At 40.9% G+C, this 135,531-nt stretch overlaps 1 protein-coding gene and 1 long non-coding RNA gene across 2 annotated transcripts; one reads left to right on the top strand and one right to left on the bottom strand.

Annotated features, from left to right (window-relative positions):
- Positions 1-22,802: 22,802 nt before the first annotated feature.
- Positions 22,803-77,183, bottom strand: PLPPR5 (phospholipid phosphatase related 5). Its single transcript, XM_073356958.1, has 6 exons — positions 76,817-77,183; positions 51,140-51,272; positions 47,848-48,098; positions 35,373-35,549; positions 32,549-32,668; positions 22,803-23,240 (listed from the first exon to the last, which is right to left on the bottom strand). Exons 1-6 carry the CDS (start codon positions 77,018-77,020, stop codon positions 23,208-23,210), a joined length of 918 nt encoding a protein of 305 aa, XP_073213059.1. The 5' UTR covers positions 77,021-77,183; the 3' UTR covers positions 22,803-23,207.
- Positions 76,741-79,981, top strand: LOC140916048 (uncharacterized). The gene is made up of 2 exons (XR_012160389.1): positions 76,741-77,024; positions 79,667-79,981. It is a non-coding gene; the product is annotated as an uncharacterized lncRNA (long non-coding RNA).
- The last annotated feature ends 55,550 nt before the right edge of the window (positions 79,982-135,531 follow it).

Here is a 135,531-nt window from a genome sequence, read left to right as displayed (position 1 = left end):
AACATGACCTGTGAGGAAAGATTGAAAAAATTGGATTTAGTCTGGAGAAGAGAAGACTGAGAGGGGACATAATAGTTTTCAAGTACATAAAAGGTTGTTACAAGGAGGAGGGAGGAAAATTGTTCTCTCTAACCTGTGAGGATAGAACAAGAAGCAATGGGCTTAAATTGCAGCAAGGGTAGTTTAGACTGGACAACAGAAAAAACTTCCTAACTGTCATGGTAGTTAAGCACTGGAATAAATTGCCTAGGGAGGTTGTCGAATCTCCATCATTGGAGGTTTTTAAGAGCAGGTTAGACAAATACCTGTCAGGCATGGTCTAGATAATACTTAGTCCTGCCTTGAGAGCAGGGGACTGGACTAGATGACCTCTCGAGGTCCCTTCCAGTCCTACACTATGATTCTATGTGCCAAGAGTTCTCTTGATAGCTTGCTTGTCCCCAGCTGTCACTGCTCTTTTAAGGTTTGGTGGTCGCATGCTAGTGTGGGCATTGAAAGACTCCTCACTGCCTCAGTTCCACAGTGTGCCTGTGTAACCCACACACATCCTTTGTTGTGGTGTTCTGTCCCATCTAGTGGCACTGAGACCACTTAAAGAGAGAATTAAATGAGTCTGCTCTACAGCCTTAGCTAAGAGGCAGTTGGCTTTTAGCTCATGCTGTAGAAGCTCATGCACTAAGCTCCAGAGGTCCCTAGTTTGATCCCGCCCTCTGCGTTACAAGTGGGGTCTCATTTGGGATTTAACTGGGAAGACTCTGAAACTCAGGATGCGCTTCCTCAGCTAGGGGAAGTCTGTAACCCACACTCCTTCTGGGTGTGGTGTTCTGTCCCACCTAGAGAGAGAGAGAGAGTTAAATGAGTCTGCTTTATAGCCTTAGCTAAAAGCCAGTTGGCTTTTAGCTCATTCACTAAGCTCCAGAGGTCCCTGGTTCGATCCCGCTTGCTGATGACCGGGGTCTGTCGGCGTTACACCAGGACAGCTGAGGAAAGAGTACAGAAGTTCTGAAAGCACAGAAACCTCAGTGTTCAGGGACTGGTCTCCCTCCCACTCATCTTTCACTAAGCACCAGTCTTCCTAACATAACCACTTTTATCACACAACCCTCATGCACATCTCTGCTTTCCCCATAAGCCTCTGCATTGCTCACTCTGCATTGCTTTCCTCCAACTACCATAAAGCAGTACATCATAGAGCAAATGGAGTGAGTGGGAGAGTGGTAATCTCTGAGGAAGGCATGGGATGAGTGGTGAGTGAGGGTGCCAGATGGGCGGAATGGGGCTAAGGTGAGGAGCAGAAGAAAGGATGGATGTACATGGGCCTGGGGGAGAAAATGTGTTTGAGGTAGGGGGCTATGTTAGAGACGCCAACATTATGCTTTGTGGCTCTGGTGCAATGAGGCAAGCCAAGAACCCTAGTCCAAGTGTTTCTGTGCTTTGAGGGCTCCCCCTGTTGTGATGTCTTAAAGCACAGTACAGCTCAGGCAGCATGCTATCAGGCGCCTGATACCTTGGCACAGAGGAACTGGGCTCCTCAGCCACACACATACTCAGACCAACCATGTGTGACAGTGATGTCCATGTGAGCAGTTACATTTCTCTCATATACCCTCATATTAACTGTAACTGATTAGCAGGGATCCTAGAAATCCATTTCTGACAGAAAAACACAGAATTTGCATTTTTTCCAGAGAATCTTTAGTTTTTGCATTTTGTGAAAAAATTAAAACATCTATTAACTAAATTTTTACTGACAGTACCAGTATCATGTATTCAATGCATGCAACCTCCCCCCTTGTGGTCGATTTTTGAATGCACTTTAAATTTACCTGTCTAAACTTATGCCAATAAACTGCTTCCAGCATATAGAGATTACTCAACGGCATATGGGGTTCAGAAGAAATAGCAGAGATAAAGGTAAATTAAAAATTTGTCCCCTGCACAACAGGCATCTCAATAAACCCCCAACCAGAATTGCCCCAAATAACAGAGAGAAAAAGATGGGCTTTGCAGTATATCCAGAGTCAACAGAACAAGCTGGATACCAGATTTCATAGACATTCAGAATCAGGACCTCTACCATTTGCAATGGTGGCAGTAGAGCAGAGAGAGCTGGATGAATACTACATAAATGTTTGCAAGCATTAGCTAGAATTTTTAAATAAATGTCCTTTGACTTTGCTCATCCCCTTTTGTTGTTGGCTTTCCGTGACATTGACATTGTTCCAATCAGGTTTTTTTGGCATGACTATTTGAGAAAGTGAATTTCAAAGTCACATGCACAAGTATTCATGGAAACTGAATTTGAAACATTCATGCACCTGAGTGTACTCATATCCAGTCATAGAGCAGAAACAATACCATGTCACTGAGCTGCCCTGTTGCAGCTAACCAGCACAGCTCTAGTCGTGAATATGGAATACATGCAGTTCACAATCAATTCCGAGAAGTAAAACATTCACACTGAAAAACGGAAATTGTCAGACTGGTCAGGCCAGTGGTCCATTTACTCCAGTATCCTCTCTCAAAGCAGTCAGTACCATATTCTTCACATGAAGTTGGATAGTAGACAATGATGGAATAATCTTCCCATAAGGGAAATCTCTTCCTCATTCTGTCAGATAGTGGGTGGATTATGCCTTGAAGTATCTTTTAAAAGCCATATCTAGTATAATTGTGGATGTTTGTATACATGTATCTAATCCTTTTTTTAATCCTACTAATCTCTTAGCCCCAATGATACCTTATGGCACTGGGTGCCCTAGGTTAATTAGAAAAGTAATCTCTTTGAAATTTACCTTCCAGAACAGTTCCCTTGTTCTTGTATCACAAATATATAGGAGTGAATTATCTACTTTTTCAAATGCAATGTATTATTTTCTCTACCTGTATCAAGTCCTCCATTTATTTGTCTCCTCTCTAAACTATACTGCTTCAATCTTTTCAGTTTTTTCTCATAAGGAAATTTCCCTAGGCCTCAATTTACAAAATAATTAATTAAATAATGGATACATTCAAGTAAATCCATAAATAAGGTTGAATTCACTGGACAAATTATTCATTTCAAATTGTACACTCAGCTTAATGATATAATGCATTTGTTATGCTAGTGAATATAAATTGCTGATACATAACTTTATTTAATCTTTTCACTATGAAATGTTTATTGGTATTATTACTAGGCAGCATTGCTGTAGGGATTTCTGTATTAGTACAGTGCCACTGTTTATTTTCCAGAGTCATTTTCCCTTTTCTTTATAAAGGTGTGTTTGATTTTCCAGAAGAAATATTCAGTTTCCCTTTACTCAAAGCAAAATGCAAACATCTTAATGAAAGTGATATTTTCATATCTTCTCATTTGGTGAGCAAGGCACATTCATTGAAAAACAAGGCAATATCACATGAAACAGACGACAGCTTTGTTAAATGTCTCCTTTTACCACTGAGGCTGACAAAGAACACTGAAAGACAAAGTGAGTGAGGTAATATCTCTTACAAGACCAATTTCTGTTGAGGAAGAAGAACTTCTCTGAGGAAGAGCTCTGTGTAAACTCAAAAACTTGTCTCTCTCACCAACAGAAGTTGGTCCAATAAAAGCTATTACTTCATCCACTTGTCTCTCTAATATTCTGGAACCAACCTGGCTAAAACACACTGCATACAAAGAATCCTGTGGGACTTGCCCACAAGCTCAGGGTCAGATGGGCAGACACCCTGGGGAGGTTTGCCTTCCTCTGCAGCATGGGGCATGGGTCACTTGCATGTTTTAACTAGTGTAAATGGTGAATTCTCTGTAACTTGAAGTCTTTAAACTATTATTTGAGAACTTCAGTAACTCAGCCAGATGTTATAGGTCTATTACTGGAATGGGTGAGGTTCTGTAGCCTGCAATGTGCAGGAGGTCAGACTAGATGATCATGATGGTCCCTTCTGACCTTAAAGTCTATGAGAACTACAAACATTACTCTATCAAAGTACTGTGCTTTCGCATTTCTGTATAGGCAAAGTTCCCTAGACACTCTGCGTAGTGCTGAGAGAGCCAGAGAACTAAAATGTCTGACACATGACTGCTCATCTCTCAGAAATCAGGAACTCAGAAGATGTGCTGTTCATGAGGAAAAATCTGATCAAATTGGATCACACAATCTGTCCAAAGGAAATGTTCCTATTGAAAAATACACAGTAGTGCCAAGCCCCCTGTTGTGTGCTAAGCATCAAAATACAATTCTGGTGATAAAAGCCATAGAAAGAAAAGGCACTTGCCCTGGCATGTGCCAGAAGGCAAAGGACCTAGTTCTGAATTCAGAGATAAAAAAGAAAAGAAAAACAGACATTGCAGTTCCATCAAGAAACTGAAGCGTACTCTTCATGACAGAATTGAGCAATGTACTTTAGATCTTCCTAACAGAAAGTCTAATGAGTCCTGTGGAAGCCACAAAGCTGCCAAGAAAATATTTAATCGAAAATCACCAATGACAAGACTCCACCAAGTTCAGAGAAATTGCCGGTTGGCTGTCATTCTCGGCACTAGCTACAACTCTTCCTTGAAGTTCCAGGAAAGCATCTAAAGGGTGAAAATTTGAGTCATAGCTCAGAATTACTTCCAAATATAGGACAGAAAATTAGCTATCAGTTGTCAAAAATGACCATCCTGGAACATTTCTCAAAGGTGTTACAGCAGCCTTTGTCCAAAGAAAATACACCATAGCCACAACTATAAATAGTTTGGAATGACATATTGTATCTAGTTGTTTTCTAAATAAACATTAAAATAATTACGAAGAAATCTGTTGCAAAGAATTATGAATCTCACGTGAGACGATAAGTGAGGTTAATTTCCCCCCTTTTCCCTGCCCACACATGCCTTCCCTCCACCCTGGGGGAGGGGAGAGTGAATTGCGTTTTCTAACTCCTCTAAAATGATGAATTCTTCATTTGGCAGCAGTTTGGTACAAGAGGGAATCTGACACTGAATCAATAAAAACAAAAAGTTCCACATGGTCTAATTGGCTCACCACCCACCCTGCTGTTTCAAGGAGGTAGTGTGTGGAACAAAACTATATAGTTGAATTATCTATAAACTACTAGGTAGGCCCAGAGGTGATCTGAATACCTCTAAAGGGAAAAGCATCGGCAATAAAGAGCATGATGAACATCATTCTTTGCTTATTTACTGCTTAGAAGTATTTGAAATCTGATTTTTATTTCTAAGTGATATCTTAGCTTGTAAACACACAATGCACCATTAGAAATGCTGCAGATCATAGATTATCCTATTAAGAGAACTGAACTACAAGTAGGCTTTGGAATACTGCCCCGAATTATTTATAGTGTTGGGACATTGCATTAAAATGCTGCCAGAACACACCTATTGCCTATACAATAAGAATACACTATTAGTGTCAGTATTAAACTTCTATACAGCAGGTATGTCTGATGGAAGCAGGAGTTGCATGCTGCAGAAAAAATGCTATAAACTTTTATCAAAGTTAATTTGTTACATAAAAATTATCTAGAGCCTACATAGATTCAGGGCTAATTCCTGATTTTAATGAGAGCTGGGGTTCTTAATTGCATCCAAGAAGGATGTTCTGTACCTTCCAGAATCAGGGCCTTTATAGGTCACTTTAATTAAGATAGAAAAGCTGGTGTAGTTCAAAATAAGACAAAGTGTAAAACTCAGATGTACTGAACAGTGAGGCATAATTTATGGTAAGTATGTTAAATAAGCAGACATGAATTAAGACACATCAATAGGATTTACAAATGAATGGTTGTGGAATATAAAATAATGTAGTCTTAAAAATAATTTATGTCCTGATCCTGAACACACAGGGAATATTCATGTTCTTAAAATTAAGTATATGCCTCAGTCTTTGCAGGAGTGAAGCCTTCTTCTGGGATGGTGATGGTATAATGTGTCAAAATAGCATTAAGAAAATTTACCCATGAGGAGAATGCTTATAGGCACAAAGATACAATTGCTACAGCAGAACCATTTGTGCAACTATAGTTAACTGATAGAATTTCTATTTAAAATCCAGTTTTTCATTGGTTTAAAACAGTCATGCAAACTTGCTCTGGTCTGAATTATGGTATCCAATAACTCAGAGCGAGGACATAATTTAACCAAATTTGTTTTAAATGTAATTGTTTTGAAATTATAGTAAAACAGATTATTAGTGACTGAACACTACTATCTGACAGCTGTTCCACACATGAAACATTATAAAGCTGGTCTACATCCAGTTCCTGAAGGACAGGTAGCTCTTTTTGGGCTCTTTCAAAAGAGAGACCAAGGACTGACTGGGCTTGGAAATTGTCCTTTCACTTCTAGCAATGATCGTTCCTTTTCACTGCTGAAACAAATTGGTGAAAGCTTGAATACCTGTTCTGTGTATATATAAAGAACTTAAAACTGCAGGGCTGTTGGTTTTTTCACGTTTACCACTGAACGGCCATCAGATGGCACTAACTTTAACTTCCTGCTGACCTATCTGCTCCATTCCCATTTCTAACCCTATCACTGAAAAACTTTTTTTTTTGTGGAGAAAATTGTTCACAAAGCTCTCTGACTAAAGTAATTAATAATAATACTTTGCATTTCTATAATAACTTCCATCTCATGAACTCAAAGTACATTACAGGCATTAACAAAATAAAAATCACAGCACCTCTGTATGAGCTAAGTATTAAACTCATTTTATAGACAGAGAAACAGACGGAGAAATTAAGTGACTTGCTCAATGTCTCGCATGAAGTCTGCAGCAGAGAGGGGAATAGAACCCAGGTCTCCTAGCTTTATAGTGGAATGTTGCATGGGCTACTGCTTTCATAAGAGAGAAATATATCTCTGTTGTTTATTGGTAGAAGAAAGTTTTTGGTTTGGGGAGCTCCTGACCCCAAAGTAAACAATTTAAGGGGGCATCCTAGAATCCTAGACAGCTATTATATATAAGGGGACATGAGAGTTTTAAGTTAATAATATAGGCTGGGCTTTTCAAAGGAGCCCAAGGGAGTTAGCTGGCCCACTCCTATAGAAATGCAATGGGATTTGGGCACTTAATTCCCTTAGTCTCTGACAAATCCGAACCATGGTATATAATTTTGTTTATTATATTGTCGTTTGTTTGCCTAGGGAAAATATCTCTGGCAGAACTGTATTTAAGAGTCCCAGAAGATTGAGGAACATGCATGCTCAATAAAGCCACAGAACTTCTCTTGAAGGTTAGTGTTAGCAAGCTGCAGTTACTGTCCTTCTAAAGCCCCTTTACCTTGCACCTGAAAATACTTCCCCCTGTTTCTCTAAAAGTAACTTATCAATTATGATACTTTCTAGTATAAACCCTACAATACTATGAATAAAACTGGGATCTAATTATCATATTTGTTTTATCCAGAAGATCCTCAACAACTATAATTAGAGAACTTAAATTCCATCAAAGGAGAACAAAAAAATATTGAAGTCAGTAATATTTTGCTATTGCCAAGGTAGTAAATCAAGCTGCCTGGTTGTAATAATAGAATCATAGAACTGGAAGGGACCTCGAGTGATTATCTTGTCCATTCCCCTGCACTAAGGCAGGACTAAGTATTATCTAGTAATCTGTATCTACTGTATAGTGTGTTTGTTTACTAAGGGTTTCCTTCACTTGTTGTTCATCTCCCTGCACCTCCTACCCCCAAATTCTTTCTTTTAAATAAAACCAGGACTTCCTGATTTTAGTCCGTATCAAATGAAAATTCCATTTGATTGTGCTTTGCATTCATTAAGGGTTCAGTCCAGGAAAGAGCTGCTGAGAAAACAAATCCATTTTTGTAAATATATTCTGACAATTTATTCTTTTGTTCAGTTTACATAAATTGGAAATTTTTCACTAGAGAAAAGCTGAGTCACAGAAAAATGAGAGAAATCCATTTGCCCTTCTGGAAACTAACATGGTGTCTTTAATAAAAAGATTCAAAAAGTTATAAAGAATTTGGTTGGAATAAATATGAATTTGTGGTGTTGTTAGTTGGTACAGTTTCTGGTTAATAGCTTTAATAAGCAACTGTTCTTAAAAAGAAATTCATAGCAGTGGTTTAGTATTTTCCTAACTTTTATCTTGTTTTTTTCTTATTTCTTCCCCCACTCAGACTAAGTTCCTTCCAAAGCCATAAACAATATTGTTGATTAGCTTTTAAAAGATGCTTATACATCCAATCTTATTGCTTTCATATTTATAGACTGTGTGCTGCAGCTCAAGGAATGCTAGCATCAGCTCCTGAATTGTGGCCAAATATATTGCACAGGGGTGGGATACCAAAATTGGCTTAGCTAGATAAAGGTACATTATTATATTATTAGGGTATCCAAAGGTCTCAAATAGGATGAGAGCTTCTCTGTGCTAGACATTGTACAAACATAGTTATAGACAGTTCCTGCCCCACAGATCTTACAATTTAAAAGATAAAAACAGAAGAAGAGTTGCAGACAGGGGATATAGCATGCAAGCAAATAAATATGGTTATGAATTGGTGCCGTTTTGTTATTTATATTTTTTCATTAGGATGGAAGGAGGGTGAGAGAATGGCATAGCAGGAGTGGGGGAATTACTAAGAAGAAGGAAATAGGAACAGGCAAGGGAAAGAAGGAGAAGAAAGACTGTCACATCTTGTCACCTGTCCATGATCAGCAAGCTGGATTTTACCTGTTTTAAGGAAGAATTTGAAGGAAAATAAAGGTGATGGCTATATGGATTTTGCTGTGTAACAAAGTGCAAAAGTGTTGGAAAGTTGAGGTATTTTGAGTATTACCTAACTTTCCCTATCTGGAATACATAGAAATGTGCTGAGAAAGTTAGGTAGTTGTTTATGATATAGAATCATAGACTCATAGAATATTAGGGTTGGAAGAGACCTCAGGAGGTCATCTAGTCCAACCCCCTGCTCAAAGCAGGACCAACACCAACTAAATCATCCCAGCCAAGGCTTTGTCAAGCCAGGCCTTAAAAACCATAAAGGATGGAGATTCCACCACCTCCCTAGGTAACCCATTCCAGTGCTTCACCACCCTCCTAGTGAAATAGTGTTTCCTAATATCCAACCTAGACCTCCCCCACTGCAACTTGAGACAAGTGCTTCTTGTTCTGTCATCTGCTACCACTGAGAACAGCCTAGCCCCATCCTCTTTTGAACCCCCTTTCAGCTAGTTGAAGGCTGCTATCAAATCCCCCCTCACTCTTCTCTTCTGCAGACCAAATAACCCCAGTTCACTCAGCCTCTCCTTGTAAGTCATGTGCCACAGCCCCTAATCATTTTAGTTGCCCTCTGCTGGACTCTCTCCAATTTGTCCACATCCCTTCTGTAGTCAGGGGACCAACACTAGACGCAATACTCCAGGTGTGGCCTCACCAGTGCCGAATAGAGGGGAATAATCACTTTCCTCGATCTGCTGGCAATGCTCCTACTAATACAGCCCAATATGCCATTGGCCTTCTTGGCAATGAGGGCACACTGCTGACTCATATCCAGCTTCTCGTCCACTGCAATCCCCAGGTCCTTTTGTGCAGAACTGCTGCTTAACCAGCCAGTCCCCAGCTTGTAGAGGTGCATGGGATTCTTCCTTCCTAAGTGCAGAACTCTGCACTTGTCCTTGTTGAACCTCATCAGATTTCTTTTGGCCCGATCCTCCAATTTGTCTAGGTCACTCTGGACCCTATCCCTACCCTCCAATGTATCTACCTCTCCTCCCAGCTTAGTGTCATCTGCAAACTTGCTGAGGGTGCAATTAATCCCATCATCTGGATCATTGATAAAGATGTTGAACAAAACTGGCCCCAGGACTGACCCTTGGGGCACTCCCCTTGATACCAGCTGCCAACTAGACATCGAACCTTTGATCACTACCCATTGAGCCCGACAATCTAGCCAGCTTTCTATCCACTTTATAATCCATTCATCCAATCCCTACTTTTTTAACTTGCTGGCAAGAATACTAAGGGAGGCCGTATGAAAAGCTTTGCTAAAGTCAAGATATATCACATCCACCGCTTCCCCCATATCCACAGAACCAGTTATCTCATCATAGAAGGCAATCAGTTTGGTGAGGCATGACTTGCCCTGGTGAATCCATGTTGACTGTTCCTGATCACTTTCCTCTCCTCCAAGTGCTTCAAAATGGATTCCTTGAGGACCTGCTCCATGATTTTGCCGGGGACTGAAGTGAGGCTGACTGGTCTGTAGTTCCCTGGGTTCTCTTTTTTTCCTTTTTAAAATATGGGCACTATATTGGACTTTTTCCAGTCGCCCGGGACCTCCCCCAATCATCACGAATTTTCAAAGATAACGGCCAATGGCTCTGCAATCACATCAGCCAACTCCCTCAGCACCCTCCAATGCATTAGATCTGGACCCATGGACTGGTGCATGTCCAGCTTTTCTAAATAGTCCTTAACCTGTTCTTTCACCACTGGGGGCTGCTCACCACCTCCTCCCCATGCTGTGTTGCCCAGTGCCGCAGTCTGAAAGCTGCCCTTGTCTATGAAGACTGAGGCAAAAAAAGCATTGAGTACTTCAGCTTTTTCCACATCATCTGTCACTAGGTTGCCTCCCCCATTCAGTAAGTGTCCCACACTTTCCCTGACCTTCTTGTTGCTAACATACCTGTAGAAACCCTTCTTGTTACTCTTAACATCCCTTGCTAGCTGCAACTCCAATTGTGCCTTGGCCTTCCTGATTACACCCCTGCATGCTCTAGCAATATTTTTATACTCCTCCCTTGTCATCTGTCCAAATTTCCACTTCTTGTAATATATTCTAAAACAAATGACAAGTTGTTAAGGAAAATGGTAGAGGGCAATACATGTAAGTAATGCTAACTGAAGTAGAATGTAAAGTGTAAACTGAGTGGAATGAAGCAATGGAGAGGAATGACACCGAGAGGAAATGGAAATTTTTTAAAGCTAGATTAACGTGTGCTGCAAGGCTCTTTGTGCCATCTGGCAATAAGAGCAATAAAAGGCCAATATGGAAAAATGAGTAAGTTTGAAAAGTAATCAAGAATAAGGACTAGACATATGAAAGAAAAAAGCATCTGTTACGGAGAGTGAATGGAAATTGCATCCATCTACTACTCCAAGATTTAGAAATGACAGGCACAAAAGCATGCTCTCACTGATAATGTGCTGTACTGTAAATGGACTAGGCCAGGATGTCTTGAAGTTTCTAGAAAGCATAATTTCTGTGTTTGCATGATGATTATACTTGCTAAGTGAAAGAACATTCCTATGCTGTAGCAGTAACCACTGATTGCACTGACATATTGTATCAGCTCTAGCTTCTTGTCACAATAAGGTCTATCAGAAGAGACAATACTATCATAGCAAAATGAATATGCAAATCCTCTCTGAGGCTTAGGACCATAAACAATGGTCTGCAACACCCTATTTAAAACGTCTGGCATAGTTTTATTTAACTAAAAGGGAAAGATGTGGGACAGTTGTCACATCATCCAGCACTGAATCATAGGCTGTCTGTCTGATGGCAGCGTATACCTCAACTGTCTCATGACTTCCCAAATGGGCTACAGCTAATGCACCTGAGAAGCAATACTAATAGCCACTGCAAATGCAGGTGTGTGCTTGTATAAAACAGATTCTGTTTAGGGCTCAGATATAGCTAAGGAATCGTATTTTTATTTGGTGGTCCATGTTTGAGGCTTAGCTAAAATCCCCAGGTTTGGTCAATGTGGAGGTGGCACACGGTAGCAAAAAGTGGATTTCTCAAAGCAGAGCGTGAAAATTGTGTTAAGTTTAATTCTACTCTGTTTCTGACAGTCTAGTAAATCTTTAATTACACTCTCAAGTGGGAATCCTGCTTATGCAATGGCTGTTTGATATGGTCTTCTTCTTTCTTGGCACTTCTCTATTCTGGGTCAGTGACTTTTATAGCCATTGTATGCATAGCTGTCATGCAAACAGGGCTCTCTAAGGTCTGCTGATATCTGGTCCAAATACCGAGTCTTAGTTGTTCCACCCATGATCATTGCAAAACCACCCTACAAATATAGCTCTTGGCTTTTTGATATGGTATGAGCTGCAAATATCACAAGTAGGTAAAGAGGTCTGTAACATAGAACAGACCTGAAACACTAAAGAAATCTCCCATGTAAACTTGGAATGAATCCATTGAAGTAAATGGAGTTACACCAGTGTAAAACCTGGGTGAAATAAAAATCAAGCCATAAAATCCACTCTGAACTATTGTCTTGACCAGTTTCCTTTTTTGCCATACTCCATAAAGGTTAAAGCCCACAGCCTTGCGCAACTCTGTCTTCCTCTTCTTTGTAGCTGTCTTTTACACAAACCCAGTCCATATTTGTGCCTGTCGCACAAATGTCATATCCAAAAATCTAGGATCTGCTTAAGGTACTTTGATTATATTTATTTATGTATTTTTCTGTTGACAAAGATATGAGCCCCAGGTACATTTGCTGGTCCTTACATAATGTGACACAGCAATATGTAATATCTGATGAGAAAGGCATGCAGCTGTCAGAAGCAAAGGGTGGGGGAGGGGAACCATGAATACAAAGTACAGTTCAAAGGTGTTGATATATTAAAAGGGGAGAGAGGAAGATGAAAGTTCTGTAAGTGTTTCCTTTTTTATTGGTATGTATATTCCTCTAAAATGTTGTTTATACTGAAACTACAGACTTGGTAGGGTGAACATATTAGGTGAAAATCACCCCAGTTCAGATGGCCAGCATAGAGCCTTAAGGACCACTGAAACCTTGTCTTACGTAACCTCGTACAAACATAAGAACGGCCATACTGAGTCAGCCCAATGGTTCATCTAGCCCAGTATCCTGTCTTCCAACACTGGTCAGTGGCAGATGCTTCAAAGGGAATGAAGACAACAGGGCAATTTATCAAGTGATCCACCTCCTGTTGTCTAGTCCCATTATCTGGCAATCACTGGTTAAGAGAAAACCAGAGCATGAAGTTGCGTCCCTGACCATCTTGTCCAAGAGCCATTGATGGACCTATCCTCCATGAATGTAGCTAAGTCTTCTCTGAACCCAGTTATGCTTTTGGCCTTCACAACATCCCCAGGCAATGAGTTCCACAGGTTGACTATGCATTGTGTGAAGAAGTAGTTCTTTGTTTGTTTTAAACCTGCTGCCTATTAATTTCATTGGGTGACCTGTGGTTCTTGTGTTCTGTGAAGGGGTAAATAACACTTCCCATGCTTTGTTTCCTTGTAGTAGCTTGTCCAGAGAGGTTTGAGTCTCTAAGTTCATGGAGATGGCCCTTTTAGCTTAAGCTGTTGAGGCTCATGATTTTTTATCCTGAGATCCTTGCAAACAATCTGGCCAGCTGCATTATTACAAGTACATAGCAGTTCACATCCCCACATAGAGCACCCCTTGTAATGAAGTCCATGGTTGGAATTGAACTTTGGCTCTAAAAGCATGAGCATCTGCTGCTTGGAGACCGTAGCAGTTTCTTCAGCTTCTATCCATGGCTTGGTCACTGGAAGGCAACAAAGGACCACACTGGGTTAGAATGGGTACACTTTACATTAAAGTTTAAGTGTAGCTTTTGGGACTTGTTCAGGTCCTGTGCACTGGGCTCAATTTCACCCATTGACCATAACAAGTAAGTGAGTTCAGCTTGAGTTCCCCTGGTGATCATACTGCTTTCCTTTCTCGTGAGTCACGCAGAGAGAGTATTGTAATAGGACTTCAGCTGTGCTTGACTATAGCAGCAGATATGGAGTCTGCATCCGGCCAAGGCCCAAACGTGAGACACAATGAGTGACACAGACCTAAAATGAGGGAAATACCAAAAAATCCCCGTTGAGTAGACTTAAAATGCTGTTGGATTCCTCCTGCTAGTGTAAATAACTCTAACCGCATCTTCTTTATTTAAATAGTGTACAGTGAAAGAAAGAGGTCCCCAAATTTTGTGGGAATGTAGGTAACTCGGACTAAAATGAGTGACATCCCTCAAAATGAGCTTTACTTAAGAGAATGTTTTTCATCTCTTCATATGAAAAGCCCTTGGTCTTCATGAACAGACTGAAGTAATAATTAATAGTAAAATTATGCACATTTTAGCTTTCAGCATTGCTTCAGAAGTTATACAATTAAAATGTTGGGTGTTTACCTGTTATTACAATGTGCGCAGCTAACAGCAATCTTATTAATGCCAGATTCCTGGATAGGAAGGTTACCTCCAATTTTGGAGTACATAAATAAATAATGCTAGCAGACTACAGTGTCCAATCCCCATGGCATATATATCTGACAAGCTGACAAGGAATTATAGATCAAACATATTGTTTGTCTTTTTTCCCCCCAAGTAAAATGTGAAATGCCTGAAATGTATTTATTGTAAGTAAAACAACCTGTCATCCCCAGGTTTGCTGTGGGAGTGTTGTCAGAAAGACAGTTACAGAACCTTCTAATACAAAGTACTTGTACTGATTCCCAAAACAAGACCTACAATCCTTGCCCTTCTCCCTAAAACAGTGCAAAATGAGAAAGCTCTTACATAGTTCTCTCCACTGGCAGAGTACGAGTAGTCTAGGGTCTTAAAATTCTCTCTCTCCTGTGAGAATAAAACTGTATATCTATTTTAAAAGGACACACTATTACTGCAAGAAGAGAAGAACAGCATATCTCCAAGCCTGTATACTTCTGTTTTTGCTAATTGCCCCCCCCCAAAATTGGCTAGTCACCAACACGATCTGTAAAGATCCATCACATCCTACTTACAGCAGTACAGCAGACTGACAAATTGTGAAGTCTTGTTTTATACGTAGTGTTTCCCAGCAGGATTATAGTCAAGCCTTCTGTCTCAAATAGGAGCAAAAGGCATTTGTGGTTTTGTTTTGCTAAAATGAGCATGTTGCTCTCATCGCACCAGGCCTATTTTTAGAAGGTTTGAGTCTGAAATCTTTAAGTTGTCAGCTGGCAGTGTGCAGATACAGTGCTAAGAAAGCAACTGTCACTGCTTCTTTAAGCAACAGTAGCGGCATAGGATGTAACAGCAGACAATTTAGCAGCAGAACAGCTTGCTAATAGAAGCAATTCTCTTCTTCTGATGCAATTTCAAGACTAAAGAAATGTTTTCTGCCAAACTATTGGCTTTCTATGCTGTATTAGATAAAGTACAGCAAAGTCTCTCTGAAGTTACAGAGTAACAGCCGTGTTAGTCTGTATTCGCAAAAAGAAAAGGAGTACTTGTGGCACCTTAGAGACTAACCAATTTATTTGAGCATAAGCTTTCGTGAGCTACAGCTCACTTCATCGGATGCATACCGTGGAAACTTCCACGGTATGCATCCGATGAAGTGAGCTGTAGCTCACGAAAGCTTATGCTCAAATAAATTGGTTAGTCTCTAAGGTGCCACAAGAACTCCTTTTCTTTTCTCTGAAGTTAGTGCATTTAGTTCTCGCAGTTCCTATGGTCTTGTGAACGTTGTGAATTTCTCCTCATCTCTCACTCTCATTTTGATAATGTCTCTTCATGGCTTCAGTTTTCCTTTTATAATAAAATCACAGAAATGCCTGCTTTCATTTTCAGGATATCTGTTTCCCTGCGTCACTTCTAAGGTGCCTGGCATCTGGGTATCTCAATGGAAACACAGTTATGTTAAAAGTAACCAACAATACACTAGGTGTTGTTCTTCCCTCTCCCTCTCTGTCTCTCCATAATTGTTATTTGGGGAGGCTTTATCAAAGAACAAGGTTATATATTTAGAGCTGAACATTGTCAGGTTAGGGATCAGTCTGAATCTCCTCTTACAAAGAGTCCCACCATCAGGATGATGCCTCTGAGAACTCTCTGACCCTGGACTCAAAAGTTTTAATTTGGTCCTCCTCTACTTCCTCATCTATCTCAATGGATCATAGATGGTGAAGGCCGTTGGAGGCAACCAGCTCCCTGCCAGTGGTGTAGATTGAGACAAATTCTTTGAATTCAGACCAGTTGGAGTCATTAGAGTTTGTTAGAACTTGAGTGTGATTATTTTGTTGACTTGGTTGCTTAGGAGGCAGGCTGCTAGGTGCTGCCAGAAAGAAGTGACTCTGTGCAACAAACATTTTGCAGTTGTCCAACTCCATTCAGGAGGTGATGAAAGCATGGATCGATTAATAGTTTCTCATTTGGGACTACCCATGGGCAACCCTAAATCGTATCTGCACAAACCATGGCAGATGCGGATACTTGCTGCACAAATGGAAAATTAAAGACCCTCCATTATGTGACTGTGGTCACTGAGAACAGACCATGGAACTAGGGCTGTTGATTAATCGCAGTTAACTCACGCAATTAACTTTAAAAAATTAATCACGATTAAAAAACTTAATATCGATTAATCACACTGTTAAACAATCGAATATCATTTGAAATTTATTAAATATTTTTGGATGTTTTTCTACATTTTCAAGTAATTGATTTCAGTTACAACACAGAATAAAAAGTGTACAGTGCTCACTTTATATTTTTATTACAAATATTTGCACTGTAAAAATGTTAAAAGAAATAGTATTTTTCAATTCACCTCATATACGTACTGTAGTGCAATCTCTTTATCGGTAAAGCGTAACTTACAAATGTAGATTTTTTGTCTCATAACTACACTCAAAAACAAAACAATGTAAAACTTTGGAGGCTATAAGTCCACACAGTCCTACTTCTTGTTCAGCCAAACACTAAGAGAAAAAGTTTATTTACATTTATGGGAGATAATGCTGCCTGCTTCTTATTTACAATGTCACCTGAAAGTGTAAACAAGTGTTCGCATGGCACTTTTGTAGCTGGTGTTGCAAGGTATTTACATGCCAGATATGGTAAACATTTGTATGCCTTCATGCTTTGGCTACCATTCCAGAGGACATGCTTCCATGCTCGTTAAAAAAACAATGCATTAATTAGATTTGTGACTGAACTCCTTGTGGCAGAATTGTATGTCTCCTGTTCTGTTTTACCCACATTCTGCCATATAGTTCATGTTATAGCAGTCTCGGATGATGACCCAGCACATTTGTTTTAAGAACACTTTCACTGCAGATTTTACAAAACGCAAAAGAAGGTACCAATGTGAGATTTCTAAAAATAGCTACAGCACTTGACCCAAGGTTTAAGAATCTGAAGTGCCTTCCAAAGTCTGAGACAGACAAGGTGTGGAACATGCTTTCAGAAGTCTTAAAAGAGCAAAACTCTGATGCGGAAACTACAGAACCTGAACCACCAAAAAACCACTTCTGCTGGTGGCATCTGAATTGGAAGATGAAAGTGAACATGTCAGTACACACTGCTTTTGATAGTTATCGAGCAGAACCCATCATCAACATGGACACCTGTCCATGGCATGGTGGTTGAAGATGAAGGGACATATAAATCTTTAGCGCATCTTGCACGTAAATATGTTGTGACACCGGTTACAACAGTGCCATACGAATGCCTGTTCTCACTTTCAGGTGATATTGTAAAGAAGACATGGGCAGCATTATCTCCTGCAAATTATAACCAAACTTGTTTGTCTGAGCAATTGGCTGAAGTAGGACTGAGTGGACTTATAGGCTCTAAAGTTTTACATTGTTTTATTCTTGAATGCAGTTTTTTTGTACATCATTCTACATTTGTAAGTTCAACTTTTATGATGAAGAGATAGCACTACAATACTTGTATGAGGTGAATTGAAAACTACTATTTCTTTTGTTTTTACAGTGCAAATATTTGTAATCAAAAATAAATATAAAGTTAGCACTGTACACTTTGTATTCTGTGTTGTAACTGAAATCAATATATTTGAAAATGTAGAAAACATCCAAAAATTTTAAGTAAATGGTATTCTATTATTGTTTAACAGTGCGATTAATCGTGATTCATTTTTTTGATCGCTTGACAGCCCTACATATAACATATAACAACTCAATGCCCGATTCACAAATAAAAAGGAGGCATCACAGAAATACAGTCTGCTATTCCAGAAGCAATTATCTGGCTTAACCATTCAAATGTAAAATTATAGTTGTTGCACTACAGTTACATCGGCCATATGAAAAAGAAAATGATTTGGGAGTAGAGGGCTTTGCTTCTGGCCAACCAAAGATGGAAAGCAGCATTCCTTATTACTGATGTAGTGTGTGTCTGTGAGTAATGGGACATGATGCCACACTGAGGCTTTGCTCTGCTTTCACTATCCACAGTCCAACACCTTCAGTCAATGGAGGTGATAGATTATTGGCAATGTCTTTAAAATATTTGTTTTAAATATTTAAATATTTGTGGAGGATTGACAGTAATAACCTCAGGAGACGCCACGTGTGGGGCCTGGGTAAGGATGTTCAGGTGCCATCATGAACCTCTGGTGACCTGTATGGCAGAAAGAGTGGCTGTCTGTGGTGTCATCGGCGCCACATAGCCAACAGTATCAAAGGCCGCTGAGTGATCTAGCAGTATGGCCCTAGAGGTTGTCTCTGTGCCATGTCTTGGTCTGAAAACTGAATGGCAGAGATCCAAGTAATGGAATGTGATATCTAAACTCCAATAACAACCATCATATCACCACTGTCTCAGGGACCTGGCTGAGAAAAAAAGACGTTGGAAACTGGGCACTAGTTGACAACTTTGTTAGCACCTAGTGTGGTCTCCTTCAAATCTGTCTGGACTATTGCATTCTTTGAAAGCATTGATGATTTCAGCTGCTGTTGGGGCCAAGTACTCGGGATTAGTTGACCCCAGCTAAGACACTGATTTCAAAAGTGGTATGCTGGAGTGTTCTAGGGCAGGGGTCCCGACCCCCAGTTTGAGAACCTCTCAGGGGGTCGCGAGGTGTCAGCCTCCACCCCAAGCCCGCCTTCGATTCCATCATTTATAATGGTGTTAAATATATTAAAAAAGCATCTTTAATTTATAGGGGGGGGTTGCACTCAGAGGCTTGCTATGAGAAAGGGGTACACAAGTTTGAGAACCACTGATCTAGGGCTTCCAGGCAGGTGCTTGGCCCAAGCTCTGATAAGGCAGTAGTGAGGTATGCATTGAATCCTGTGTACTGGAACCTGGATATTACTATATATGAAAGCTTGATGATGTGGGGATCATAAGGAGTTTGGTGTCAAAGGCAAAAGAAAAGGAGGCACTGGCCTGAAAAAAAAATTATGAGAATCATGATAAATTATTTTATTTCCTAAAAAATACAGTACACAGCAGTGTGTCTCTTTTCATTATTGTTTTTCCACTGAAGAGAGCCAGGGAATGAAGCAGACTGCAGCTGTAATAGTGGGCCAACTTGGGCTCCTCCCACCAGGCTCGGGTGCTGGTATAAGTGTTTATCATATGCCTAAATAAATCCATCTGTACCTTTAAGTAGTAAGTCTGATTTTCCTTTCCTCCATCTTCACTGGTGCCTCCCACAGCATCTAGGTCAACAGTTTCTCATTCCTCTTGATTATACTAATGGAGGTGGGCATTATCTGTCCATAAAATGTATTGCCCCTGCTTTCCGCTGACAGGCCACAGGAATACCAAAATCAAATACTTTCTAGATTGCAGAAAGCTCCCTGCTAGCAGAACATGACAATAGACTGCCAAATGCATTGCGGCCCTTGCAAGGATCCAAGAAAGCAGTAGAATTAGGAAGAAGTAACAAATAGCAAAGCAAATTGCAGCTGAAAAATAGTAACATTATTCCCTTTTAATATATATTGTTAAAAATGAACATTTTTACAAGCTGAATAGATGAGAGTCCAGATGCTGTCTCCGTATGTCTTATGCATTTCATGATTACAAACAAAGTGCAGAATCCTTATCAAGCCATCTAAAATGGTCTGGATATGAGCCCAGATGGTGTCCCCATATGCCTTATGAATTGCACTGTGTAGGGACACAGCAGAGCATATATAAGCTTGGCGGAATTTGATTTTTTTAAATATAATTTTGAAAGATGTTTATTTTTAAGCATTTTTTACATTTTGATTTATTTAAGTTTCCATATTTGGGGAAAATTGAGGGGTGGGGATGTTACCAGACAATTATTTAATGATAGATGTTGAGATTCAAAAAGTTTAGGTTTATAACTACTCAAGCACAAAATTATCACATATGAGAACATACAAATAATGTTCCTTAAATTAAACGCTAAGTTCTCCAGCGGTGTCTTTCTTCCTTTGCATAGCTGTAAATTTTGATTATGGATTGAGACATTTTTCCATTGGTTTGTATGTGTTTGGTGAAATCAATGTTTGCTGACATTTTCTGATAAAAATCTAATTAAGTATAGTATCAGAGCTGGTTTCTGCATCGTAGGCGTCTTCTTTAAAACATACAAGTTGGGTTGTTGCACTGAAGTTTTCTGCACCATGATCAAAACAGGCCCATCAAGAGTTCATGAAAATAGTTGCATTTGAAAATAATTGACATTTTACAGTCATCCAGTATATTTTAGTAGGAACAACACTGCCCTAGCTAATAGATTTTCCAGGAGGGTCATGACGGCTACTCAGAATGGAATCGTCAATCCTGCATGGTACCATGTACGTCTAAAAACAGCCCTCAGGGTAAACAAACAGATAAATGACAGGGTAAAAGTGGTTAGTGGGCAAGTTTACCGACTGCTACCTGAAGTGCAATAAGACCAGCCCCTCAGCTGTACACAGTAGATGAAGACTAGTTAAATACTGTAGAGGTACATCATGGAATTCTAGTGCATCCTATAATAATGAAGACAGTCAGTCAGCATCAACTTTTAAATTACTCAGTCTACAAGTAAATAAGATAAACAATCAACTGACTACTGGCCCTGATCACTTGTCTAAAAAAATACTGTACCTATAAATGAAAAAAAAGTTATTTAAAAATACAGTACACAGGAAAGTGTCGCTTTTTGTTTATCCACTGTCAGTTCACAACAAAAACATCTGATCAATTTAACCCAAATGCTTGACTGGCCTAGATCCCTGAGAGGGGGAGAGAGAGACCAGTTACAAGCTGAATGTACACAGTATGCTGGAAAAAATCTCAACATAAAAGAGCCTCTTGATAATAATATATAAAATCTGCAGGATCACCGCCATGCAAAAAAAAAAGTGAAGATTTCACTTTAAGCTGCACATAGAGCAATTTGTAGTGGGTTGGTTCCTAAACAGCTAGAGGAAGAAGGGTAAATGTATTTAGCAGGGTGGCACACACATTTGAAAAATACTACAATTTTTTAAACAATTGATATTTTAATGAACATTGTTGTCAATTGTTTAAGTAGCATTGTGGTGGTGAAGGGCTCTATTCTTGCTTTTTTCACATACATGCATCTTTATTCTGGATTTTCAGTTTAGTTGGATAAGTGTATGATCCGTTCTCTGTTCTACTCAAACAATGTTCACACTGGTGATCCTGCTCTGTCCTCCAGGCAGTGTTTAGGTTATTAGAGATTAAATGGGCATTCCCTTTATTGACCAAATGAAGGGAAAGTATAGAGTTAAACATTTCATATACACTTGACATCACAGGGTCTTGTTTTTTTATATTGGTTGGGCAGCCTCCACCACTGGTTAGTGCATGGAAAACCTGAGGCTTGGCATGCTCTGCTTGTCTCAACAGATCTACCACCACTGCTGTTCTTGATGTGTGACGAGCTGTAGCATTAGATCTGCAGTTGCCAAAGCTAAGTCTCCAGAGATAGGTCAGACATTCACTCTATCAAACAGTTGCAAACTCTTTTGGGCTCTCCACTTCTATAAAATTACTCTATATGGGCCAACTTCAGCATTAATGGAGAGCTGGATTGCCTTTCCAATGGGTAGGTTTGATCGTGAACAATGAGTGAAAAAGAAGATATGAATGCATGAAGTTAAAGACAAGTCAGGTTTTCGCTTACACGCTACAAAAATGGTTGGAAAATGCATTAATTTGAAATATGTCCCCCATTATGCTCCCAAGGTCAGTAAGACCCCCTTGTGCTTGATTATATAAGTTCTGGTCATGTTAGCCAAAGAGACCGGATGTTTACAAGGTATTTAGGTGCTACACTCAGCATTGTAACACCTAACTAATTTAGGAGCCTAAATCTCATTTTCAAAAGGGATTTAGGCACATAGGAGCCAAAAGGTTACTGACCACCCTGAACTCAGCAGTGCCTAAATATCTTTAGCAATTTGGGCCAAGATATCTGTGATACCTCTTACATTTACACAGCCACGTTTCCCACAAATTCCCTGAAACAAAAACATAGGGTATAGAAATATGTAAATTGCTTGTTAGGCTAGTTCCCTCCTCTAACCCCCATTCACCTTGACACACGCACTTCCAGCATGTCAGTTGGGTGCCCTGAGATGCATAAAACATATTCAGAAGGAGAATATAGACTCCATGTAGTTTCAGTGATCTGCAATAGCTGTACTTCTGATGTTAGTTACAGAAAGAAGATATCCTGGGACTAAGAATGGAGCCCTTAACTCAGAGTGAGAAATCATTACTAAAAAAGGATATATACCAATGGCCAGAATTTCTATATTTTATCATGTCCTTTATCCTAGCTACAATGTACATCATCCAAGACATTCAGGAACTACATATCAACCACTTGACTACACTTAAGTCAGGAAAATATCCAAATAAACTTTTAATTATGATACAATACTTATTACAGTAAAAATTGGCATTTTTTCTCTTCAAAAGCAGAAGCACCAGTCTTACATGTAACATATGGTATGAATGATATCTTAAGTGAAATACAGCATAATATAATGAGCAAATAGAATTTTAGTACAGAACATAATTTTTAAAAAAAATTTCATACACTGAAATCTGCTCAAATGGAAACAATGTCATGCTGAATTAAAAACTCAGATTTTAAAAATCCAAATCAATCAGAAAATGATGTACTGCTGAATAGATATATGAATAATTAAAATGATAAATAGCCAAAAAAAGGCTAGAGAGGGCATTGTCATACAAACATGACTAGTGTTCAGATTCCCTCCCACTCCCACCCCCATAAATAAATACATAAATAATGGTGCAATGCTTTTGTTGGAAAGTAAAGTGACCTTTTAATATTTAAGAAGTATTTTTCAAATGTTGATGTAGTTTTAATGTTGTAAAAATCAAGTTATAAATCAGACAATTTTTACTGTCTTATTTTCAACACACTTCCGTTAGTATGAGTGGACTGTGAAAAGAGATGATGTCCAGTGTAGTGAATATACATCAGCTTCATCATCATGTGATTTCTGCAAAGGCCGTGATGTGGTTCTAGAAATTAAAAAAAAAAAAAAAAAAAAAAAAGAAAAGCACACAGTTAGCTATGTATAATCATCATAACAAAGTTTATTCCTATTTTTGGCTTTTGAAACATTCTTATGCTTGGAGAGTTTTGTAGTATAATGTAAATAAAAATGTTCCTAATTGCAGTGCTATCCATCCCTTGCCATAGCAAATCTTTTTTTAAATATTGCAAAAATTGCATACATCAGTACAGTGACCAAAGTAACTCAGTGATATAGTTCTACAACATTTTAGCTTGTAATGTATTTTTCATTTAATAATTTGAATACTTAAATTAGTAGTTTTATCGCTGTCTTATTTATAACTAAAAGCTAAATTTCTGGAAATGCAAACTGCTACCTGACAGCTGATAGTATTCTGTTTTAGTGTTAATTACAATTTTAATGTTTTGTTTCTTTTTAAGTTTAATTGCTCCCTGTGAGCCAGATGGCATGGAATGAAGTAGTGAAATGCTAGAATTCACTAGTTGATAGAACATATTAAAAATTGCATCATTTGCAATGTTCTTCTGTTGCTTCCTTCAACAAGTGTATTCTTTAAGCGTGTGTGTATGTATATGTAACAGGTTTTACTTCACTTTTTACTTAAAACACAACACAGTAAAAAACTGTAGTGTCTAGCATAATTATGTGGTCCATTGTCATGCTCCAGTCTGAAACTACTTATGCAGGTGGGTAACTTGACTACACTTTCCACAGCATACATCCGATGAAGTGAGCTGTAGCTCACGAAAGCTTATGCTCAGATAAATTGGTTAGTCTCTAAGGTGCCACAAGTCCTCCTTTTCTTTTTAACTCACATGAGTCTCATTCACATACCTGCTGAAGTGTTTGCATTGGTCCCTAGTGGTGGGATTCTGCAAGGCACTGACAGCCTATTCTGTGGTACCACCTGTTCTCAACTCCTATTGTCTTCAACATACAATCTCTTTTCTAAGGAATTGTTTAAGCCACCACCATGAAACATGTTTTAAACAGACAAAATGAAACACAGTCCTATTGATATAGGTCCCTATGCATCTCCTCCCATGTGAAAATGCATGGAGGAAAATTTAATCTGGAAGTACTGCAGATTTTGGTGTACTGCTGTAGGATCACATCTTTTCTCTTGCCACCTTCTCATATTCCACAGCAGTAGGACCCCAAGTAACGTGGAGACAGTGCAAGGCAAGAAAAATGGGTAAAGGATATGAAAGAAACTCTGTACATGCCTTATCCTACTGTCACTTAGTTTGACTCTCCTAGGTGCTCCTTCCATCATCATCTCTCTTTGCCAGTAACACTCCTAACTGTGTTCTCAATTTCTCTCAGGCTGTGGGCTGGTTTTGTGACTCATGTGATGGGTTTCAGAGCTCACATATGGGTCATTCATATTGCACCATCCTTACTTTTTAGGAGGAATTTAATCTGTGCAGGAGAGGAAAGGTGCTGTTTAAAGTGCAAATTTCTTAGCTCTTCCTTTAGACCAGTCTCCTATGGGGATAGGGGCATTTTATGGAAGTAGTTACCCATCGGAGGTGGAGAGATGGAACATCCTACCATTACACCCTAGGTCCCTCTACCTCTAACCCCAGTCATGCTGGTGACTTTGTTCCTGGCCTCGCAGCAAAGGGACATAACTATGTTTTATTTAGTGAGGTAGAGGGAGGGGAAATAACCCATGTTTTCTATTATGGATTTTTAAAAAAATACTGGAATAAAAAAGAAAAGCTTTTGGATTTCTGTAAAGTCTCTGTTTCAATGTTACTCAAAAAGATAACAAAAATGCTTTAAACAAATGACAGTTGATTAAATGGCTAGCAAATTACTTTCTCTAATGATCATTTTGGATTATGACAGAACTTGATGTGAAGAAGTTTTCAGAGTTTAACAGTGTTAATACTTGGCAGAGGTTTCTGGACTGTCGTCAATAAAACAGAAATAAAATTAGATTTCTGAAATGGAAAACAACATATTCAGATGAAGCTCAGGGAACTATTTACGTACTGGGCCAAATTCTGCTCTCAGTTATGCTTGTGCCACCCCACTGAACCCAAAGCAGTTGTAGGGAATTATGACATTTGGCCCAATGTATTTATATTTGACACCTATTTAGACCTGAAAAATGATACTGTCAACTTAATCTGATTATTATAACAATAGATAAACTATGTTTAGACAGCAAACGCCTCATTGAAAGAGATTAGAGAAAAAAATTTTACTCTTTTTTCTTTAGGTAACATTTTCAGAAAATGGGACTTAGGTAATTTTGAACATTTTACCCTTTGCGTACTTGATGATACTTTACATTAATATTCAGTTTCTCCTGTTGTTTTATGTGGATTTTTCACATCGCAACGGAGAAAAGGAAACATATGCTGGCAGGTAACCCTGGTGTAGAAGGTGTAGAACTGAAACTGCTTAGTTCATTGTTTTGAAATGGGCTAGATTTTCACTCTAGAGATAAAAAGAAAAGGAGTACTTGTGGCACCTTAGAGACTAACCAATTTATTTGAGCATGAGCTTTCGTGAGCTACAGCTCACTTCATCAGATGTTTACCGTGGAAACTGCAGCAGACTTTATATACACACAGAAATCATGAAACAATACCTCCTCCCACCCCACTGTCCTGCTGGTAATAGCTTATCTAAAGTGATCAACAGGTGGGCCATTTCCAGCACAAATCCAGGTTTTCTCACCCTCCACCCCCCCACCACTCCTGCACCAGCAGGAGAGTGAATTTGTGTGGGGGGGTGGAGGGTGAGAAAACCTGGATTTGTGCTGGAAATGGCCCACCTGTTGATCACTTTAGATAAGCTATTACCAGCAGGACAGTGGGGTGGGAGGAGGTATTGTTTCATGATTTCTGTGTGTATATAAAGTCTGCTGCAGTTTCCACGGTAAACATCTGATGAAGTGAGCTGTAGCTCACGAAAGCTCATGCTCAAATAAATTGGTTAGTCTCTAAGGTGCCACAAGTACTCCTTTTCTTTTTGCGAATACAGACTAACACGGCTGTTCCTCTGAACTCTAGAGATACAGTGCTCTTCCACAGAAGTATCCAATGGAGGGGTTAGTGGAACCCAGACTGGTGGACAACACTGAGTTTCATGGACATCTTTTCCCTTGGGGGTGTGAAGGAAGCAGGAGTTATGGCCTTCCAAAACCACAGATCCTTGGGATCCCCATGAAAGGGAACACAGTCCTGCAGATAACTGAGCCACCTGCACTTCTCTGGTAGCACACCTACTGTGCATAATCCCCCTGAGGGAGTGAGAGAGAGGGAGAGAGAATGCACAGAATCCAAGTTTAATGCTGTTTCAGTTGACATTACTTTAGGAGTGGATACCTACTGCTTAAGGAAAAGAGAATGCCAATGACAGTAGCTTCATCCTCCTACCTCTAAAAACGAGCTGGTCACCAAACCCCTAGCTCACACACACAGGTGCCTCTGTGTAGGCTCAGGGCAAAGAGTATCCTACTGAAGAGGAATTCCTGCACAAGATCCTCAGCAAGATCTGCTAACTTAGGATCCCTTCCAGTTATGGAGAGGTTGATCGTGTGACCATCCTTAAAACTTGCCCAGTTATCTTTAATGGATTTTGCAAGATGCCATTTTAAATAGATCAAAAGTAATGACTTTCTTGTGCCAAGACTGATTAGTACTGATGCATGCAAGTGTGGCACTGTTCGTGCTTTCAGATATAGCCCTCTCAGACATAGATTCTGAGGAAGGATGATATTTAGAGAAAAAATAGACTCCCTCTAGAATAAGTGACTCTTCAGTTGCTTGACCATGCCCTTTTACTTCAGTTTAGCTTTATTATGACAGAGAATTCAGTGTATGAAATTTGCAACAATACCAGCAGTTAAGGCGCACACAGATGCAACAGACAAACAAAAACACATGCATGAGAGCTCAAATCCTCAAACTCCATGGGAAACAGTTATACCACTCAGTGCTCAAAAGAATTAGGATACAGTTGGGTTCTGTTAAATTTTAGCAGTTTTACACATTGGTACACTGTTTTGTGTTATTTTAAACTGACAGTGTGAAGTTTGTGGAAGCAGAAAGAGAAGATTTTAAACACTTCATGCTTTGTAATTATTCCTTCAAACCAATAAAAACTAGAAAAGTGAAATGCTAAAAGTTAAACCTTGAGTGCAGGTTTCTGGGGAAAAATCCCACGTTTTGTAGCATGTTTTTTATGTATTTAATTTTGATTTATAACCTGCTACAGACTGTAAAGTGCATGTTGTACATGAAAAATTCCACATCCTCTTACTTATGTTTTGTATTTTCCTTTACACAGATTTCACATTTTTAGAGTAGGACATACTCTTTTCTGTTCTATAAAAACAGTCTTTACTATAGCTGGGAATTTTAAAAATAGCCATTTATGCAACAAAATTTCTTTTTTCAAGACACTTTAAAAAAAAGTTCCCACGCTGCCTAGAATGGTGGAGTTTAATTTAAAGTTAATAGAAAAATTAAAAAGAAGCAATTCAGAAAAATTCTGTAGTCGCAGAAAATTAGCTCTCTCATATTTAAGTCCCAACACACAAGAATATCTCCTGGTTCTACAGGAAAGAGATGCATTTTTAGAGAACACAGCAAGTAATCCTTCAGTGAAATGTCACTTCTTGCGAAGTTCTCAACCTGCACAGAAGGCTAACATACGTTATATCTGCCTTTGCTTTAAAGCCACACTTCAACACACTAGTGCGCTTCTGCGCACATACGTTTATTGCCTTATGTGAAGATGTTTGAAACGGTTCATTCGTGTTATCCAGGAGAAGAACCTAATGAGGTGTGCTTTGAAGGAGTTTTGTTGTAAAGGATCTTCTTGTTTGTTATCAATATCTGGATTCTGTAATACCTACAATATGTATTTTTATAGAAATCACATTAAACATATTTTCAAATTTCTTTTGTTCAACTGCTATTTCACTGTACTACTTACTGAAACTCAGATGCTGTGATCACGTAATTTGCATTTGAAATAAAACTTTCACATAAACATCTACTTCGAGGCAACTGTAGTGTAACAATGGGAAAGGGATGATGAGAACATACATTCAGATGCTTGATTTCAGTAAAATTTGGAGCTAAACTGCTTTTTATCCTTTTTTGAATGTGCTCTCTCCTGTGTTTACTATACATATTGTTGACATACTGAGTGATCAAGATATAGCCATATGGCCACAAAAGGTCAGCAAAATTTCTCATAAGAAATTTAAACCCATGGATACTGGTTAGATGGCATGCAAGTGAGAGCAGATCAACCCACAGATTCAAATATGCATGTATGGCTACCTCAATACTTACCTGGACCTCATCTCCATAGCAATTGAGCACCTCCGAATTAAATAATAATAAAAACACTCCATCTTAGCATTCTAAGGATAAATGTACTCAGCCCTAAAACAGCAGTTTTGCATTGCTGAGCCAGTACTGGCAATGATCCTTCGTGGGGAGACACAGCACCCACAGCTCACACTCACAAAGACCGGATATCTTTCTTTCAGCACTACTTAATCACCTCCATGCATCCCAATTAAACAGACTTTCTCGCTAATTAATAACCACTCCTTGCCATTAAGTGGCATTAGGCTCAATTCAGCTTGCTAAGAAAAATTCCAGTTAAGTGTATAATGTCTCCAATAGGTGCACACACAAGGAAGCTTGCTCGTTGTTAAGTCATATAAGGGAGCAATACAAGTTCCCCTGTGCAGAGATGGCCAGCTGGCATGGAGCTGTGGGGAGTGGCAGAGATATGGTTCTCCTTTCTCTCATTCCCCTTTCTGTGCCCCTGGTGATGGCAATCGGGAGCATTCACTGTGGTCACGAGAGCGCATGGGCTGGAAGCGTACTGGTCCTAGCACAAGTGGTTGCAGTGGAGAAGGCTCTGTGCACTCACCTCCATTGGCCACCCAGGAATGTGCTGGGTGCCATCTAGCCTTATGTGAAGAGTATTGCACCACAGATATAGGTATTGGGCCTGGTAGCAGAACATCGGGGAGTTTCCAGGCATAGGAAGTGACAGTATATTGTCTTCATTTATGGGAAGAGATTAATATACAATTCTAGGATGGATGAGCAAACACCCCTTCCACTGGGGCAACAAGTGAAGTCAGTTTTAAGCAAGAGAGTGGCTCCATTTTAGGGTTTTGTTTTGTTTTTTTTATTGACGAGAAACAGAATAATTGAAATGTTTCTCCCCAGCACTGCCTTGGTCCATGGCAACATGATCCTGTCAGAGTTCTAGTCATGCACAGTAGTGATTTGCTGTCATTAAGTTATCCTGACTACTGCTACAGCAGCATGTAAACTGATAATAAGGAAAAGAGATACTGCAATATTCCAATACACGCAAAGTCAGGATTTCGATTTAGGATAGTCACATTTGGTATATGCTTATCAACAGGTGAGGGAAGGAAAAAGTGTCGTGCATGCCAGCTTTCAAGCTTGCCTTTGTCTCCAGAGAAGACCATATTATAAGAGGTTAGCTAGAAAACAAAAAAATGAGTCGATAATAAAAGCATCTAGCAAGAGATTGGAGTTTGAACTAATTTAGCCATAAATTAGATTAATTTTACACATCTCTCTACTATTTATTATTAATTATGAATTACTATTTGACTGTTTCTCTGGATCCTATCCAGAACTGTAGGGTGCTCCAAAAATTTAAATCACACCACTGAAAATTTTAAAAATTTCAATACAAGACTTTAGTTCATCAATTATTTTCCAATGATAAATCTTCCAGTTAACTTATTTTCTGAAAAAAAGAAAGATGATTTTCCCACTGCTTAAATCATCCTTCAGTCTTCAGCCTCTCTACCTCGGGACCCCTAACGTGCCTAAGAATCTGAAAGACAAGGTGGACTTTGCAGCAAACCCTGGGCTTGGGCTGAGCCGGGAGGAAATGAATTACAGTGCTGAGGACTCTCATGGAAAACACCTGCTGCTATCCCCCAAACTGAGAATGCACCACAGATCTCAGCTGAGGGAATATGAGTTGGAGAGACAGGCACTCTCCAAACCACTCACAAATGGTGGACACATTCTCTCAGGCAGAATGAAGGTATTACGCTCGCAAACTCATCCAGTGGCTTCACCCAATCCACCATTACATAAATCTTGCCTGAATTAAGCCTCAGACAGATATTATTGGATGAGATGGAAGAGGGACAGCAAGGAAGAAAACAGTAGCTTCTATGAAATCTTCACCCCAGAACAGCCAGGAGAGAAAGGTTTTAGTGGCCTGACTGGATTTCTGATTAATAGGTCAGCTCTGTGCAGAGTTAAAATGTGTGACCTATGATGTGTCCTGCCCTGCCTCACTGGCTTTTAGCCTAGGATAACACAGCACAAAAATAAGGGATGTTTTCTTTTACTAATACAGTCTGTTTTAGGCCAGCTAACATCTTGTTTTGTTTTGACACCTTATAGAGAATTTACTGAATGGAGTATTTTGAAGGTATATATTCATCAACTAAATGCAAATGAGACTGTGACCTCCTTATAACAAAAACTCAACACAACTGACCTAGACATATGTGGTTATAAAAGGCATGTTACATAATTCTGAAAAGATATCTGCTTTCTCTTCCAAGGAAATGAACCAGAAACTAGGGTCTCATTCAGCAATCCTTACTGGGGGGGGGAAAAATCTCATTTTCAAGTGATGGGCATGTGATGTGAATTGGTTTAAAAAAATGCACTTTTTTTCTTATGCTTAATACAAAGAAGTACATTAATACTAATTTGTACTAAAGTGAACTCCAATGTTTGTAAATGTAAAACTTTGTTTAAGTGTCCTGCAGGATATGAATTTGTTTACCATCTTCAAATGAGAAGAGAAAATATTTTAACAAGTAATGACAGAAAAGCTCATTATAAAAATTAGATTTACTTTAAAATTTGCATTAGTAGTTCAAACTTTCCTTTAGGTAAATATGTCTGGAGTATTGTCGTTCCTTAGTTATGTTATCTGTTTCAATGCCTGCTCGCTAACAGAATTGTTCTGGCATAGCCATACCTAACATTTATATAACAGAACAGCATCTTTGCAAAAGCAAAATTTTTAGTACAGCAAGATAACATTAATTTTAAATACAATGCAATAGTTAATCATGCCAAGCATTCTGATTTACGCAAGGATCCTGTCACTAGTACGTGCTAATCTAAAATCTGATTTGTTTTGGCAAGAGACCACAGCTTTTCTCCAGTTACTGTGCCACTGGTGTATAATGCATTTTATCCTACATCATCATCACTCTCATTCAGGAGGTATACCTAATCCTGCAGTCCTTCCTGAAGCAAAGATATCATTGAACCTGGTCTGCAAAGTTAACATACCCAGAACTTTCACTTACTTGAATGGGAGTTCTGTACATGGGGTGAAAGTTGTCCAAGTATACAAGACCAGTGCTACACCCCCTTGCACCTTTTCAGCCCTACACAGGGATCCATTGGCTGCGCACTCCTATATGTCACAGAAAAGGTCACTGCACTGACCCCACTTAGACTTGTGCTTTTATGTATATAAGTAGCCCCCGTACTGTATGCAGCTGGCTTGGAGCAACTGCATAGCAACCCTACATGTAACCTGGGGCTTGGGTCACAGATTTCATGACTCCAGCTGCTCCATGTTCCACACAATCTCAGCCTGAATACTCAGTGCCGGTGTCTATTAAAAGATCAATTAGCATAGTTAAGGAAGTCACTGAAATCTTCACCCTCAAATCTCCTTACCTGAAAGTCTTTCGCTGTCAGCATCCTAACACCAGCACTCAGCCCTAAATCTGTGGGATGTTAATTCAACACCCAGTTGACCTGAACTGATGAGATGGAACATGAGAAGTGGATTGGTTTCCGATGTAACCAAACCATAAAGGGCATGAATGGAAAATGCAAGTAGCACGTGCTCCCGCCTTTACCCATTTACTCAGGGGTGTTTCACAGTCACATTGTACATGACCTGATGTGTCTGCAGCATTACTAGGCATGGCTGTGAGAAGGGCACATTGCCGTAATCGTGTCTAGGGGCTGGCAGACTTCGCATCATTCCCAAAACACAATTGCTAGAAGGGTCTCACAGGGGAAGCCTCATGTTCTTTTCCCTGCTTCTAAAACAAACACTCCTTAATGGTAGCATTTCCTGCTACCACTCTACTGAGGCAGTTTGGGATACAGGATACAAGCATCAATGTTCAGTCAATCCAGAAAAGTTAGCAAAATCACCACCACATTTTGGTATTTAAAATGAAACCGTCTGGATAGACGTTACCTTTTCTAAAGGACTTTCTACTCGTGGGATGCTGATCATTGGCATCTGGGCCAGATTATCCATATGAGAATTTTCATGTTCTGGTTGTCTTCCTCTAAAATTATTTACCACACATACAACCTAAAAAGGTCAGAAGGTAGTTAGAATAATGAACAAACGTTTTACTTATTTGAGCCTGATCCTGAACTCCTTACTCAGGAAAAACTCCTACTGACTTCAGTAAGAGATTACTGTAGGAAAACAGAAATATCAATGAAATAAAATAAAGATACCCACTTTGTCCTCCTGTACCTAACCCTCTAAATACCAATTATTTTTAAACTATCCTGAGTTCAATGAACATTTTACCACAGTGGAAAAGTCAGGAGTGGACCCACTCTCATCAGAAGCAACGGCACAGTAATTCTCGTGAAGGTAACATCGTAAATGTGACTAAATGAACGAGATTGACTGAAAGAATCATGTGAGTGTGTTAGTCAGATTCATGTTGACAAAAAGTCTTTAATATTTCAAGAGGATATTATTTTAAACAATATATTGTCCCATGCATTATCATAGTACAAGCGACCTTCCTCAAAGAAGATCTGTTGCTGATGTGGAAAAATAATAGTAATTTAAATCTCAAACTAAGTATATGTTTAAATCAAGTTTTATCAAATAAATGCACAGAAAGCACAGCAACAACACTGAACTCCCATAAAGATTAATAAATATTGAAGTCCATGATAGTGTTTCTCACACAGTATAATTTAAATGCTTATCATTTGGCACTATCCTGACACCAAGATGAGCATTCACAAACACTTCCTCTAGAAATGGGTATAAAAATCAGTTGTTTTATTTTATTAATTGTTTGTATAGTATGTTCTCAACTTGTTCACTCACTAGGCTTTTCAAAATGGATGGCTGGACTTCTGCAGAGTGGAAATTGATTTTAGTGACAATGGACTAGTTTGAAAGACATTTTTCAAAATGTTAAACAATTTGTCCTGCAGTTATTGGAGTATAAATTAAATGTCTTGATCAAAATTTATTTATATTCCCTTTCCAAAAGCTAATTAATAAAAATGCACTGCACTTTTTTCACGTTTATTGTAGAGTGTCATTTATTTCTTTAAATAAATACTTAATCAAATGGAGGGATTTCTACCATGAATGTCTGAATAGAAGGATGATATTCACACAAGTTTGTATGGCTTGTTTTCCCTTCCCCGAAACAGCTAATGAATAGTCAAACATTTAAACATCACAATTTTTTATTGTTCCTTCTAAGATGTCATTGTAGGCTGGGGGTTTTACCACTGAACCTCCTCCAAAATCTAATTAAATCTAATGTCCCTACCAGTTTTATAAGGACTCATGCTGTATGGCAATAGCAATGAAATATGTAAAACAAGTACATGTTCCTTGTGGTGCTCCAGTGGTGCTAGCTGGATAGAGAGCTAGCTTAAACAGCAGGCAAGGAATTCTCTTAGAGTAGAGGATTTCCCATGTGATAGCTCAAAGCCACCTGTTCCTGACTCTCTTGGGTAGGAGGTATATGTGGCCAAGTGTCTTACACTCCCTCCCTTGATCCTGAGCCAACAGGACCACCTCTGAAATGGTTGGAAGTGAGGGGGAACAACATTTTAGAGATGCCCTAAGGCTGCTCTCAAATGTATCTCCAGGATCAGGAAGGTTGAAGGTGGGGTGATGGCTTTACACTCTTTGGGTTCTGAGCCCAGCGTAGCTTGGTCATACCCAAGGATTACATCCAGAGTGTTTCTTAGGGGAAAATATATATAAACTTTTGGGAGGATGAATTTAGTATGAGTGAAAGGTGTCAGAGAGACAGACCTATAGGGAATTTGAGTGTAGATCAGCATCTGTGCTCTTTCACAAACTTCAATTCTCTATTGCGATTGTCAATAAAAGTGTTCAAGAGTGGTGGTGGTGTTGTGATATGGACATTTGTCCACATTAACTGAGACCGGAGATCTGGGTACCATAATAAAGTTGCATCCAATTCCAAAAATCTCTCCAAAAGATAAAGGGCACCTTTTTATATGCAATATACAAACCAGATACCAATTGCAGCATCACTAATGGCTACACTTGCAACAACAGAAAACCATACATTAAATCACTCTGTCGGCTTCTATAGGATTTAAAGCTAAATTAAGTCTTTTATTCTGGTAAACCACATAATTTTCAATTAAATATAAATGAATACAAAGTAAATTTACCAGATTGTTGTTTTGTTTCATTTAGCCACGAAGAGCAGCATTATCAATCAGTTAATACAGCACTTTAATGTTGTATAATGAAAATCAAGATTGGATGTCATTCTAAAAGAAATGCCCTAGCTCAACAAGTCACGGGCTTGATGTATGAACTATGGCATGAAATTGTATGCCCTCTGTTCTAAAATCTATGCATCTATGAAAACTGGCATTTTAGTTAGAAAACTGAGACCCGCCTCTAAGTCTGGCATTTTAGTTTTCTGTAAAAGACTCTAAGGCATCAATACTCCCATTAACAGCATAAAATTACACATGGAATTCTTTAATGTGATGTAGACATTTGTTCATGTGAACTGAGGCCATGGATCTGGGTCTCAGAATATAGGGGCATCCAGTCCCACAAGAAAAATGGCATCTTTTTATATGCAATATACAAACCAGACACCTGAACTGCAACATCACTAAGGTAAGAAATCAGGGACCCAATGAAGTAGAGGAGAGTTTTGCCATTGACTTCAATGGGGCTAAGATTTTACCTTTTGTCTCTCTCTCACCCACATCCAAACACACACACACACACATATATATATATGTGCACTTACCAAAAACACTGCTATTGATATTCCAATTATAAATCCTGCTATCACATCTGACCAGTGATTTCGATACTCGGCTACTCTGTTGATACCAGTAAGAAATGCCAAACACATTAAGCCTAAGCACAGAACAGGTTTTGCAAGCCTTGTTCCTCTGGCTTTTATTGTGTTGGTAATATACATCTGAAAATTAGAAAAAATGAAGCATAAGACTATAACCTCTAAGGGAAATCTTTGTAGTTTGGTTGGAAAAGACAACTATGCATACTTTGATTTTTGTATAGAAAAAAAAGTAGGGCTCATTATGCAGTACATACCAGTTTCATTCTCTTTGTACCCAGAGATTAGATGGGTGCATTCTTTACATAGGATTCCGCATTACAGACATTAAAAATAAGAGTGGCACATGATATGGCTATTAAAAATCGTACATAGCTGTCAAATGTACATTTTCCTTATTGGTTTCCCTATGTAGTTTACATTCTCATTGCTTTACATTCTCTCTCTCTCTTTTTATTTTATTTTATTTTGATAACTCTTAAAATACAGTTAAATGGAAATGTACCAATCTCCAGTTATTTTAAAAACAAAAACTGGTCTTGCAGTGTTATAGCAAAATCTTCAGATTTCATATTGTGAAATAGGGTGGCAGCATTTTAACAATATGCAAGTCCCCTCCCATACCGTGCCGCATATTAAATATACAATATATAGCAAAACCTCAGGGATTATGATTCAAGGCCCAGTACAAGTGCAAAATCCTACCCACAAGACACCTGATGTTCAGAGTTTAGCCTTGCCCAGCAAAGAAATCCCCTTCCAGCTACTGGCATGAACTAGCTCTAAACTCTGTGCATAGCAATAGTGAGGAGGAAGAGAGGGTCTCCTGAGAGTCTGGCCTGGGTGTTAAGAAGACTGGGAATGAGGCTCTGGCTGCAGGGTTGTTAAAGTTAAAGCTGAGCAGGTGAGAGCTCAGGGATTTTGCAGGTCACTCACATCTCCAGAGCTCCAATGCTATATGAGGAGGACCCGGCTTTCCCACCCCAAGAGACAGCCCTAGCTCTACTTTAGTGAAGCTTCAAAAGCATGCAAAAGAGAACCATTCTCTTGTGCATCTTAGGAGTCAGCGTAGCCAAGTCATGTGATTTTATTGCAAGTCTTGTGATACATGGTGTTCATGGGGTCCTAGGATTATGCTAGACTCTCAACCTCCATTAAAAATAATGGCAAGTATTTAGCTCTCATGACTGTGGAAACAATCTTGAAAACATGACTCTTTAAAGGCTGAAAACCCAGAAGGCAAATAAAAAAAAAAGAACCCCAAATGTATCATTTTTAAATCTCATGATTTTATGCCAGTCTCATGCTTTTTCTTGGGCAGCTGACTCATGATTTTTGAACGCTTGGTGTTGCCAGTACTGGAGACAATGCTTGTCCTGCAAAGCTCCTGACCTCTCAAGGCAATTGCCTGTCCCTCACACACCTGCATGTGAGCAGCTTTAAAGAGGGAGACTTGTCCATTTGCCTGTTGCATAATCTGACGGTACATGGGGATTTACCAATATCGAGAATTATACCACCACCACGACTACATTTTGAAAAAAGAAAGTGTGGCAATTTCTGAAATCCTGGCTGGACAGTATACCTGCACTCCTCAGATGTTCACTGAAGGAAATTAGTGACAATAAATCTCATTGGGTGAATAGACCTAGAAGCTGAAGCTTTTGTATTTAACAGCAACTTTGCATGGCAAATTCTCCTAAACTATTTCCACCTCCGATCACCTAATTATCTCTATATAACATTATCAGTGCAGTCACCATTGCAGTGATTTCTGAGGGTGCAGCATGTCTGCACTAGTGGTTTGCAATGATGCAGCTACATCTGTGTAGCTACACTGCTTACAATCCTGATATATACAAGGTTTCAGGCTCCAACAGACCCACAGAAGTAAATTCCAGAGCTGTAAGCTCTCCGCTGAGAAGGCCATGTTTTCAGTCCTCCCCCAGCTGTTTAATGTAGGTTCTATGACTGATTGAAAGCTTTTCATCCATGCTATTCATTGGAAAATTGGGGTTTTGACAAAACAATTTTTTTCAATAAAAGTATTTGCTTTCTGAAGAAAATGTTGATTTTTTTGTCTAAAATCTGAAAAACTCCAAACCACAAAACTTTTTCATTTTTGACAAAAAGGTTTTTTTTTCCTGTGTAGAATTAAAAATAAAATAAACATTTCTAGAGATCTAAGCCATATAAAGCTTCATGGATGAAAGCCAAAACCTTGAATTACACAAGGAAACAGGTAGGCAGAACTGGAGAACTGATGCTTTATATTTCCTATGAATGACAAATGGCTAGCCCCATTCTGTACTACCTGACGCTTCCAACTGATTTTCAGGCGTAGCCTATCACACAGCACTGCAAGAGTCTAGTCAGAAGATAAGACAAGTATTTTATGAGTCTATCATTATGGGAGCAATGGTGAGCCATGACTTCTAAGCATAGGAGATAATAGTCAGACTGTGCCAAAGGCACATCCCCACTCCCATTATCTTGAATCCCAGCCCCAAACCAAGAGCTAGAATGTGCTCACTAAAGACAGAAATCACCAGACACAAAGGACATGTGAGTTTGCCACTATAGATCCATAGAACATGATAAATGCCAAGTACTTTGCTTAGAACATGAGAGGGAGAAACATAATATAGAGAAAAAAAAACACCAAATTAGGAAACTTAAAATCATGGCAGTACACACACAACATACTTTACATGCTGCTTAAACTTGCTCATCACTGACCTGTAGCACAAACTGTATGATGTACAGCAAGAAATCATCATACATATAGTTATTGCAGGCATAGAACTGACCATGAGAATAAGCATTTTAGGCTGTATTCCCAACCCCCATTCCTCCTCCCTCTCTCCCTCACTCATTTTAGGAAACTTGTTTTTCCCTTTACTTAATCTTGTTTTATCTTCACTTCTCATATTTCTGTGTGCTACGGTACTGAAGTCAAATATCGATGAGACAATAATGATTTAAACTTCCAGCAGTCTTTTGTCAGCTATTTTTTTCAGGTACTGAATATCCAAACCCACTTCAAGTACAATGTAGTCTGGGTTACCCAGTGACCCTCTATTTTAGTTCCCCAGACTAACTGGGCATTTTAGTATTTTACAGTCACTGTGAGGCACACCATGTAACACAGGACTCCATTCACCCTGGGATCAGGGAAAATATAGCAATATCTTAAGTGCACAGCAGGACCACAAGAATTCAAACATAGTTTAGATAGTTTTGACAAGAGAGCTGGCAGCAGGTTACCCTGGTTCAACTCTGCACCATGGGGTATTAAGTCAAAATTACTACTTCTAAGCAAATATCAACTAAATAAAAGACTTTTCCAAAGGCAAGTGAAGGTGATGCAGATCAATTGTCGATGCTCTATTCTCATCGCTCCAGAAAACAATCTTAACTTTAACTCAGGTGTCAAGAACATTACAATCTAAGGGGCCAATTCTGTTGTGGGCCAAGGCCCCTTAAATCCTTTCTGGATTCAACACTTTGCAGGAGGTGTTCAGCAGCACTTTGCACTCCTGAACTCCTTAGTTAGGCAAAACACTCACTTGAACAAAACGAGAGTGTTGCCTGAGTCAGAAAGTGCTGCAGGATCAGGCCCTATAGGCATCCTTGTCCTCCTTGGATAACTAATGATAAGTTCCACCTTCCGGGTCCACTGATAATTACAGTCAAAATGGTAATGCCCCTGGCATTCTTCAAAATGGTAACCTGAGAATTTTGCCAATACGGTCACCATTTTTACCTTATCTTTATATCACAGGCACAACTGATTTTACAGAGGATGAATCGGGGGAATAGGAACCTGTCTTTAGACACTCCCTTCTGCCATTGGGCATTTCAAATTTGCAATGTTCTCTGTAGACATTACAAACTAGGAATCACAGCCATCCGTTTCTAACATTGATTTCCTACAATTTTGGAGGAATATAGTCTGATATTTAACTTAGTCAAAAATTAGCTTTGCAATATATTTATATATAATTAAATATGTTTTCTATTCCTTGTCCTGAAGCAAAGTAGCATTAAACAGAGTAAACAAATCGTTTACACGATAAACATGCTGCGTTATTTTGCTATGGTGAATAAAAATGTTAATTTTCATAAATATTAAATTCATCTCAACAAAGGGAAAACAGCTCAGTGAATTAAACCCATGCTCTCATTAGTGAGGCTGAATGATGTCGGATGAATAAAGCTACTTACTGAAAATGTTTTTCAGTTTATTTCAAGGACCAAAAGTGTGGGAAAATTAAAAACAACAAAACCAAACTTTGTAAAGTAATCAGCTTAGCAAAAGGGCCAATAAACAAATTAGTTTATACTTGTAATATCAAGGATAAGTGTCCTGAGATGACCCACGAAAGAACTATCACAGACCGCACTCTTCTCTCTCTCTTTCTGTATCAGTTCCTTGTTAAATCCTGATCAGCAGTACTGCTATTGCTAATCTTGCTTTTTCCTGAACATGGGTCTAGCTGTGTCAGGATAAGACGTTACTTTGCACACGGGGACATGGAGTCTGTAAGAAAGTGACTAGTCATGTGGTGATTTTGTAGACAACCGTTTACTAGACATTCAGTAAAACACTCATGTTGCTTTCGGTCCTCAAGGTATTGGAATTCAGGTTGCCAAAGCCGCTTCATAAACTGAAAGAACTATCTAGAGCCAAGTGTTTCCAAAAATAAATATTTGCTAGTTCATTTTCTTTTGAGTACATTGAAACAAAATGCTGGCATCATAAGCTGTATGGGAGATTGTACTTTTGATACCTATATTCTCAAAACCTGCTAATAGTGTACTATATTGGTAACCTCTCTCCAGAAAAAAAAAAAAACTCCACTTACTTTCAATGAACCAGATTTTTAAAGGTATGTAGGCACCGAAAGATATGGGCCTTAGGTATCTAGGAACTTCTGAAAATCCCAATCCCAAAAATGAAAATGTAGGCGCCTTGTTTTTAATCAAGATTCTACCAAGAAAGCTATTTTGCCTTGCATGCTTATATTTTCCAATGGTTATGTCAAAACCTATCAAGTGTTTTGTGACAACCTAAGTATAGCATATTCGTTACTTTTCCCTTGGTCTCATGGGACTGTAATGGTTTTGAGACACACTGGCAAGTTATAGAATGAAGACCTGCCTCTTATAAATCCATAATGCCTTTCTGTAGTCTAATTGTGATTAATATGCATATTTCTTTTAAGAAGAACTTTGTATAATATTCTTTTCCCCCCAAACATAATATATTACACATTTGTTATTTTCAAAAATTAAGAATTGGTTGTAACCATCAGTACTGGTTGGTTATTGAAAATTGGTTGTAACCAGCAATTCATGCTACTGCCACTAGAGGTCAGAATGATCATCATCATTATACCCAATAAAAAGAAAATTGTTAAATGTAATCCTCTGTTAGGGCTGTGTCTTTAAAGATCTAACCAGGAGAAGAATGACCATATATATTGTACATGTTAAGATTTTAACAGGAAAGTTTCCAGCCAACCCTGCCCAATATGTAACAAAATGCTGGTTTTATATATCCTGTACACACACATTATGGGGTAAATGAAACAATCCAGAAACATACAAATGAAGAATAAAAGATAAACCATGTGTCAAACACAGGACAGATGACCTGCAGGGTTACAGTAAGAGCTCTCTCTACGCTTTTTCTTTCAATGACACTACATCCTATTCTCCTTTACCCTCCACACACACACACACACACACTGGATCAAGGTATCCCATGGTTTGGAGTTTCCTCACAGTTGAGATGGTCCTAGACTGTAAGTCAAGCCCTGTGAGGGTGCACAGCCTAAGGGAGAGAAGTACTCTTACATTCTCTTACATTCCTGAGCGACTTCCCCAGATCCTACAGCCAGGTGTGCCGCGGGAAGGATGCGCTGTCTGCCAGCTTATTCCCTCCCACTCCCTCCAGTGCTGAAGCAGATGGTGCCAAGCAACGGTGTGCAGGGAAGGATAGTCATTGGTATGGACCAGTGGGAAATTACTGTCCCCATGAAGCAAGGGTGAAAAGGAAGGGAATCAATGTGCTGTCACTTACTCTGGGCAGTAATTTCTGCACAGTCTAAAAAAAAAAAAAGCACAGTCTAGCCCATGACTGTTTAACATACTGTGTAGAAACAGGCAACTCCTGGACTGTACAGATAAAAGAGATCATATCTGCACCATCTGTGGGACATGCAACCACCATATAGGTTGAATTTGCAAGGAGTAGGATACTCAGATGAAAGAAAACAATAAAAAGGAATGCAAAAGTTTTGTAGGTAAGTAAATGGACTAATGAGCACCATACTGCAGGTTCAGAGAACCCTATTCCTGTTCTGATATTCTTTTGGAAGCTGTCTCCAACTTCTTGGTCTACACAATAATCACTGGGCCAAATTCAGTCCTGGAGTAACTCCATGGCCATGTCCTTAGGGCAAATAGAAAAGACGTCTGTTTTCCAATATTCTGAGTCTTGCCGCAAACAAAAGAGTTGCAAGACCTACAGAAAATTCCTCAGGTCTTCTGTTATGATACTCAAACCTGCACTTCTTCCATAGCATTGAAAATATAAGGTGTTATTAGAAATCTTATTTGTCCACTTTAGAGATGCTCAGAGTGTAAGTTCTGGGAACTTTTCTGAGGAAGGCATTAAGTAAAATAATGTAAAATTTCCTAGAACTTGTGCTAATCAATTATTCAGAACCACAGGATTTAGGGTTCAGGATTTTCTGACACACATAGCACTCAAATTACTAATTCTCAGTTTAGTCTCCAGTGTTTTAATTACTGAGTCATGAGATTTATAAAATGTGCTTTTCAGACTTCTAAGACTACAAGCAATACTGAAATACATTAGTGAAATAAACAAACATTAACATGGACTCTAACATCACAGTTCCAAAGAACCACCTCAGCTTCCTCCAGTCCTCCCTTCAGGCAAAAACTTGTGCAGGTAGGTGTGCCTTCCAATATGCCTTGAACACCCACAAAGTCAGGCTCTTGTGTCAAAGGGGAGAGCGAGTCCCAGAGTTGTGGGCCCTTCAGAGAAAATGCTCTGCTACAAGCCTTCAGGCAAGTAAATCTGCGGGCTGGTGTACCTCATCTGATCTCAACAGGTGGGGAATAATACAAGGAGAGAGGTGGCCTGTTATGTAGCCAGGACCACAGCCTTTATAGATCTGAACTAACATCTTGAAGTCCACGCAAAATCAACTGAAAGCTAATTCAGACAATGGAGCACAGGTGTCACGTGTTCAGTGTGAGACACACCAGTAATAAGTTGGCAGCCACATTGGACATTAGAAGAAGAATCCAAGTGGTCTTCAGGTGTAGTCCCAACCCCAGATAAACTACCATTGAAGTCATTCAGCCTGAAGGTGATAGAGGCATCTAATATCTGAGGCAAGATCAGTATCAGAGAGGAAAGGTTTTAATCTTCATGCCCATTGTTGGAAACAAATCCCATTTGTGGATACTGCTGCAACTTGATTTCCAAGAGCAGCCAAAGATTCAAAAGGACTCTTGTGTTGTACACCTTACTAACAAAAGATGGACAGCCCTATCTCTCTCTCTCTCAGTCCTGTGAATACTAATGCCACCATCGTATCTAGATGTTTCCCATAGCTATCACCATTCTTCCATCTTGTCTGGATTGAGCTTCAGACAGCTACCTATTATCCAGACCCCATTAATCAGACAGGGAAAGCTGAGAGACTGCACCATCTGGATCTGATAAGAGATGCACTGAGGTGACTGTTACCATCATATTGATGGCAATGGAACCCAAACTCCCTCACTGTCTCCTCCCACAGCCTTATACATGCATTAAACAGGAAGGATGATGACACTCTCTCAGGACAGAACATCAAGTGCCCAACATTAGGATTTCAGAGAAAAAATGGAGCCACTTTACACCAAATTCAATCCCTGCCTAGAGCACAGCCATGTCAACACTTCACAATCAATGATATCAAATGTAAGCAATGGATCAAAAAGTTTTTCCAGCGTCAAGAAGTCAAATAAAATGTCCTGAGATGATTCCTTACCATATCCAGTCTAGATCCAATTAGAAAGGGATCTAGGAGATCTTAACACGCTAGATATTACTGTAATCTTAAAAACTGAATTTGCCTAATGGCCTTCACCAATGCAATAAAAAAAATACAGAACAAAAACCGAACATGGACTGAATATTTTTCAGATGTGTAAGTCCAAAACATTTTAATCTCCCAAATGGAACTAAAATCTCTCCCAAGTTGCAACTTGCAAAGATCAGCCCCTACATTTTCAAAGCAGAGCGACAGTTGTTAGCCACATGACTCTTTAAAGTCTAGGAGAGATCCCAATACACTGTTTTGAAATTTTACCCAAAAGACTCATGACTTCTCATTCATGTGTTCGGTTATGCATATATTTATGTTTTTTCATAACTGATGCATTTTAATATGCCCCCAACTTAATGAGACCAGACAAAATTTCAGCTTATTCTACTAGGTTTTGCTATTTGTTTGCATGTCAAAATTCTGGTGATATTATTTTGTTCTGTTTAACAGACTGGCAGTCGTTACCTGACACATCCCACAGTGTTAGCAGGGTTGATCCTGTTGGGAAAGGGTTCTGATGATTTACAGAGGAACCTCAGAGTTACGAACACCTCAGAAACAAAATGTTATGGTTGTTCTTTCAAAGATACAGCTGGATACTAACTTACTGCAGCTTTGGAACTTCACTATGCAGAAGAAAAATGCTGCTCTCTTTTTTTTAGTAGTTTATGTTTAATACAGTTCAGTGCTGTATTAGCTTTTGAGAGGGGGTGGGCGGGCGGGGCATGTCTCTGCTGCTGCCTGATTGTGTACTTCCGGTTCCAAATGAGCTGTGTGGTTGATCAGTCAGTTCATAACTCTGGTGTTCTTAACTCTGAGGTTCTACTGTACTGAGGCAGGTGACTCATTACCACAACTGGATATTAGGGATGGGGAGTGACTCTCTGGAAAAAGAAGGATCTAGTCTCTGGGCTGAGCAATCTTTAAAGAGGAGCCCCAGGAGTAGCCAAGCCTGGATGGAAGGTTTGGATTGGATTTTGTGTTGTTTCATTTTGAGTTTTGTTTTGGGTTTTGTTGTGGGGGGAAAACTCTAGGAAAAAGGGTAAGTTTTGAATCACTGCAATCATCTATGTTTGGAGAAGGCAGGGAAGCCATCAGGCCACATTGCTATAGTCCAACATTTCAGTTGCTAAGGCCATCTGGAGAAGTCCCTAGTAAAGGAAAGTTCAAATATTAGAAATAAAATTGTTTGAGAAGGCTGCGCTTTCAGCAGGAGGGAATTCAGAGTTGCCATAGCAGCCGCCCACGTGCAAAAACAAAACAAAAAACAAAAAAACACACCGCAAAGGAGTTAGCCAAAAAAAGAAGCTATTGTTAACAAGCCACTCTTCTCAGATATTAGGTGACAGGGGCCATAGATGTTTGTCAATAGACCAAGATAGAAGACAGCACAAGTAGGGTTCCTGAGTTTAGGTTTAAACACATACACACTGATTCGTAAAAATCACACCGAACCTGCTTTGTTTACTCCACCTGCTCTTAGGGTGAAATCACTGAAATAGTTCCTTGCCTGTTTATATCCTAAAGTGTATTTAGTGCATAGCTGGCTGGAATGCAAAGGGAGCGAAACTGGGATGCTGCAACAATTCCCAAACAATACTTCTGGTAACAAACAGAAAGCAGAGGGAAGAGTTCAGCTCAGTACTCCAGTAATGCTAACGGCTCATGTCAGCCTGGCCATTACGTACATACCTGATGCACATAGCTGATTCTGTGCATCCTCTGACTACCCCTGCTAGCAAGGCTCTCATGGAGCCCCAGACACAAATTAACACTTCCTCCCTGATGAGTAACTCTATGGGAGGTCAGCTGACAAGAAGTGGGTACATATAAATATCAGGAACAGCCATCCCAAATCCCAGGACATTGCACTTCTTACCTTTACATGTACTAAACTGGACTTTCTAGCTTTAACAATGCGCACCACAAAGCTTTTATAAAATGAATGATGAAAGCAGGAAATATGAATTAAAAATGTAAAAGGACAAGTTTCTCCCTATGTTGTACCTTGTACTTATATTTGTGTCATGACTTAGGGGGTGAATTGCATCATGATCATTCAATGGATACATATGATCCACCACAAGATAATTCAGAGTTCAATTCATGTCACTGTTTTATAGCACTGTTGTATAATTAACAATACTGATATATATACAATGCAAAGACATATGTAGTCATGATACCCATGGGCTCCATTCATTTCTGAAACCAGAGAGAAAAGTGGAAAACATGAAATAAACCCCATTTATTTGGTTCTCTGACCTTGTCACCTGCATACTTGCACACTAACTGCACCAGAAATACTTCAAGCACTCCAACCTTGTTAATCAGTTTTCCCGCACAGCCACCAGTATCTTCTTAATAAACCCTACAATAAAAATGTTTTCTTCTTTCTCAGATCAAATAAGAGTAGGAATTGAAAATGACACAGGTCTGAGGACCAGGACTTGTATTACTCAGGTCTGGACCACTGGGAGTTTGCAAACTGTCAGGGCTACAACAAAATGATCTATACAATTAGAAAGTTGGAAACATTAGTGATATGTGAAATAAAGCATTTATACTTTGCTCTGATGATTCACTAGATATTGGACCTTAAAATCCTGACAATATTTTTTTAAGAAAACTTAGTCTATAATTGTTTGGCTTTTAAAAAATATATTAGTACTATTTCTTTTTCTTTTGCTCTGCAGTGGCTGTAGCAGCTGGTTTTCTTTAGTTACCGTGACTCATGGTTACAGTTTTACAGATGGATAAGACAAATATAGAAGTAAGTTTAAATGAGTGAAATGATGCCTCAGGTATGTCCCCAAAGCAAGAGAGATTGCTGAACATGAGTGTTGCTCTTTCCAATAGTTGAGATGGATGTTTTACTGTTTGCATCCCTAATTATTTGCAGATAACACTCTCGTTGTAAGGTTGATCAATGCTCCTAGAGTACTCAAGGAATTTTTTGTAAATGCTACATTTAGTGCTGGAAACACTAATTTATTGGCCCTAACACAGTTTCTAGAAGCGCAAGAAGGTAGTCTAGGAACGATGTCTTAACGTGCACTGGGGGTCAGTGGACATAAAGGGATGCCTGCCTGTAGGAATTCAGTTGACAAATATAAATTGTCAGCTCACTAAAGGTTTCTAAATATAAATAAGTTTAAAAAATAAACATATCCAAAGACTACCCCATTTGAAGGCAATAGTTTATCTAACGATGAAATTATCTATTCAGCCCTGTGAGGACCACAGACCTATACATTGCCTTGGTGCTCAGATGTTATGAGCTTAGATTAGACCAAGAGGCTCTAAATTGAGGCCCTGTAGGTGACTATATTCAGAAGAAAAATGTGGAGTTGGCTATGAATTGAAAATGTGCTCTGTGAGCTACACCCTATGCTTTTTAAACTGTAATGTTTGAATCAGCTCCATTGCTACTTTCTCCTCCACTACCTCCCACCACTTCTTCTACGGCCTCTGCAGCAGCTCTGGTGTGATCCAGGTCTACCCAGAGCAGCTCCTGTCCCTGCCCTGCAACAGATGCTCAGCAGTTCCCCTGCTGGCCACCAGCTGTGTCACAGGAGAGGGAGGAAACAGTAGTTCTGGCTATTTCATTCCCTGCTTCCCTGGCCAAGAGAGCAGGGTAAGGGCTCACCTGGCTTCTCCTGAACCCCAGCAGGGGATTTACAGATGCCTTCCCTTTGGCACAAAAAGAGCAGAACAGGACAGGAAATCTGCTCCAAAATATTGACTATGGCAGCTTTGTCTTTCTGAAAGATGTCTGGTCCTCAGGCTGGACACCACTAGATTAGATGCACACACAAAACTCCATAGTAACTCCACTGAATTCAATGGCGTTACTCATGATTTACACTAACGTGAGTGCAGAATTTCACCCAGAGAGGTTCTCTCTTTGATCACTGTTCTATTCCATTACTTAAGGATGAACAGAACTGCCTTTTAAAAACAAACAAACCTGAAACATATTTTCCTTTTCATAAAACCAATTCCTCCTCAAAATTTTCCTTATTAATCTCCCTACTTCTAGAGCCTATGAGAGTTGTATCCATGTAACTGACAGCAGAATTTGGCCTAAAGATTCAAATTTTCTAAGGAGCCTCATTACTTTCACACAATATTTCACATCTAAGTTTTAGTGGATGGAAAATCTCAGATATGTGACCTATTATTGATAATGATCTTAAATTCAAAAAGTAATAAAAATATCTCTGATTGCTAATATACAGTCTATGCTCAAAATACAATGAAATTACATGGTATGATGTACTTACAGTCAGATACGTAGCTGTATATACACTGAGAGCTGCTTCTTTGGATGGAAATGTTTTTCTGGCTCTCATAATAAGGTCTGGGTTTCCAGTGCAGGCATGTGCACCACTGATGAACTGTGTGAACTGTTGACATCCAAGTGCTGTATAGTTGGGTTTACAAAGTGCAAGAAAATGTGGTGCAAGATTCCCTGTTACTACTTGTCCAGCATTTACGAAGATATCTGTAGCAAACAGTCCAAATGCATAGATTCCTAAAGAGGAAAACAAAGTTAATTTCCTACTCCAGTACGTTATATTGTATCTCTATTATTTATTATTATATTAATAATACATAAGAACGGCCATATTGGGTCAGACCACTGGTCCACCTAGACCAGTATCCTGTCAGATGTTTCAAAGGGAATGAACAGAACAGGGTAATTATCAAGTGATTCATCCCATCATCCAGACCCAGCATCTGGAAGTCATAGATTTAGGGACACTCAGAGCATGGGGTTGCATCCCTGACCATCACATGTGTTATGTGAAGAGGAAAATAACACTTCCTTATTCACTTTTGCCACACCATTCATGATTTTATAGACCTCTAGCATATTCCACCCCCCCCACACACACACACAGTCACCTCTTTTCCAAGCTGAACGTTTCCAGTCTTTTTTAATCTCTCCTCACATGGAAGCTGTTCCATACCTTTAATAGGCCCTACCATTCAAGACAGCTCAAAGCACCTCACACATACTAAGGGTCAGAGGGTGGCATTAAGCTCCAGGCTTGTGCTGGAGATGGTCCATACCCACACAGCCTCGCAGGGGCACTGGAAGGCACCCGAAACTCCCAGCACCTTGGAGAAGTTCCAAGCACCTTGGTGCAGTATGCTCTTTCCTTTTGAAGGCTGCCTGCTTCACTAGCTCTTACGGTTGAGAAGAGGATCCTAGCTCTACCTCCTTCTAACCTTTTGGGCTAACTAGTGGTACTGGCACCTAGAGCATGGGGACTGCAACTTGCCTGGCCCATAGGCAGCAGTGCAAGGGACAGTGGGCAGGCTCTTTCAGCTTTCCATCCAACACACCAGCTCAAGAACCAGGAAAGTCTGACATACTAGGCACCACACATTTTCCGACAAGCATCTCTTTTCCCCCTCAACTGTATAAACAGGCTGAAGTGATGAATTGTTTAATATAGCTGTACACAAGCCATCTTCAACTGTCTACCGCTGGGTACCTTTCTGTACATGGCATGTTTATCAAAACATCAGCATAGCATGGTAAAGATCTATATAGGAGATATTTATGCCAAAGGATTTATTATGAAACACATATCAGTGAAGTATTAGCCTTTTGTGTGCATTGTTTTATTAGTGTGAAAATATATGTATCTGATTATTCAAAGGAAAGGCAGATTTGCTACTATTTGATGTGCATGTCATGTTTCTTACCATTCCTGCTGGGACCAGTAGCTAGCCCTGGAGGGAAGGACAATCCAGTGATTAGAACACTAGCCTAAGACTTGGCAGAATCTGGCCCAGACAGAGATTTCCTAGGCAAGTCATCTAAGCCTCTCTGTGTCCCAGTTCCCCATGCACAAATGGGGACAATATTACTTCCTTATCTGGCAGAGTGTTGTGACAATAAATATATTAACAAGTGTGAGCCACCTGGATACTACGGAGGAGAGGGCGGCAGAAGTACCTATGCTGCTAATGACCACTTTTCTTTTAGGTTTCAGAGTAGCACTCTTCTTTTAGACATCTCAGAAAAGCTTAGAAGAACCAGAATTATTTTTGAGGTGGCTTCGTACCTCTTAACTTCAGAGACAGTAAGTGGCGATGGTTACTGTTCCATACCAATGATCATTCATTTTGGATGGCTAGAAATCATTAAAAGGTGGATTGTGCCTCTGTGGGTTTGCATGGAAGGACTCCCTCAGTCCCCCAGGGGCACGCTGCCCCCCGATAGGTGGGAAGGTGACGAGAATGCATGGCTTTGGCCCCACCCCCTCACTGGCCTTAAAGAACAGTAAAATTTACTCCTTCCTACTCTCCCTGATTGCTCTTTGCTTCTGTGCACTCGAGGGCTCCTTGAATGAGCAGGAGTGCAGGCACAGATTATACCTGTCCCTACATAAAGAAACCAAGTAGGGGTAGCTTCCTTTGCACCATCCCTTCCCATCCCCATAGATCCATGCAAAGCCCCGGCACAGTCTGGTCCTTAATGATTTCTACAAGCCCAATATTATTGCGAGTACAAACCCGCTAACCAGCTGGAATGACCGGCTCTGATGTAAGATAGCGATGCCGCAGAAACTTTCAGGCTGTAAAGAATGGCACAGCTGTGCCCTCCCTTTACACATTAGGGCAATAAGGGAGGGATTATGCAACCCTGAGGCTTCACCTCCTGCTCAGGGCTGAGTCTTACAGACCCAACTGAGCCCTGCTATGGCATCTCCATATTTATTCAAAGGTTCCAAAAAGTGACATTTGGAAACTATTTTATGGATATTTTAAGTGGTATTTTTTCCCCAATGAAAGATTACACTGCACTGAACAGCAGCAGTGAGATCCTGACCCTACTGAAGTCAATGGGAGTTTTGTTATTGACTTCAGTGAAGCCAGAGTTTCACCCTAGGGGTATAAAACTGTAATTCAGACTTTGACTCAGTGAAGTAACTAAGCATGTGCTTAGCTTTAAGCACATGATTAAGTCCCACTGACTTCAAGTTGAGCATGTGCACATGCTTTGCTGCCAGCCAAGGCGAAGGTCCTAGGAGCTGAGATACCTCTGTACTCCCTGTCTGCAGTGGGCCTGGTCAGGCAATCTTCCCTGCTGCAAGTCCGCTGACCATGTCTCTACCCCTCACTTGGCCTGCACCCAGTGCTGAATTTGTAATGAAAGAGGCCTGGGGCTCAAGCATTTAGGTTCCGGGGCTCAAGTAATTTTTTTACATTCATAACTGATGCAGCAAGCCCAGAAGTGCTGGGGCTATGAACTGTCAAGCCGAGAGGTGCCAGGGCTCAGCCCAGGCAAGCCCTGGCATAAATTAAGCACTGCCTGCACCCAATTCTTGCTATCTGTGCTGCTAATAATAACAACTGCTCACCCAAAACTCCCACTGGCTGCCCAAAAGAGCATTGCTAAATCTACAGAGGAGTGCATACATGGGGAAGAAACCCATTACATGTGTTGTTAGGATTATATGTGAAGCATTTGATGTTACATAAAATTTTTCCTCATTTGAAATCTTATGATGACTATTTGCGTTCATTAAACCATAAAAACATTAACTTAACCCATACCAAGGAATCGGATGGTTCTGCGCACCAGTGGATTTATATAACAACAGTCTCCAGTTAATATGGTTTTTTCTTGGTTTTCAAAATCCCTTGTAGCTAGCTGTAGACAAAACACTGCAGTTTCTCCAATGATTATCTAAGGAGGGAAACAAAAGGGGAAGACATGGTACATCAGAGTTCAGCAAGCATAAATACGAATGATGTAGAGATTATTGTTTGTTTGGTTTGGGGGAGGGTTACAATAGGACAATACAAAAACAGAAACCCACATAAGTGACTCAAGTCCTGCACAGTTAATCTACTTGTGAAGGAAATATGCCATATAGCTTGTTTTAATTTATTTGCATAAAAATAGAGGTTAACTTTTCATAACAGAGACTTGGCACTTATACCCAGAACCCAGTTTTCAGGGAAAAAAAATGGTTAGTCAAGAGCCATGAACTACATAATATCTGAAATATGCGTAAAAACATCAGGAGTGAAGGGCTGATGCCATGAGGTGCTGAACACTCAAATCCTATTGATTTCAATGGGCACTCAGCACCCCACAAGACTGGGCCCTAAATCATTTGATCACAGAGGAAACACTCACTCTAAAGCTTCTGTTCACATCAGGAATTGTTTGGCCACAGTAGTTATTTAAGTCTTACTGCCTATTTTGCTAAGCGAGTTTGTCAAGTTCGATATTAATTCAACAAAATGTAATTGCTGATATCTGAACACTCACTGGGTCCTGTTTCACACTTTACAGTCTGTACACGAAAGTGAATTTATATTTGAAATGCTTTTAGATCACACGCTTTTCAGCTCTGTCAGTAAAAACTGAAACATTCAGAAACACTAACAAATGCCAAGTTGAAATTTAAAATAACCTTCATAAAGTGTACATCATTTTACTGTATGGATATACACTGCTCTTGATTTGCATGTGTATATACAACTGAAGTTTTGTATACAGAGAACTGAAGTTTTATATCATGTACAGTATTGTGGGGGTAAGGATGGTCTAGTGAATGAAGCATAGGGTTGAGATACTGTAGACCAGTCTGCCAGGGCTCAGTTCACTATGTGATCTTAGGCAAACCATTTGACCTGTTTGCCCTCAGTTAACCCAGCTACATTAAGGGGATATCAATACTTATACCCATTTACACAGCACTTTGAGAACTTCGGATGAAAAGCAGTATACTGAGTGCCTTGCTATTACATTCTGGAAACACAGCAACCCTTATTCAAAAACAATTCTGTATTATGGCCCAAATTTTTAGAAATCTTCACATAGGAAATAATCTTTTTTAAAATTATTCACAAAAGCATCACACCAGGGTATAAAGAAAACTGCAGGCAAATGCAATGACAGAGTTGAAGCCACAAACTAAATGCCACATTATCTGACTCAGTTATTATTTAGATTCCCTCAGAAAACTTTTGGCTAGAATAGATTGTGACATGGACCACTTACCCACACAGGGTAAGAAATGGCCTGTTTGTAATACTGTAGTCTAAATAACAAACAAACAAACAAACAAACAAACTCAGGAAGGCTAAATGATTGGAATGGAGTGCAAAATTTGGTCAAATACACTGAACTTTGATTCTCTCTGATTGTAGAATCATAAGCCAGTCCAACTGCATACCTTTTAGATTAAACACAACAAATCCAGTACACAAGCTACCAAACTTCCTTCCTCTCCATTTTGATCTGATCCAAATTTTCTGCATCTGGGAAGTAAATTCCTTTCTATACTCCTTTTATCAAGTTCTGATTCAGAAACAGTGAAGCCCACGTGTGAAGTTTAACTCAACCTTGAAATCTAAGTTCATCAAAACAATGGCAATGATAAGAACTCAGCTTAACTCCTACAGCTTTCATGAAAAAAAGCTTTAAATAAGTGGATGTGATGGCTGAAACCTCTTAAGATCTGTTATGTGCTTCACAGGTTTCACCCCACCCCCATGGAGAATAGAATAATCTAGGATTTAATATTAGACAGTTTGAACATATTGTACCAGGTTCTTCCCTCCGTTGTACCTGTGCCAATCCAAAGAGCCTCAGTGGAATTACTCCAAATTTCCACATTGTAACTAAGAGCAGTATCTGGCCCTTAGTATGAATTCCTTACATGTGCATGCCATGAGAAAGAATGCAGAACCTTCCGCTACTGCTTACAATGTCAAAGTTGCTTAGCATCTCTGAATCTGCTAATCCATGGGAGGCATAAATATGGGTTCCCCTTCTTGGTTTACAGGAAAACTGGGGCTTCTCAATGGGACAAACAGGCTTTCCAAGTATCTCATGTTTCTATGTGGGACAGGCGCCCTTGTCCATCACTTGCCAGCTTGCCTCTATTGGTTGTATCTGAGCCCTGACAAGCAGCAGTGATGGTTCTCCTGTTGCACCTCCTATCTCTGTTGGTAGGCCAGACAAAGACAAGTACTACCCATGGCATATTATGCAACAGTGAAATAAATTATTCTGGTACTTGATGTGCCGTTTCGGGGATCAGAATGTTTAAGCACTCTGCTGTAAGTAGAGCTGTTGTTGTGCAAGGCCCTGCTCTGTGCCCTCAGATATAACGTACAATGAGTGGAATAAGTCATTGTGCACAACAGGCAACCATGTGTGTTCCTCCAAGGCCTGATGCTGATGGATTGCTCCCAGAGTTTGGTGACAGAGCTCTGCTGGCAGCTCAGATAAGCTGTTCTTCCCTCCCTGCAGCCTTCTACATGGGCATGATTCTGCCCAGAATTCAGCCTCTAGTTGCTGCTAGAAGGTAATTCTCCTCTCAGATTCTCACAGCAGATCCTGGGCCAGATTCTGTTTCCCACTGCATCTTAGTACTGCACACATCCCTCGCCCCTACCATCTCCATGTGGGTAGCATCTCTACAGGGAAGGGGGCAAAGGGCCCATGACCTCACCACCTTCCTGCCTCTTTGGTGTGATTTGAATGCCCAGTACAGACTAAGAAGGAGCAATCACTGCAATCCCCGTAGTACAGAGGCTGCTACAGTGCCTAGCTTTGCATGGAAAAGATGTGTAATGGGAGGGTACGACAGAAGATTATCCCAAGTATATTGAATTAAATGTGATTATCTGTGTACTTTTTCCCCCCAATAACTCCCCAAACAAAATTATTTTCCCTCATATTGTCCAAAGCCCAAAATGAAAAATTATGTTAAATAAATTAGTAATCCTGCTGTCCATGGTAGCATTGATACACTTATAGGGATACAAACATACTGAGAGTGATGAAAAAAATGACAGAGAAGATAGTAGCAGTATTCATTAGGTTGTTTTGTCTGAGACATGCTTGTTAGCTGGGACCACTAAAGGGAAGAGCACATTCAAGAATTCAGAGGTCAAGGATGGATTCTATAATTATTATAGTTATTGAAGAATGAATCCCAGATTTAGAAGAGACTGTTGAGATAGAATTATAATGTATAAGGTATCAGAAAAACAAGATGTGAATTTTCCAAACATAAGAAATTGTACACTAAATAAAATATTTACCATATATACATCTTTAAAAACCTTTAAGTGAAAATGCGGTTTACCTGGCTGTCTTAGTAGGGTTAGCAGGAGAAGGATGGTGCAAGTGATTAAGGGAACTAGCCTAGAATTTAGGAGACCTATGTTTAAGTCTCTTCTCTGCCGCAGCCTTCCTGTATGATCTTGGGCAAGTCACCCAGACTCTGTGCCTCAGTTTCCTATCTGTAAAACTACTTCTTCAACGCTTAGCCAGACAGTCGGCCATAGTGATTGTTCACCCTTTGGTCCATTACTGAGCAACTGCAAAGGCTTGACGGCCTGAGAATCCAACATTAGAACAGACCTGATGAACCCATGTAATAGTGGATCTGCCTCTGGACTCCCTTCACCCCTCAGTTGGTGGAATTTTATCCCAGATGTTACAAGCCACCCAGAGAACGGCATTTGCTGGAATGTCTTGTGGCATCCTTGTGACATGTCCAAAAACGTAAGGCGCCGCCTGTGGACAACAGCCCCAGTAGTCTGTAGACCAGAACGACCATAAGCTTCTGCATTACAGATGAAGTCATTCTACTTTATGCCCAGTATATGACATTGACATTTTGTATGGAAAGCCTCCAGCTTTGTCCAGTCTGTGTGGCGTACTGTTCATGTTTCACAGCCGTATAACAGTATGGGAAGGATACAGCTCGAATAAATCCTGAACTTGGTTGTCATACTAAGATGATGTTGATTCCATATTGGTTGTAAATGGCTCATGGAAGATGCTGTGATGCAAATCCGCGGGGGGAACCTCTATGTGAAAACTGGAGGAGTTGGTAAGTATAGAACCCAGATAGCAAATGCTGGAAACTGATTCAACGGTTTCGTTGTTTAAAGAAATTGGAATCACAGGTGGACCTAGTCCTAGATTTTGCAGAATTTTCTTTGACCATGAAACATGGAGACCAATCTTATCTGATTCCTCCTCCATATGCTGGAGTGCCTCACAAAACCTGTTGGGGCTCTGTACTAAGAGAACAACGTCATCAGCATAGTCAAGGTCTGTGAGCGAGAGATCACCAATCTCAATGCCGATGGACATGAAGGAATGCTGCATTATGAAATCTATTGCCTGACAAAAGAGTGCAGGGGCCAAGATGCAGCCCTGCCTGACACCAGGTACTGATTTAAAAGGTGCTGACATCTGGTTCCTCAGACGAACACAGGCAGTGGTTCCATTATGCAGCTCTCTAATCAAGTCCAGCACAGTGGTAGGGACACCTACACCCTTTAAGGTCTTCCATAACGCGACACGGTCTGCTGAATCAAATGCAGCCTTAAGATCAAGATACATCGCGAGTTCAGGAAGCCCCTGCAGGTAGTGTATCTCCAACAACAAGCAAAAGGCCAAAATGGCATCTAATATGGACCTGTTCCTTGTCAAGCCTGACTGTTGGGGATGATGTTTCTGATGTTGCAAAGGCTCCAGGCATGCCAGCAGAACATGTACAAACACCTTCCCTGGAACTGAGAGCAAGGTGATCGGTCCGTAGCTCTTATATTCACTCTGTGGTCCTTTGTCTTTATAGAGTGAGATTACAATACTGTCCTTCCAGGCGATTGGCAGGGTTCCAGTTCTCCACATCAGACAAAAGATGGCCAGAAGTGATTCTGCTATCTGTAAAACTGGGATAGTGAGAGGGTGACCAGATAGCAAGTGTAAAAAATAGGGACAGGGGGTGGGGGGTAATAGGTGTCTGTATAAGAAAAAGCCCCCAAAATCAGGACTGTCCCTATAAAATCGGGACATCTGGTCACTCTAGATAGTGATAATTTCCTACCTCAGCAAAATGTTGTAATTAAAGGATTGTGAGGTACTCAGATACTAACATAATGAGAGTGATATAAAGCTGTAAGATAGATTGCAGAGGATATGTACATTACATGTTATGTTGCAAGCTTCATTATGAATACTAAGATCTCCACAAAGAGAGAGAGGCAGAGATATACATACTCAGGAAAAGAAGAATCAGCCAGAGAAAGGGCACCAGATGCTAACCCACAGGAACTTTGGAACAACCCACAAAGTTTCCTGCGGTGTGACCCATACTACGTCCAGTTCTTTAAATTGAGAGGAGGGAAGTCTAACAATATTACTTTCATTTAATATAACTTAATACCTTGTTTGTTTTCATGGCTGTTATGCACTGGTCCCACAGATTCAATAGTGTTCTACAATGTAAGTCCCTTTTCTGTTCACTTTTCAGGATGATTGTAGCATTTAGCACATATTTCCTAGACTGGCTTCCACTGCCAAAATTATTTCCATTTTTTCTGCAGTAGTCATCTTCTGATACTATCTCCTAAACAATCCAAATCTTCTCAAGTCAGGTTGCACTGGTGCTCATCTGCCTTTCAGTTTTAGCATCATGTGTACATTTAGATATCTATTTTCTGTATCACCTTACCATTCATATGGTATATTCTGAACAGAGGTCCAAAATTCTGAACCCTTTTCTAACTTGGAAATATCACAATACACCTAGCTCACTCCAATTATTAGATCTAGACTAGCTGTGACCTCGCTGGTTCTTCAATGTATTGGATAAAGAAGTAACCTTCTGCTAACTCCATAAACACTCACCCTTCTTTAGCATCCTCTACTGTTTACAACCTTGTAGATGAATTACTCTAGCACTGGGCTCCTGACATACTAACAGACAGATTTTTCATGGACCACCTCCCCTCTCATTCACAGTTATTTGGTTCAATCTCCTCTCTCATTCACGATTGCATAACACCCCTGGTTATACTTAGCAGGATTAAAAAAAGATTGAACACGTATGCAGATAAGAATATCTAATTATAATATTAGGAGATTAGAAGGAAATGGTTCTAGGAACAGAGTCTCCTGTCACTGCGTACTTTAGGATTTACTGAACCTCCCAATAAAGCATCAGACAGTACCCAGTGTATGTGACAGGACACTAGACTACACAGACCAATGTTTTGATCCACCATGTCAATTCTTATGTTTATGTTCCAATTACAGCAATTGCTCACATGAAAAAATAATTCTGGGAAAATATTTATGTATGTGACACGTTCTTTAATGTGCTAAATGTTTTGTCCTTCTTGAAAATATGCTGTCTACTTCTGCTCCTCATTTCATTCCTCTCTCCTACCAGTTCTGTTTGTCTCAGCTGGAAACAATGGGCCTGATTCAAAACCCAGTGAAGTCACTAGGAGCCTTTTCATTGACTTCAACAGGAGTGTACCTAATGACAGACAGCACCACATGGTCCACTAAGAGCCGCTTGCCCACCTGAAAGAGTTCCCCAAATCAACCTGGTCCAGAGACCAGCGCACAAGAACCTCATGCCTGAATTCACAAGTCCTGCTTTTCTTCCAGAAAGCATTAATTAGTGAGAGGAAAAAGCCCAAGATAAAAAGTTTAAGTGAAGATGGATGAGAGGAATGTTTCTCTCTAGTATGTTTTTTGTGGGAGAAATAACTTCAGCAAAATGTGAGTCTTATTGAAACCAATGTGAGGGCCTGCAAGATAAGAGTTTTTCACAGAAAGGGCTGCAGGACTGAGGGGTTTGTCTTGTTGTTGCTAATCTGCCTTCAGATTTGTTTCCTTAAAATAAAACAAGATGGTGTTGCATTTCTGGCCAGCATTCACCTCCAAGTGACATCAACATCCTATAGAGCATGCAAAATCTAGCAGCATAAGTTGTGGTGCTTAGTGATTTTGTAGACTAGCTCTACAATCTCCTTTAAACTAAAATTGGCTTATGAGGTGATAGCCCTGGCAGGAAAACAGTAGCAATATCAAGTTCATTATGCAGAGCTTTCCCTTGAGGCCATTTTCTTTGTGGTTTCCTCATTCTCATTCCTTCTTGCTTGTTTAAGCTGACTGAGAAAGTCACCGCTAGTTTCCTCCTAAACACATTTTCTATTGTAAATATGACCAAAAGGTTTGAGAAAAAAATCCTTCTGAAGGAAATGTATCTGTTGTTAATTACACAGAGAATAATCCACCTGGCATTCAGCATGTAGAAATACAATCACATTGAGTAACCACTCAGCATGTTTTGTAAGAGGACAAAACAGAATGCAACAATTTATCAGTAAATGAGCAGCAAGGAAAACTTGGAAAATATCCTTAATTTTCAGTGTGGTTCCCTATCCATAATTAGGAAGGGGGTCAGTTCAATGCATTTAAAGTTACCACTGACAAAACAGTAGTATATAAAATTAGATTTGTAAATATTAGCAGCTTTTGCACAATTTTTATAATGTAGAAAAATGTAGGGTGCATGTCCGTCAGTAAATTAGCTATTTCTAACAGTATTAAATGCTCTTTATCTCACTTTATGATAAATGGTATGGTTAGTCATTATGTAAAAACAGTGAAAGCTGTTCACTTCATACAAATTTTACTCCTGCTTATATGTGAAAAATGCATATTAATCAGACATTTTATAACCAGACGTCTTCAAGGGAATGCTATGAGAAAGCACTTTATAAAAAGTAACCAGCTTTGTCACTCAGCCCTCAGCCTTTGAATTACAATAATTTGTTAGACTTTTGTATTTCAGCAGCATGAAACAGAATCTTTTGAAGGACATTGTGGCTAAAAGCTTTCTTATTCTGATCTTTTGTACTTATCTGTGAGTACCCTCCCGTTCCCTATGGAATGTTTATATGGCCCCAGAGGTGAGTTCTCTGCATAGTAGATTATGCTTCCAACACGGGAAATGCATCACCTGGGGCCAGAGTTCAGACACATAAAAGACCGGTTTTAGATATGGTTATGGGGATTTAGATTTAGGCTATTTCTAATGCTGTTATGAGAATCTCCTTTACATGACCATCACATAAGGGAAGAGTGTAAGTCTTGATCTGAAATGTACACAACATGGGCTAGGTGTTGAGATGCTAATGCCTGATCATGCAGAGGTGGGGAGGTGAACAATACGCCCCTGTGTGAAAGGAGCAGCCTTGGAGAGATTCTGCCTGTCTGAGGAATAATCTCTCTGCTACTCCTCTTCCAACAGTGTAGCTCTGCACTACCTCCCCTACTCAAGGCTCTGAATTAAAAGGCACAGTCTAGCCCTCTGTAGTGTTGTGTCACAAAAAAGGCAGCATCCAGTGGTCTGTTTTGCATGGAAACTCCTTGGATGAACAGGAAATGGATAAAACACTATGGAATCACTATGGAGATGCTCCTAGTATTGCTATTTGGGGCTGCTCTCTTAAAATTGTCACTGGTACAGCTGCATGTTGCTGGGACAAGGAGCATATTCGGCAATGTCACACTACAAGCGGCAGAATAGATCATCATGCCACTGCTCACCTTCCTCACCAGTTCTATTTGTAGAGGGACTTGGGGTTGATTATCAGTTGTCATTACCACTTAATCAATGTAAATGGGACTCAGAGAAAGGCATGAATGCTGCAATTCATTGCTACACCAAGTTAACATTGGGGGATATTGGGAAACGGGGTGATTGAATGCAAAATTGGTGGGACGCAAAGATTTGTTTGTGCCCAATAAAGTGCATTGGTGACATTGTTCTAGACACGCTTAACTATGCAAACCTATCAGCCATGTAATATTAACAAGCTGCAGGCTAAAACAGTGTTCAGCAATTGGAAAACTGAAGGGCTAATCTCCTCCAGGCTCACAGATGTCTTATAAAGTTGTCCATGTTCAATCAAGTATGAACACCTCATCCTAAATGTAAAATATCAGTAAAGACATTAGATTAGTAGTGTTGGCTTTTCAAAGGGTTTCTGATATTTGTAAAGTGATGTCAGTCTGGTTAGGCCCCACAATGTATCTTTCTTATGAGAAGGTAAATGCCATGCAGTATAGCTGGAGCATGCCTTTGGGTCTGATTCTCAGTCCACTGAAGTCAATGGCAAAGCTCCCATTAAGAGGGCTGATGCAAGATCTCCCCCTTTACCTGTTGGGCCAGATCCTTGCCTCCAAGACAGCCCCTTTGTGCTGATTTGACTGTGCAAAGAAGTCATAAGCTTTTTTATCATATGGGGCAGTTGTTTGTCTCCTTATGTCTCTTGCACATGGTGTAAAAGACATTCATCATTAAGCATAATTCCTACATTTAGGATATTTACACCACCCCCCCGCCGTAGCAATTTCCAACAGCTATGTTCCTTTATATTTCCTTAAACCTTACTTGATCTACACATCTGTAATCCCTTATTTATGCTTAAATTTAAATGGCAAAATTCATGCTATACTATCTTCCACAGTGCCTGAGCTGTCTTAACAGGTACTGGGCATACAAACAGTATGTCTTTGAAAATCGTGGTGACAAATTAACTGGGGAATTTGTAACTTACATGCTGCTGCCCTGTTGTGTGTGCTCTCAAGGTTTGGTGGGAGATAGAAATTCTGAATCTCCTGCCTCTCATCCTGTCCTCAATTCGCACCAGCTTCTCCCCAGTCCAACCAAAACTGAACAGAAATCATGGGGTGACAACTTTCTCTCCCCTCCCCATGAGTCCTGTCTCTTGTCCAATGCTTTGATAATGGTGGTACTTCCTGCTTCAACAGTGCCATTGACTTGCAGCTTGCCAAAAACTAATTTCAGTAATTCTGCAGGATTTTGGACATTGCCTATCCTCCACCTGTTCTAATGCTCCAATTTTCTCAAGAAGAGGAAAAACAAAGCACTTCTGGGATTCCTGAATATCACTGCCTAGTGTGTTTAAGAGGGTAGAGCTGGTGCCTCTAGTGATTTACCTGGGAACTAGTGAGTCTCTGGTGTGACTTTTCCTGGATGGAACTGCTGCCTGAACTTATATATTTTGCAGATTTTGGGCTAGATCATCTAGTCCTTACTCAAGCCATTGAGATTGAAGAATCAGACCCTGTATCATTATTAACACATTATGCTCTAATATTGGAATTAAACAAATGATGCTGCCCATCTGACTGATGTTTGTCACTAGTGTTGCTTTGGCTTTTCATGCCAGACAAATGCATCTGCAAAGCCTATATTTATACTTCCTCTTGGCTCCTATTTGTCACTGTAAATTATTATTTGAGCCACGATTGCAAAGAAGCTTAAATAAAACTAAATTAAAAAAAAGTCACCATTTTGCAAAATGTCGTCTCTATCTTCTGAACAATGGAACTGCTTCCTTTGAAGCTACACATCTAGCACTGCTCTAATTATAAGTGCCTCTGTATAAAAGTCTCTCCTTTCACACATATCTTAAGGCTACTATCTAATTACCAACCCAATATATCTATCTTTCTCCAGTGAAGTCAACGATAAACCTCCCAATGAGTTCAATGGGAAGAGGATTGGCCCCTAAATCGTTTTGCAATTAGGGTTGAGATAGGCACTTCAAATAAAATGTGGGGTTGAACCATGAATTCTAGAAATGAATGCTGTCCCAAAAACGAGCTGAAGTAATGCCAGCAAAGCATACTGATAAAGGGCTACGTATAAACATATGGGAAAGGACTCTAATGGTTCATATAAATCAAACAGAAGAGATTCGACAAAAATGTGAGGTTTGCCCATGATCATTTGTAATTATCTTAAAATATTTCCTCAACATTCTAAGCAATTACTGCATAAGGACAAAATACAACTAGAAATGAATTAAAGACACACTAACATCCCTAATGGAGAAATACTTGATGGCATGGAATTATTAGTCTAATCTCAACTGTAATGTAATTTATCTTCTGTACTTTGAGCATATGCTCAAAGATACTATATCTTGAGCACAAAAGCAGCAGTAAAATTATGAATACCCCAACACTGAAATACAAATTACATTATGTATGCAGAAGACAGAAGAAAGAACCCTGAAGAGGGACTGGGATTGCAATCTTTATTGGATGTTTGATACACATAGAAGGAGCCCAGGTGAAATCCTGGCCTCACAGAAGTCAAGAGCAGATCTCCCATTGACTTAAAGTGCACCAGGATTTTACCCCAGAAATCATCAATAGCCAAATCTGAGGCCCAGAAGAGATGCTACAAGTGTGTACCAATCAGCAGGGAGAGGACTAGAAAACAATAATCTAGCAGCCCAAAAATAACAGGTTCAGTGGTAGTGATTAATAAATATAAATACAACAGTGTAAGACCATCTTCTTGCAGTCCTTTTTTCCCTCCACACTTGAAGAGCTATAATTTTACTGTGTCCAATTATTTCTCCTTGAGAAAGTTGTTATAATAAATGAGTATATGGAAGTGATGTTTATTAGAGATAAAAATTTAATGAAGGCTCAGAAATGGGAACAAAGAGTTATTTATAACATGAGTATTAGAGATTTTAATGGTTACTTTAACTATGTAACGGTAGTTAGCTAATCCATACAATAAGTCTTTTCATAGTACAGTACATACCAGTAGCATAAACACATTTGGTATTTACTTTAATTTAGGAGTATACGATAAAATAGCATGGCTCAACATCATTTTTTTCCATAGGACAAAGAAACCTAAATGGTGTATCTACACTAGGCTTTTTTGCCAAAAAAAATCCACACTATTGCTACCACCGCTTTAGCTGTACTGGGTGGTAGATTAGATAGCGCTCCAGATGGCTACTGGTATTGTAAGCAACATGTTATCTGACCCAGTTTAGGAGGTCTACATAATACAATGCTTAAAATGCTAGAGGTCCCAAGTACCTTCATTATGCCACTGGGTGGAGCAGAACCAGTAGTAGCAACAGTGGGCAATTTTAGCAAACATTTCTAGCATAAAAAAGGCCTTGCAAAAAGAAAATCATGCACTTTACTGCCAAGACAGTGGAGTATAAAACAGCTTTTTCTAGGTATGTGAACTTACAGTAAAAATATTGTAAAGGCTATATACTAAGGTGAGCTGAGTAAGTCTTGTTACTTCTCTTCAGTGTTTGTGTATATCTCTATCTACTTCATAAAACAATGCAAGTGGTACTTACCTTTCAAAGAAAATACATTCTGTATTTAGCTGTAAAATAACAGTAATTAGATGTGGTTGAGTATATCAAATGTCTTGAGGAAAAACTCAACAGTTGTATAGAGACTAGTATTTTAATGAAGACCTGAATATATATGTATTAGAATACTAGGGCTTGAAAAGTTGTAAAATGGATGGGCTTCAATGCAGACGTTATTGTGGCTTGTTATTCCTCTCTGTGAAGATAATAAACAGATATTTCGTTAAAATATGTAATTGCTATGTGTGTGTACACAGCATTTAGCCCAATCTCTCATATTTTGGACAGCCAGAGCTCTCATTGGAAAGAGGAGTTCCAGGTGTGCTGGGAATGCAGAGTTGTGCTGCTGGGTGTATATACATGTTCAGTGATATTATGATTTTTTTTCAGGTGTTTAGGTTTCAGGAGTAGTGTTACCATATGCCTGCCACTTTGAATGGTATCAATCACAGAAGATTTATTTCTTTGTTGGCATTCTAGCCTTGTCACTCCTTTTCCATCTGGGTGACTATATGGCTCTTTCATTGTCCTTGGCTTTCACTAATTCCAGAGGACAGATTCCATCAGGCCCAAAATCTGTTTCTCAAGCTTTTTGCTATATTTCCTGATGTGCATTCTGCATCTCCTCCTCCTCCTCAGTCGTCTTGTGCATCACATTCTAATATTACAAACTCATGACTTTCATGCAAAAGATGAGACAACTGCCCTCGCCCCCTTGAAGAATTACAAACACATGTAGCTAGAATTATAAACAGTTTTAGCAAATTGTGACCTAACTATGCTGCTGCACAGGGAATTGAGGAACAGGGGGTGTAGAAGGGAAAGCCGCCACAGGCCCACTTCTTTCCCTTCTGCGTATGTGAGTGAGATGTAGCAGGGCAGGAAAGTGGACAGAGCCTTGGCTCCCCCCTTCCTTCCCACACAATGCTCTAATTAACACAGCTGAGCCAATGCATCAGAGGAAGTAACCTGTGCCAATGCTGAGCCAATGCACCAGAGGAAGTAACCTGTGCCAAATGGTGCAGAGTACTTCCCCCATCCCAGGGAACCAGCAATCAAATTGTGACTCTCAATCTGGTTCCCGGGTAGCTCCTAAAAGCTACAACAAGGATAGCTACTAGCTGCCCCTCATATGGAGCTCAAGGAAAAGCCACAATTTCTCTTTTTTTTTCTAGGTTAGAGCTCACTCTGATGGACAAACAAAACCACATTAAACCTTTTAGGGCTGTTTGTGAAAAATTATTCCAGTTACAAAACTGTCCAGATTCCTCCCTGCTCCATCTCTTCTGACTTCAGTGAAGCTACAACAAGGATAAATGAGAAAAATGTTTCCATGATATAGCCATACAAGTATGCTGTTTTCTGTCAGGGAAAATGACACTTTACCTACATATTTATATTCAAAAATGTTGTTTTGAAAATTAGTTAGAATATATACTCATTTTTCCTACTAAGGCTTATCCTTTGAATTTTGCAAGCCAGCAATTATTGGACCAACTTCTGTTGGTGGAGACAAGTTTTTGAGTTTACACAGAGCTCTTCTTCAGGTCTTTGAGCTCTGTATAAGCTTGAAAGCTTGTCTCTCTCTCACCAACAGAAGTTGGTCCAGTAAAAGTTATTGCCTCACCCACCTTGTCTCTCTAATAGCCTGGGACCAACACAGCTACAAGACTGCATACAACCAATGGCATTTTATTCCATTCCATTTAATTGTAATAGTTTCACTTTCACATAAATACATTGTTATTTTTCTCAGCTCCCAGAAGATGATTTGAGGAGTTGGTTTCACCTGAGAACACTGTCTTATTTAGAATGTTCAAGACTTCAATATCATCTAAACCAGGGATCGTCAACCTTTGCCACGTGGCCCATCAGGGAAATCCGCTTGTGGGCCTGGACGGTTTGACCTCAGGTTCGGCCGATCGCAGTTCCCACTGGCCACGGTTCGCCGTTCTAGGCCAATGGGGGCTGTGGGAAGTGGCGTGGGCCAAGGGATGTGCTGACCACCACTTCCCACAGCCCCCATTGGCCTGGAACGACCAACCGCGGCCAGTGGGAGCTTTGATCGGCCAAACCTGAGGACGCTGCGGGTAAACAAACTGTCCCAGCCTGCCCGCGGATTTCCCCGATGGGCTGCATGCCAAAGATTGATGATCCCTGATCTAAACGATTGCACTAAAGATCAAAAAAAATTTTATTTTAATTTTAATTATGCATACAAACAAAAGAAACAGCTCTCTAATTGCACATAATTAAGTAATAAGGACAGAGTAATAAGCAAATACTCAAGTGTGTTTTCCTGAACTAGGACCTTAGTTGCTATAGCTGTGTAACAGAAATCCTTATTACAAACCAAGACAACTATATATGGAAACAAAGTTCCACTTACTGATTCCAACATCACTCTTGAATAAAAAGAGAGACAGGCTACTAGTTGATTAAAGAAAATGTTCAGAAAATTATTCAGAGTTTGAGTGACAATGAAATCATGAGTCAGATTCCTTTAGTGACTGCATGCCACCCACATGCCTAGCACCACCAAAATGGTGTTTGAGAATGTTATGTAGAGAAGGAAGAATAATCAGCAAACCACATTAATGGGCTGATATAAATTCTTGAAAGGTTGTGTATTATGATTTCTATCAAAACTCCCAATTACCTTGTGAGAGAAGGTTTGCATTCATTCTCCCTAACCCCATAAACAAAAAGAAAAAAGTTTACCTGAGTAAGGACCACAGGATTAGGCTCAATATGATCACAGTACAGGTATTGGAGGTTTATGTTGCATATGACCCTGAAATCATATGAAACAGCATGTACATGTGGGATCAGGACTTTATTTTTAAATGTACTCATTCAATTTATCAGACAAGTAGACTAAATGAAATTGAAATAACCAAATCTCAGATATTTTACATAGTGATTTTCAATTGTAGATCTCAAAGTACTTTTCAAAGGAAAACAAGTATCCCCATGTTACAGATGTGGAAATTGAGCCACAGAAAGATGAAATTACTTTCTTAAAGATACACAGCAGGTTAGTGATAGCCAAGAATAGAACTCTGATCTCCTGACGCCTACTCTGATGCCTTACCCACTAGACCATGCCGCATCTACATAACTGAATAGTAAAGGCTGGGTTACAAAAAATGTTCACAGATATTATTCATTTTAAAAATAGGACATCACACAGAACTGTTGGGTTTTGGAGAAGTGACCTATTGGCCTCAGCTAGGCTTTTATATGCATCCCCAAAATATATTATTCATTATTTGTATTAGTATTGTTTATGGTGGAAGCATATGTGAAAACTGATGGTGTTCACTGAGAATGTACCCTGTGGGGTTAGTGTGTAAATTCCAAAATTTCAAACATATCACACCTTTTCAATGCAGAACAAGAATAGTAAAAAGCTACGTATAATTCGATTTTGGCTGTCATTTATTACACATCATACGGCCATATAAATCCTCAATCCTGAATTATGTACAATGAATAAAACAGTTACTTAGCATGGTAAGTAGTTTTCACTTTCCATTTTAGATTATAAACAATGTGCCGTGTGATTTGGGAATTTATACACAGGATTAGTTGAACTAACAACATTCTCCCTTAACCATAAGTGCATCATTTAAGGACAAACAGGCATTCAGCTGTTGAAAACAGACTCCTGACCCATCCCATAGAATGAAACACATGGCCCAGAGTTGGCTGGCATTCCTAAGCACTGCATGTAGTGAACACAGTGGGCGTTATGAATTCCGTTTTTGGTATACATACATATCTTTTGTGGCATTATGGTGGTTTGGATTCCCAGAAAATGTCAACAGGAGGAGAAAACACACACAACTGAATGACCCCCAATGAAGAAAGGTTAAGGTCCTGATTTACATCCTGTATTTACAGGTTACAACTTCACTGGCCTCTTTGTTTTACCCAGGGGTAAATGAGAGCAGAATGAGATTCTAAAACAGTGTATTTGCCCTGACATCTATGACAACAATCCAAAAGGTATAACCCTGTCTGATCAATAAATTAGTACTGAATAACTTCAGATCTGGTGGGATGAACCTTAAGATATCTTGAGAGCAGTAAACTAAAAAAATAGACGTTTGCGATGCAACTACTCTTTCACACAGAAACTGATGCAGTATAGATTTCCGCTTTGCTTTACCATCAGGCACCAACAAGAAAAATGGAGACTTTCTAGAACTCATTTTTCTCACAGGTAAAAACTGACAGCATGTTATACATACAATTTGTGGAAATTAGTTTCTTGTGAAGCATGAGGATGAAGGAAAAAATCTCACACAGAAAAGCTGACATGGCTGGTTCAAATGGAATCCTGAAAGCATTTTGGGGAAAACCTCTGTGTGAAAATGGAAACATGTTTTGCCCTTACAGAAGACTATAAAGGTGGAAGTACTGTAGAGACATAAGGGCTTGGAGCTGAATAACTAGTCTGGATGAGACAATTGTTAATAGAAAAAACAATTTCAGAAAATGAAATGTAGCAGTCATTCACTGATTTGTTTAAATATTAAATTCAGCATATGGAAGTTAAATTCATATCCCATGGTTGCATTTTGGATTTAAACAGGATATAAAGATGCAGGGGCCCTTCGGGAATGATTTGATTAGCTGGTGAGAAGAGAGCTTTATTGGCTAGCTTTTCATGTCAAGTGTTAATAGCTGTCAAAAGTACCATCAAAGGAGTCACTTGTAAATCAGCTTTAGCTAATCAAAGATGTTTCAGAACTACTAGATAGGTCACATATCAGGAAGGAAGATTTTTCTCATTATACACGTGAAAAAAACATTTCCATTTGATGTGCAAGTGTAGATGCAGGGTTTATTTAGGAGCTGGGTATCCAACTATAATGTGAGGAAAAACATTTATTTGTGGAATAGCACGCAGAGGAGTTCAGATATTACAGCGATGGGTGCCAAGTATAAAATCCATCCCGAGAGAACATTCGGACTAATCCAAGCTTTCTTGGATGGTACCTTTAAATGACTTACTGTCTGGAGGACTCTCAGTAATTAATATTTTGCCACACAAAAGATGATCTTACCAGGACATCAGAAATTAGAGACTTATTGCCCTGCTAGAAGGAGCTGTGGGTGTGTATGCCTTCCTGCCCCAATTATCCAATTTCCTTGATTTCTTGTCAGGAGGGATCAAATGAAAGGAGTCTTTCTAGTCTCCTTAGGACTGTACAGAAATCACTAAGTGTATGTCTACTCAGCAACTAGACACCTGTGCCAGCTGACTCGGGCTTGCGGGGATGTTTCATTGCTGTGTAGACTTCCGGGCTTGGGCTAACACCCAAGCTCTAGGACCCTGTGAGGTGGGAGGGTCCCAGAGCTTAAGCTCCAGCGAAAGCTCAGAAGACTACATTGCAATGGATGAGCTCTGCAGCCCAGCTCAGCGAGTACAGGCCAGCAGTGGGTGTCTAGTTGCTGCGTAGACATACCCTTAGACATCTACTTTGGAATCACCATAAAGCAGGTCTGAAGAATATTTCACCAGTGTTTATAAAAAGATCTATGGAGGAGGACATAGCTATAGTTATATAGGTCACATGGCCAAGTGTAATCCTGGAAAGGGTCCAAGGAAGCAGCTCTAACTGAAGCACATAGCACTTACATAGCAGAAAGACTCAAAGGAGGCAATAACATGGTGAATGGTGAATATGAATCCTAACAGAAGGTCCCTGGTGTCTGCATCAAGACAGAACATCAAAGGTGACTTCTGTATTTTTCAAGGAATGAAAAAGATCAGCCTGTCTCAGTTCTGACCAACTTATTGAATATTAAGGTGGCTATCAGGATAAGCCTTGGGAAAAGCTATGAGTTCAGTGTACATGTGCCATGAAACCCAACGCTGTGGACACACTTAAATGTTAAGGGCTTTAGCGCCACGCTCAAAGGCATTAAAGTATCTTAAAAGATCTGTCATCAAGCATTCCTTTTCTTTTGCTTTGATCTTTCCCATGGTACCAAAGCACACAGAGAAACAAAACCAAATCCACTTGGTACCATGGATGAGCATGGAATGATTGACCATGCCAAAGTGGATGGAGGACTCAGTGTGAAGGTGCTCTGCTTTCTGATTGGGTTGAGAAGTGAGTAATTGATGGAGAAATTTTTTCCTGTGCATGGCACAGTGAATTCACTGAGAGACATCTCCAGGAAATATTTTGTGGCAGAACTTGAATCCTTTAAGAAGCACCAAGAAGAATAAAACCAAAAGAAAACAAAAATTCTGACACCTCCCCCCCCCGCCCAAATGTAACAATCCAGCAACTCTTCTTTTTAAAATGCACTACAGTAAATTACACAGGACTAAACCTATAATGAAGTGACTAGTGAACTAAAAACTACACTTTTGCAAGAATATTTTGAACACTCTTAAGCGGGTGACACAAGAGCAGTCCCCGGAGCAATAGCACAAGGAATCAATCATAGGTATAAGAAGGAGAATGTATGAGACCTGCAGCAGTTTTGAAAGAGGCATCAACAGGATGAAAACAATTTTGATAGGATGCCATACGACTCCTGTATCTCCCCCCCACACACAAAAACACAGTAGTTGTGGCTCTGCACAGAAAATAGGAACTGAGGTGCACATATGCACAGGCCCACAACTTTCAACCAGTCTTAACTAAATGTAGTAGTCCCAGGTCTGATGAACTCAGATAGTGGCAACCTGTAGGGGCAAATGTGCTGAGGAAAGAGCAGAGATCTATGAAAGCTGTGGTGATACTTTCTCCTTGTTCTCAATGTGGTCTCAGTTCCAGTCTTTGTAAACCGTAAGTGTGTATTAACTTACCCACATGGGCAAGCATACATATGTAATTTGACATAAAGAAAAGTGAAGTTTTACAGTGTTTTTTCCAGATCATAAGAACATAAGAATGGCCATACTGGGTCAGACCAATGGTCTGTATAAGCTGGATAGTCTGTCTTCTGACTGTGGCCAGTGCCAGATGCTTCAGACAGAATGAACAGAACAGGCAATCATCAACTGATCCAACCCCCATCATCCACTCCAAGCTTCTGGCAGTCAGAGGCTAGCGACATCAAGAGCATGGAGTTGTATCCCTGACCATCTTGACTAACAGCCATTGATGGACCTATCCTCCATGGACTGATCTAGTTCTTTTTTGAACCTTATTGTAGTTTGACTTCACAACATCCCCTGGCAAGGAATTCCACAGTTGACTGTGCATTTTGTGTACTTGTTTTTCTTTGTTTTAAATCTGCTGCCTATTAATGTCATTGGGTGACCCTCAGGTTCTTGTATTATTTGAAGGAGTAAATAACACTTTCTTATTTACTTTCTCCACACCATTCATGATTTTATAGACCGCTATCATATCCCCTCCTCTGTCATCTCTTTTCCAATCTGAACAGTGCCAGTCTTTTTAATCTCTCTTCATATAGAAGCTGTTCTAGACCCTCAATCACTTTTGTTGCCCTTCTCTGTACCGTTTCCAATTCTAATATATCTTTTTTTATATGGGATGACCAGAGCTGCATGCAGTACACAAAAGTGTGGAATATCATGGATTTATATAGGGCATTATGATATTTTCTGTCTTATTATCTTATATTGTCTTATAGCAGGGGTGGCCAACCTAAGCCTGAAAAGGAGCCAGAATTTACCAATGTACATTGCCAAAGAGCCACAGTAATACGTCATCAGCCTCTCATCAGTTTCCCCTGCCCCACTCCCAGCACCTCCCACCTACCGGCAGCCCTGCCCATCAGCACCTCCCCCTCCCACCCAATCAGCTGTTTTGTGGCATGCAGGAGGCTCTGGGAGGAAGGGGGAGGAGCGAGGACACAGCCAGCTGAGGGAAGGGGTAGGAAGGGATGGAGTGGGGGCAGGGCCTGTGGCAGAGCCAGGGGTTGAGCAGTGAGCACCCCCGGCACATTGGAAAGTTGATGCCTGTAGCTCCAGCCCTGGAGTCGGTGCCTAGACAAGGAGCCACATATGGCTCCGGAGCCACAGGTTGGCCACCCCTGGTCTTATAGGTTCCGAACATTCTATTAGCTTTTTTGATTGCAGCTGTATATTAAGGGGATATTTTCAGAGAACTATCCACAATGACTCCAATATCTCTTTCTTGAGAGGTAACAGCTAATTTAGAGTGCATCATTTTGTATGTATACTTGGAATTATGTTTTTCAATATGCATTACATATGATGCAGAAGTCCTTGCTCCAAAAGAGCAGTGAGAAGGGAGTTTCTGCATCTAAGTTAGCCCAAACAGTATCTGACTTTGACATCGGTTACTTCTTTAGGTTGCAACAATGCAAAAGTTCATGCAGGCTACCGAAAAAACCAACACAGTGCTCTACATGAAACTCATTTTTTCAATGATATTAAGAGGATTATGCTAAAATACAAATTACTAATTGATTTAGAGGGAAAATATGAATATGCTAGGAATCTGCCTAAACAAATAGAACTGTGAATGTTTTATGCTTATTACTTGGATATAAAAGCAAACAACATTAGCATGAGGTAATTCTTAGTGTTTACACAATGTATTAATGAAAATGTGTCATCTCCTCCTGGTTTATATAAAGCAGTCAGTATACATTATAGTTCCTATCATCCATTGTTTCACACTGATTATTTGCTTAAATAATTTTGTCAAATTCAATCATATGCAATAGTATGTGGATCCACTAAAGTCATTCTTTTGTTCAATTAATCATTTTGACCTTTACAAAACACTACTAAGGTCTACCAGAAAGAAATGGTGCAGACCGGATCATTTTGTAGCTTTTGAAAACATGAGCAACTAGATGAGAATTCTACAAATCATTTCCACTGGAAGCTAAAAGATTAGACTGACGTATATTTCTCAAACTACATCTGTCATAACAAATCTAAAAAAGCAACCAGCCTGCTGAGCAAAATCTGGCACTTTGGGAAAAGGTTTAAATAGCACCGAACAGAAAACTTACAATTTCTATGCTTCTTTTTTCATATTTTTAAATAGAATGAATCAAGACCATATTTCTTTTCACCTTTACATTTGACTTCAAGTTATAAAGAAGGTTTTTATAATTTCTCAGGATACAAGTGTCATTCTGGACATTTTTTTCTTCAACCGGGAAAATTAAGGAGTCTCAGCTAAAGCTGCTACTTCATCCTCAACTCACATTAAAAGTCAGGAGGAAAAGCCAAGCCTATGGATTCTACTGACAATCTATTGGATCTTCAGATCCATTGATCTTGACCTCACATCACTGGAGCCATTTAAATTCTTCTACTGAGATCTCATAATTTCAACTTCTTCCACATTTTGCACTGCACTGTATTCTTAGTGTGTTCTAAAAAGATATGACTTAATATCTCCCAGTGTAAACAGTATGCCTGTGTGCAGCTACGTCTTCTTGTATATGTCATGATTTTATATCTAAAGGCATAACTAAAAGTGGGAAACATTTACAAATAATATTGCAATGTACATTGAATAGCATGGAGCCTGATCTCAAAATGACACCTCACACACTTTGCTTTCTTATAGTATGTCCTAATAATATGAAATTCATATCTCCCAGCAAGAAGATCACATAAAACAGGTATAACATTGGAGTCTGAATTTTCCCTAACCCGCAAGCAGGCTGTTAGACTTTACCCCAGGCCTTCCACAGCTGCTGCTCCATTCAATGGGAAGCAATAGCAGCTGCAGCCCCTCCCTCTACATAGGGATTTCTAGTCACTAGATGTGTAAAAGCATGGATGATGAGTTGCTTATTATTGAATTGAATAGGTCTTTCATGGAACTTCTCATTAGCAGCAACATGTTCTGTATAATATTAAAATATTATGTAAATCACAGTATATACTATGATAGTTTATGTTGCAACTCATCCAATTCAAAACAAACATACACGTTACATGCTCCTCCGTGAACTGACTCTCCCCACTTATGCAGTCTCCAGGAATTAGGGAAGAGAAAAGTCACTGGGAAGCTCACTCATTCCCCCACTTAGCACAGTTGCCCCCAAGTTTGATACACAGAGGCCTTCACTCACACCTATTAAGAGAAGCTCCACCAGCGTAAGACATTATGGCCTAAGGCCCCTCCCTCAAAAAAGCAGCTGTCCTGCCCAACAAATCTGAATCACAGTGGCTCCTTCCCAACACTCCTTAAAGGGCACTTCTCCCATTTCAGTCAGAAATGTTCTTCCATAAAAAGAAAGAACAACCTTCTCCGCAGAAATACCTTAAGCTTCCCTCTGTTGGCTCCCCCCGTGTTCTCCAGCTCATCTGGTACCAAAGTGGGTCAGAGAGCTTTTCCTGATGCCCTCCCATTCTTGGTCAGCTTAAGTGGAAAATAATGTGAATTTAAGGATGAAAACATGTGCTGATCAGAGCTGTTTGGAAAACGGGAGAGAAAACGTTGCAAGAATTTGTGATCCCCCCCCCGCCGTTTTCATCAAAATATTGTTTTTGTCAAAAGTTTCCAACCAGCTCTAGTATTTAGCATTAATAAGAGTATTGTTTGGATTTTGTTTCCTGTTTATAACTTTTCAGGTGGGGGGAGATTTTTTTTTTCCTACACACTTCAAAACATGATATTTATTAAACAGTTTTTCCATATCAAACATTTTAAAAGGTTAATATCTCTATTTGTGGAAACATAACTTCGTGTTCAGCCTACATTTTCAGCTATGCATGCAGAGATTTAGCCATGTGACGTGTTTTAGATCTTCCCTGCATTTCATTTTTAAAGACTGACTAGTTCTCTTGCACACCAGTATGTGGAAGAACTACAAAGGTAGAAAGGAGTGCTTAGTACAGTAGCAAAGACCCAAATTCATCTCTAGGAAAATTCAAACAGTGGAGTTCAACCATGATTTACTCTGGTCAACAGCTTATAAATAGTTCTGGATTTGGAAAGAACAAACAGCTTTACTTCTTCCACAGAAAAGAAACAAGCCAAATCAACAAAGTAAAATAAAAGAGCCCATCCATATTATGCATGATGGGCCTGGAAGTGTGCACTAAAATACATCCCCTGAAAATCCATTGAGTTCAACAGGATTACCCAGGGTGAATCATAGTAGAATTTAGCCTGTGGCCTGCCCAACATATTTTCTTTATTAATTTCATTTAGTGTTTGTTACAGATGCCAGCTTGACATCCCCAAAGGCTGAAGTCTTCTGTTTATCCAAGGGAGAGGTACAGGATAGGCAACTTCCGTGCAAGCTTCCATGCCCTGACCTGCCAATGTGTCTCAAACCCTTTTCTAGAGGGGCCTCTGCTAGGGGAAGAGAGCAATGGTGTAGTGGTAAACAAAGAAATGGGCAAACTAGCCTAAATTAAACTCCATATTCCCCAAACGAGAAGTGGGTAAACTCAATTTATCTGTGTTTAACTTCCACAGCACTACCAATTCAATCAGTAGTTTATTGTGTTGAGACTGCCTTTGACAAGGGTGCCAACGAATACCAATTGAGATGGTGTTTGTGATGTAGATATATAACTATTAGAAAATGGATGGAAACCACCCATTTATTTTACCTAAAACACCAAGTGGCTGTCAGACATTAATAGTTTTTGGTCACTACCATCTTGGCTATAGCAAATCCTACTATAACCCCAGGAGACATCAAATTGTTGCAAAAGTTAAAGTTTAAAACAAAACACAACAAAACAGACATCTGGGCATTGAAAACAGCAAAAGAATAGTCCAGACATACAAAACGTTTTTTCCTACAACCTAAAAAATGACAGAATTGGTTGTTTTAGTAACACTTGTTAAAATCAAAATGAATCCTGGACTAAAAACCTCCACAACACATACTACCAGAGGGTGCAATTTCAACCCTAGAAAACAAGGACCAAATCCATCATAATTACACCCATCCAACCCCAATGACTTCAATATGAGGACAGAATTTGGCCCTAAGGTTTTGTGTTGGAGGATCTGACACAATCAGAAACATCATGGTGATACAGGGGCATGATGAAATTAGATTTAAGAGATTACTGACAGAATCTAGTTGATGAGAAAGCAATTGTGTTTTAAAGGTAACTTGCTGAAGGGGAATATATGTGTAAAATAAATAATTTTCAATCTGGAGAGCTCTTTTTCTTGCCTGTCAAGCTCCTTCTGGTCTTTAGTGTTGTGGAAACAACAGCAGCATGCCTGTGTGCCCCCCCCCCCATCCCAAATGGTTAAATACTCCCCTGGCTGATCCTCTGACTCTTTCCTCCACAGCATGATCAGGGATTATTATATGATGCCAATGTCCCTGTCATCTCACATTACAACTTGTACATTCATCAACTTAAAGGCAGATGTTTTATTATGGTTCCATTTGCATGCTTCTAAACAAAGAAAACCACTGAAATTAACCTTACATAAACCTTATTTACAGAAGCTCACACCAAAGTAACAAGTGCACAGGTTTATTTCCCACCTACCCAGTGCACTAAAGAGAGCACTGTCTAGTCCAGTTTGCATATCAACTTACTTTCAGAAAATGAATGCACAGAAATATAGCTTTTGATGACTAGTAGCTGAAATATTGGCTTGTGGACGTTAGCAGCATAGGCTCCCCGAATATAGCCCACTGATCGGTGACTAACCCACATGCTTTGAAAAAAATAAATAAAATCACACACTTTTTTTTCTTGAAAGGAATCGATTTGTGGTTTCAAACGGAAAGGGGCAGGTTAAGACATCCGTGATAAAAATGAACTTCGGAGCAGTCCCCTGCAGACATTAGGAAATGGCCCCGGGCGTTGGGGATGGGGGGAGGTTGGGGGGCTTTGTTGCCCCTGGTTTCCATTGCCACTGATGGGGTATATTGCAGCCCAAACACACGGGTATCTGGGAAAGCAGCAGGCCCCTTCCTAGAAGGGACTGAAAGGGAAAGACCCCCCCCCCCCCCCCGGCATTTGTCCCCCCAAGAAATCGGCTCTCTCCTGCTCTCAGCCACGGCAAATGGTGGCTGCTGATTCATACTAACCAAGGAAATACCCCGTTATTCTGATCCTCCGCCAAGCCCTCGCCCTGCACCAAAGCCCGCAGCTGCCTCTCAGCAGGGTCCCCGGGCTCGGAGGGTGCCTTGCCAACCAGTTCACTCACGCGCGGGCGCTGGCTGGGCAGCGCAGCCCAGGGGCCGGAGCGCCGCCTGACTGGAGAAGGGGAGGGGAGGAGAGAAGCGGCTCTTGCTTACCACCAGCACCGGGACCCCTGCGGCCAGCGCGTAGAGGAGCGCCGGGGGCACGGCGCTGCTGTCCTCCGGGCCCGGGTAGGGCTTGCGATAGGAGCCCTCGTAGCAGAAGAAGCCCTGCACGTTGACCGTGAAGGTGTCCGTGTACTCGAAGTAATAAGCCAGCATCACGGTCCCTGCCATGATCACCACCTGGAAGTAAAGCATGCTGGTGAGCGCAGAGGGCACTGGCAGGCACTCCGGCTCCGGCGGCCGCGGCAGCCCCCCTCCCCGGCTGCGCGCTCCGCTCGCTCCCCGGCGGCATCCACCGGGGGAGGAGGCGGCTAGTCCGAGCCAGCAGCGGCGGCGGCGCCCGGGCGCAGGCTGGAGCACATGGGCAGCGCAGGAGGCTGGTTAGTCGCGGGCAGCGGCTCGGCCCATGGGCTAACGCCGGGCAGCTGCACCAGCACGGCCCGGGCACAAGCCCGTGCCCATGGGCTGCTCCTCTCAGGCGGCTGCGCCCGGGCACAGGCTCGTGCACTGGGGGAACAGGCGGCGGCTAGACCCGGGCAGCCGCGCCAGCTCCGTGCGGGCACGTGCAGGGGGAGGCGGGTCCCCTCCCTGGCCGCCGGAGCGGGGAGCCCGGCTGAGAAGCGGATCCGAGGGTTCCCCTCCAGTGGCGCTGGGGCCGCAGCGTTCGAGCCAAGCCCGCCCCCGGGCAGGTGCCTGACGCCTCTGCCCAGCGCCAGCCTCCCGCGGGAGGGAGGGAATCCCACAGTCACTCCGAGTCCGCCAGCTCAGTCCGCACGAGCCCGGCTCCGGGTAGGCAACGCAGCCGCCGCTCCTGGGCTGCCAAATCCGCCACCCTTAGGATTTTGTGTCTTTGTCCAAACAGCTGGAGCAATAATTGCCGGTGCTGAGCAGCCTTGCGCACAGCCCCTGCCGCCGCCTCCTCCACGCTAGCTGCTTGCTAGACTTGGCGGTGCAGAGCTCTCCTCCACAGCAGCCCGTGAGAAACGCACGCTGTCAGACTCCTCTTGCTCATCATCTGCTTTAACCTCGCTTTCCAAAACGCTGCACGGGGATTCCAGGGAGTTTAGCCTTCCCTGCCCCCCAAACCCTGCCCTGTTGCAGTTTGTTTGCAAGACAAGCACATTGATGCTGCCTCTTTAGTGCCAACGCTAGGTGCAGCTCGCGATCAGCGGGCAGCTCCCTAGAGGACCCTTGAGAGAGTCCCACCTGGAGCACTCCAGTGGGCAATGAGAGGGTGGGACAGCAGCAGAATGGACTGAGAGCTCCCCAGAGCCTGTTTCACCGCCAGGCTTATCGAACTTTAATTTAGTTAACCAGGTTAGACTATAAGAGGCTGATCCCAAACCCACTGAAGTCGGCAGCCGTCTTTCCGTTGTCTTTAGTGAGGCTCTGATCAGACCCTAAGCACACACTTTCTGTGCTCTGCTTCTTATGTGAAAACAACTTAATTCCTCAAACAAATATTTAGGCAGATGGGCATTAAGAATGTTTAAATTTCTAATAAATTCTCAGAAACCACAATATACTTCTCAATAGTACTATAACAATGCTATCTTACAGCAGTATAATGGTTAAATGCTTTTACTGTGTTATTGTTAATCTCTAAGGTGCCTCCTCATTCTTTTTGTGTTATTTTTAAATGCTTCATATGTATATTTCCTTTATATAAGCTGCTACAGCACATGAATTGGATCTTACCTGAAAGAGGACAATGTATATTTAACTTGGTAAAATAAAACAAATAAATACTCCATCCTTTGGGGAAATCACACTTACAGTATAAATGGGAAAAGGAGACTTCTCATTTAAAAATGGAAGCTTTTTAAAGATTAAACAAAAAATGGTAAATTCTTTTACAGATATACTAATATATTCTTCAAAAAGTTATGCTCTGAGATCAGAACTCAGAAACAAATACAGATAAGTAACTTTAAGGTTGTGCCCCAAAAGGACAAAAGCCAGAGACTGTAATCAAAAAGCTCAAACGGTCTTTTACAAGGCCACACTGCTAACCTTAAATTCATTTAGAACTTTACTTGGCTTTGTTACTGCAATCAGGAAGTCTGATCTCAGTTGTGAACCAGATTTGCTTTCTCTGTTCATGCAGTATATGAGTGTTTTCCTGGCCATACTTGAGACTTGAAAAATTGGTTTACTTCCCAGCTTCAGGAGCATTAACTTGGTATTATCATGGTCTTGTAAGATGATGTTCATCTACATGCACTCATTTCTAACTACTGCATGAAAGAATATGTTCTTTATAGCTGTGGAGCAAACCAAGTCTAGTTTTGTTCATTTTGAACTTATTCTCCAAAAGAGGCCTTAAAAGAATTTGTTTGTATTTATCAGATTTCATTAGTTTGTTAGATAAACTGTTAATATACAGTGAGACATCTAGTGGTGAACTCTGCTCTGCCCAAAAATAGTTTTTATTTTCCTTAGTGCAGCTGCCAGGAGTCACTGAAAATGACCTATCTGTGTCAAAATCGCTCAATGTTAAGTGCATTGTTAGTTAGCTAAAAATATGCATAAGTATTGTTACAGGGCCTGATCCAATGCCCTTTGAACTCAGTGGAAAGACTCCCGCTGATAGGCATCAGTTCAGGCCCATAGCTTCCTCTGTACTTCACTGGGAGTGCTACAGGAAAAGTGGCAACATTTGATGTTTAATATATGAGCATATGGTGTAGTGCTGTGTAACAAGGATTTTGGTCTTTTACTAATGTAAAATTGTTCCTTGTTGGGGGTACTAATTTTAAAGTAATTGAATATTTATTTCAGCAAATGGTGTATTGGAGCAGGACAAAATCACCAAGAGAATGTTATCTTTTTAATTTCTAGTTAATGCAACATATGTGAACATCCTACATTCTGGAATACCTGCTGTGTGGCAAATTCTCCTCCTGGATATGCAAACAGAACTGCCATTGCACACACTCATTAAAGGGCAGGAAATGGTCTTTCTTGTGCTGATAAAATGAGCCTGTTTGAAGCTTGTACAGAGGGTCATCAGTAGCAAAAAAGTGATGCATGTTTGGGAAAGAACAAGTAAGCTAAGGCTGCTGGGTCTTCATTGTTAATATGATTAATGTATTATCTGCTGTTTTTAAGTTCAACATAGGGCCTTTAAAGAAATTATTAAAAGCTTACAATTAAGAGACTTTACTCTTGTTTTTCTTTTGCTCTATAATGCTGTCAAATATTAGCTGGGCACTCTAAAGTATGTGGCTTCCAGAAACATTTAAATATATTGTACAGCAGACTGGAATAGATGTGATTCAGCATATTAATTCCTATACATTTTTCATTTGAGTTCCCAGTACATCACAAAATCTAGTCCCCACTAAATCTCAGAAAACACCATTACACAATTAGCACCCTGTTGGTTATCTCAGTAGAAAAAACAATGTCCGAATGGAAAATGAAAAATGAGCCATCCACTCCAACCAAGAAAACCTGGATTTTAATGGAAATATTATCAAGTGGATAAGTAATTTACTAATAGGTTTACCGAGTTAGAGTCTGATCCCGTGCCCCTAAAGTCAAATTGGCGTTTACAATCGTTGTCACTATGATAGCTCTTCCATGGGGGGTTATGATTCCAAAAAGTGGAGAAATTATATAGAAAAATCTACACATTTTGTTTTTCATTGAGAATAATTGTGCATGATCTGAGCAAATTTTATTAGTGGAATACCAGTGGAAAATTGTACATGTTTAAATGGAATATTCACAGCCACAATTGCTTGTGGTTCTTAGTATCAGAATCCTGATGCAGGATCTGACCCAATATAGAATAATATTTTGAAAAAAGTGTAACAAGACTTGTGCAGCTGCTGCCCTTGCTATAGCTATTCTGAGAATCCTTAGAGGATTTGGTTCTGTAGGACTATCAGTCCTGCATCTTTGACAAGCCAAAATCAATTTTAAAATGGATGCATATTTTAAATTACAAGAGGATAAGCAAGCCTCTAGAACCAAGGGATAATGTCCCCCACCCCTTTTTATTCATAATTTAAAAGCCACCCTTTAAAACATTTTTATGCAAAAAAGTATAAAAACATAAAATAACTTTTAAACAGATTTTGAAAGCAAAGTTTCAGACTTGAATGAATATTTATGGCTGTTTTAGATAATGTTTTAAGAATTTTATAATATAAATGGTGACAAACAACCTGAACTATGGCAGTAAACACATAATCAAAAACCCCACGGCAAGACTACAGAATTATAGATATTCATGCCTGTTAAGTGTGTTCTGTTAAATCAGAAGCATCTTAAAAATGAAAGAAATACATTTCCTGATTAAAATCACTCAGATTACTTATTTTATGCTTGCTTCTTGCCAGTCAACAAGCTGGAAAAGTATAAGACTCCAGCAGCAGCAGCTACCACCGAGTTCTGGAGGAGTACTAGAGTCCACTATTAATATACAGGGACATTCTTGTGGCTTAAGAAGTATTCAACTCCCATTGAAATCATCCTGGAGTTGAGGACCGATGTTTACCATCCTAGGAGCACAGGGTATCTCAGAATTGGCCCCCCACAATTCCATTGTTTCAAAACAAATCAACATGCCACTTAAAAAAAAAGTAACTTGTAAAATATATTTGCATACTGTGAAATAATTGCTTGAACAGTCCAGAATATTTGGTATATTGTGAAACAAGGAGCAAAGTCCAAATATCTTTGAGTGTTTGACTAACAAAATCCAGTGTTGTACTTAACAGACACAAATATATTGTAACTCATTTTTTAAAAATGTAATTGAAGAAAAAAGTGTTCTAGAATCCTAGCACAATAAGATCTTCCATTAATCTGTTTCTTCCTCTCATTAGGCCCTCTAGAAGTTGCTATAAACCAAGGTGCAGGGCCACCTTAGTCCACATAGAAGAAGTTGTAATGTTGACAATGAGATTATCTGCATGAGCAAGGATTACTCACATGAGTAAAAGTGGCAGGTTAAGGCCCAGTGATTTAATCTAGTATCTGAAATTTAACCAAAAGTTCTAGAAGAGTGTTTGCTATGGTTTATCTCTAGAACTATGAATGTTTCAATGTAGTAGGAAACTATGTGATATGGCAAAGTTTACAAAAATGCTTGGGGATTCCTTTTGGAATACAGCATCAGACTCTGCAAGAATCCAAAATGTCAAATGTTTGGGTTTTCATATTCATAAACACTCCCCATTTGTGCATACAAACAAACATCTTGTACAGAATTAGCTTTATTCTGTGAATACACTGTTGGCTGATCAAGTGAAACCACAGCTACACATTATATTATGGGATGTAATATTTATTGGCTAAGCAGTTAAATATGCAAATGTTTGATTTAATAAACAAATACATGACCAAGGACACAAACCCCAATGATTAATGCAATCTACTAAGTATATTCTCTACTTACAGCATTCCTTTGATTTATACTAATAACATGCAGTGGCAGTTTGGCAGAGAAAGGCCAAGGGCCAACAGTTTCACCAGGTGCTGCAAATAGCATAAAAAAGTGAATTGGTCAAATTGCCCATCTAATCACAGATAAAAAGTAGGTGGCAAAACCTATATCAAAGAGTATCTTATTCAGGAATAGTCTCATTAATTTCAGTGAAATATTTCCAGTGAAGGGCCTTATGGATTCTTGTTTGTTTCCATAAATAGAGCTGAAGCTTCACTCTCTTGTAATATTTTGAAATAGTGACCTTCAGACTGAGGACACTGTTCCATTCAAAGACTTAAATCCATTTACCTTCAGGTGCCTCACATAGTTTGACAATATTTCCCAATGCAAAACATATTATCCCTACAAAAAGGTGGGAAAGAAACAAAGCCAATAACTTACTGAAATGAAATCTGGTGAGTCAGAAAGGATGAACAAGCTACTGTAAGTACATCCAACTCAGTATCCTTCACAGGACGTTAGGTAGGGTCCTTACTCACATATTTACTGCTATGTTATTAAATCTATTAGTCCAAATTCTTTCCCTCAGCTACACTGGTGTATATTTGAACTCACTGCATTGACATTGGTGCCACAAACATTCAGGGAAGGGTGTAGGAACCTGCTCAGGATGGGGAGGATAGTGTATCTTGCTGTAGGAGACCTTCTGTCTCCCATCCCATTCCTGTTAAAAACCAAGAAATATCAGGGCCCAATTCTACCCATGGTTATACTCACACAAGGTGATTTTCACCCTTGTACAGAGGACTTATATAAAGTCTACACACCACTGAAGCCTTGAGTTGCATAGGCCCATGGGACCCATGCAGAGGGGTAATATTCCTCACAGTTCCCCTCAACTGCAATTAGAGCTATGTATGGGTGTTTGGAAGAATAATTTCCCCCCATTTTCTAAATATATTCTCCTGTTTAGCACTTTCTTTACCAAAGTGACAGAATCTGCCAACCCTATTGCTGTTCCAGTGCCACATTTCCATGCTACGCTAAGCCAGTCCTTCTGTAGGAGTATTTCTTGTTAGTATGGCACAAGAAAAAAGGTAAAGCACACACACACAATCTGTGGAGGTTCCTTTGCTCTGGCAGGAGAAGGAAAAAATAACTAGTAAGAGCCCCTAATTTATCAGAGGGGATCAAGACAGGAATTCCTGCAAATAGCAGGATGAATGTTTATTTTTAGGCAAATCTTCCTGGGGCTTGGAACACAAAGTGATTCTGATGGGGATTACATTAGAAATTAAAGAGGAGTGGTACTGACAGTCCTCTGAAAATGAAGGCCATATCCTGTATGAATTGTGATATCTGATTACTTTAGCTGTAGTGGAATATGAAGAAAATACTGATTGTGGGTTGTGTTGTTTTCTTTTAAACATGTTGTGGGTGAATCTGATGTAAATGAAGCTGAGGAAGTAATAGCTTTGACAACAGCCAGGCATAGTGCAGGTAGACATTGTGCATGCTTCCTCCACACAGCTCTGTTAATGCACCAATACAAAACCTGCACCCCCCTTGTAATTCCAATCTTGTCTCTCTACTCAACACAAACAGTGTGACTTTCTTGGTATGTGACTTCCTAATTGTTTTTCACTTGTAACAAAAAGCCAGCTGCAATTTACACTCTTCAGAAGTAAAACATACAGTTCTCTCTCCCATGTTCAATAACCGAGACACCTTTAAGAGTTAACCAACAGCGTATTTTGAATTCTTCAGTGGGGGAAGTTGGCAGATCCGATCTAGGTCTGATTTAAGGCTTCATCCAGTAAATACTTATGCAGATGAAAAACTATACTCACATGAGTAGTTCCATTGACCTACAGCCCAAACCAACTCCCACTTCTGTCCAGGGCTTAACTTCTCATAGAATACTTCCAGGATCCCACCAAGCCCCTCCACCCCTTCTCCACCTGTGGTGTCATGGCTCAGGGCTTCAGCCCCACGGAGGGATACACCAGGGCTCTGGGCTTCAGTTGCAGGGCCCCACTGACTCCCTGAAACTGGCTCATGGCTCCCCAAGGGCAACAGACACCCTCCGCCCCATCCCGTTGAGAACCACAACAGCGTCAGGCTGAAGTAAAGGTCTGAAAATATTTACCAGAGTTCTGCTCCCGACAGCTCTGGCTGAATTTAAACCCTGCTTATGTCCATGAAAAAACTACTGCTGTTTTCACTGGGAATTGGATTGGGCTCTTATTTACAAAACACCTGTACTTGAGGAATCACATCCTTAATTAGGAAGATATAAGGAAGAATATGTTCTAGGAGTGGAGCATATGACAGAGGATCAACAGTTTGTGGTTCTGTTCCCAGCTCAATGTGTGGTCTTAGACAAGTTACTAAATTTCCCAACTCTCCATCAGTTCATCTGTGAAATAGGAATAACAGAATTTATGAATCACTTAGTGATGACGAGACAAATAATTAGTATTATTGGTATTGTAGTAGCTCTTAAAGGTCCCATTATGCTAGACACAACACATGTGAAACAAAACACACTCTTCCCCAAAAAGCTTACAGGGTTTTACAATCTAAGCATATGAAGAGATACTGCAGCTGGAAGTAAAACAAATGGGAAGGAGGACAGGGTAACAGAGAAGTGATTGGAGTTTGAAATAATGAGTAGCAGTCACTGCACATCAAGTATTTAGCCATGATGCACATGGCAAAAGTGATTAATTTTTGTAAAGCGATTTGCTATCCTCAGATGAAAGTGGAGGTGAAAATCATTGTTGTGTGCAAGTTCTCAGCAGGGTAGAACAATACATTTGGAAAAGCAGAACGGGCATTATATATTGGGCCTGTACATCTGCCAAAAAATTTACAGCCTGTAGTTGCATACCCACTGTTAAACTCTTACTATAAAAAAAGAACAGGATTTTTAGTCAATGTATAAGTCAGTCTTTTATGTCTAGTAGTTTAAACTATTTCCCAGAAATCAGAATACTCATGTAACTCGAATATTTGACTGTCATAATGGTAATGTTATCTGATGTAAAAACTATAAATTAAATTAGAAAATTATTGCCACTGCTATAAAGTTATTGTCATCGCTGGTAGATGGCATTCCATTACTATCACATAATACGTAACTGAGTTTAAGATTGTAAATTACTCTGCATTTGGCAAACTTTAGCTCACTTTTTGGCACTACTGGTTAGATAAAAATTGCACGTGCAACCTCAGCAATTAAGAACAAGCTTCCAAGTCTCATCAGCTTAGAATATATAGTCATTGAGTAGCATTTCCTTAGGGAAAGAAATAATGGCCAGGGAACATTAGCATGGAATGCTGTGGGCTGAAACAATAGCTAATATAAGCAGAGTTCTGCCTTAATAGTGCAGCATGCAACTGAAAAATTACTCTGACCTGCACTATTTACACATTACATGATACATATCTAAATGCCTAGGTTTTATACACATTCCAAAATTAGTTCACATATTTGCACAATGCATAAAGGTCTTATGTTCAAATTCATGAAACTCCCTTTATATGTTATGTAAGTCATTTCACCAATTTGGATCTGGTAATGTTGCTATTGATCTAACTGTTCTTCTCCTAAAAAGAGTTGTATTTGCAGTTCATTCACAGTAAATAAACGAGACTAATTAATACAATAATTATTTAAACATATTATATAGCTCTTATAAAGATGATCATAAATGCACTGTATCCGTCATCACATCAAGGTAACAAGCTTAGCCTTTTATCCACTTGAAAATCTATGCTGATGTTAACTGAGAAAGTTCTCAGCCCATCTAGGCACCTCTGTGTGGCGATTATGTTCTTACTCAGTGGTTAGTCATTCATAGAAACTCCTTGCCAGGGGATGTTGTAAAGTTCAAAATTATAACTAGGTTTAAAAAAAGAACTCGATAAGTTCATACAAGATAGGTCCATCAATGGCTATTAGCTGGGATGGGCAGGGATGCAACATCATACTCTGAGTGTCCTTAGCCTCTGTTTGCCAGAAGCTAGGAATAGATGACAGGGGATGGCTCGGTTGATGACTGCCTGTTCTGTTCATGCCCTCTGAAGCATCTGGCATTGGCCACTGGCAGAAGACAGGATACTAGGCTAGATGGACCATTGATCTGTCCCAGTATGGCCGTTCTTATGTTTTTTTTTCTTATGTTCTTAGCTGAATAGGGAATGGTTATTGTTCCTTCCTAAATACCAATATATAATGGAGAAATTGCAATTTGACGATAAAAGGAATTATGGTTATTTATTTTTGATGGTCACAGCTAAAACTTCTTCACACTCCAGTGTGTCCATAAGAAGCTAGCAGAGCTTGCTTGTATGGTTTTCTATTCATTTTGGAAGGATCAGTAGCATCATGCAATTTTTGCCTACATAAACCCAACAAAGAAGATCATTTTTTAACCCACTATCATAGAACCATTTATTTCAAAATAAAAGCTGTGTGGCAGACTTGTACATTTAAAATACAACCCTCTCACAGGTAGAAGCATTTTAAAATGATATTTTTATTTATTAGTCTTTGTCTCATAAGAACTCTGTTCTTTTAGCTATTTACACATTAAAATAAGTGTGAGACCTGAATATCTTACATAAAGACTGCAGAACCATGTCCTCCTTGTTAAGCCTTCATGAAATAACCTTTGGAAAATGCAATGGGCAGTTTGCTAAAAAGATATAAATGTCTAGGGAGGCCATATATTTTCATGGTCTTAGCCTTGTTCCATAAAGTCATTGTTGGTTTCCAGCATGCTGAGGACTGTCTTTATAGTAACTAGGAGAGGAACCAAATTGGATTTAACCAAATTATTTAGCTTGTTAGACATCCTAATGTCCAGTTATTTAATTTCATTAGGAACACATTTGTTGGGAGTGAAGGCACATTCAGGCCTGACAGAGCATGCTCTGATCTAATGGCTTTACAGTTTAGCATATGCAGAATTGTGCATATGTAAGAAAATGCAGAATAATCCCGTTTCCAAGAAAACAGAAGATAAACCAATCAGAAGGCTAGAAAAGACTGGTTTGAATTTGCAGAAAACCTGTACTGACAGGAAAGGAGAGTTAATAACGAAATTAAAGGCTAATACATATGTATAAGAAAAGATAACAAAAAAAGTTATATATAGCCAGTGTAACAAAAAAACTTAGGGAAGCCATGAACTGATTGGGACGACACCACAAGACTCTCCTACAATAAGCTTCCCACTTGCGAGTAACTGATCACTGTTTATGGGTGTTTTGCCTTACTAATCTGATCTGCTGAGTGGTGAATTTCTATCCAGCAACATTTAAAATTCCAGTTAGCAAAGAGTGACAGCCAGAAGGAATGAACATGATCTCAGATTTGTCCCAACTGACCTTGCATATATATATATATAGTGATGCCAAACTCAGTAATAAGCTTAAGAAAATCAGTTATAGTGTATTAGCTGTGGATCTGTAATAGATGCATATATCTGTACATAAGGTCTCATTGTGTTCATGCACCCTATACTTAATAATTTTGCTCTCTTGACTTTGTAGCTAGCAGCTCCAGAGACAACAGTAATGATAATGGGGACACTGGGGAATTCTTGCCAGATACCCTTCTCTTAAAGGTAGAGAGGCTTAGAATGAGAAATGTTCATCATTGTTTCTATACAGCAATTTAAATCCACTGACAGTAGTTTCTACTTAATGCCAAATTTATATAATGTCTTGAATAGGTGCTTTCAGCTAAACCGGTCACTCTGTTTCTGTGCATCCAGGAGAAATATTCACAACCTGGGTGTTTTAAAGAAATACAAAGTAATCAGATTTATAAGCCACAAGTACTGTTAGAAGGACAAAACCTTCCATCATTACTTTACTAGAAATATCAAAAAGTTACATCAGGAGTGCATGGCTTACAGAGAGAAGGAAGTTAGAGTTCTTTTTCATATCAGTGTGGTAAGGAGCTCAGTTTCCATCTCCCTGGGAGATCAAGTGAAGTAACTACTACTGAGGTACACCTCATCATGAAGTTTCCTCACTAAGCTCCTCTCAATGCATAATGGTTGAAGAGTCATAGTGGGACGAGGGGCTAGGGAGGGTCAAAACCTGGAAAACTAGAATCCAGGGGTGTTAGGAGGTATTGACCCCTGGAATTCTGCTTCCCCTGGCAGTATAGCTCCTGAGGGAGTCATGCTGTCATTGGTGCCTCCTTTTGTTGTGCCCAATTCCCTTGGAAAAAGGCATTGGGAGGGGAGAGACTCAATGCTGGTTCCATTGGTATTAATTACTTCAATTGTTTTCCTCTTGAAAATCCACCAGTAGTTCAGGAGAAACACTGAATGGCAGTTAGCTCACTGCTGACTATATTTGAGAGAGGATTACCCCTTTCGCGAGTCTCTCATGCATCAGTTATTCACAGCTTATTCTCTACTGTTCAGCAAATCTTTAAATTTTTTAAACGATTATTGCTTACTCGGGTTAAACTAGCTTACAAAAGCCAAGCTGGAAAATTGCTTCAGACAATTGCTCTACAAATAAAGAGCATTCATTGAATGATTTTGCTTTGTTGGTCTTTTCCATTTTCGAACAAATGACAGTCTTCCAGTGCTTTTCTTGTCAGGAGAGGACATTAAAAAAAGTGATTAGCACAATTACCATTTTTCATCATCATCAGTTCTTTTCCTGTTATAGTTGCATTGCTCTCAGTGAATGATTAGTGCTGAAATCTTCTTCTTTGATATTTATCTCCATATTAGATGTGCTTGGAAGCTTAATTTTTCAGTTCATTGCCAAAAATAATTTGTTGCTACTTCTAAAATTGAAATCTCAAACACCGTTAGATATGGCTTTGTTTTCTAATAATGTATTGTTCCTATCTAGCAATTACTAACAGAAGACTGATTGCCTTACATAACTTTTTAAATACAACTCTACCAAAATAAATTGAAATTAGTAGTGAATCATTCTCCTTTTTAACAAACAAGTTTATCCAGCAATAAGTTTAAATAATGCAGTCCACAAAGCAATCTAAGTGATTACTACAGCATCAGAATATGGCAGCGTTGTACAAAAGGCTTGGGTTAAAATAAAACAGGTTATGGCTATTGCTTTCATCTCAAGAAAGGAGGAATGATTGCCATGTGGGAGCAATATTCAATTCCTAAGAATGTATTTGTCTCTGAGTGCTACTTATTAAATGTTCCACATATCAGATCCAAATAAGATTTTCAAGGCCCAGCAATAAAACTCCTTTGGTGCACAGATTTGCAATTAAATCAGTCATGTGATCCACCTGAGCTGTTCATCATTTCTTCATATGTCACAAGATCATCCTCTGCATCTTTCTTCTGCCTTCTGGGCTGTGATCCCATCAGAACTCATAAGCCAAATATGGTTGGGTCAAGTTAGTATTTGGTTGAAAGACGCTTACAAAAAAACTCATATGCTACAGGAAGCGCTGTTGGAGATTCAATAGGCAGTATGCTTCCCCTAAGTCAGAATTGAACCAATGATCCAGCAAGGTGATAAGGGGCACTGGAGGTGTCACCGTTCATGTGAAATAAAGGCTCTACCCAGCTAAACTCTGTGTGTGTGTGTGTGTGTGTGTGTGTGTGTGTGTGTGTGTGTGTGTGTGTGTGTGTGTGTGTGTGTGTGTGTGTGTGTGAGAGAGTGAGAAAGAGAAAGAGAAAGAGAAAGAGAGAGAAAGAAAAAAAAATAAGTAGGATTTTCCCTAAATTCTTATATTTCCTTGTATTTTCAATTGGATAAAATAATCATTTTTTTTATCCAGTCCTGTTGTTAAGCTGTTTAAAGGCAACCAATACATGGCAGTGATAGGTATTTATAACAGAGCTTCATACTAATAGGTTTTTCTGTTCACTTCCTTGTTTATTTACCAATGTCACTGATAAATCAGCTGCTGCTCACTTGCTTTGTTGGGACGCATTACTGTATCTTACGTGAAATTCCCCACTGGTCAGATTTATGAAACAATTAATAGGTACTGGTAGCAGTTATGTAGGTACTGGTAGCAGGGGAAAAAGGGAAAAGAAACTGGTAGGATGTGATAATTTTTTGAGCAGTAAGTTTTAAAACATCTTTCCTAGACAGAAAATAAATACTGAAAAGCCCAAAGGGTAAAGTAAAGAATAAGACTGACTTCATACTGTTGAGTCAGCTGTAAATTATCCAAGTCATTTTGGTGCTCATCTATGAGAAAACTTAAGATTCAATGGGAAACGATTGCATAACATGCTCTGCAGAGTGCAGAACCAAAGCACAGATATAGATCATGTCAGGATGTCTTGAGGAACAAACTCAAACCACTACTCTACGGCTACCCAAAAAATATCCACAAAATCAAAACTGAAAAAAAGAGTAATCTCATCAGCATGATGAAATAGCGCGTGGGGCTCTGTTCTGAAAAACCTATGTCCCAAGTGCACAGAAGTAAAATTTTCATGAAATTTAGATAGAATGTAGCAGAAGGTAGATCTACCATCTGACTTACAAATAATAATTTTAAAAAAAATCAGTATTTGGACACATATATTACAGTTTTTCCAAGCAGTGACTGTCAAAGTTAAGGCCAAATTCAAGCCTATATTATATGAATTAGAGAAAAATAAGTTTAGCAGCTTTTAAAGGTATATGAGTGTGGGGGTGAAAAAATAGTTTTACTATAGATTCCAGTCAGATATTTTGCATGGATATTTCTCAAAAACAGATGAAAGCTAGAAACTTCACATTTGGCTTGTTCAGCAGTACCAGTTCAGTATTTTTAATGGCCTGAACATGTAAACCCCAAGCCCGTGACAGTGAGTATTGGGGCTTTAAATCAAGTAATTTTATGCAAGTGCTTTGGAATAGTTAGAATGTTTCCAGAAGGCCCTTTGGACAGCTGTGCTACAAGCACCTATTTAAGGACACCTCAATTAAGGAGGGATATTTAAGGATCACTCAGATATGGACAGTTAAGGATATGTGTTGTAAGGATGTGTACTTCATTAAATGGCAACTGAGTTAAAGCAGACTCCATTGACAATGACAGATAAGCAGGCTTCAGTTACAGGTGGCTCAATTAAAGATGCATTTGTTCTCTCCCAAAAGTCAAATAGGGTAAGAGCTCCATAAACTCTTCAGGCCTGATTATGTAGAGCATTAAGCCATCAAAAATACTGCAGCTACAGGGCCATGTAAGGAACTTTTGAGGTCTATTTGTAAAGCTGGTGGAGCGTGTATATTCTACAAGCCCAACAGTGCTGGTTCAAAGTATTTTGAACTTTATCAGCAAAGCCTGAAGAGCCTGTAAGCTCCAGAAGACATGCCGTTTGGGATTTTTTTCATTTTTCCCTAAGAAAAAAACCACCCAAAAGGCCACAGGAAAATTATACTGCATAACTTAACATCAGTATAACCTTAACATTGAGAAATCAAGCACCTTAAAGTCAGAGACCCAATTCTTCTCTGACATACACTGGTTTGTTAGCTATGTACACCCACACTAACTTCCTGATTTGTACCGGTTTGACTGGAGGATAATCAGACACAGTCCAGATAGTCCTGAAGTTACATTTTGTCACAACTTCAGCAGAGCCTTAATGCACATATTTAGAATTTCCTTTTCATGTTTTTCTTGTGAAATGTGAACTTTAATATATTATTGCCTAGATTATTAAGACATCAATGCCCCTATGATGTATAAAATGATTGAGTCAGCAGTACAGAAGAAACCTTAACTTCTGGAATTGCAGGACTGAGTGAGTTTTCAACTTTGCACTTGCATTAACATCTTTTGTTCTAGAAGCATAGAGTAGAACCCAACTTGTCTTCCAGATCAGAAGGAGTTTACAAGCTAGCATTTAAAAAAAAAAAACACACACAGAAAACCTCATTGTTTACAAATAAAAAAATTCAACAAAGTTTGGACAAGACATGATTGGGGCTCTGACAACATGGAACCCCACAGTGTTTTAGAGTCCCTTTTCAGAGTACTTTAAGGCTACTTTTGATTCTTCCCTCCCTCCCAGTTTATAAATAACCAGGTATATGAAAATACTAGCAAGACAGAGAGGAGTATGACACTAGCAGAAAGTTTGGCCTGGGAGCCAACTTTCAGAAAGAGCGAGCTCTTATTCCAGTTTGTAGCACCCCCAGCAACTCTCTTCAGTATGCCCTAAATTTAAACCAGTATAAGCACCTGCCTTTCCTTTCCTCTCCTCCTGATTCTAGCTACTATCTATGAAAATATCATGGGTTAGTGAAATGGTGACAAGAGTGTTATCTCCCTTCCTTCCGTGCAGCTTTACCTGGAGTAAACTTAAAAATAGAATCTAACTAGAGTAGTGATTATTTATCTCCAGAGCGCCCTGATCTAACTTCTGACCAATCCCACATCTTTTCTTCTCTGGCTTTAGGAAGTAGATCCTTATATAAGCTCAGCTTGATTTAAACAGCCTCAGCTGCATCTACTTGAAAACCAGCTGGGAGTGACTACCTGAGCTGCCCGTGTACTCTGGCTGGGAATTAACCCTGCAAACCCCAGCCGCTAACTGAGTCAGTAGGATTTTCTCCTTGGAAATTCCTGGGGTGGAGTGTGGCAGGGCATGAGGTTCCCCCCAGTCCCCAAGGGGCACTAAAAGACATGTAACCCATCACATAAAGTGATGTGTATTTGTCTCCAGATGTATTCTAGCAGATAAGAAATTACTGGTTCATCACCTTTCAGGGAAGGAAATTTTCTGATAGATTTACGCACTGATTGGGTTAGTTGTAGAATAAACTGTTGAAATAAAACTGGATGAAGCTGCAGGCAAGTCATTTAGTTATTAGTGTGCACTCTTGGGAACAAAACTTCCCCCTAATACACCGCCCAGCCAAATGAGCTTTGCACAGGGGTTAGGACTTCAAAGACTGAGGGAACAAGGGGCTATTTCATGGCCACAACAGAAGCCTCAGTGCTGCAGCAGCCCCCAGGATGCCTGTGCCCTCCCGCTGCACATAGGGGGTTTGACTGGTTGATCTGCATCCACTAGCCCTTTCCTAAACCCCTCCACAATCTAAGTAAATATATGATTTATACCCTATCATGTCTTCCGTGGCTGTGATTGAATAAATTTCCTCTCCTGGAAAAATGAGACAAGCGAAACAGGGTTTTCAGAACAAATGTTGAAGGCAAACCTTTTCATCAGCCCATTCCACTCTACACTAGGAGCTCAAAGATTACATATTTCTCCTATCTGTTGCTTAAAAGAAAGTTACAGCTGTTTAACACATGCACTGGCCTTTGATGATGAATAGTATTAATAACAACATAGTATTTATAAGTAGAGTATAGATATTCTATAGTAGTGTTTTTTACCCATGCATCTCAAAGCCTTTAGCAAAAATAGGTCATTCGTATTAGCCACATTTTACATATGAGGTGACAGAGGCATGAAAAGGTTAGGTGATTTTCTCCCAAATTCCCACACAGAGATTCTAGAATAAGATCTAGGCCTCCTGACTCTTTGTCTACAGCCCTACCTGCTGGACTATGCTGATTCTATGTAGTAGATTCTATGTTGCAAACTGTACAGATAGCATCAGGACATTAACGAGTTTTTGGATCTCCGAACACTTTGAGATTTGACAGTCTGGAAGCCTTGCAGCTTGATGTTGTCTCAGTGCCACATAACACAACTAAGGAAAGCCAATGGATCTGCAGTGTATGTATGTCACTGCAGAGCATAAACATTACCTGAAAGGAGTGAACATAAATTGCCAAGTTACAAACCTCATTGAAATTATGTGACAGAAATAATACAAGACAATGAAGGCATTTACCATCCAAACAGAAGTAACTTTTAAAATGTGCTGATAAAGGAGAAAAGTAATGTAGCCAGGAGAAGAAAAGAGGAGATTAGAAACTTGTACAGAGAAGGTTGTTCAAGTTACAACCTTCACATCAGAAAGACTTCTTTGTTTGGTGTGTTGTTATGGTCTCCCTCCAACAGATTGGTGTGTTGTTATGGTCTCCCTCCAACAGATTATGTTACCCTATATCTCTCTATGGGCCTATCACTACAATATCAGAGCACCTTGCAATTATCAATGCATTTTTCCTCACAACACCACTGTGAGGTAGGGAGGTACTATTATCCCCATTTTGCAGATGGGAAACAGGCACTGAGAAACTAGGTGACTTGTCCAAGATCACATGGGCAGTCTGTGATGGAACAGGAACTGAATCCAAGCTGGCCAAATCCCAAGCAAGCACTCTAGCTACTGGACCTCTCTTGGCTGTAACTATGTATATATGGATATAACAATATATATAACTATAGATAGATAGATAACTATAACTAATTAACTAACTGTATATATATTCGCAAAAAGAAAAGGAGTACTTGTGGCACCTTAGAGACTAACCAATTTATTTGAGCATAAGCTTTCGTGAGCTACAGCTCACTTCATCGAATGCATAAAGTGGAAAATACAGTGAGGAGATTTATATACACACAGACCATGAAAAAATGGGTGTTTATCATACACATTGTAAAGAGAGTGATCACTTAAGATGAGCTATTACCAGCAGGAGAGTGGGGTGAGGGGAGAGAAAACCTTTTGAAGTGATAATCAAGGTGGGCCATTTCCAGCACATTTCCAGGAGATGTCAAATTACCCATTATGAATTTATTCTGTGATGGCCCTAATTCCCATCTCTGCTACTGACCCACTGTATTACTTTGAACAAGTCACTTAACCTCCCATCACCTCAGTTTCCCCATCTTTAAAATGGGGAGGATGATATTTACCATCCTTTGTAAAGTGCTCTGAGATCAATGGGTGAAAAGAACTAGAGGAGTATAGTACTGAGAATTAGTACATTAGCAAGCCAATGAGGGAAAGCTTCCACCACCAATGTCTGTGCTGGTCTTTTTGAGAGGTACTTTAGTCTCCAGGATGTGATCCACTTAAAATGGAAAGTGCCAATATGCAGGACCCTGTTGTTTCCCTTTCATGCTCAAAATGAAACAAAAAATTGCAGTGATGGGACCTAAATGTTATTCATACAGGGAAATGTGATTGCCAGCTAATAGATGACATTCAATAATGTGTACCAAAACGTCAGAGTACTTTGATAAGTATGTTCATGTGGTGAGAGCTCTTTCTTTGAAAAATCTCTGGTAACTTTTCAGTGTATCTCAAGTGTTTTCTTACCTCAACTAATATGAAGCATGGTAAAACTGTGTAGCTTCTCCGAGTCTGATGCCTGCTGTTTGAAATCATGTTCCCCTGTGAAGGAAATAAAGCACATTGTGTACATCCATAAAGAATTATAGAATCATACAATCATAGAAATGTAGAGCTGGACAGGACCTCAAGAAGTCATCAGGTCCAGCCCTCTGTGCTGTGGCATGACCAAGTAAACTAGACCATCCCTGACAACTGTTTGTCCAACTTGTTTTTAAAAGCTTCCAAAAGTGGGAACTCCATGACTTCCCCGGAAGTCTATTCCAGAGCTTAGCTATCCTTAGAGTTAGAAAGATTTTCCTAATATCTAACCGAAATCTCCCTGAGTGCAGATTAATCCCATTACTTCTTGTCCTACCTTCAGTGGACATGGAGAACAACGGATCATGGTCCTCTTTATAATAGCTCTTAACATATTGGAAGACTGTTATCAGGTCCCTCACTCACATCAATCTTCTTTTCTCAAGACTACACAAGCCCATTTTTTTTAACCTTTCCTTAGAGGTCAGGTTTTCTAAACCTTTTATCATTTTTGTTGCTCTCCCCTGGACTTCTTCCGATTTGTCCACATATTTTCTAAACTGTGGTGAAAATATGGTGCCCAGAACTTGACACAGCACTCTAGCTGGGGCCTCACCAGTGCCGAGTATGGAGGGACAATTACCTCCTGTGTCTTATATACAATACTGTTAATATACCACAGAATCATATTAGTCTTTTTTTTTGTAGCTGCATCACATTGATGACTCATATTCAATTTATGGTCTACTATAACCTCCAGATCCTTTTCAGCAGTATGACCACCTAGGCAGTTATTCCCCATTTTGTAAAAGTAGTGCATTTGATTTTTCCTTCCTGTCAGAAGTACTTTGCACTGGTTTTGATTGAATTTCATCTTGCTCAACTCAGACCAAATCTCCTCCCATTTGTCAAGGTCATTTTAAATTTTAAACCTGTCCTCCAAAGAGCTTGTAACACTTCCCAGTTTGGTGTCACCTTCAGATTTTATCAGCATACTCTCTACTCCATTATCCACTTCATTAATGAAAATATTGAATAGTACTGGACCCAGGATGCCCCCTGTGGAGCCCCAGTAGATACACCCTCCCAGTGTGACAGCATACCATTGATTACTCTTTGAGGACATTCTTTCAACCAGTTGTGCACCCATCTTATAGTAATTTCATCTAGACCACATTTCCCTAGTTTGCTTAGGAGAATGGTATACTGCACTGTGTCAAAAGCCTCAGTAAAATCAAGGTACATCACATCTACTTCCCTCACATCCAATAGGTCAATAACCTTATCAAAGAAGGAAATTAAGTTGGTTTAGCATGATTTGTTCTTGACAAATCCATGCTGGCTATTTCTTATAACCCTATTAGCTTCCAGGTGCTTAGAAATTGATTGTTTAATAATTTGCTCCAGTATCTTTCCAGTATTGAAGTTACACTGACTGGTCTTGCATTCCCTGGGACCTCCTTGTTCCTCTTTTTAAGATAAAAAGAAAAGGAGTACTTGTGGCACCTTTGGTTAGTCTCTAAGGTGCCACAAGTACTCCTTTTCTTTTTGCGAACACAGACTAACACGGCTGTTACTCTGAAACCTTTTTAAGATAGGTACTATATTTGCCCTTCTCCAGTCTTATGGGACCTCTCCAGTCCTCAAGGTAATTCCTAACCTCCCTGAGATTGCTTCAGCTAGTTCCTTAAGTACACTAGGATGAACCTCATGAAGACCTGCCAACTTGAATATCTCTAGCTTACCTAAATAGTTTTTAACCTGTCCTTTCCTTATTTTGGCTTGCCTTCCTTGTCACTTCCTTCCTCTTTCTCTCACTCCAAGTGTATTTAAAGAGCCTCTTATTGCCTTTTATGTCCCTTGAAAGTTGTAACTCATTTTGCACTTTAGCCTTTCTGATTTTGTCCTTACATATTTGTGGTATTCTTTTGTACTCCTCCTTATCAATCTGACCATATTTCCACTTTTTGTAGGATCCCCTTTTAATTTTCAGGTCATTAAAGAGCTCCTGTTTGAGCTCTATTGGCTTCTTACTACTCTTCCTATTTTTCCTTTTCATTGGAATAGGCTGCAGTTGTGTCTTTAATGTTGTTTCCTTGAGGAACTGCAGGCTCTCCTGAACTTCTTTTTCCTTTAGATTTTCTTCCCATGGGAACTTACCTGCATCTCTGTTAGTGTTCTTTTTTTTGAAATCCATTATCCTTATTCTTCTGCTCTCACACCTTCCTTTCCTGAGTCATGAAATCTATCATTTCATGATCACTGTCAACCAAATTGTCTTTCACCTTTGGATTCACTAATAATTCCTCCTAGTTGGTCAGAATCAAGTCAAAAATGGCTATCCCCCTGTTTACTTCTCCACTTTCTGGAACAAAAAGTTGCTCCAGATACATTCCAAGAATTTACTGGAAATTTTGACATTGTCAAGAACTGTTTGCTCATAGCAGACCAAATAAGAACTGGTTTACACACAAACTTGCACCAAAATAAGTGTTAATTACAACTGATTTAGTTTTTTCAGTGCCAGTCTGTTTGTAGACATTAATTCTGGAATAAAAGTGATTCAAGTTTACTTTGGTAAGGTTGGCTTGTTACTGGCCTGTGCTAAATTGAATGTGTGATGGGTTAGACCCCGCCCCCGCCATCCAGGATGCCACTTGCTGTGCTGGGGTCTCACTCAGCTTTCTGGCCCCGCCAGCCTGGATTTCCCTTGTCCTGGGTTGCTGTGCAGGCTCTCAAGCCCCTTTCCAGCACACACCCTGGCAAGACCACATCCAGCTGCAGACACAGACTGCAGTCAGATCTGTTTCAGAGTAGCAGCTGTGTTAGTCTGTATTCACAAAAAGGAAAGGAGTACTTGTGGCACCTTAGAGACTAACCAATTTATTTGAGCATAAGCTTTCGTGAGCTACAGCTCACTAAAGTGCCACAAGTACTCCTTTTCTTTTAGTCAGATCTGTGTGAGAAGATTCAGCCAGCACTCACGTGCACAACCACTGTGAAGAGGTAAACCTCAGATAATATTATCTTGGACTGTATAGAAGATCTTCACAGCGCAAGCTCATAAAAATTCGTCCTCTCCCTCAATGTGAAGAGAGACATGCACAGCTTCTTGCCTCCCCCATATGGATTACACAAACTGGGTTATGTTATAAACAAGAAATAAGTTTATTACCTACAAAAGATAGATTTTAAGTGATTATAAGGGATAGCAAACAGAACAAAGCAGATTACTAAGCAAATAAAACAAAACACGCAAACTAACCTTGATTCACTAAAGAAACAGGTTACAAAATGTAAATTTTCACCCTAAATGTTGAACTAGGCAGGATGCAGAGTTTCTGTAGCTCAGAGTTCCAGTTATTTCTCTTTAAAGACTAGACTCCTCTGTCTCAGTCTGGACTCAGCCCTTGCCTTTCCCACCACTCAGTTCCTTTGTCTCTTCAGGTACTTTCAGCAGTCTTTCTTCTTGGGCAGGAAGGCAAACAGAGAAGAGTCCTGTTTGCCTTACTCCCCAGCCTTAAATAAGATTTATATAAGGCAGGAATCTTTTTGTTTCCCAGTATTGACCTCACTCTCCTTTTAGTGGAAAATTACTAGAAGTCCATGATAGTGTTTAGTACCAGGTGACAGGACCACCTGACCTAGTAGTATCACAGTTATGTCCCAGGACTTCTCTCAGGAAGGAGAGAGATTAGTATCTTTAAAGTCTTGTTGTTTCTTCCTAATGGCCCATCAAAGCTGATGGTCTGTTGTCTGGTGGGTGTCTCCCAGATACACAAACAGTTGTAATTGCTATGTAGTCAATATTCCTAACTTTAGATACAGAAATGATACATGCATACAAATTGGATAATCACATTCAGTAAATAATAACCTTTCCAATGATACCTTACAAGACTCATCTTGCATAAAATATATCTCAGTTATGCCATATACATATCATAAGCATATTTCCATAAAGAGTACAGGATGTAATGTCACAGAATGTAGCCATGTTTATTCCAAAATAAGAGTATCCACACAGAGATTTACACCTAAAATCAATTTAGTTAAATCTTTGCAAGTCGGTGTTCTGAGCAACCCTAATAATCCATCTCTGTTCAGCAAATACAATGCAAAAAAATTTAAAGTCATATTAATGGGGACTATAGGGACATAAATCAAAATTGAAGAAGAAAAACTGGAGAAGACGGACAATTTTATGTATCTTGGAAGTACCATCAGCCAAGATGGTACTAGTTCTGAGGAAATATGAAGAAAAATTGGAAAGGCAAATGCTGCATTTGGAAGACTCAAAAACATCTGGCAACTCAAAACATCTCCCTCAAGACAAAACTGAATGTGTACAAAGCAATTGTTACCAACATCACAACATATAGCAGTGAGACATGGCAAGTTACCAAGAAAGATACTCAAAAGCTGGATGCATTTCATCACAAATGTCTGAGAAGAATATTGGGAATAACATATAGAGATAGGAAGATGAATGAAGAAGTCAGAAAATTACTGGACAAGGTACCCCCTCATAAATAACCTACAAAGGAAGGCATCAGTGGCTGGGATGTGCTGAGAATGGAAAAAGAATGTTTACCAATACCACCCTTGAATGGAAGCCAGAAAACACAGGAAGAAAGAGAGGAAGACTGTGAATAACATGGAAACTAACAGTTCTGAATGACATCGAGCACCTCAACATGAAATGGGAAGATTTGGAGAGAAGGTCAGTTGACAGGCAAGGATGGCAAATGTGGGTAGCCCAATGTGCAGCAAAGCATGGGATGGACTAAGGTCTAAGATTCAGCAAATTACTTAACCCTGTGTTTTGGTCCTATTGATAGCAATGGGACTTAAGCAGGAGCTTAAATTAAGTACATACTTAAGTGCTTTTCTGAATAGGGATGGACTTAAAGAGCCTGTAAGGTACTGAGTGTCTCCCATTTACTTCCTTGGGAGTTGAGGTTGCTCAGCATCTTGAGGGGTCAAGCCCAAGTTTTGCTGCCTATGAACAGTGACCATCTTCCAACTTTTCTGAGCATCGCCTGGCATGGTGAACAGGAGCTGCCTGGAGTGGGGAAGGTTAGATGAAAAGCAGAAGTGCCAGAAAAAAATGCAATCCTTCTTCTTTATTTAAGTGAACTCAAAAGATCTGACCAAATAATGGTCAGGCTTTGTGCCAGGAAGGATAGGAATTAGAACTCTCTCAAATGCAGCATTGGCTTGCATTAAAAGGGATTCAGGGAATCTGCCTGGAAAATATATCTTCATTCCCATTTCTCTCTTATTTTCCCCTTCCCCGGCCCTTACACTGGTCTCACAGACCTTTTCCTCTCCCCGTTTCCCCATTGTCTCCCCACCCCTATGTTTTCCAATATTCTTTTTTTACTTCCTTTTGTCCCCTTCTCTGCTTCTCCCTGTGCCCCTTGCTCTTCCTCTTCTCTCTCTCATTGTCTCATTCCGCATTCCTGCCTTGTTCTATTCCTTTCTCTCCTCCCTGGCTTTCCTCTGCTGTTTCTCCCCCTTGCTTCTTTGTCTTGCTTCCCCCCATTACCCTATAAATTGTCTTTTGTTCTTGCCATGTCCTCTCTTTTCTTTTCTCTGCTGCCCCATGTAGCTCTCCTGCCACACTTCATCTCTCCTATCTCGTTCTTACATGCTTCCCAAATCTCTCTTTGTATCCTCTCCTTTATTTAGAGCATTAATAAGGAAGGCAGTGTCAGCTGGTTCTTCTCCTTAATGATCTGCCTCCCAGTTCCCTCCATCCTGTGCTTTACTTCTGCATACTTCTTGCTGAGTTAGGGACTGGAGGATGCAGAAGACAGTGCACTGAAGAGATGAGTCAAACAAGCCACTACCAAGCAACATCAGAAAAACAAATTCCAGTGTGTGGGTGACGCCTTTGTGAACTGGTTCCCAGAGACCCACAGTATCTATTGGACCCGGTGTGAGTGGGGTTAGGGAGAATCTGGTGATGTTCATACGAGTGGTAGCCCTGTTCAGTGCCATATTGCTTGGGCTGGGAGTGGGTAGCTTTCACATTGAGACCCTGTCATTCTGATCATTTTTAGGACAGCATTTAATTATATCAAATGCAGCAAATACTGTTTGCATTCAGCTCATGTTTACACAAAGCAATGAAGAAGAAAATGCTTCATAAAACAAGGGGCATGGCACGTGTTACCTGAAATCTGCCTCTGATTGTTAAAGACTGAGCATATTTACCAACAAGCAGAAAATGACGGCTCCTTTATATATCAATTTACTTTTATTCATCCAAGGTCAAATCCTGAAGTTTGTAGTTCTTCACTCCTTACTCAGCCAAAACACCCATTGACCCACTCCTCCCAACCTACATTGTTATATAATGTAAGCTATTAACCTGGCCTATGGAAATATGCATATATGGCTGCAGCATGTTAGGGCTAGGGGTCAGTTCATTAAAAAGAGAGGCCAGCATGGCTATTATTTATTATTTACTGAGTGTGGAGAGTATGCTGAAGAGAAGAAAACAAAAGAAAGTAAAATCCCACTGCCAAGGCGCTTACAGGGCCAGCTCCTGGTTGTGGAGGTTCACTGAGGATGGGGATGGGAACACACAGAGAGCCCTTTCCCACAGCATGCTGCAGAGGACACAGCCTCAGGATTGTTGCTTGTGCTCCCTAGATACAAAGGATGATTGTCTAGCAATGTTGACAGCTATCAGTGCCCCAAAAGGGGCATCATGGAGTCGTTTGAGTGGTGTCCAAGGGTGACTACCTCTCGGAGCACACAGGATTGTGAGTCACCATATTATCATCTGCCTCCAGCATCAGGGGGTATTGTCTGGGCTGGCTGGGTGCTAGCTCCCTAACACAACCAGCCTGACAGCCACTCAGCCCTGCCTTTGACTTGCAGGTTGACAACAGATGTACTGCAGCACATTCAAAGAGACCCTTGTGGTATCCAGGCCCTGATTACCAGATACACATAGAAATACCAGATCCTCTGTTCTCAAAAGAACAGCATGCTTCAGTTTACCAGTCTTACCTCCAGTATTACTCACAGCACTTGAGATTGGTTATAAAATAAAAAGAAACTTATTTTAAAAAGAATAGAGATTCAAATAAAAATCCATATGAAAGGCAGAAACAAATGGTTACATATAAAACCAAATCATATCCCATTTTCTAGAGACTAAACTTAACTAACAAGTTATCCTCCTAGCTAAAGAAGCTGAAACTCACCCAAAGTTCTCTCCAGCATCTTCAACCAAGACTGGTTGAAATCCCTTTTTCATGAAGCAAATTCACTGTACGTTTACTTCCTAGGTGAAGGATGCTTGGGTGTCTCTTTGCACATTTAAATATACCAGAGCAGACCTTTGATGTTTACTTCACGATAGGGTTCCCCTCTCCCCTGCTGTTTACATCTTCTTGCTAGTTTCCTTCTGAAATCTCTGCCAGCTCTTTCTTAGCATTTGACTTGGAATGCAGATAGACTTCCATTGTAAGACATGCAACACACAATGATTCCACCCAGAGAAATGTGCCTCCCACCCACTGTCTGGAGAAGCTTGTCTCAAGACATGCTAGTTTGAATGTTTTTAACTACAGACCCAGAGAACATAATATTTAGTATATATACATAACTCCTCACATATTCACCGCACATATATCTCGCAATGATTATGATGACAATTGTCAAAGTCAGATTCAGGACTCACATAATTTGTTAGACCACTCTCTTTATTAGCAAAGCGTTTTGCTAATGCACCCAGATGTAAGCCCTGAATCTGACTTTGACAATTTGGAGGTCCCACCAAGATGGCAACCGTCTTCACTGTGTGACTGTGTGACTCCTGACTATTCTTAGGACAGCCATGGCAAGCCAGCACCTGGGCATTTGGCACGAGCGGTCCTCCACCAGAACGGAAGGGTGCATGACCACAGTGAAGTCTACGCCATCGAACCTGTTGGTTCCCACTCTGTTCTGGTAGGGATCCCGGGATCTGACATCAGGAATCTGGTCAGGTAATTATTTCTGTGTTTTGTCCGGACTGAGGACTGTCTTGTCTCTGTGTCTATCCGTCCTCCCTGTGGTATGTTTGAGTCTGGGCGCCATCTCCATCCAGGGAGCGGCTGACCAAAGGGTTCCTGTCCCCACAGTCTGAGTGAGTGAAATCTGCACAATTGCAGCCACACCGCGCCTTGGGTAAAACCCTTGGTGTGAAAGCAAGGGCGATAGAGGCAGTAGCCTGTGGGCTCCTTTTGTGTGTTGCACCGGCATCGCTCTGACGAACCCGACTTTCCTTCTTGTGTGATTGGTGTGTAAAGTCCTCCTGTATGGGTAACCAGACGTCTAAGTTGGGACAGTTCCCTAAAGGAACGCTGTCTCAGTTTATGTATTTTAGGAAGAGTCTGGACTCCTGTAAATTTCTGGAAAAATGGTCTAGGCTAAGGGGGTCAGGTAGAGTGGCTACTACCACCACTACACTTCTGTCCCCAGAAGCCTTTACAGCTATTCTGAGGGAAAATGGGCCCTTTTCCCACAGAAATGGTCTATAAGAGACTGCTGCAGGCAGCAGGCAGAGAGAGAATCTGATCAAAATTATTTGACTATTGGGTAATGTAATCAAAATCACTAAAGGATGTAAGGGGTTTCTATTGGAACTTAACTTGGCTGCTCCTGGTTGTGTCTAGTTGTACAAGATGGAAGTGTAATTGGGGTACAGTTGTGTAAAAGAGTAATCACAGTGAAGGGATGTTAGGCAAAAGAGAATTTTGTGTGTGTGTGTATAGTGCTAAAATCTGAAGCTGTGTCTCAGCTATTACCTGAGAATAAACTTAAAGCTTGGTACAGCAGAGAAACTATTGTAAACACGGCCTGTTGCACAAGAGGGGAAACTGAGGTACACCACCTCATGAATTTCATAAATGACCAGTGAGTGGGGTAATTCACTAGCCTGACTATAGAACAGCCTGACTATAGAACAAAATAAGTACAGCCTGGAGGTAATTTTTCTGTTTTTCCTGCAATTAGCAAGGAAATTTGTAAAAGAAAGTGGTATTATTATTAAGCAATAATCTGTCCCCACCAGGGGGGTGGAAATTGTTTCTTTTGTTTTTTAGACTCTACAAGCAAGCTGGCGCCAGTGGAAGAATAACTCAGAATACCATGGATCTATGTTTTGTGTTGTTTGTCTGTGGCGTTTGTCTTGTTGCTAGCATTGTTGTGTTTTACTGAACAGAAAACCTCATGACATGGGTGGGGGATGGCTTCAAAAGGCTGACCTTGGGGTGGGGGGGGAAGATGTGTATGGGAATGCAAAAGGCTAACTCAGGAGAATCCCAAAATTCAGTGGCCACTGTTAGGATCTTGGGACAAAGACCAAGACCGAGAGGCCGTCTTAAAAGACAAACTCGGCCAACCTAAAACTAAATTGGCAAAAGGAGAGGTTGATTATTTCATGCAGTGGTGGGAAGAGGCAAATCATAGGTGGACAGAATCAAAACTTGCCTCTCTCAAAGATTCTGGCTTCTATCCCACCAGATGCAACTCCTTTTACTGTTGTTGATTTATGCTCTGTTTTCTTTTCTGTCCCGGTTCACCCTGACTCCCAGTTCCTGTTTGCCTTCTCTTACGAGGGGCAACACTACACATGGACCACACTGCCCCAGGGGTATACTGAAAGCCCGTCATATTTTTCCCAAGCATTAGCCAGAGACCTTGCTGACCTTGTTTTCCCGTCCAGGTCTGTTGCGGTCCAAATACAAGACAGCACAAAGCTTTAAGCAAGCAAGCAGGCTGGTCTGCCAACGGGCAGCTCATGTCAGCTTTCCACCCTCTCCTTTATTCTTTCTCTCCCCCCGCGCATTACATTCTCCAACAGATAAAAGGAATACACTGGCTTTGTTTAACATTCTTATTTACCAATTTCTATCTACTGCATTCCTTGCTCTCGGGCCTTGAGCCCAGTCCTGGGAGGCTTCCCACGGTTCATGTCATCTGGGCGAGATTCCAAGGTTCATGCCCTTGAGAGGAGCCGTGTGTGCACTGCTCCTACACAACACTCCGCGTGTGCCCTGAATGTTGCCAAGTGCATGAACCCCGTATGAATCCTACACAGGTCCACACTAGTCCAATATGTAGATGATCTACTCCTCTTTTCCCCTTCACTGTCTGCCTCTGAAACTGACTCTTTAGTGCTCCTTACTGCCCTAACAAATAAGGGTCACAAAGCTTCTCGCTCTAAACTACAACTCTGTCAAGCTTCTGTCACATACCTTGGCTTTCTCCTCTCCCAGGGTTCCCGTGCACTTTCTCCCACCCGTGTCCAAGCTATCCTTAGCTTTCCCCGACCCCACTCCCCACGCCAGGTCTGGAAGTTTTTCGGCATGGCTGGATTTTGCAGACAATGGATTCCCCAATATGCCTCCCTTGCAAAACCTCTCCAGGAACTCACTCGATTCTCTGTGCCTGACCTCATGCCATGGCCTCCTGAGGCCAATTCTGCCTTTGTTTCCCTCAAACAGGGTTTGCCTTCTGCCCATGCCTTAGGGCTGCCTGACTATTCTAAGCCTTTTACCCTTTTCTGCCACGAACAATCTGGGTGTGCGCTTGGAGTTCTCACTCAGATGCATGGAGAAAAGAACCGCCCAGTGGCTTATTTCTCTGCCACTTTAGACCCTGTTGCCCAAGGCTTACCCCCCTGCCTGTGTGCTGTGGCTGCTGCAGCGTACCTAGTCGAAATGTCTGATTCCCTTGTTCTCCGCTCTCCTCTTACCCTCCTGGTCCCTCACTGACCTCACCCTGCTCCAGGACTCTGCCCCAGAAACCGAGAAAGAATCCTGGGTTGCCCAAGGTTACTCTCTACATCCCGATTCTTTTTGGCACTCGCCTACTGGCACCTTTGTAGCCCCCTTTTCACTCTACGTCTCTGGCCACCCTGCTACATGGTGTTTCGCATGTTGGAAAGCAGGGGATGGTCTCTGCTGTAACTAAGACAGGATGGTGGGCCCCCCCATTTTAGCTCTTTTGCAGCCCGCCACTGTGCAGCCTGTACCATTTGCCAAAGCCATAATATTGGTAAACCTGTAAAAGTGGCCCGGGGTCCCGGGGCCTGCCTCAAGCACCGTTCTTGCACAAATGCCTAAGTGTCAACAATATGAATTTATATTGGTTATGGTATGTTTATTCTCTGGTTGGATTGAAGCCTTTCCTTGTCGCAAGGCTGACTTACTGTCTGTTGCCAAATGTTTGTTAAATCATATTATGTCTGCCAAGGGAATTCCTGCTACTCTGTCCAGTGATCGGGGTACACATTTTACTGGACAACTTGTTCAACACCTGGACCATATATTGCATATCAAACGCCTATTGCACTGTCCCTACCACCCACAGAGCGCAGGTGCAGTTGAAAGACGAAATGGTGTACTTAAGAATAAGCTTGCTAAAATTTGTGACTCTACAGGATTAAGCTGGCCAGTAGCCTTACCATTAGCCCTTATGGACATGAGATCCACTCCATCCCAAAGGCATAAATTAAGTCCCTTTGAAATTGTTATGGGACGCCCTATGCTAGCTATGACTACCATTACTCCCGTTCCAGATTTGAACTTGACTCACAGTGCACTCCTTCAGTATTGCAAGGGACTAATGCAAGCTGTAAGTCACTTCCATTCACCGGTTCGAGTCGCCTGGCCCATGGAACCCACCTCCGATGCTTGCCACAACCTCGAGCCAGGTGATTGGGTCTACGTACGGTGCCATCATCAAAAGCATGTCTTGGAGCCCCGGTGGAAGGGTCCTCATCAGGTACTGCTTACTATACAGACGGCTGTTAAACTATCTGGCATCACAGCGTGGATACATGCTTCACAGTGTAAGAAGCCACCATCCCCAGAGAACCAATCATCATCTCAGGACAACGCAGAGTCAATTTTGACTCCAGAAGAAGACATAGAGGAACAGTCTGCAATACCTTACAATCTATGCTCTCGTAAGGGTTGCCAGAAGCAGACAACGAAAAAAAAAAAAGCAGTAGCGAGCCTAGCGCCTACTGCCTGGTGGGCATAAAACCGTGACTGCGGTTCCCTCAGCTGAGGTTGTCAGAACCAGAAGAGCCTTGCCTCCAACATGCGCCTCTGCCTGTTCCTCGGCTGCTGGTATCTTACGGTCTGGGGAGACCACGATGACAATTCTTTTATCCAGCAGCAGGTGTGGATAGCTCAGACCCTTAATATTTCTAATTGCTGGGTTGCAGCCACATCACAGCCCACTCTCAAACTGGTGTTCCTGTCCTGGCTATCCCACTCAAGTCCCCAGATCTCACTGGAGGGCCTCATCCATTTAACAAAATATGGAACAGCAATGACACTTGGGAAGCGGTGGGAATAAATGCATCTAAATGGATAAGTGTGGTGGAGAGAAAAGGTCATTGGTGTTGGGTGTGTAATGGGACAGGGCTGAATCTGGGGAAAAGCCGTTGCCTTCAGCATATTGTGGCCAATGGTGTATGGGATTATTCAAACAAAACTAAAAAGTGGGTATGGAGATATGAATTTTTTCTCAACCTGGGATCAAACAGAGAAATCAATCTCATGTTCCCCCTACAGTAACCTTAGTGAAAACAATACAATCTTTCAATGTCATGCAAATAACACCATTCCTCGTAAGGAGAATTACCCTGTACCCTTTGGGGGATACTCCTCCTCCTTTGAAAACACCGATATGACAAATGGGTGCAACCGACCCTTCCCGGCCTTAATAGGCCATCACTGGGTGTGTGGGACCAGAGCTTATATCGCACTAGCAGATAATTGGTCAGGAATCTGTTATCCCGCCCGACTCTTCCCACAATTCCGAGTGCTAGGAACCTTCCCTCGAGAACGCCTCCGCAATTTCAGACAAAAAAGAAGGGACTTAACAGATGCCCAATGGTATGTAAATAACATAAGCCCCTTAACCTGGGAAGAGGCCATTGGCGGTTCCTTAATACTATTAGGGGGAGTAATACACCATGTAAAAAGGCTCCTAAGGTTACAAGCAGTAGTTGAAATAACGGCAAATGAAACTGGAGAAAGTTTAAGAGCCCTGGCCAAAGAAAAAGGAGCAATCCGACAGATGGCCCTCCAAAACTGTCAGGCATTGGACATAGTGCTGGCGGCAAAAAGAGGGACTTGTGCTCTCATTGGAAAAGACTGCTGTGTGTATATACCAGACAATACCAATGAGGTAATAGATTGTGCTAGCCACTTAGAACAAATCGCATATCTTCCCCACGAAGAGCCAAGTTCTTTATGGAAGTGGCTAAGTAACCTTTTCAATTTCTCTGGCATAGGAAACTGGTTGTTTCCGGGAGCCCTAACTCTCCTGTTTGGAATCCTAATAACTTTTGTATGTTTTCAGCTACTTTCCTGTTGTATCCAAAATTGTGTCAGGCATGCTACACCGATAGCTGCCCCAAACCAGAGTGCTAATTTGATGATTTTAAGTATCACTGATGAACAAAGAGATAAAGAATGATTGATATGTGGAACCCAGTCATTGCTGGTCATTGCGTAGCTTGACCAAAAGGAGGGATTGTGAAAGTAGAATGAATTATATTGAAATTATAATTCATTAAAGAAATGCTACTTGAAGGGTTTGTTGAAATATAGTTGTCAGGAAGAGAAACATTAAGGAGTGTGAGACAATGGGTCCTCAAACTAATTAACTTAGAGCTCCTACTGAGCTAGGAGGTTGGTAAACGTTAGTATGCAAATAAGATATGTATGTATATTTGTCAGTTTCTGCTTTCTTTTGTCTCTTATGTTAAATTGGCTTTGGCTTAGCTGTATAAATAAGTTATCTTGAGCCTCAGAGAGGGGCTCACATCTGGGTGCATTAGCAAAGCACTTTGCTAATAAACAGAGTGGTCTAACAAATTATGTGAGTCCTAACTCTGACTTTGACACCAGTATGACATGGGCCTTCAGTAGAGATCTTACATGACATTCTTTTGGTGAACTAGAATGTAAATACCAGGCTGAGGGGATTCCTGTAACCTTTATGCACCCTTTATGCCCTCTTATAGTTGGTGCTCACCTACTTACCCTCCCAGCATTTTCTTTAAAAAACAAAACAAAAACAAAAATGGAAGCACTGGCAATGCAGGCCGCTTCGGCTTGGTTCTCCATTATGATCTCGGTTCTCCTTGTATTGTCCATTATCCCAATGCAAAGTGGGTGTAAAATCATACCAAATCATCAAAAATAAGGCTTGCCTTCTGCCATCGTTTTCCCTAAATCTGTGATTCAGTAGAGAGATACAATTAGCATATTCCATTCCACACATTCCCTATAACAAGTCTCTTAATTTCTGGGTGAGTTTCACTCAGGCCAGAGGCAAATTAGATGTGAATAATTCACAGGATGTAAAGATTAATGTTCTGAAATAATCAAATGTACTTAAATATAAACAAAATTCATTAGGGTTATGTGTAGCTTTTATATGCCCTAGAATGATGAGAATGTAATTCTTTGCCTGAAGGTAGACATAAAATGTAACTGGGGAATAGTAAATGTACCAGGAAAATAGGAGAACAAGGTCACTGTGCTATGATGGAAAAAAAATCCTTATAACAGGAAAATATCTTTAAGTGCCAAACCTGGCAAGACATATCAGAGGCACTGGGGGATAGGGAAGCACATGGGCTTTTAATGAAGAAAAACAGGAAAAGGACGAGGATATGTTTCCCCAAGATACAAAACCCACATATTCATAAAGGGGGAAATCCACAGCACAATCTTAATGCATGAGTGATCAGGCTGTATGGACCTGACCCAAAGACTCCACTGATGTCAGATACAGTGCAGAGTGGCTGGGGAGCAGAAACACCCTCTACTAACCCAGGGCGAGTGAGCCCACACCTATTGCACAGGGTGTGTCGGGACAACAGGATCTGAGGAAACCTGACTCCTTCCTGGTTTGCCCTGGACTCCCCCATTTTGGCCTTCTGCACCAGCCTGGCTGGCATAAAGACTTTTTCTGCAAAGTGCAGGGGTTATACAACCGTCCCTGTGTGGCAGCTGTCTTTCTGCATAGTCCCTTTGCATCATTTAAATGGTGCTGGCCCTCTGTACCACAGGTGAATTTCACCCTGAAAGGTCTTTCATGTCTTACTTCACACCAGTGCTTCAGGCAGAAGTAAGAGATTCCCTCTATACAGGGAGACAGAGATCTAAATTAAACAAAATTACACGATGTGAAAAGCTGCAGATGAACAGGAGAGTACAAGGGACACCTCTAGAGACAGAGAGCTGAACTCTAAGCAGCTGTGAAGCCACATGTCATATCTGACAGACCAGATTATACAAAGGCAAATCCACTCCCACTTTCATCCTCCTGCGAATTCAATTCACAGAGCTTTAGGTTTGCTTTAGTATTGGGCCAAACAAAATGTACTAAAGCTTTTTCCTAATTTTCTGCAATCTGCATAATCAGAGGGATCTCCTAGCATGATATAAATAAACTGGTGTTCAACCTCCATTGTCAATAACTTTTCCCGAAAACAGGGAGATTATTCTATATGCCTTTAACGTAGGCCCAGATCCTCGGCTGGTGTAAACCTGTATAACATCATTGATTTACACTAGCTGAGGCCTATTGTGTAATGTCCAACTCAAACAAAATGAAGTTAAGATGATTACAGAGAAAATAGAGTTTCACAAGTTAAAATTATTTGTTGTTATTATGGATTTTTTTTATTTGTTATTGTTTTGCATATCACTATTAGGGTTGCCAACTTTCTAACTACAGAAAACTGAACACTTGCCCCTCCCCCTGCTTGAGGCTCCGTCCATTCTTCAAGGCCCCGCCCCAATTTATTCCATCCCCCCTCCCTCCATCGCTCTCCCCCTCCTTGCTCATTCACTCATTTTCACTGGGCTGGGGTTGGGGGTTTGGGCTGGGGGGTGTGGGTGTGGGAGGAGGTGAGGGTGGGGTGTGGGCTCTGGAGTGGGGCTGGGAATGAGGTGTTTGGGGTGCAGGAGGGAGCTGTGGGAGGGGACATGGGGTGCAGGCTCTGGGAGGGAGTTCGGGTGCAGGAGGGGGTTCTGAGCTGGGGTAGGGGGTTGCAGTGCGGGCTCCGGGTGGCTCTGGCTGGTGCAGTTCGCAGGGGCACTGGGAGACTCTGATGTCAGGTGGCCCCTTAAATAGCAGCTACACCAGCGCTGCCCTGGCATTTCCTGGGCCGCAAAGACTGCTCTATCTGCCATGAATCCTGGACACATGGCTTATCCAGCACACCAAGGACAAATTTTTTCCTGTTCTCTGGAATGGGGGGGGGGGGCGAGAGTTCCCCACAACTACTGTGGTCCCTGGCTCGCTGCGCCCCCAGTGTAACCCAAATCACAGCAGCTCCAGGGAGAGAGCTGCTGCAGGGCTCCTCCTCATCCCCCCACCAGTTGCAGTGACCGCCAGCCCCTCTCCTTCACCCCGCCACCAGCCCGGCCACCAGCTGGAGCCTCCTTGCCCAGCTGCTGCCCAGCTCTGCTCGGACCCATTCCTGGGGACAGGAGCCCAACTTTAGTGCCATGCTTCTGCGTAGCCCATTCATCCCCAGGAGGAGACTGACAAGCCCACAGCCTGTTACCTGCTGGCCACATGGCCCCGAGACGAGCTCAGCACAGCAGCCCCTGGGGAGCAGGCTACAGGACAGGTGGCAGCGGCTCGCCCTGGCCCTCCCACCGGCTGCATGCAGCTCGTGGAGAGCCAGGCTGGCTCCTCTTTCTGCTGCTGCTGGGCCAGGCAGGGAGCGGGATGCAGGCACTTCCTAAAGGCCACAACGCCCGCTTCGGGAGTCCCTGGCAACTGCTGGCCCCAGTCTTCAGCCAAATGTCTTTCCCAGTCCCACCCCCCCGGTATCCACTCCCTGCCCGCAGCGGCTCTCACCTCCCGTAAGCTCCACAAAGAGAGCTGCTGCAGGCCCTCTCCTCATCCTCCCCCCACAACCGAACTTTTAACAGCCTGGTCAGCAGTGCTGACCGGAGCTGCCAGGGTCCCTTTTTGACCAGATGTTCCATTCGAAAACCAGACACTTGGCCACCCTAATCACTAAGTACAATGGAACAAGCAGATCAGGAAAAATACACGTTCAGTAATTGTAAAATCTAATGGACAGCAACTTCTTCCAATATCTTATGTTGTTCATATAATGCCATCTCTATCACATATCCTTCTCTATCTTTTAAGGGCTTGTCTTCACCTCAGTGTTAGCTTGAGGTACAACTCCAACGTAGCCCTTAACCTGACTCTACTCACAAAAATCCAGTTGAGTGCTGCTTTAAACTCAAGCTAGCTGGCCTGTCAAGACATGTCTACTGGCCTGGATAGATAGACTAGCATTAGCTCTCCTTGAGCTAGTGCACTAAAATAGCACTGCTGGATGTTGCAGCATAGGTGGTGGCTCAGGTTAGCTGCCGAGTCCAAGTCCAGCCAACCCCATGTCCAAGCTTGATTGGCTAGTCCGAGCTGCTGCCCATGCCACAACGTCCACACTGGTATTTTTAGCATGCTACCTCAAGCAGAATTAGTGTGAATCTGTCTATCTGGGCTACAAGGTACACTCCCAGCTGCAGGGTAAACATAACCTCAGGGGGATATGGGTTAAAACTGTGCTAAACGGTGTTGCTAACAGTCAAGCTACTAATGTAGTTGGGACTCAGCTGCTAATCCAAACACTCACTGTGTAGCTCAAGTGTTGTTTTACAGTGTGAGCACTCTCACGAGAGGCGTTAACTCAAGGCTAAATAATTCAAGCTAACACTGCAGTGAAGACAACTTTAGCATGCGATTATTCCCATTGACTTCAATGGGACTGCTCACATGCTTGCAGTTACGCAGGAGCTTAAGTGTTTTCCTGGACTGGGGTCAGAGGTTACTGCTTGCAGTTCCTTATTGATTTCCCCCCCACCCTACCATTTCTTTTATTTGTCAAGGTTTTTTTTATTTTCATGATTTTGAAACTGGTTGTTTCATGAAGCCAATTCCTCAATGTTCAATGTTCAGCTGTGCCAGAATAAGGCAAGTAAATGGTGTTCTTCCAAATGATGGGTAGTTAGCTGGGGACCAGTTCTGAAATCTTTACACTCAGAGTTCTGAGTGAGGAAAGGCATCAGCTTCCTGCTCCATCATACCTATCCCAGCACTCTTGATGCAATACCATTTAAAACCAAAGACAACAGTGTTGGATTACTCCTGGAAACACCATCTGAAAAGAAAATGCTGCAAGATATCAGTTTTTCTTTGATTTTGTGTTATTTTATCCATTTCTCAGTTTAATAAATTGCTCTTGTCAGTATAAATCTGTTGTCTTCAGTTTCCTTTGATAAAAGGCAGTTTGTATACATTCTGTAAATGCTTTATGAGTCAAAATCTCGTCACATTTTAACATACAGTAAAATAAGGACATAAACGTGCTAAAGGACACTTCATCCTGATGTTGCTGTAGCTTGCAGGGCTTTTATCCAAGTAACCAATTGTAGTGGGGTGGCCGCCCCACTCCTATACTAGAGGGGGCTCCAGCAGGCCAGAGGGGCTGTGCTGGTGGGTGGCCAATCAGAGAAGGCCTGCTAGAGAGCCAATCAGAGGCTGAGTAAGAGAGAGCCAATCAGGGCCAGGCTCAGCCCTATATAAAGGCGGCCCAGGAAGGGAGCAGGCAGTCTCTCCCAGGCCTTCAGAGGGTGAAGGTTTGTCTCCTGTGTGAGGGGGACTAGCACCAGGGACAGCACAGTGTGGGGCAGGCGAGGGGAACAGAAGGAACTCCAGCTTGGTATCTGCCAGGCTGCAGGCCCCGAGGGAAGGGCTGGACTGGGCTGGTGCAAAGGGGACGAAGGGGAAGCGACCTAGGGAGAGAGGTGGACAAGGGGAGAGAAGGAGGGCAGGAAGGCTGCCGCCAAAGGGTCCCTGGGTTGGGACCCAAAGTAGAGGGTGGGCCTGGGTCCGTCCCCCCACCTTGTACATCACACAGCCGTTGGATGTGGTGATAGTGGACTGCACCAGACCCCTGGCAAAAAGGGTTAGACTTTAGGGTGTGGTTGGCTGCTGTGGCTGGATGAAGTGAAAGACTGCTGATAACTGCCTCCCTCTGTAAAGGGGTGAATGAGGACTAGGGGGCACTTCTGGAGGGCAGTGTCTTGAAGAGGATGCCACAAGTAGGGAGCCACACGGGTTCAGGTGCCAAGAGAGGGCGAGAGATGGATGGGACACCACCAGTGGAGGGCATGCCACACTGGACTGAGCTAATTCCCTGACGAGTCAGCAGGAGGCGCTGCGGTGGTGAGTCCCAATCCCCTCACACCAATATTCTGGTAGATTCTAAAACAATTCATCTTAATATATCATGTATTTAATTATTATGGAAAACTCCCTACTTTCAAAGGGGAATTTTGTTTACAAATCAGCAGCAGAATTTGTACAATACTTCTAATCAGAAATTAGTTAAAATTATAATCTCTTATTCACATCAAGCACATCTTAATCCATGAAGCACTGTCCACTCAGGCTGGGAGGTATGAGTAAGAATGCCAGAATCTGACTGTTAATCTTTGGAAAACATACTGTTCCTTTACAATGGTGACTTTGGAAACTATTTCATTGTAATGTTTTAGCATGTATGTAGCTCTCCCTATCTGGTTTATCTGAAGTGATTCAACAGTGCTATTCTTTTGTGTGTCTGCGCACAAGCACTACAGAAACTCAATGACTGTACTACCAAACACAGTTCAGAGCTTTCCAAAACTATACCATGTCATGAAAGACATAAAACTAATGGATATACCAACAGCCAGCCAAAACAGGTTTCTTCATTTAAACTTTTCTATTGAAGTTATCGCTAGCTATTTGCCTCTCTTCCCATCCAGTGAAAGTTACGTAGTGCACACATGGTTGGTAGCCGCAAAATCATTTCAGCAAAATGCAGGCGGCCTGCAATGTCTCCTGGCTTTGCTGCCTGACACAATCATTGCAATAGGTTTCAGAGTGGTAGCCATGTTAGTCTGTACAGTGGAGTCGCATCTTACATGGGGGTTAGGTTCTAAAATCAGCGAAAAAATAAGGCGAAAATCTCATTCTCAAAAAGAGAGAGACGGAAGAATGAGAGAATATAAAAGGGAGAAAGATGACTTCAACGTCGTTATGCGCAAACCAGAGTGCCTCGGAATGGCCAGGAGCATTGTCTACGATCAGCAACACTTTAAAGTCAAGTCTTTTCTCTTCGAGGTACTGCTTGGCCTCCAGAATGAAACACTTGTGGAACCAATCCAGAAATAATGCTGCTGTCACCCAAGCCTTTTTATTTGATTGCCAGAACACAGGCAGAGGATTTTTGTTCTTGCCTTTTAGGGCACAGGGATTTGCAGCCCTGTAGAGCCAGCCCAGCTTTATTAAATGCCTGGCCTCATTGCCACAAAACACAATCACATGGTCTTTAGCTGCTTTGAAGCCAGGGCTTGTCTTTCTGATTTCAAAGAGTAAGTGCGGTTGGGCACTTTTTTTTCCAGAACAGCCCAGTCTCGTCAGCATTAAAAACTTGTTCTGGAAGATAGCCCTTTTCTTCTATGATTTTCTTTAACTGTTCTGGGTAGGCTTTTGCTGCCTCTTCATTGGCAGATGCAGCTTCACCAGTAGTCTGCACGTTTTTGCGGTTGACACGGTTCCTAAAACTGTTAAGCCAACCTTGGCTGTCTTTGAATTCCTTCTCATCAGAAGGCTGTCCCTCTTTGAACAGCGCGTAGAGCTGTAGAGCTTTCCTCAAAATGTGTTGCCATCGATAAGCACACGTTTATGGTTCATGTCGTCCAGCCATAAGTTTAATGCCTTTTCAGTCTTCACTAAAGTCTTATCACGCACCTGGCCCGTCACCTTAGCAGTTATTGGAGCACTTGATGCTATGGCTTGACTAATTTCTCTCTCTCGAATCTTGATGGCACGGAGGCTACATTTGTTGCAGCCATATTTACGCACCATGTTGGACACCGACATACCGTCTCTCAATAAGTCCAACACAGCCAGCTTTTCCTCTAGCATTAGAACAGATCGCTATTTCTTCAGTTGAGCACCAGATGAAGTAGTTGGCTTGCATTTGGGGGCCATGTTGTACAAAAAATACGTATATCTTTAAACACTAGAATCACACTCAGCGTGGCAAGATGTTCACCGGATTGGCAGGCAGCAATCGATCAAGCGGGGGTTGATTTATCGTGTCTAGTCTAGACATGATAAATCGACACACACACCCCCCGAGCGCTCTCTTGTTGACGCCTGTACAGTACTCCACCACCGCAAGCTTTTTTGCCAAGCTCATATAGTTGAATTCACATAAGTTAAATGTGCGTATAATGAGACTCCTCTGTATTGACAAAAAGAACAAGTACTTATGGCACCTTAGACTAAAATTTATTTGGGCATAAGCTTTTGTGGGCTAAAACCCACTTCATCGGATGCATGCAATGGAAAATACAGTAGGAAGATATATATAATATATACAGAGAACATGAAAAAATGGGTGCCATACCAACTATAATGAGACTAATCAATTAAGGTGGGCTATTATCAGCAGGAGGGGAAAAAAACTTTTGTAGTGATAATCAGGTTGGCCCATTTCCACCAGTTGACAAGGTGTGAGTGACAGTAGGGGGAAAACTAGCATGATATACTTTGTGTAATGACCCATCCACTCCCAGTCTTTATTCAAGCCTAATTTAATGGTGTCCAGTTTTGCAATGTTTACAGTGTAAACTAGCTTTAATGCAACATTTCCTGACAGTGAAATCTTTTAGATGGTGGCATTTATTTTGTCAGTGAAATGGTGGAAACTCCATGTGAATGACACGGGGGCTGATCTCTAATAATGAATGTATACTGGGCTAGGGGAAGGTTTACTATATGCCCATGTTTGCTCAGTTGAATAGCAGGGCTATTAGGAGACTAGCAAGAAGGTAATATGGCAGGGGTAATTAAGTTCCTGAGCTATTAGCTGGGAAGATGCTACCTACAGGTACCAGCAAATTATAAGACTTGTTTTGCTAAGGCTGGGAGCCGAAAGATCAAAAGGGCACTAGACAGTTAAAAAGTCACCCTCCAGGGAGACGGGGAGGCAGTTGTCAGGGGCTGTTCAGGAGAACAGGTGGATACAAAGCAAACCCTGCCTGCATATACACTGTTTTAAAAATCCTTTTCTCTTATGATTTGCCTTCATCCTACTATTAATATTAAACAATATTTTGGTTTGAGAAAACAGCCTGGTCACCTTTATTATCCACTGGTCAGAAGCTCCTGAAAGGTAGATTTTTTTTTTTTCCAGTGCCATACCCAGCCCATACCCGGTGAGGTCTGCTGAGTAAGTGACTCCTCCAGAAAGGAAGGCTTAGAAATACAGGATCCTAAATTACAAGATTTGTCCTGATCTTTTATATAATGTAAGACTGATCAAAGCCAAGATGGTATTGTGAGTTAGAATAAAGGTCTAGTCAGCTAAAGGAGTAAGGGACCCTGTCTAAGAGTAGGAGAATCACAGAATTCCACTTGAAAGAGGTGAATGTATAGGGCCTAGCACCTAAGGGAATGCACTCAGAGACCAAAAAGGGTTCAAAGGTTCACTAGCCTGGTAACCATGACACTCCATTACTTGATGTATCTAAAATTAAACAGGACAAAAAAATAAATTGGAAAGAACAATCTTGTCCAGGTAAGTGGATGGAGCAGATTACTTTATAGGTCTTTTCCATCTCTAATTTCTATGGTTACAGTTAGGCTGAATACAGAGTCACATGGTAAATGCTGATTTTGTTCTGATTTCCACAGGCAACTGATGTGCTGCTGAAGGGGATAGTAAATTGGTCCACTCCAATCTTTCTCAGCTGCTCCTCATAGGCAGTGATATCACAGATGCTAGAAAAGGGATACACTTATACAATCATGATGCCTAACAGGAGCTAACAAACAAGGTTTTGTTTTTTTTAAACTGATTTTTGTTTAAGTTGACACTCTCCTTGTGGGGAAAAAAGGCTGAAAATGAAGACTTCACTTTTTCTTTCCATCCCCCTTCCTTTCAAGAAAAACTCTAAAACTAGCTCATCTTTGTCTCTCTCTCTCACACACACAACCCATAATTTGTTTTTTCAAACAGCAGTCGGCCCTTCACATATAAAGAGAAGCAAATATTTACTCTTAGCTGACTAGAGTCGCTTATGCTGTGAATATTGAAGAATGCATTTGACTGATCAGCAACAGAACTCTAGACATCAAGAATGAATCTCCCTTTAGACTTCCCACTATTCTGAGCTAGGTCTTTTTCCCTCTTTTTCCTAAAAAGTTTCCATCACATCTTAAATTTTGCTGGTACAGCCATTAAATCGCTCTTTTCTCTGATGTTGATGCCAGCACTGATCTGTGGAGGGAGAGAGCTAATGCCATCCGTCAGATGGCAGTATCACATCCACAGCCCACAGAGCACTTTAAAATAGCTAAGGGAATGGAGATGAAGTCTGTTCCCTAACACAGATCTTCCATATCATAACAGCATGTGTTGCAAAGCTGATATCAGATAAAACTTTAGAGTATCAAAGATCAGAAGTTCACATATTTTTTCACATTAGACGAGGAAAAAGAGAAGTTTATAGGTTAAAATTTTTCACTGGTGAAATGGTTGGATTCTTTGCACCGGAGCAAATGTGTGACATATCCCCAAATCTCTACTTGTGCTATAAAATGTTGCAAAGCAAAAATGGGAAAGATTGTCTTTTCACTATGCCTGGAAGAACTCAGTAATACTAAGTTCAGGATTTGCCAGAACAACAGAATTGAATGTCCACCAGTAAGAATATTCTGCATCCAATCCCCTATAAACTCCCGGTATATACAGTGATGGTTAGCAGAAGTGACTCAGCTCATATAGGTAGTCAAGATTGTACGGAGGGAGAGAAGTGATCTCTTAGGATAGCCAGAGCCCAAAACTGTATAAGACTTTCATTTATAAAGTCCATACCTTGAACTCCATCGAGAAGCAAACTGGGAAGCCAGTGAAGTTTACATAGTATGTTAACAGGTGGGATACACTACACATGACTTGCACCATCAAGTATGGTGAACAACTTTGTTCTGTACCACCTGGAGCTTCTGGACAACCTTCAAGTGTAACTTCATGTGAAGTACATGCGAAGTATTGTGATCACAATGGAAGTCACAAAGGCATGAATAAGGTCCACATTAGAGGTGAAAGTGGCAACTTCTTTGCCGAATGCAGACAGAATAAAGCAATAGAGATAAAAAGTGTAACCTGAGAAACCACTAACTGTAAATCTCATTGACAAACTCCAGATACTCCTCCCCTTCAATACTCAGGGTAGCTGGTCTTCCTGCACTTTCTCTAGATAACTTGTATCTTTCCACCAGACTCGCCTCTTGTCAGGACTGAGCCTTAGCCAACTAAATCTTAGCAGAGCCCTAGTCTCAGCCATGCAGTGAGAAAGACAAGTGCCTGCATCATCTGGGCCAAAAGAAATTGGAAAGTAGAGCTGCATGTTACCAGCACATTGGTGACAGTGCAGTGGTTTGGGCTGCAGTGTCACCAATCTCCCTCCCCAGTGGCATCCCATACACTCTTAACAAAAGGGGTCACAGAACAAAAACCTGTCTCCCCATCCTGTGCTAGAATTTTGACGATTGTGCATTTTTAATGATGTGAAGTTGTATTTTCCCTCCTTGGATTTAAATAAAATGAGTTTTTAAAAGACTGTAAAACAGACAGAGTGAATCGGTATTGAAAGACAATCTTATTACCATGAAAGAAAACTCCACTATCAACTAACAACTCCAGCCCTTTTTCTCATATCTTTCATTACCTAGAGATTCGTATTGGGAGGATCTGAAAGCCTGTCAAACACCAAATCAACATCTCTCACAAGAGTTAATGTTACAAAATAAAAAGTGCCATCATCAAGAAGGGGATTCACTGGATTACGTTTGTAGCACACAGGATTAGGCTCTGCCCAATAAGATGCATTATTGAGACTAACAAGGACATTTTTATGTTAAGAAAATGAGGGTGAATGCTCTTGATTTGCAAGCAGACAAATTAATATGGGATTAACCTGTAAAAGAATTTCATAGGAGAACTTCATTTGTGAATTCAAGGCAAATCTTAATCCTATAGTTTGTACTTAAAATCTATTCCACTGGAGCTGAGGAATGAAATCCTGGTATTACAGCAAAATCACATCAGACGCAGAAGGACGTGACACAGACCTTCTACAATGATAAGTGGCAGCACTTGCCACTTAGGAGGTATTTTAAAAAAGAACATCAAAAAAGTCAATAAGGTAATGGACTAAGCCTAGGTCTTGTCTACATGGGGAAATTGACTGGAATAGCTATTCCAGAATAAGAGTGCCCACATGGGGAGCTATTCCACAATAGCTCTTCAGGTCAATTTCTCCATATAGACAAAACCTTGGTTTTAACAAGCAGCTCAACACACCTAAACAAATAATTCACAACTAATAATTCATTCTGGGCATTGAGCTTGTTTTTCTGATTGTAGAAGAATTGAGACGAGATCAGAATATCCTCAAATGTATTCATTATTCATGATTAATAGTGAATATTCAAAATTTCAGCTGTGTTGCTTAATTGTGACTGGAGAGAAAAATCATGCTTTATTGTTTGTTACATGATTTGATGAGCCTTGAGCACTTCCATCATGAATGAATTTAAAAACTTGGTTTCTGTATATACTTCCAAATGAGATTTGAAATTTGCTACCTGTGGATATTTTGCCAGAAAGACTCAATTGTTCTAACATTCACAAAAAGAGGAATGAAAGTAATAATTCAAATGAATATCCATACCAACAGTTTAGTATTGTTAGCCCAGCTCTATAGTTGTACCGTCAGTCAATAATAAATGCATCAGCTACACCTGAGTTTATAAATAATTATGAATATAAAGTTTTAAGAGTTCTCAAGTTGTCTTGGACTGTTGATCTGCAGAACGCTTCATTGTGATTTATGAGGAGTTGGGTGATAACATGATAGTGGTTCCTCTGCCTAGCTTTCAGCTGCTACATGTCTGTAATCTGTGGCTAAAACAAATTAAGTACTTTCCCAATATGACCATGTAAGCAATTGTTGTAGTTGCTACAGGGATGTGACAATTACACATAGGAGCTGAGATGATTCATACAATTGTGAATCACAGAAAAGGTGATAGTCAATGAAAGTGGGAGTGGTCTGTGTGCAATTTCGAATGGGAGATGGTGTTCACAAGGCAATCTTTCTATCAATGTGTTCTATACTATGAAAAAGTTTCAGAATCCCTGCCATATCCTTGGATTCTATCCCCTTACGATATGGTAATATGCTGTACTTTCTGCAGGCCAGATACACTACATACTCAATTGAATTCATATAATCCATTGTAATTATATAATCTTGTCATATTAAAGAGAGTATGTAATAATGCATGTAAATAAACACAATTAAACACCAAAGACAGTATAAGCATGTCAAATGACTCTTCAAATAAGATAGCAGAATTGCTCCAAGTTCCCTTTGTTCTGTTGCTGTATAGGGTTTCTTTTCCTTCCTTGAGAAAATTCCCTGTCAAATATTTCCAAAACAATTTTAAAAAAGAGAAATAAGATCTTTCCTCACACCAAGTCTAAGGCTGAGCCAGGGAGAGAAAGTACCTCGGCAGACTCTCAGTCCTGTGTCTTAACCGTAAAAACCTTATTTGATTACCAAAGACTACAGATTTTTGTGATCTCCTGGGCACCTTTACTAATCCTCCATAGACTCCACAAGCGCAAATGAAAGCAAAATATGAGTTCTGTGTTGCGTTTTCATTTTCTAACAGCCTAGGGATAAATTCTGCATTCCTTACTCAGGCAATGCTACCTGCAATACCTCACTAAGGACTGAGTATGTAGTGCCGGACTTGCTGGTCAATAACAGTACGCGCACATAATTAAACGGCCACCTTACAAAGTGAAATCTAAATAAGCAGGAAATATTACCACAGCATGCATATGTGAGCATCATCTGAAACATTATTGTACGGTGGATCCACTCACCAAAGATTCATTTTCTAAACATGTCATCTCAGCCTGTGATTCAGACGTAGAACACTTCCATCTGTTGCCAGATGGGCAAGATTGATGTTGTTTGCTGGAGTGTCTTCTGCTAAAAGAGAATTATTCTTCTCCATGATGTAGGTATCAGATAAGCAACTCCATTCTACTGCTGCTAAGCTAGTAAGGTATACCAGCACCCATCCCACAAGATCAATCATACACTGTACATTTGCCTGCTTATCATTTAAGCAGCCCTGCAAATACCATAGCATGTTCTGCAGCCTCCCATATTTTGCTAGTTAAATAACATGTGCTACCTATCTAATATCTGTGCTGTTTATCTAACATTCTAATTAGTGCCCTTACAATATTTTGCATACAATTATAGGAAGTAACTAGCTCCATAATAGTTGTGTGCTAGCAGATCTCACTTCTCTGACAAGAAATAGGATGGAGTTTAGGGACTGATCATAGTTCCTCAGCTAGGATGGAATTTAGGGACTACTGCTTACTCACCGAGTAGCTGGAGCATAGGTAAGGGGTTGAAGGAACACGCCTTCAGATTGTAAGCCTTTCAGGGCAATGACCTATTACAATACTTCATAAGTGTTTCTAAATAATAACTCCACTCATGCATGAGCAGCAGGATTACTGGTAACTGGCTGGTCTAATACTTCACCCCAGCCAGGCATGCCACTTTCCTAGCTTCCCCTCCTCCACAGGTTCTGGGAATAATATCCTGCCCATTTGTGTATCACTCTCCAGGTTCTCAGGAGGACACCTACACCTCTAACAGACTATGGTGGACACTCCTCATCCCATTTTTCCTCCAGTTCTGAGGGGAAACATACCTTCAATTTGCTCCTAGGAAGAAACCCCAGCTCTGTTTCCACTTCCAGTCTCCATACAAACTTTAAAAGGCACTCTAATGCCCAGGATATAGTGTTGGCTGGGAGTTGCATCATCACAGATCCTTCATAGAAAGGCAGGAAGTTGGGCCTGGGGTGAGCCAGGAGCGTGAGTCAGCTTTGCGCCTTTCACAGGCCATTACTTGAACACTATATGTATGTTGTTCCATGAGAGAATTACCCTTCAGAGAGATACTTTAGTAGCTGTACTAGGCTTTTGCAGTATTCTGTATTCCTTAATTTTTGTTTTACAATAAAAACCAGTGAATTACAGATCGAAAACCAGTGCTGGGCAAATGGTAAAAATTTATCTATATACAAATTCACAAACATTTCAAAAACCTCCACATGGAATTTAGCTTCAGCAATGTTCACACGCATTTTTACTGATTTTTATGAACATATGAGAAAGCAAAATTTTGTTAATATGGAATAGTCACAAAAAGTAAACTTCAGGATCATGCCCATCAGGGACTCACAGCTGAATTCAGACCCAGCTCATTACCCTCAACTGAGTCAGCTAATGAACCTGGTCTCCCCACTGGCTGATTACTCCGCAGGCACATTCTTAAACCCAGCAGCAGTAGTGAGTGCTTTGCTCAATAATATTCTATGCCTACAGCTGTGTTTCTGGTCCCACTTCCTGTTTCCTGCTCTCAGCTGACTTGTGGTCCTGGTTCCTGCTCCTAGATCTTGGTTTCTGTCACTGCTCTGGCTAAGACTTTGGTCCTGACCCTTGGCTCCTTCTTCCTGGGATTTAGTTCTAGCTCACCGCCTGGACTTGGTATTTGGCTTCTGCTCCTGGTTCCTGACTCCAGCCTGCTCCCTGCACTTGACAACTTGGCTCCTGATTTGGGCTCTGGACATTAGGCTAGGTTCTTGTCCTAACCATTAAGCAAGACTGCTTGAGGCCCAGTCCTTAACAATATCCAAGATTGGCTGAAACATGAATAGTGTTCAGTATGGGTGGAAGTCCTTTATAAAGAAGAGATAAGATGGACAAAGAACAAACTGGATGTCATGTGAGTTGAGTGACCAGTCACACAGTTGGAAGATCAGTCATGAATATGGTATACCACAGATTCATGGATCATGGAAAATCCACAGGCTGAAATCTGTTCACATAATCCTTGGTGAATGAATGAGTGAATGGTAGAAACTGCAAACTGTTTGCAGATAACTGACCAAAAAAAAAGGGCTAAATTTACTAGCTCTAAGGAAAATAGAATATCAGTTCTAGTATGGTACTCTGAGTCATCAGAATGAAAGCTTAAGCTTTCATTGTTCCATTTAATTTAGTAAACAGGAAAAATAATGCAGAAGTCAGTGCTTGTTTTGGTCACAGTGTCTGAAGTGACTGTTGCCATGGTACACAGAAACATGTTAGAGGTGGAAATCTAGTCCATCTCCTTTCAAGTAAGGTATAGTCTTGAGTATTTTGTCAAACAAGTTTGAATCCTGACAGACCTGAAAAGAAACCACAGTACTGCTAATGTATCCCTGCTATTTACTGAGTACCTTGCAGTTCAGTCCTGAAGCTTCAAACTACCCTCAGGCCTGCAGGTGACTTTGAGTTCAGTGGGGTGAATTCCATTGAATAAACACTGAGCTCCTGTAGAAGAGAGATTCCCTGCCTGCAGGCATTGTAGGGTGCTGGGACTGTAAGTGTAACTGACACCACTGACCAGCTTGTCTCACTGACCTTCTGCTCCATTCATTGTCTCTTGATCTATACTTAGATTGTAAACTCTTTGGAGCAGAGAACCTATTTTTGCTCTGTCTGAGTAATGTATGTATGTAATAGTATGTAGCATAATGGGCTTATGGTCCAAGACCAGAGCTTCTACTTGCCACTGCAATACTATAAATAATTCTAAAATGTGTGCTTGGCCCTGCACAAATATAGAAGATGACATACGGCATCTCACTGTCACTAACACTGTTGTAAATTCAGAGTAACTTCCGTGACAGTCATGGGCACAGGAACTGTTCCCTACTAGCATCACTTGAGGCACTAAGCAATGCAAAAAGGGGCATGGAGAGGAAGAGACCGGGCAACTTCCCCACCTATGCACTAGTTAGCTGAGCTGCCTGATAAAGAATGGGGTGCACACAGTCAGCTCCTAAGAGATAGCTGTGCTTTTCAGGACCAGCAGGAGGCATTGTGTGTCTTTGCAACCTTCCTGTATAGGGGCGATCCCGATAGGCAGAGTCAGGTCCTTGTATTTTGATTCATATCTAATCAATTTATTAGTAGATTGAGACTTGGACTGTGAAACAGATTAAAGGGGAATAAGAACTCCCACCGCATCCCTGTACAAGCTAATTGACTATTTATTCCCCTACCGGACCCTGGAGCATATGGGTAGGTGTTTAATGTGGAATGAGCTTTGGCTTCCCCCCCATTCACTGGCAAACACAGCTATACATGCCCTTACAAGAAGCAAAAAGCAAGAGTGTGTGTTCCCCAAAGGTCTGTCTGAGCTATGGTGCCTCCTGTGCCTAGTTCTAGGGCGATGGAGTTGTGCCTAAATTGTGTGTCCTAACCTGATTTCTAAGAACATCTAAGTAGTGTTTAAAAAAAAGTTCAAACACCGCTTGGAAAAGTGAAATGCTTTAAACTACCATTTAGAGCGGAGTGTGTTCATTCTCAGTGAATTCTTCCATAACCAGTATCCTGCCAAAGGCCTATTTTTTGTTTTGTACATATAACTTATCAAAAGCCTGTGGCTCTGACAGCATTTTTTATGAGAATTACTGCACACTTTGAAATCATGGTACTATTTACCACCTGATATGTTGTTCTCTTATTAAAAACTAGGCAGTCTCTACATACTGTAGATGTAAAATTGCATAAGCTCTGAGGCCTGGTCTACAGTATGCGGTTATTTCAGAATTAGCCGAGTTACTTCGAAATAAAACTGATTCCATCCACACGACCAAACCAGTTTTTTCAATTTAAAGGGCTCTTTAATCCAATTTCTGTATTCCACCTCAGCAAGTGGAGTAGCGCTAAAATCGAGATTCCAGTTCCGGGTCACAGGTACTGTGGATGCAATTTGACGTTATTGGCCTCCGGGAACTATTCCAAAATGCTCCCTTGTAACCGCTCTGGACAACACTCTGAACTCCAATGCACTAGCCAGGTAGGCAGTAAGAGCCCCGGGAACTTTTGAATTTCCTGTTTGGTCACCATCAGCACAGGTGACCATCAGCACAGTCCACCATCACAGGTGACCATGCAGAATCCACCATCACAGGCGACCACACAGTCCCGGATTCGCAGATGAGTTCCAGCATGGTCTGAATGGGAGGTAACTGGATCTCATCGCATGTTGGGGAGATGAATCTGTTATGGCAGAACTACGTTCCAAAAAAAGAAATGCAAATATGTATGCTAAAGTCTCCAGGGCTATGATGGAAAGAGGCTACTGCAGGGACACAGAGCAGTGTCGTACAAAAATCAAGGAGCTCAGGCAAACGTACCAAAAAGCCAGGGAGGCAAATGGGCGCTCTGGGTCATAGCCCCTTACGTGCTGCTTCTACTGTGAGCTGCATGCAATTATGGGGGGTGACGCCACCACTACCCCACCACTGTCTGTGGACACCTGCAAGGGGGGAGTAGCACGGAGCAAGGAGGATGAGTTTTTGGAGGACAAGAAGGAGAGTGCACAGGCGGCAAGTGGGGAATCTGTTTTCTCCCCTAGCCAGGAACTATTCTTAACGCTGGAGCCAATAGGCTCCCCCCACTCCCAAGGCAAGGTCCCAGACCATGACCCTGGAGAAGGCACTTCTGGTGAGTGAGAGCTTGATCGGAGTCATGCAGTGGAGGGAAACCCAGCTGCGCTGGGCTGTTCTCATTTAGTTTAAAGAGCTCATCCCTGCTCAGAGCCTCATCGGAGCCACGCGGTGGGTGTGGGGGGCAGGGAGGAGGGTGTTGTATGAAGCGATTATCCCAGAGAGCCCACAGGCCCTCCTTTTATATGGCAAACCCACCAGGCATTGCTTGCTATGGGAAAGGGGGCCCAGCAGTTTGAAAGCATTTTAAATGAATCCGGAAGAAGCAGAATCCTGTGTGCCCCTAGGGCTTACCATGGCTGCCTGCAAGCTGAATTCTGTTGCCCGGCCGCATGTGATGGCTTACTCACACCAAAATGGCAGGCACTTCAGTGACGAGGCAAAATGAGACCTGGTACAGAAAGAACATGTGCTGTGTACTATGAATTGCCTGTCACTGAGAAAGCATCCCCTTTGTTCTCTAAAATGTATCTTTTAAAATACTACCCTCCCTTTTTCTCCTCCCACAGGCACAAATGTTTCAATGCAGTCCTTACCTACTCCGTCCCAGAGGCTGGTCCAGATTTAGAAGGCGGAAAAAACAAACTCGGGATGATATGTTCGCTGAGCTCATGCAGTCCTCCTGCACTGATAAGGCCCAGCTGAATGCGTGGAGGCAAACAATTGCAGAGTTGCATAAAGCGTTACATGAATACGAAGAGAGGAGGGACGTGCGCAATGAGAGCAGGCAGGATGCTATGGTCAACCTCATGGGGGAGCAAACTGACATGCTCCACTGTATGGTGGATCTAATGCAGGAAAGGCAGCAAGACCAGAGACTGCCACTGCAGCCCCTGTATAACCACCTTTTCTCCTCCCCAAGTTCCATAGCCTCCTCACCCAGATGCCCAAGAACACGCTGGGGGAGGGGAGGCTACGGGGACCCACACAGTCAACCCCAGGGGATTGTACAAACAGCAGAAAGCTGGTATATCTGAAATTTTGATTTGGTTTCTGGACTTGTCCTTCCCTCCTCCTCCTCCTCCACCCCCCAGCCCAATACCCCTCCTCCCCACCCATCTAACTGATTTCTCTCAATGTTTTGTGCAACAAATAATAAACGTTTTTTAAACAATTGTGACTATTTCCTTTCATATATATATAATGGGTGGGTGACTTTAAGAGAAACAAACACAACTGTCGCACCATACCCTCGCCAGTCATAAAACTAGCTTTCCAAGCTTCTCTGATGTGCAGCGCACCATGCTACACTCTTCTAATCGCCCTGTTGTCTGGCTGTGTGAAACTGGCTGCCAGGCAAGTTGCCTCAACCTCCCACCCCACCATAAACATCTCCCCCTTACTCTCACAGATATTGTGGAGCACACAACAAGCAGCAATTACAATTGGAATATTGCTTGTGCTGAGCTCTAACCGAGTCAGTAAACTGCGCCAGCGCACTTTCAAATGTCCAAAAGCACATTCTGCACTTGCTCAGCCTATAGCTGAACTGCTCCTTACTACTGTCCAGGATACCTGTGTACAGCTTCATGAGCAATGGCATTAAGGGGTAGGCTGGGTCCCTGAGGATAACTATAGGCATTTCAACATTCCCAACAGTAATTTTCTGGTCTGGTAAGTCCCTTCCTGCAGCTGTTCAAACAGACCAGAGTTCCTGAAGAGGCGAGCGTCCATGCACCTTTCCCAGCCATCCCATGTTGATGTCGGTGAAACGTCCCTTGTGAACCACCAGTGCTTTCAGCACCATGGAAAAGTACCCCTTGTGGTTTATGTACTGGCCACCCTGGTGTTCCGGGGCCAAGATAGGGATATGCGTTCCGTCTATCGCCCCGCCGGAGTTAGGGAAGTCCAGCACATTAAAGCCATCCACAATGGTCTGCACATTTCCCAAAGTCATTACCCTTGATAGCAGCTGGTCAATGATTGCGTTGGCTACTTGCAGGCAACACTGCAGCCCCCCACAGTAGATTTGCCCACTCCAAACTGATTCCCGACTGACCAGTACCTGTCGGACATTGCAATCTTCCACAGGGCTATGGCCACTCGCTTCTCAACTGTGAGAGTTATTCTCATTTTGGTGTCTTTGCGCTTCAGGGTGGGGGCCAGCAAGTCACAAAGTTCCATGAAAGTGGCCCTACGTATAAGAAAGTTTCTCATCCCATACCCGCAACACTATGCGGTCCCACCAGTCTGTGCTTGTTTCCCAGGCCCAGAATCAGTGTTCCACAGCATGAACCTGGCCCAACACCACCATGATCTCCCAATCGTCACGTGATGTGCTTCTAGGAATGTCTGTGTCCATGTCCTCATCAGTATTGTAATCGCGCTGTCATTGCTTCCTCGCCCGGTTTTGCAGGTACTGCACATACTGCTGGATAATGTGTGAGGTATTTACAAGGGTCAAAACTGCAGTGGAGAGCTGAGCGGGCTCCACGGCTATGGCGCCTGCACAGGTAATCCTGGAAAAAGGGCGTGAAATGTAGGAGAGCAGAAAGGCAGCAGAAGAGGTGCTGTTCGGTTCATGATAGCCAAAAAAAGGTGGGAAATGGTTGTCTTCTGTAGCTTTTATGGAGACGGGAGCCCAGGACAGATAACATGGAGAAGCTCAGTAGCACGGCATGAGCAGAGTTGGCCGCTGAAGCTGTCCTGCTCGGTTCATGATGGCAGAGTTGGCAGCGACAGTGTTCAATGAGAAAGAGTAGATACTAGAGATTACATAAGAAGATGAGAGGAAATGCGAGGTGGATTCATAGTAGCAGAAGAGCAGTGGTACACCGTCTGATGAAAGCAGTATGGCGTCTGCAAGCCAAAAAGGCGTGAAACGATTGTCTGCCGTAGCTTTCATGAAGGGAGGAGTGACTGACGACACACAACCAGAAACACCCGCGAGAATGTTTTTGCCCCATCATGCACTGGGAGTTTAACCCAGAATTCCAGTGGGGACTGCGGGAACTGTGGGATAGCTACCCACAGTGCACCGCTCCGACATTCAATGCTAGCCTCGGTACTGTGGACGCACTCTGCCAAATTCACGTGCTTTAGTTGGGACACAGAAGACCGAATGTATAAAATCGCTTCCGAAAATTCAAATAGAATAATTTTGAAATAATTTTGTACTGTAGATGTACCCCAACTCTCAAAGTTAGGCATTTGCACCCACCACTACTGTCAAAATTTAAGATCAAAAGCAAATAAATACTTCTATTGGAACATCTTAAGTTATTAAAAAACACCTCTTGGTTAGTCTCTTTCTTTCTTTCTCTTTGAAAAAGTGTGGTTAACCTTCCCTTCCCCTCAATTACAGATTTCGGGCATTTGGATCAAATGAATTTTTCATCTGACTGAACTCTGTTGAAAAGACGTCTTGCAAATGCCTCTAATATTTTCTTATGGCATTTGTGGGTTTATCTGTGAAAAAGAATGCTGTGCCCTGAGGCTCAGCTGCACTTGGCAACAAGGATTATTTAACAGTGGTGTTCATTAATATTACAATAATGCCTAAAATGTGCTAGGCACTCTTCAGGGCAAGGTCTATGTCTGCCTATTTGTCCACAGAAGCTGCAGTCTAACTTAAATAAAAAGGAATGAGAATGCAAAGAACTAGAATCTTAATGTTGTGTTGGCCATGTTAACCAAGGCATACCTTTAGCACTGTGCATTCCAAATGTCTTTTAGCTTAGCTGTCAACAAACATTGAAATGATGCTGGTGGTGCTTGAAAATGTGCAATGACCTACATCCACCAAACTAAACCATAGAAAACTTCAGCATTCACACTAAGGAAAGGGTGGATGGGGGAATGAGGCTTTTGAGAAAGAACTAGCTCAACTCTGCTCATAATGTTGCTAGTCTTGTGACAGTTTTGCTAGTCTAGAAATGGTCACAGCATCTGTAAGTTCATCAGAAATACAAGAAGATACAAAAAGGACACTTCAAACACTCTGATCCTCCTCTCATGCTGGTGTAAATCAGGTATAACTCCAATGAAGTCAGCACTATCATATTGGCATCAAATTAGTGAAAAGGAAGAGAAAAATTAGGCCCTTTGCATGCTAACATTATGATAATTAGCTGTGATGTCTCTTGGGACCCAGTTCTCCCCTTATATTGATACATGATCCTCAGATGCTGTAGCATCACTGAAATTACTACACCAATGCATATCAACTTAAGATCAGATGTAGTAAATCTACAATGGGGTTTATGCACATTTATCCAGGAACTGACTTAGACCCTGTGTAACTATTGGTGCACAATGTTAAGTAAATGCTAGTTAGTGTTCTTTGGCATGTACCACATTTTTTGCCATGAATTAATTTCAGATTATATGTATATTTCAAAAATGTTCTGCTGGAGGAACCCTAGGCCCCATTTCTATTAATAATCCTTAGTCCTCTGTGCACCTAGATATGATTCAAAATCTCCAGTTAATCCAGCTCTTGCTTCTATAGTATCTTTTCTCCCCCCCCCCCCACCAATTAAGGGTAACAATGCTTACCACTGAGGGACAGATTCCATTACCCATGTTCACAGTGAACTAGAATCTGGCCTTCAGTAAAGCCGCTTTGCTCTGGCTTAATTGGCTACATGGGGATTCCCCTGTTGAAGTGGAGTCCTTGGATGGTATTAACATCTTCCCTGTGAGGTAAGTAAGGTCAAGGGTGGGCCCAGTGGGAATAGGATGTGGCTGGAGTTCTAATTACTCCCAGGAGCCTGTTCCTGCAAGTTGTAATTTGCAGATTTGCAGCAATCTAAGGGTGCTCAAGGTTGGGTGCTGAGTATGGTGTTGTCCTTTGTTTCCCCCCCCCCCTTTTTTTTTTGAAGACTTAAGATAACTGAAGGGTAGTGAGATTATGGGCCAAATTCTTCAAAGTGTCTCTGGCAGGCTGCTGAGTGCCTTCTTTCTACTCTTGATGTAAGTAAAGTAAGTAAAAAACAGGAGTAAAAGGTATTTAGTCCATTGCAGGATTGGGCCCTATGTGATTTGTGATGTTCACATAGTGAATCAATGTGGGAGCGGACATTAACACCCAGGTATTAATAGGTGACGGTGCCTCGCTCAGTCCACCACACAGCTCCTGCTGCTTCAAACCACTTCAATCATTGGAAAAGGTTAACTATTCTCCTCAGGCCTTTCCCTCTGGGCACAGTTGTGGTGACCACTTCCCCCACATTTAAAGTAAGCTAACATTGGTTGGTTATGCTTTCCCCAGCCAATGTGTACAACTGTGTTCTGCTAGTAAAAGAGGTGCACGGGAGTTTCATTGGAGTCTCCACAGAACTATTTAGCTCAAGCTGCACTTGCAATTCTTATTAACTTCCATGGTAGGCATGTGCAAGGATGGAAAGTAGCATATAGTTTATATGGAACAAGCAGAAATACATAGTTGATACTGAGGAAAAGTCAGTTTAATGTTTTATAGAATGGAAAAATTGTTCACCCAACCATCATTATTATACACTACAGATTTATGCCCAGCTATGTTTTTTGCATAATTTGGAACACTGCTCATAATTCATCACATAGAACATTATATTAAATATTACTATTTTCAAGGCATTTAAAACACAGATCAGAGTCATGATCTGCCTTGAATTTAGCCACTGATTTATCTATCTAGCTTCCCATGAGAGAATTTCAGAGACTGGAAGCAAAATTCAGTACAAAACAATGTAAATGAATACTCCTGTTTCAGATAATCAACTTTGCTTTCTAGATTTTTTATACATTTTTATTAAAACAGTGGCTTTTATGGAGGGCCAGATACTACTGTGAATACATTAGAGAGATTGATGGAAAGAAGTTGATTTTTTCCTGTAATTATTAAAAAGGACTAATAGCTTTTTTCCCCCCAAGGTCTGTGACAATAATAGACTGAGATTGGAATCTGACCATTGAAATTTGAGGAATGCTGCCAGGTATGATAGCTAAAGTACTTTAGGAGAGATCTCTCTAGTGCTTGAGAAGGACTTCATTTTTGAGCACTGGCCCGATGAGACCGCTGGCCAAGGTAAACAAGAAAATTTAGTAATAGTAGTAGCAGTAATAGTAATAAGGGTTCACTCCTGCTCCCATTGAAGATAACTGGAGTTTTACCATTAAGACCTGTTCCGTCTCCTGTTGAGGTAAGTCCCTACAAATCGTGTTTGTCAAATATGGAGACAATCATTCAATTTGAGTGCTATTTCCTGAACAGTTTTGTAGCATTTTCTTGAGTAAAGTGTTATTTTGGCACACTTAATCCTAAATAATTTGGTAAATCCTTGAATGTGCTTTCCAGAAATTTGCAGCATAGGTCCTTGGGATGTGATTTATATACTTGAATTACAGATGTCCTTAAGGTTGTTAATGTCAATGCCTTATAGAGTTTCTGGTCATGAAAGCACCAGTTGACTAAATTAAGAGTGTCATGGATACCTCAAGTCTTTTTAAAAAACAGTGAATTTAAAGTCCAGTTGCACAGTGACAAAGACAGGAATTGCAACAATTTCCCCCCTCATTGCTTCAGATTCTGATCCCAATTATATGATCTTCTGCTGTCAATAGATAGAGGGCAGATATCCATTCTCATCCTCCTGTATCTCTCTGCATCACTGAATACTGTTGACCATGAGATACTGCTGTCCCACCTGTGAAAAGGAGAAGTATTTAGGGAAATGCATTAAAATGGTCTAAGTCTCTGTTAGAGGGACATATGCAAGGAGTAGTGATGGGAAACTACACAAGTGAGGGATCTAATTGGGAGGTGGAGTCCCACAAGGATTAATTCTCTCTGTCTTATTTAACATCTACATGTAGCCAGGATATTGACTCAAGCACCACCAATATACAGATGACACCACAGCTTTACTTACTTTATCACAGCTGATTGAAGTTGAACCCAAGCAAGACATAGGGTGATGCTAGTGGGCAGAAGAAAGCACTTTGAAGAATTTTCAGCCATGGAGCAGTAAACTTTGGTTGACACATCCACAATTGGTCAATTGAGTCTGTACTTTAGGAGTGCTTCTGGATTTCTTGCTAAGTTTTCACATAGCATCATCCACAAGTAACACTTTCTAGCATCTCCTGTTGATCAGGAAACTGTGTCACATTCTGAAGGACAATGACCTGGTTTTCAGTTATACACTCTTTGCCACGTCCTGTCTGGATGATAGAAATGCAATATATTGGGGTATTGAGCCATCAGCCCTTAGAAAACTCCAGATAGAACACTGCTTTGCATCTCCTCAGCAACATGGGCTACCATGAGCACATCAAAGCTATTCTCTGCTCTCTGAAATAGTTTTCCATAGAACAGTGTCAAGTTTAAACTCTTGGTTCTTATCTTCAGGATGCTCAATGATCTCGGTCCAGTATACCTAAAAGATCACTTAAAACTCCTCGGTGAAGGCCATGGTTGACAATTCTACTCCTCAAGCACATGGAACTTTCTGCCATAAGGGTAAAAAGCTTGTTTGTGTGGGAGACACAACTTTCTCTGAGGCCTGTCTCAGTATGTGGAAAACTCCCACAGGAACTAAGGACCATCACAAATTTCATCACCTTCCATTCCAAGGCACCCTTCCTCGACCTTGCTTTTCCCCCCCAATATAAACACATACCAGTATGTAGATACTTAAAAAATCCTACTAAAATAAACTACGCTGCACACACAATTCTTCCTTGGAAGAAAGAATGGGAGAGAATGAACCATGTGCACATATGTTGGTCACATTGCCTAACACACTATTGAAAGCTACTGAGATAGTACAGAGAGGGTGATATAATCACCCATATAAAACAGAACAGAATTATACTGATATAAAACATGATTAGCTCTACAGGACTTCATTAAAGATATTCTTCATTTACACTTGCATGATTGGGATAAGAATCTCATCATCTCTTTGAAAGGTCCTCAGGAAAATGTTTAAAAAATTGACATAATCACCCTGTTTTCCTTGGGCAATTAAAAAAAATTTAAGGACACCTGAAAGTAATCTGCTGTTGATCTCAATCCATAATGTTACCCAACGACTCATGAATAAAAGAGAGACAGGTGGGTGAGGTAATATCTTTTATTGGACCAACATCTGAGACAAATTTTTGAGCTCCACAAAGCTCTTCTTCAGGTCTGGGAAAGGAAAGAGCTTGAAGCCTTGTCTCTTTCAGCAACAGAAGCTGGTCCAATAAAACATATTACCTTACCCTCTCCTATCTTTGGACCAACACGGCTACAACATTTCAAGCAACTGTGAATTGA

Source organism: Lepidochelys kempii, chromosome 8 (genome assembly GCF_965140265.1).
Source record: "Lepidochelys kempii isolate rLepKem1 chromosome 8, rLepKem1.hap2, whole genome shotgun sequence".
In the NCBI taxonomy this organism is placed as follows: domain Eukaryota; kingdom Metazoa; phylum Chordata; order Testudines; family Cheloniidae; genus Lepidochelys; species Lepidochelys kempii.
Note: the sequence above shows the minus strand (reverse complement) of the source record. Positions and strands in the feature narration are given on the sequence as shown.

Excerpts from the sequence above, each read along its gene's own strand:
- PLPPR5 (XM_073356958.1), bottom strand. The coding sequence starts at position 77,020 with ATGCTTTACTTCCAGGTGGTGATCATGGCAGGGACCGTGATGCTGGCT. Across the intron at positions 48,099-51,139 it reads CAGAACCATCCGATTCCTTG|GAATCTATGCATTTGGACTG; the intron begins GTATGGGTTAAG and ends TTTCCTCTTTAG. Across the intron at positions 32,669-35,372 it reads TATCAATAGCAGTGTTTTTG|GTTGTATGTGTGGTAAATAA; the intron begins GTAAGTGCACAT and ends TGACCTTTTTAG.